The sequence below is a fragment of the Vipera ursinii genome, assembly GCF_947247035.1.
Source record: "Vipera ursinii genome assembly, chromosome: 5".
NCBI lineage: Eukaryota > Metazoa > Chordata > Lepidosauria > Squamata > Viperidae > Vipera > Vipera ursinii.
Window position 1 is genome coordinate 60,523,853 of NC_139518.1, and position 144,179 is coordinate 60,668,031.

The 144,179-nt window shown below is 37.9% G+C and overlaps 1 protein-coding gene across 1 annotated transcript; it reads right to left on the reverse strand.

Annotated features, from left to right (window-relative positions):
* Positions 1-10,647: 10,647 nt before the first annotated feature.
* On the reverse strand, positions 10,648-110,883 carry CPXM2 (carboxypeptidase X, M14 family member 2; the record flags this gene model as incomplete). The annotated part of the gene is made up of 14 exons (XM_083364521.1): positions 110,462-110,883; positions 82,340-82,441; positions 67,311-67,420; positions 65,068-65,207; positions 55,786-55,870; positions 52,102-52,252; positions 50,017-50,105; positions 35,101-35,224; positions 33,150-33,346; positions 29,717-29,896; positions 27,992-28,289; positions 19,221-19,360; positions 13,989-14,088; positions 10,648-10,919 (listed from the first exon to the last, which is right to left on the reverse strand). The coding sequence occupies exons 1-14, from the start codon at positions 110,793-110,795 to the stop codon at positions 10,648-10,650; spliced, it is 2,322 nt and encodes a 773-aa protein (XP_083220647.1). The 5' UTR covers positions 110,796-110,883.
* Between the last annotated feature and the right edge of the window lie 33,296 nt (positions 110,884-144,179).

Here is a 144,179-nt window from a genome sequence, read left to right on the forward strand (position 1 = left end):
TGGGATACAATCCTCAAAATGACAGAATGATCTCAGTTCGAATCCAAGGCAAACCATTTAATATCACAGTAGTAAGTCTATGCCCCAACCACCGGTGCTGAAGAGGATGAAATTGACCGGTTCTGTGAAGCCCTACAGCACCTTATAGAACTAACACCAAAAAATGATGTTCTTATCATCATGGGGGATTGGAATGCTAAAGTAGGAAGCCAAAAGATAACTGGAATAACAGGCAAGTTTGGCCTTGGAGTACAAAATGAAGCAGGGCACAGGCTGATAGAATTTTGTCAAGAGAATATGATGATCATAGCAAACACTCTTTTCCAACAACCCAAGAGACGGCTTTACACATGGACATCACCAGATGGTCAACACAGAAATCAGATTGACTATATGCTCTGCAGCCAAAGATGGAGAAGCTCTATACAGTCAGTAAAAACAAGACCAGGAGCTGACTGTGGCTCAGACCATGAGCTTCTTGTTGCAAAGTTTAGGCTTAAATTAAAGAAAGTAGAGAAAAGCGCTAGGTCAGTCAGGTATGAATTAAATCATATCCCTGTTCAATATACAGTAGAGGTGACAAATAGATTTAAGGAATTAGATCTGATAGACAGAGTGCCTGAAGAACTATGGACAGAGGTTCGCAACATTGTACAACAGGTAGCAACCAAAACCATCCCAAAGAAAAAGAAATGCAAGAAAGCAAAATGGCTGTCTGAGGAAGCTTTGCAAATAGCTGAGGAAAGGAGGGAAGCGAAAGGCAAGGGAGAAAAAGAAAGATATGCCCAATTAAATGCAGAATTCCAAAGAATAGCTAGAAGAGATAAGAATGCCTTCTTAAATGAACAATGCAAAGAAATAGAAGAAAACAATAGAATAGGGAGGACCAGAGATCTTTTCAAGAAAATTGGAGAGATGCTGGAAGAAAGAGGAACTGCCGACCATAGAAGAGTGGACTTTAAAGGTCTCCGACCTGGCAGAGATGGCGAAGATTTCGGCTTATTTGAAAGATCACTCGCAAGAACGTTATATTATGGAATGGAGAAAATGGATTGAGTTTATCCAGAACAAGTATAGGGTCAAGAAGTTTTATGTAGCATTTGAATAAGTCTTCTTTCTTTTTTTTTCTTTTTCTATTTTAGTTTTTCTATATATATTTAATATTACTAAGGTTTGTTTTATCCTATATAAGCTAGAGAGTGTTGGATTTTAGAGTTTATGGTTTTTAGTATATGGTTGTTTATGATTGTTTTTTTTTACATATATACCTTGTATTTAGCTCTGGGAAGTTGGGGGGGGAGGGGGGGAGGGGGGAGAGGGAGGGGGGAGGGAGAGGGTAGGGGGAGGGGGGATTGTTAAAGATAAACTGTATGTTAAAACTTTTCAATAAAAAAAGAAAATTGGAGAGATGAAAGGAACGTTTCATGCAAAAATGGGCATGATAAAGGACCAAAATGGCAGGGACCTAACAGAGGCAGAAGAGATTAAGAAGAGGTGGCAAAACTACACAGAAGAACTATACAAGAATGAGCTTAACATCCCTGATAATCACAATGAGGTGGTCACTGACCTCGAGCCAGACATCCTAGAATGTGAAGTGAAGTGGGCCTTAGAAAAGCTGAGCAACAACAAAGCTAGTGGAGGTGACAGTATTCCAGCTGAGCTATTCAAAATCTTAAAAGATGATGCAGTAAAAGTGCTACACTCAATTTGCCAGCAAATTTGGAAAACTCTATTGTGGCCACAGGATTGGAAAAGATCAGTTTATATTCCAATTCCAAAGAAAGGCAGTGCCAAAGAATGTTCAAACTATCGCACCATTGCACTCATTTCTCATGCTAGTAAAGTTATGCTTAAAATCCTACAAGCTAGACTTCAGCAGTATGTGTACCAGAAGTACAAGCAGGATTTCGAAGAGGCAGAGGAACTAGAGATCAAATTGCTAACATACGCTGGATCATGGAGAAAGCTAGAGAGTTCCAGAAAAACATCTACCTCTGCTTCATTGACTATGCTAAAGCCTTTGATTGTGTGGATCATAACAAACTGTGGCAAGTCCTTAAAGAGATGGGCATACCAGACCATCTTATTTGTCTCTTGAGAAACCTATATGCGGGCCAAGAAGCAACAGTGATAACTGGACACGGAACCACTGATTGGTTCAAAATTGGGAAAGGAGTCCGGCAAGGCTGTATACTGTCGCCTTGCCTATTTAACTTATATGCAGAGCACATCATGAGAAAGGCAGGGCTAGATGAATCAAAAGTTGGAATTAAGATTGCCGGAAGAAACATCAACAACCTAAGATATGCAGATGATACCACTCTAATGGCAGAAAGTGAAGAGGAACTAAAGAGCCTCTTGTTGCGAGTGAAGAAGGAGAGTGCAAAACTTGGGTTGAAACTAAACATTAAGAAAACCAAGATCATGGCATCTGGTCCTCTCAATTCCTGGCAAATAGATGGGGAAGAAATGGAGGTAGTGACAGATTTTATTTTCCTGGGCTCCAAGATCACTGCAGATGGGGACTGTAGCCAAGAAATTAAAAGACGCTTGCTCCTTGGGAGGAAAGCCATGGCAAATCAAGACAGCACACTAAAAAGCAGAGATATCACCCTGTCAACAAAAGTGCGTATAGTCAAGGCTATGGTCTTCCCAGTTGCAATGTATGGCAGTGAAAGCTGGACCATAAGATAGGCTGAGCGCCAAAGAATTGAAGCCTTTGAACTATGGTGCTGGAGAAGACTCCTGCGAGTCCCTTGGACTGCAAGGCGATCAAACCGGTCAGTCCTAGAGGAGATCAACCCTGACTGCTCTTTAGAAGGCCAGATCCTGAAGCTAAAACTCAAATACTTTGGCCACCTAATGAGAAGGAAGGACTCACTGGAGAAGAGCCTAATGCTGGGAAAGATTGAGGGCACTAGAAGAAGGGGACGACAGAGAATGAGGTGGCTGGATGGAGTCACTGAAGCAGTAGGCATGAGCTTAAATGGACTCCAGAAGATGGTAGAGGACAGGAAGGCCTGGAGGAACATTGTCCATAGGGTCGCGATGGGTCGGACACGACTTCGCAACTAACAACAACAACAATATTGGACAGAATACAAAGGGGACTAGCAAAATGGTATATATAGTAAACCAATTAAAATGAAGCAATTCTGTAAAGTGAATATTGAAACTCAGCTTTATGAGGCTGTTTTTCTTGAATATCTGTTTAAGCACAATAAAATAATATAGTCAAGCTTTGCTTTAAATGACAGACTTCCAAGGGGTTGCTATAGTTAATAACCCAGATCTAAAATGTTTAGTAATCCAATATAGAGCATATGGCATCATTGTATTTCCAATACTATTTTCAGCTACCATTAATCATATCTCTCTTCTTTCTGTGAAAGAATGCTTCTGCATGCCACATTAAATGTGAATAAGCAGATGTTGTACTGAAAATCTAATATATGGAAATGTATATATTTTTAAAACTAATGACCAAAATGCCACTAATTATTTCAATAATAGCAATGATTAGTAACATCAATGGCATACTCGTATGTAATTTACTTCTCCCCATTTGTGTTTACATGCCATACTTTAATTTTTCTTGAATTCTTTGCTTCTTTGGTGGTAGAAGTTTTTTTTTCTAGTGGGGAAGTAGAATAAGTAACATCTACTTTTATTTGATGTTGAATCATTTTGTCTTTGAAGAAAATGGTGCTCATATTATAATCAGCAGTTTTGTCCCTCATTACATTTTATTCTTTGAAAAATGAAATCCTTAAAATTATTTTAGAAAGTGGCTTAAAAAAACAATTTTTAAATATTCAATATTCTAGGATGTTGCTAATTCTTTTTATTTATATCATTTAGTGATAAGCATTTTCTCAGTGGACAAACATGTTTCTGTTTAAAAATATCAAATATACTGATGATACCAATACGGTAAATCTAAGCAAGGAAAATGTGAGGATTATTTTGTTGAAGATACAAAATATTGCAAAAGCCATTAGTCTGCTCAATATTAAAATATGCACATGTGCACACACACACATGCGCATGTGCACACACACACACACACACACACACCCTAACAATTTATGACAAATTGATAGAAAAGTCAAAAGAGTAACAACCTTTTTCTTCGTAAGCTCAAAAATTAACTCATGTTGAAGAAAAGTATTGAAGATTCCTTGAACTACATAGGCAGGGGGAAAAAACTGAATGCTGAGTGAAATAAAACCAGATTTCTCATTGGAATATAATTTTTTTTATATACATAATAATTGGAAAATACCATAATGCTTGGAAAATGGAAGGCAATAAAAGAGAGGCTGGCAGAAGGCAGGATGGTGAAATTTCTGGTGAAATTAGATCCACTAGTTCACAAAGAGCAAGAAATGAGTGAACAAAGGAACAAAACAAAATTTGATTCCATTTCATGAGATATGAAACCTTTTGTTTTCAACATAGTTTAATGTCCAAAATCTTCTTTAGGCCTAAAGACAGGCTATACTGCAATATGATTTCCAGTGAAAAAAGACAGGCATGCCTTTTTTAATCTCAATTGATTCTTAAAGTAGTTCTCCTCAAAACATTAATTCACCACTGCTTCTTTTCTATATGAGTCTAGATTTCCAGGTAATTAAGATATTTACGTAAGCGTTGGACTTAATCTTGGCACTCAATTTTATTCAAAATAGCCACACAAAGGCTATGGTTACTATTAACTATAAAGATTACCATTCATTTGTCATCCTAAATATGGGTAATATGAAATAATTATCATTTCTTTCAGCAGATTTCATTTAGGGTCCACGTGTATTTGAATAAATATATTCCTTAATAGAAATTTTGTTGTTTCTCATTAAATCTGTGTAGAAAATGTTGACGCTGAAATATATAGTCTCACACATATATTACAAACATTCATTTTTTAAAAGAATTAATTTTAAAAATGAACATAATGTACTCAAGTATTTAACACCCAGGCATTTGTATGATGGTTAGCAGTATATTGAAGTATTTAATGCAACGTAGCAACCTAAATAGACATAACATTTGCAATAATAATCACATCTGAAGGTTTGTAAATTTCTTGTCTTTTTACATTTATTGGTAATGTTAATTCTTATATCTTATCAAGACAAATAATTGCAAATCAGGGATTAATATACAGAACTCAAAAGCTGTAATAAAAAGAGGTGACTAATGTCTGGCATATGTCAATACATTGCATATACCTCCTAGTTGATGGGATGGGATAATATGTTGATCAGATTTGGGTAAAAGTAACATTCTGTTCTCCACACATTATTTTTAGGCAAAATGGAAAACATCCCATGATGTCATCAGTAAATGGATGTTGGGCAGAAAGATAAAAAAGTAGACTTTCTTGTATGCAGAAGTGGGAAAGTTAGATGAAAATCAAGGGCAAATGGGAGATATCTCAGTTGTTTGACCTACAGAAGAGCAGTAGAGATTACTGAAATTTGGAAGGTAAGTATCTTTTGCATCTTATATAAATTTCCACAGTGCATAGCCATATTCTTAGGCAAGAAGATTGATAAATACATTAGATGAGCTGAAAACATACTGAGCCATTAAGTCAGTTCACCTCATGATAAAATCTGATAAACACTTGATAAAGGAGTTGGGGGAACGAGTAGAAATGATTTAAGCAGTCTATAGAAAAATCTAAGTTCACATACCACACTAAATAAATGCCTTCAGAACAGTGCAGCAATCCACTAGTAACAAATTCTGACAAATGATAGTGAATTCAGGTAATAAAGCCTGCCTGAATGAGAACAAGTCTTTGGACACTTAAAATTCTTGACTCACATCTGCACTGCTGCACAATTGCATTAAGCGTAATGGATTCACTGCCCTTCAGGCACCATTTTATTGTTTAGAATTTCTCTTGACATGTCAAAGGAAAACAAAGCAATTGAATACTACATTCTAACTGTTATGTACTGGGCTCTTGTGAAATACCACGTGGGTTGCTGGAGCAGCTAACGGCTCTCCAGCAACCCAGATTTCAAGTCTCTTGTGCTGCAATTGGCTATCTCCAGGTGGCAATGGTTGATTCAAACCTATTGGCTGCCGCCTAGGGGCTAGACTATATATTGCGGCTAGTCGCAGGCATTTCCCCAGTACAGTTCCAGCACGAAATAAACAATGAGTTACCCTGTACTCAGTTCAGCGTCTTCATTCCTGCGCCAAAGAACCCGCTATTTAACAGTGGCGACGAAGGTGGGATCCTGCTTCACCAAATAAAGAGCTGAAGTCTTCAAGGGAAAGGCAGCACATGCCAGAGGGAAGAGGCATCCCCCCCCCCTTTCTCAAGGTCAGCTAGCAACTACGCTAGTGACCTCGTGCTCAGTGGATTTATTCCCTGAGCCTGAAGCAGGATCTAGAAGAACACAGGAACCAGCAACGAAGAATGCCGAAGGTTGGCAAATTGCGAGAGTTCAACGTGAAACACCCGGAGGAATGGCCATCGTATTTATTGCAAGTAAAAAACTACCTCAGAGCCAATCAGATTGCAGAAGAAGGACTGAAGGCTGCAATGCTACTCTACATGTGCGGCCCAGCTACCTTTGATTTAGCCAAGAACCTTTTCGCGCCGACACCAATCAAAGCAGTCTCCTATACAGATCTCAAAAAGAAGCTAACCGGGCACTTCCAGCCCAGGATATCTGAAATGGCTTGGCAGTTCACGTTCGACCAAAGAGTACAGCTTCCTGGGGAGTCAGCATTGGAGTTCATAGCAGGCCTAAGGCAGGCCACACGCCTATACAAATTTTCAAATTTAGAAGAGTGACTACAAGACTGGCTCATCTGCGGCCTATGGGACAGAATGGTTCAGCAGAGACTATTTGCTAGGCCAAATTTAACGTTTTCTGAAGCACAAGTTCTCTTACCGAGATGTAAGTGGTGCAGCGGCAACCATTTTTGCACCAACTGTAGATTTCGTTCAGCCACGTGTAGAGCTTGTGGAAGGACAGGCCACATTGCAGTGGTTTGCAGAGCCTGCCAGAGAGACCAGCCACCCAAACACCAGTTGGAAGAACCGACTAGGAGAGGTACTGGGGCCCAGGGTCCACTTAGTGTGCGATTTTTCAGAAGCCGTAGAAACGTATGCCACACCGGGGCTCGACACCCCCTCAAACCCAAACTTAAGCTCATGGTAGAGACACAAGGAGTTCCATGTAAGATGGAATTGGACTCTGGCTCTGCAGTCTCAATCATTTCTCAAGACACTTTTAACTTTGTGTGTAGGCGCAGTAACAATTGGGCCAAACTAAGACCCTCAGATATAATCCTAATGGATTTTCAAAATGCTAACATTAAAGTTAAGGGTGAAGCCACCTTATTGGTAAAGTTTAAAGGGTTTTGGGGGCACCTGGATGTAATAGTAGTAGGGGGCCAGAGAACGAGTCTCATTGGACTCGATTGGTTTGAGGTCTTAGGTATTCAGATTACTGGCATAAACTGGACACAAACTGCAGACCTCACATCAGTGTGTGAGGAATACATGGATATTTTTGATTCAACCCTTGGAACATACACAGGCCTGCCTATCTCATTTAAGCTTGATCCCAATGTAGTTCCAATCAGGGTTAAGCCTCGTATGGTCCCCTTTGCCTGAAAACATAAAATTGATTCTGAAATTGATAAGCTTGTAAAACAGGGCGTGTTACAGCCTGTTGATGGTGGGGAGTGGGAAACTCCTATAGTCACTCCACTTAAGGCCAATTGGGAAATTTGCATTTGTGCTGACTATAAATGCACACTAAATAAAGCCCTCAAGCAACAAGCTTTCCCGGTTCCAGTGGTCAACCATATTTTAGCCTCCTTGCAAGGGGGTACTATTTTTTGCTAAACTTGATTTAGCACAGGCCTATCAGCAATTGCCAGTTGATGAGGCCACAGCCATGGCTCAAACGATTGTGACTCACAGGGGAGCTTTCAAAGTTAAACACTTACAGTTTGGAGTCAGTGTTGCACTGGGTATTTTTCAGGGAATCATGGAGCATACACTCAAGGGTATTCAGGGCATCTGCCCTTATTTTGATGATGTTCTTATTGCAGGGGAATCCCCAGAAGTGTTGGCCAGTAGGCTCAGGGCTGTTTTGCAGAGGCTTCGTGAAGCAGGCCTCAAATTGAAAAAGAACAAGTGTAGTATTGGGGTTTCTTCAACAGAATTCCTGGGTTTCCGAATTGATGCTAACGGCATTCACCCTGCTGATTCTAAAGTGAAGGTCATTAAAATGGCTCCTAGGCCCAAATCAACAGGAGAGCTACAAGCATTCTTGGGTCTCCTAAACTTCTATTACACATTTCTACCTCATAAGGCTGCAATACCAGAGCCCCTCCACAGGCTGCTGGATAAGAAAACTCCATGGAAATGGACTAACTTACATGAAAAAAGTTTCCTGGAATTAAAAGCACTATTGTCAGAAAAGTCCACTGTAACTCACTACAAAGAGTCTAAACCTGTATGCCTTGCATGCGATGCATCTCCCTATGGGGTGGGGGCAGTTTTAAGTCACATAGAAAAAAAATGGGAAACAGGTTCCTATAGCATTTTAGTCAAGGACATTGTTTTCTGCTGAGCGCAACTATGCTCAGATTGACAAAGAGGCCCTAGCCATCATTGCTGGAATAAAAAAAAAACCCATGACTATTTATATGACAGGGATTTCACAGTCTACACTGACCACAAACCTCTGTTGGGACTTTTTACAATGGACAAACAAACCCCCCACATACTATCTCCAAGAATGTTGAGATGGTCTATTTTCCTATCTGCATACAATTTTAAATTAATTCACAAACCAGGGAAGGAAATGGGCCATGCTGATGGCCTCAGGAGACTACCACTGCCACTAATGGATCCAGATCTGGCTCCTGCTGCTAGAATATTGTCCATACAGGACATACCTGAGTTTCCCCTCCATGCAGGGGACATTGCTGCTGAAACTGCCACAGATAAAATACTTAGTAGAGTGTTGTCATGGGTATACACGGGCTGGTTGGAAAAAGTCCAGGCCAATTTATAGAAATAAGATGCACTGACCAGTGCTAGAAACAATAAGGGTATGCTCTATGCTGTAGAAAATATTTTGTTTCAAAACTAGACTTACATATCCATCACTTCCTTGCTGAAAAGTAGTAGTTGACAATTTTTAATAAGCTGGCCAAGATTTTTCTTATTTTCTCTTGCTTTTTAAAACCAGAAAATGTTAATTATGGAGGAGAAACTGATTTGAATATTGAACTATGGTGTTGTCAACAACTGCATTTTAAAGAGTGAGGAATGCTATAATCATATGAAGGAATACTTTTAACTCTACTCTTGTCTATTACAGAAGTAATTTATTTTTGTCTTTCTCATATAGTATTGCATTCCTGCTCTGTTGACCAAAAATAATAGACTCACAAGCATAGATCACCTTCTGCATATTATGATTTAAACTACACATAGCTGAATGTATAATTAAGCTGAAGTATATATCAGTGTATATCAGATGATTTGAAATTGTATATAATAGAACCTGTGCTAGTTCATTTTCAGTAAAGAATCACTCTCTGATGTTGGAGTTTTCAAATAATAATCATCTCATTTGATCAAGCCAACTTCAGTCCACTGCTACAGTAGCTATATTGAAAACATGAATGTAGTAGGTTCCTTCTCAGAGTAGAAAGGAGTCTTTTTTACTTCCAACAACTAGTTATACAGTATATATACCACACAAAAGGGTCATCATAGTTTTTAGTAGAGGACCTAGAAAAAGACCCTGGTTCGGTAACTGAGATCTTGAATTTAAAAGATAAGAAAATGGTAAATGATGAGAAAGTCCCCAGCCTAAAATCCGGAAAGCTACTACTAGTAACAAACTGACCACAATAGGCTTATATATAGGAAACAACACTTTAAATGATAGAGATGCTAGCACATCTGAAGAGTATTTTTCCTTACATAGAATGGCTGCTAGATAGTTGCATACAGTATTTACAAAATGACTGCTATATTGGACTTAGCCAATTACAAAAGTTTCATTTACTGAAAAACAAAATGGGTAATTACAGCTCAAAAAACATTCCAACAACTAACTGGGAAATACACAGTGATTGCTACTCACTGCTTACTTAAATAAGCTGTAGTAATTCAGAGCATTTTGTGCACTATCATAAGCAGATTAGTAAAGTAATAGAGCTAATAAAGGTTATAAATCATGTCCACTTTCAATATCTAACTTGCCGTGATTTCATTTTTTTTAAATGAATGAAAATTGAATGTAATTTTAGTCTTTATAAGAATATAACAAATTAGACAATCATTGCATAACAGTATTTTTTTTTAAAAAAAAATAATCATTATAATAAGCCGATCATTTGTTAGTTTATCAGCCTGGATTGCTTTCCAGGTCTTAATGATATATATTTTCCATTTGTATTAGAGATACTATATATACTGATTACCTTGTAGTATCTTTGTAGTCTCTTAATTCCAGTAATTTCACAAGAATTTACGAATCTAAACATTGAACTGTTAATTCAAAAATATTCTTCAATAAAGGGAAATATACTTTCTACTACAAGAGTGGGTTTCAGTTTAAGGGTAGAATGTGATAGCATTATTTGTTACATTGCAGAAAGCAGTCTGTATTGCTGGCGTCTCTGTCTTGCTCGCTGTCTGAGCCGTCGAAGTGAGAGGCTCTTTGGCTGCTTTCCAAATTTCTCCATGATCTCTTTGATTCGGGCCAAGTTAGTTTTGCTGATTGTGAAGTGACATTGGGTTGCTCCCATGTCATATCCTACTGCACAATTTTTTGTGGACGTAGTGTAACCTTCTGCTTTTACACTGACCACATATTCTCCTGGATTTAGAAGCCGCCAATAATCTCCATTGTTTGCTATTGAGGAATCAAAAAAGAATAAAATATTGAAATACATTTGCCTTCAGTACCATCCTGTTTTTTTTTTTTTTTTAGAAATAAAGAAACCTAAAGGCTTTTGCTCAAATATTTGGGATTGCTACTAAGGACTGGTGTAGGAATTAATTATTTCTCAGGCTGGGTTGCTTTTAATTCTGGAAATATTTCACCAACCTTTTAGTGTGTAGCACAATCATATATACTGAGTTAACTTTATTAAACTATATGTTTCATATAATCCTAGTGGAATTATATGAAAGGGTTTTAGAAGTCATTTTGTATGACAGAAGGAACAGTGGGATTTTTGGATGCCTTCTTAATAATCCATCTATTTGACAACGCACAATGACAATGTGAATTGTCTGAGGCATTGATCTCCACGTTGCAATATGATGATTTTTGTTGTTGTTTCTTTTTGCTAAACTAATCAGAGCCTAGACTGAGCTGAACAGAAATATATAATTAAATCCAAGGCTTAAAACAGTTATCTACCCTTTACTATCAAAGATATTTCAATTTCAGTGATAGGAAATCAATATCTAGATAGTAAGGCAGACTTTATGATTACTCTTTTTTTTTTAAAAAAAAAAGTCCAAAATTCTGTGTCTGGAAAAATCCTAAATCAATGACCTGCACAGTGAACAAAATGACTCATGCTGCATATTTTCCTGGTTCGTTTCTGTCTGTGGTTCATGAAGGAACGGTAAGATAAGACACCAGTGCGAAATAAAAAAAGCAACTCAGATATAAGCAGAGGTAGGTCTATGACAACTCACCCTGGCCAATTCACCCCATCTGTCTCTCCATAGTCGACTCACCCCAGCCAACTCGCCATGGGACAATTAAATGCAGGACAACTCAAAAGAGGACGAGTGAATTGCAGTGGGCCTTGTCTTGCTTTAGCTTTGAACTTTCTCAGATTAAAAGTCCTCTAGGCTGGGTTGAGTTAGTCCCTAGTCCCTGTTGTTTCTCTCTTGAGTTATCCCACATTGAATTGTCCCCACAGCAAGTTGTTCTGCAGCAAGTTGGCTACAGTGAGTCATCCGAGCTAAGTCATCTGGGGAGAGTTGTCCCATTCTGGGCAGAAGCAATAGAATTTGAATCCCATCCATCATCATCAGGCTGGAGGCTTCAGCTTCCTTCTTCTGGGAGAAGCATGTGGTAGTGGTTGTTTGTTCCTTTTTTTAAACTGCCAGAGGGGGTGTGTTCTGTGGGTGGAGGTGTGCTCTGATTGGGTGGGGGATTAAGTGTGTTCTGATTGGGTGGGAGTGTGTTTTGAATGGTGGGTGTGTTCTGATTGGGTGGGGGTGTGTTTTGAGTGGATTGGCTGGTCTCAGCTGCCAGCCTTAGACCTGAGCTGGTGAGTTGTGCTGCTTTTGTTCGGCTTCGTGTTTGTGGTGGTGCCATGTTTTTATAGTGGGTGTCAGTTTGCTTATTGTGTGGTTTGGAGGGGTTTAAAGTGGTTGATGTTGCAGCTGTAGTTTCTGTTTTGTGGTTGTGCCTCGTTATCATTGTGGGTTCGGATTTGCTTTTTGAATGGTTGTGTGGTGGTGATGTCATGTGATGTTATCATGAGTTTGGGTCTGGTATCATTCTTGGTGGTTGGGACTCGTCTGTCAATCAAGGCGGGTTTCCAAATGGCTGGTAGGCGAGAGGTATCATCTCGTTTGTTCATGCTGTGGGGGCGTTTTTCTATCTCAATGGCTTCTCTGATTATTCTGTTGTTAAAATGTTCAATTTTGGCGATAGTTTTGGTTTTTTTAAAATCAATTTCATGTCCCGTGGCTTCAAAGTGTTGGACCAGGGATGAAGTTTGTTCTCCCTTTCTGAGTGAGGTTTTGTGCTCTTCAATGCGTGCACTTATTCTTCTGTTGGTCTGTCCGATGTATGTACTATGTTCTATGTATATATGACATCTTAGGCACTAAAACAAAGCAGTTACAGACCTTGAGATCAATTGCAAGGGACAAACTATGATTCAATTTCTTTCTTGATTAATATTTATCCTGCCTCTCCTCTGACATCTTACATGGGGTCTCCTTTAATTTTTCTTCACAGTAATAACCCAATGGCATAATTGAGCTAACATAAAGTGACTATAAATTATGCAGAGAATATCCTACTCCTAGTTTTCCAACAGCAGTAAAACTAACCTGACATTTCATCTGCAAACTGTATGTGTGTGAGAGAAAATGAGATTGAATACAGCTGTGGTCTTTATCAGTTCTGTTTCCTGAAAAAAGCCAGTTGATGGACCACTATAATGAGGTGAATTACTAAGTTTCAGATGTCACAATAAAAACTTGGTTTTTTGGAAATTGCAACTGAAATATTACACTAAGCAATGTTCATGATGGGCATCTAACTAGTAGTCTAATATCTATGATTGGCCCATGATGCAAACAATATATGTAAGAGTATATATTGCTGCAAATCTAATGTCTACCTTAGATCTGAATCTGGACATGTATAGTGAATTTCCATAAGACGTTATTATTCCTCAAGAAATCAGATACAAATAGCACAGTGGATGCAATGGCTAATTTTGTTTATTTTTGAGTACAACAGTATATACCATATCAAAAATTTCAAAATGTATTAGCTAATTATATTTTATCTTTCTGTATATGGTAGAGAGTGTGTGGAATTCCCTTGAGGATAAGAGGAAAAACTCCTATCAAGGCAATGATTGGATAAGAGGGATAGTCTGGGCCAAGAAAAAAATTGAGAAAATGACTCCGAGAAACCCTCTCAAGCTTATATGAAGTGAAGAAGACTTTCAAGATTCTGTTAATATAGTTTTGTCTTGACCCAAATGGCATTGGTTTCTTAGTCCTGTCTACCTTGTTGAACTAGCAAGGATAGGGCTACTTAACTTGACAACCAATGCAACTAGCTTAAGGTTCAAACATTTGGGCTATTATCTGTTACACCACCTTGACCATAATTAGTAAAATGATCCCTTAATAAAACTGGTCTGTGTAAATCAGTGCTGGCTGTTTTGGTTGTCTTTTTTCATTTTCTTTCAATACAAACATGTGTATTTACCTGTGCGGACATCATGGTTCACCCCTTCTATGGAAATAATGGCATTTGGAATTCCCTTCCCATGTTGATCCCTGACTATGCCTTTAATTCCACGATGCACCTGATAGTGAAATAATAGGGACAAATAAGGTTCAGCATCAATCTAAAAAGAAATTACATGTTGACGACTGCTTTTCAAAGCTGTATCTGCCATGGGCTAAAGACTTCAAACGGTTCAAGCGAGTTTCCCTCACTTAATCCTTACATAAAAGGAAAAGAGTCTTTGGCCTAGGCAGCTATAACAAATATCATCATCATCATCTCAAGGACCTGGAGGGCCCCAATGCATACACAGCTTCAGAACATTTAACATTAGTGCTATTTTAGAGAAAAAACAAATACTGAGAAATCAAATGGATGAACCACCTTGGAAATTACAGTATGTCATATGGAAGGCATCCTGCATGTGTTTGTGGAAGGATACCTTATACCACCAAATTTGCATATGTATCTACAACTGTGGATTCTGTACACAATCTCTTTAAAGGGCTTTGGGATTAAAAATATATTTTCAAAATGTAACAAGGAAGACAAATTTAGGATTACCAAGGAAAGCTTGTAGTGTTATAAGAATAGATTCAGATCACCACGTAAGTATTTAGTCCAGCCCCTGCTAAAGTATTTCAGACATAGGCAAAAATAAAGCTCTGATGCAACTGAGATGCAAGAGAACATACATAAATACAGGCAGAGGAAGTAACTAGGGATATATAGAAAAAGAGGATTCTTATGTAGAAAAGCAAGGGTACTGATGCTGAGGATATTAAAATATTATTATATTTTATATAATATTAAATGTATTAAATATTAAAATAGAATCAGTTAAGGCAACAGGCTAGAAACCAGAAGACTGAGGGTTCAAGTCTTGTCTCGGGCATGAAGCCATTTGGATGACCTTGGGCCAGTCATGCTCCCTCAGAATAGAAAGATTGCAATAACAAATAATTTCTTCAAGTAATTTCTTGCCATGAAAACTGCAGTAACTATAGGGCACGAAGGTGTCAATACGTGGGCAAAACTGTCAGATCCAGTCTAAACTTCTATGCGATCAACCAGAATACTGCTAAGTTTGTAAAGCCGCCCTGAGTCTTCGGAGAAGGGCGGGATATAAATGGAATTAAAATAAATAATAAAATAAAATAAATAATATTACTATTATTATTATTATTATTATTATTATTATTATTATTATTATTATTATTATTATTATTCTGAAAAGTCGTGGGAACATAAGGGGGGAAAAGTTGTCGAGAATGAGAGGGTGAAGATCTTGTGGGACTTCCGAATACAGACAGATCGCCATTTGGAACACAACACGCCAGATATCACAGTCATAGAGAACCGAAGTGTACAGTTGATTGATATCGCTGTACCAGGAGATGCCAGAGTCGAAGAAAAAGAACTGAAAAAAATTACAAAATACTACAACCTGGCCATCGAAACTGCACAATTACGGATGAAATGTGTAACAGTGATACCCATTGTCATTGGGGCACTGGGAACTATGTCCAAAAACTTTGCAAAATACATCAAGAAATTACCTTCCTGCAATAACTCCAGCAAAGCTACAAAAAACTGCGCTACTCAGAACATCTTACATTTTAAAGACATACCTGGTTGATACGTAGGATGCTGGCAGCAACCCATGTCAACCATTAGTGCCACTCAATTTGAGTGTTCAGTTGACTGAGTTTCATGTTTTATGAATAAAAGTTTTATAATAATAATAATAATAATAATAATACCAAAAGAGTCTGTTCAGTTCAAATAGTTGGAGGGCAGCCTATAACAAGCTCAGAAGTAAGAAAGAAACATGGACTTTGGAAACACTTAAAAAGGCTGCAAGTTGTTTGAAAGTCACATAATTTGATTCATTGTTTCAAAGATTTTTGGGGCTTGATCTGTGAATGTGCATAATAATAATAATAATAATAATAATAATAATAATAATAATAATAATAATAATAATAATAATAATAATAATAATAATAATAAAAGTTGGAAGGGACCTTGGAGGTCATCTAGTCCAACCCCCTGCTCAGGCAGGAAACCCTATACCATTTCAGGCAAATGGCTGTCCAGTCTCTTCTTAAAAACCTCCAGTGTTGGAGCATTCACCACCTCTGGAGGCAGGTTGTTCCACTGGTTAATTGTTCTAACTGTCAGGAAGTTTCTCCTTAGTTCTAGGTTGCTTCTCTCCTTGACTAGTTTCCATCCGTTGCTTCTTGTCCTGCTTTCAGGTGCTTTGGAGAATAGCTTGACTCCCTCTTCTTGGTGGCAGCCCCTGAGATATTGGAACACTGCTATCATGTCACCCTTCACCCTTCTCTTCATTAAACTACACATACCCAATTCCAGCAACCGTTACCTATATGTTTTGGCCTCCAGCCCCCTAATCATCTTTGTTGCTCTTCTCTGTACCCTTTCTAGAGTCTCGACATCTTTTTTACATCGTGGTGACCAAAACTGGATGCAGTATTCATATTGAATATATCATTCAAACTTTTATTAATAATAGAATGACCTGCCTTATATATGTTTGGAACATAATAGCAATATAATGAAAGTCATTAAACCTCATAATTGCAGGTCTGCTGTAATGATTTGATATTAAATAACTTGTTATTGAGTTAATAGAACTTGATCCAGAGTTTCCTTTCTAGTTCAACTTATTATGAAAGACTGAATGTAAAATAATGACGTAAATATATGCATATAAGCAGATAAATTGTTGTTTGTATATTCCATATCAGCTTTGAACTATCATCTTAAAAATATTTCTAAGTCAGAAACATAAGAAGCTATTAAACCCACCTCAAGATACGGGTTAGACTTACTTATAGAAAGTAGGGGGTTTTTTATCTGGATTAAAATAGCTTCATTTTTGGGGTAGGGTGATGAGAACAGGGAAGAAAATAATTTGATACTACTTTTGAAAGCTAAAATTTCATACTCATGCCAATACAAGCTAAGTATATTTAACATTTCTCTGGGAAAGCATCACCAAGCAAACAAGAACATGGACAACTCTCCAAAATCATAAAGATTACAAGAGGAACAAGCAAGTAGCAGAGAACAAATTGTGTTAAGATAGACAATCCCTTCTCTTGCAACCATTTAGTCTCTAATCTTTAAGACCATTGTTTATTATTACAGTTCACTGACAGGACTTAATAGAATAAGTCATTGCCTAAACAAGTTATACCTAGTTAACTACACTTAAATGGGAGATCATCAAGACCTAGCTGCAAGCTAGACTGGAAACTAAGGAAAAAATACTAGAAGCATATAAGAGCAAATCACATTCTTTTGTTGCCAAGAAAACTACATGGATGTGCCCATGTAACCACTAGGATGACTCAGCCCAAAGGAGACTTCATTTTGCTGTTGCTCATGCAACCATCAGGGAAGTGTGAATATAAAAACAAAGTAGCAAAAGCAGAAAAGTGATGATTGAGATTCCTCGTTGCCATGGAACTGAACTGAAAAAAAAATCAGAAACAATTCCTTGTAAAGGTTGGGAAAATACTGTAGAGGAAATGCCTTCCATTTGTAACAGCAGGATTTGGTGCTGATGGTGGTGGCACAGTGGTTAGAATGTAGCATTGCAGGCTAATTTCAGGTTAATTCTGCTGACTGCCAGCAGTTCGATTCTCAACGGGTCAAGGTTGACTCATCCTTCCATCCTCCGAAGTCAGTAAAATGAGGCATCCGATTGTTGCCCCCAATATATTGACTCCATAAACCACTTAAAGAGGGCTGTAAAGCACAATGAGCAGTATGTGTCTAAGTACTATTGCTATTTATATTTTGACACTTTGCTGCAGTTCACAGTTGTGATTCTGTTTCTTACTACTGGGCATAAAGTTGCTCAGCACTACTTATAGAGCTTTATACATGGAGACCTATCATAGGTAGCGGTGGCACAGGTAGAAGCCATGGGGCCTGCAGTACATAGCTCCTCAGTGTGCTTCCTATCGGTATCTGTAAGCTGTTCCCCACTAATTGGTCAGAATGGAGAGGAGAGGAATGGCTCTGGAGGAAATTGGCTAGTGATCATTCCTACAGTAACCCAGCTGATGCTGCCTCCAAAGTGACAAACTATTATAGATTTTATACACCTTGAAGCTATGGTGGGATAGAGCCAACTAAAGAAGGAAATTTGTCCATATGATGTGAACCAACTAAAGCTGTTTCCTAATGAACTGGGGATGAGATGAAGCAGTACATGTGACCAAAGGGGAAGGTTGGTTTTGTCAGAGCATGGTTTTATCATGACAAAGCGCAGGAAAGGCCTTTTGCATTCCTGGTGAAACAGCAAATGGGGATGGGTTCTGTATCATTTTGGTTTGTTGGCTGAATTGTAGTGCATGTATTCTGTACACAGTCTTGTTAATGATAGCTTTCAAACTGTATGCTAAAGACAATGTGGCTTTAGTCTGCTGAACATTGCTGACACCTTAGCAAATGCAAATACAAGCATCGTGCAGTGTGTTAGGAAGAGAAAGATTCCTCAGCCAGTAAGCAGAAAACTGTAGATTTTGTGCTGTTGTTTATGGGACGTGCTCAAGAAAATCTAGCTGTGTATTGCTTTTTGTTAAGATTACTCTAGCTGTATCAGCAAACTGTGAGGGGAAAATCCTGTTTAAAGTTTTGCTTCCTACAGGATTTTAAATATTCCACACACAAAGATAAGCCCCTTGGCAACATTTCTATGTAGGTTGAATGATGTGCATTATTATTAGGATAGGCTACCTATATATTTACTAGGGTGAAAAAAATAAGAGAACAAAGAGCTTGTTTTGAATTCCTACTGTCCACTATGGCAGATCACTCAAAACTCAGTGTTTATCCATAGCCCAAATCCAAATACTTTTTTTTTATTTAATGCACAATAAGGCATCCATAAACTAGTTTTTTTTTAAAAAAAACAACAACAACTCTGATCTGTAGCAGAAGTGGTTATGGAAGCATTTTGCCTCTTATGTATTTATGTATTTGTGAGTAGTTGTGAAGAATGCTGATTCACATCAGAGGCTGAAATGTCCACTTGTCTGAAAACTAACATAAAATCTTTGCTTTCTGCTTCCTGAGAGAACACTGTTGGCAAAAAAATTATGGTAAACAAATTTTACACATTCCTGAATTGGGATCCGATCCAAACCTTACCAGCCAAATTGTTTTGCTACTTACCTGTTCCATGAAAACAATAAGTGACTCTCGGTTATTTTCCCATTCTTCTGGTAATTCACTTTCATGAGGGTATTTATCACAGCCAACATATATAGACAATTCAAAACAATTTGTGTGTAGATAGCTAAAGTCATTTATGCCTGTAAGTGCAATGAAGAGAACAAAAAAAGAAATTGTTATTTCTTCTGAGACTAAATAGAGTCATTTTTAAAAAAAAAAATAAAGCATTTATCCTAATAGGGCAGATGATACCACTCTAATGGCAGAAAGTGAAGAAGAACTAAAGAGCCTCTTGTTGCGGGTGAAGAAGGAGAGTGCAAAACTTGGGTTGAAACTAAACATTAAGAAAACGAAGATCATGGCATCCGGCCCTCTCAATTCCTGGCAAATAGACGGGGAAGAAATGGAGGTAGTGACAAATTTTATTTTCCTGGGCTCCAAGATCACTGCAGATGGGGACTGTAGCCAAGAAATTAAAAAACGCTTGCTCCTCGGGAGGAAAGCTGGAGAAGACTCCTGCGAGTCCCTTGGACTGCAAGGCGATCAAACCGGTCAGTCCTAGAGGAGATCAACCCTGACTGCTCTTTAGAAGGCCAGATCCTGAAGCTAAAATTCAAATACTTTGGCCACCTAATGAGAAGGAAGGACTCACTGGAGAAGAGCCTAATGCTGGGAAAGATCGAGGGCAATAGAAGAAGGGGACGACAGAGAATGAGGTGGCTGGATGGAGTCACTGAAGCAGTAGGCGTGAGCTTAAATGGACTCCAGAAGATGGTAGAGGACAGGAAGGCCTGGAGGAACGTTGTCCATAGGGTCGCGATGGGTCGGACACGACTTCGCAACTAACAACAACAATTTATCAAAGTGGTTAAATCAGTTTGTTAATGTTAGTGTTTAGTGGATTGATTCACAATTAAGTTTATATTTCAACTAATAAATTTGGCAATTAAAAGGCCAATTATGTATCTGTAAAAATGGTGTATGCAAAATTGGGACATTCATTAGCTATATGTAGTCAAAACCTTATGATGGGTCGGACATGACTTCGCAGCTAACAACAACATCCTAATAGTTACAAATGGGTTTGGTATTTCTAGAAAATACATGTATTTTAAAATATATCAGTAACTTAATTAAAAGGAAGTCACATGATATTAAATCAGCACTAATGTTTTTGTAGTGGAACATTAAATTAGGGCCATAAAAACGTGGCTATGATATGGCATGTAAATGTCTTGCCATTACAGATTTGATGATATGTTCAGAGCCAAATTTGAAACAAGTTCGAAGCCAATGTAAAACATATTTAGAAAACTGCAGACCTCTTTTTTTACTAGTACATTCTTCAGAAGTTCAAAAGCTGTCTTTACTTAACCAGAGTATATTACAAATTGATGGCTAAGAAGGCAATAAACCAACTTTTGGTTGAAAAGTACTGCAAAAAAATTTCTCTAACTAAGCTGCTATTAATAGAGAAACAGTATTTGGAAAATTTAAAAAAGAAGAAATTCTCAAGCTCTCAGATTTAAAATAGCCATAACAGAAATCCAGCCAGGGATCAACACTTTCAACAGAAAATGTAATCTGAGTGCTAGCTATCCATCATGCACACATTTGTAACAAATCTTTTTCTAACACTCTGATCAAGACATTTAGAAGTTAGACTATGAGGAAAGATGACTTTTAATCTTTTCTCCTAAGTTCTAAACTTCAACTTGGCTCTCACCAGATGAATTTGAAGGAAGGACAAGGATCATTTCTCCCTTCCTACAGTTTTTCATCCTTAAAACATTCCCAAAGCTATTATTTTCCTAGAGAAAGTAGGATAATAAATTGTTCTAACCCTAAGATTCTAGATATGACTAGCAGCAAAGATTCATGAATCAGAATGAGCTCACAAGTGCTTTTTAATTCAATTTGTTAATCTGAAAAAAAAATGCCACCAGACATCTCCATAGACAGCTCTCTCCTACAACGTATATGAAGATTCAGGAATAACAATATAGGGCCAATGTCACATAATACTCATATCACTGTCCAAGCTAATTAAAGAGCACAAGAACACACTTTGTGAGCTGCTATCTTTATTATTGACACTTCTACACAATGCCTTTGCCCTGGACAGAAGCAGCTCTGGAACATTGTATTCTCAGGCTAAACTCTGCTTCAGAAATTGAAATCATTTATTTTGAGAGCTTTTAATATAGCAAAAAAGGGTTACTTCCATTGGTAATACTGAAACCTTGCAGACCTTGTGAGAACGCTTATTCCCCACTGATGGAATTTCTCATCACATCTTGTTTCCTTGTTCCTAGCTTTGGCAGATTATTGTTTCAAGACTAGCAATCAGAGAATGTTTTTATAGCTTCTCTTTGTTGCAAAGATATTGCTTCATGGCTCCATTATTTTGTTTTCTGATATATTGTTATATAAGTGTTCTTTCTCGCAAAAGAAATTTAGAGCTTGCTGAAAAATATCAAAACAGTCAATGAATCAATAAATGGATCAATGTTCATTGTAGGATCCTCCAATCTGGCCAGATTGAGTGGCCCAGCTGCAGATTCTGCCTTTGATATTTTGGGTCATGAATAAGTCCTTTTATCATTTCTCCTCAAGGATAAATACAATGGATTTTACATTTTCTCACCAGCAGCTGACATCTATGTATTTGACCGCTGTGATGTCGCGTGGTTGAACGGAGAGATGGACACTTGAGCTGGGTAGTATTTCTTTATTGAGTCAGAAATGAAGCTCAAGCAAAGGGGTTACCTGGTGTCTCTTATACCTGCCCAGGTGAATGGTGACCAATGGATTTAAACCCTGGCTTCCCGCCAGAGCTGACCATGCCCTGGGGCTGTCAACCACTCGCTCTATTCAGGCTTTCCCGCCAAAGCGGTTATAGCCTGGAGCTGTCCAGCCCCCTGCTGTGCTGACATTTCCGTGTATGCTTTACAAGCATACACTACAACCGCAATGAAATCTCTTCCAAAAAGCTGATCTATTGGTAGATGGATAAGCACTATATGGCTGATGTAGTGGCATACCAACATTGTAGTAAAATCACTTTCTAAGTGGCTGCTTAACCAACATAGTATCACATCTGCATTTAGTAAAATTGAGATCCATTTATTGCTTTCCAATTATATGATCTTCAGTATGAATATGGCAATAAATCTCTTCCTAAGAATGCAAGCAGTGGACAAAGTTCAGATAAATTTCTTGTACTGCAAATACAAAAGAAACTGTTTTAATGAGGTTCAGTTAAGAATGTGTGTGTATGCATGCCATTTACCCAGCTTTTAACTCCTAGAAAATTCCTAGATTAGTCTCTGAAGTTTTCTTGGCAAGATTTCAGAAATGTTTTGCCATTGCCTTCTTTTTAGGGCTGAGAGAGAGTGACTGGCCCAAGTTCACCCATCTGGCTTTGTGCCAAAAGGGATAGTACAGGTCTCCTGGTTTCTGGCCTGATGCCTTAACTATACTAGCTGGGTCTCTAGCTAGGAATCTAGTTGTATTTATATGTCAGCTCCAGGGTTTAAATCCTTGTGTCTGTTTCTGGTGCCCATAAACAGTAAGAAATTTTTGCTACTGATTTTTCAGCCTTGGATATTGAGGGTCCCTGCATAAAGTTTTGATAATGATCTTTCTTTGGTCTTCCCACTTTCGGCCCTCCCATCTATACATTTTAACAATTCTTGGATTCATTTATTTCATAATAGTAAAAATAATGCAAGTATATTACGAGCAAAAAATTACATTAGCATACAGGAATATTCAGGTACTTAATGAGCGCTAAAGTATGTACGCTGGGGGTGGATTATATAACATAGATGTTAATTTGGGGGTTGATTAAATGATTGAAATGTGAGAGCAATGACTGATGCAGCTCAGATAAAATCTTTTCCCTTTCCAGTTAAATGCCAAAGGTCTGCAGATTTTAAATTAATATTTTGCAAGAAGTGAATTATATGCTAAGTTTTAACCAGGTTCTTAAAATATCTTGAAATACACATAAAGCACACAGTCATTGTATCTGCTTAATCATGTTCTTTTTAAATGTTAAGGAAAAGGTTTACATTTCTAAGACCTAGAACAAGATCCTGCTGCCTATGGAAATGTAAACTGGAGATCTAAATCAACATTTGTAATTTTTACATAATCTTCATATTGAAGATTAACTTATTGCAGTTTGGATTGCATGACCAAAAGAAAAGCAAATTCAAAAGCAGTGAAAGTTGGACCATAAAAAAGGCTGAGCGCCAAAGAATTGAAGCCTTTGAACTATGGTGCTGGAGAAGACTCCTGCGAGTCCCTTGGACTGCAAGGCGATCAAACCGGTCAGTCCTAGAGGAGATCAACCCTGACTGCTCTTTAGAAGGCCAGATCCTGAAGCTAAAATTCAAATACTTTGGCCACCTAATGAGAAGGAAGGACTCACTGGAGAAGAGCCTAATGCTGGGAAAGATTGAGGGCAAGAGAAGAAGGGGACGACAGAGAATGAGGTGGCTGGATGGAGTCACTGAAGCAGTAGGCGTGAGCTTAAATGGACTCCAGAAGATGGTAGAGGACAGGAAGGCCTGGAGGAAGGCCTGGTCCATAGGGTCGTGATGGGTCGGACACGACTTCGCAACTAACAACAACAATTTATCAAAGTGGTTAAATCAGTTTGTTAATGTTAGTGTTTAGTGGATTGATTCACAATTAAGTTTATATTTCAACTAATAAATTTGGCAATTAAAAGGCCAATTATGTATCTGTAAAAATGGTGTATGCAAAATTGGGACATTCATTAGCTATATGTAGTCAAAACCTTATGATTTTTTTAAAAAAAAATACTGTGAAAATACAACATCAAATGTCCTGAGTAAAAGGGTTTTTGCAAACTAAATAAAAAACCGTACTTTAGATTATGGGATCATCATGGTAAGGCAATATTATGTGATCCACTGCAAACATAATACAGCTTTTATTTTATAGATAATTTGCTTAGCAAAAGTGCTTAACAATAAAAGGAACTAACAAAATGGTTGTGTAAATGTACACTTTGTCTCAAATTAATGTTACTGAGATTGTTAGGAAGCAAAAAAAGGAAGATTTTGTTGATTCTGACTATGGTTTTATATGTATCTGCTGAGACTGGCAATAGTAAAATTGACAAATCAGTCAGTTAACCAAAAGGAGGGGGGGAAAGCATATTTGAAATGTTGAAAAGGCTGAGCTGAAGAGAACATTTTAATTTGATGCTAATCGATACAAATGTACGCCAATCAAAAAATTGCAAAGTCAAGGCACCACCACAGTAAGGCATACTACACCTCTTGCAACGAGGCTACATAAAGGAGAAGCTCCTAGGAGATCATATTGCAGAGAGAGGACAAGTTGGGGAAAAGGTGCTCCTTCATATAATTGGCCCTCATGCCGTTTAAGGTTTTACAGGTGAAAATAATCATTGTAAATCTCAATTTTATACTAAGGGAGTCAAAAGAGAGCAGAGAGCCGGTGAAGTGTCTTCAGAATTGATACGATAGTTTCACCTAGGTATCTCAATCAGATTTCAATTTTTAATTTCTGTAGAATTTTAAAGTTTCAGCTATTCACAGCCAGCTTCAAATATACTAACTACAGTGGTCCAAACAGAAAGTTCCTGGAGCAAAGTTATTTTCCACATAGTCCATAGTCTTGCTGATGTCCTGGATGAAGCTCAAAGCTACCAGTATCAGCTGGGTCTCTATGGGTCAATGGTAGATTAAGAAGCACTCCAGGTTGTGTACCTATTTCTATAAAGAAAATGCAAGGTCATCAGAAACAATTACCCTGGTCTATGAACTGTCACCAGGATTTATTTTCAGTTTATTGATCTTTATCTAGACTAGGCTGAGTGAAGGCAGAGTTTGAGCACTTCTAAAGTATCCTTTGATTAGACAACATGCAGAAATAGAATTGAATGTAATCTATCCCTAACAGTCTTCCCAGGTGATCGGAATAAAATAATGAAATAAAGTCTCTTCTGTTGTTAAGTTGGATAAATAGGTTTGACTGAACTAGAGATATCGATTGTGATTGTGTTACAAATACGCAAGGGTGGAAAAACCTTTAATCAGAAGGCAAAAGAAGAGTTGTTGTTGTTTTTCATTCCTATTGTAAAGAGATGGCCCAAAATGTTTCCTTCCTGAGACAGACTAGTACAGCAATGAGATCTTCGCCAACTTCATAGAACTCAGTTCACAGCCAAGATATTTTGATACACAAGGCTCCAAATACTTAAAAGCCTCAAATATGTCCTTTTCTCTAAGGCAATAAAAACATAAACCTCGTTAATGAATTTTCTGCTCTTTCCTCACTTAAATACTATTCTCCTCTGCATGACATCTGAGCTTTTGTCCAAAAAAAATCTTATATACTTTCAGCACTACAGTGCATTAATGCCTTCTTCCTAAATATTACACAGACTGCATATGCACCAGCAGCAAAGAGAAGACTAGATGTAAATGTTAGTTATTCATTAATGTAAATGTAATTGTTCCTGATTGGGCTAATCTAATCATGTTGTGCCCCCACCTGATTCCTTTTAAACATATTGTGTGGTACCATTGTAAAATAGAAAGTTAGCGTATTAGTGGTATCCAGAAGAACCCACTGTCAAATTAATGGCACATTTTATATCATTCTGTAAATAATGTAATGTTGTCACATAAAAGTGATATCATTTGTATAATTACTTCATCACACACCTGTTATAATTTGCCCTTTACATGTGCCCCTTCCCTGCAGACAACTACAAAAAATAGCATTGGCCTCAAGTATAATAAGAATATTTCTGCACAAATTATATAGATGACATTTAAATAAGCAACATCTAGACCAGATGAGGCTTTTTTAATATTAAAAGGTGTTTTAAAAATATGTTACTTGTGGAGCCATAAATATGTAGCTAAGAATGCTCAAAGAAGCTATTCTTAGCTTTTATTGGGCAAAAGTAGGCCAATATTTATTTTTGCAATCAAGGCATTTCACACTCAACTCCTTTGTGTTCCAGCATTTCTTTACAATAGTTTCAACTTTTTACAAAAGGGAAAATTCAGTCTAATTTTTGAAGCTGTGTTACAAATGCACATCACATCTATAATCATGGCAGAGAACTACGGATGTGGGAGAGTCAGCTTTGTATCTTTTAACTATTTTGTATCTTTGGATGAAAGGACCATTTCCCTACTTGGTCTGGTCCCAGTATTTCTACATAATAGCATCCAGTTTACCTAGAAAAACCTCTTGGAGAGAAAAGCTCTGCTTTTTAGCTAGAACTTGTGGTAATAATGGATTCCATAAAGCTAAGAAAATAATTAAGCAGCAAATATCCAGCACAGTTTCCTTGATATTGAAGTCTGAGAGTTAGGTTGAAAAGGCTATAAAACACCGTTTAATTTGATATTCATTTATTCATTTACACAAATTTTGGACAAGACTTTTACTATGACCTTCCCACCCTCCCAATTTGACTAAATCAAATTCCATGCTTGATAACTATGCCCATATGGTAAAGAAGAGCTGGAGTCAGACAATACATTTCTATATTGTTCCTTTTATAGCATCCCCATTGAGAATTCAACATTTCTCTTCTAGCTAATTATAATTGTATTGGTTGATTTGTAGAGCTCTTCTGATTTTAATTATGCATGATGTCCATGGGATAGGAATGTATGCTTCGTGTTATGCTCTTTGAATTTTTTTTGTGTTTATTATTAATGATTGTACTTTTTCCATCTATGTTTCTGGGCCCAATGTGATCAGCAGAAACATTCTTAGAAAATAAATAGTAGTTGATTGCATTCAGTTCATATTGCAGTCCAGTTTAGAATTGTGCCCAGAAAATGGTACTGTAAGATGAGTTTATCAAGATGATTTTGGAAAGTTAGAGGAATGGTATGAAGCAAACCCATCAGCTACTCTTTCAGATATTTTTAGAATTGCATTTAGTAGTTTGAATACGCCCACTACAGCAGCCATTTTGTGTAAGTTGCTCATGAAAACACTCAACTTTTCAGATGTACACATCACTTTAAAAGGCTGATTATAGTTCCTTAAGTTTATAAGGATTAATCAGGAATTAGAGCATCTTTTCATATTGCTTCTTGCTCTTGCAATTCTTTTATTTACATAAAAGAATTTATTTATTACAATACCTAAATGGATTATCTCACTTTCCTTCCTTTAGATGCACATTACATTTTGTTTGAACTGCTGCATAGCCTCTATTCTATTTATGTAAACCAAATATCATTTAAATCCTCTATTCCATAAAAAACATGGATGTGGAAAGCCAAAGGAGAATCAGCAACTTCTGCCTTAGCCCAGGAACATCTTTCAAAACTCAGATTTTTATCAGGACATAATTACAAAGTTTTGCTTTGATGGTGTTTAGCAGATGACTGCTATTAAATATACAGTTAGACAAGAAAGAAAAAGAACAAATAGCAATAGCATTTAGACTTATATACTGCTTCATAGTGCTTTACAGCACTTTCTGATCAGTTTACAGATTCAGCATACTTCCCCAACAATCTGGGTCCTCATTTTACCGACCTTGGAATTCGGACCTCAGGGTGGAAGTCTGAGTCAATTTTGAGTTGATCAGGATTGAACTCCTGGCAGTGGGCAGAGTTAGCCTGCAGTAGTGCATTCTAATCACTGCACCCCCATGGCTCCTGACCTATTTATATGTTTGACTCCTATTTGACAAGTTGTTAAAATTTTATTTTTCAGCTACCACTTACTTCCTGCTACAGTATGCCAGGAAGCTCCATTTACTGTTCCGTCTTCCTTCTGGAAATCTTCTGTATGACATACTCTTCGCCGAGCATCTGTCATTAGTCGATGAGTAGAAGCATACGAATAGGCCAGCCATCGAAAGACGTGGTCATCTGGAGTGGGTGTGTGCTCCTGTGTCTTCCAGACTGACCGGACCATATCATATGGATAGGCGACTACAAGCTCTCCTCCCTGTAAATTCCCTCCAAGCACAAAAGGATTCTTTTCCATCCATGCTATCACAGCTCGTGTTTCCACTGCCACCTATGAAAGAGAAAGGGTACAGAATTCTAAGCTACGTTTTCAAGAGACTCTTTGAATACATGGACACAATTGCAACATTATAATCCAAAGGCAAAACTGTGCATTCGCCTCTTCACATTGTTTTGATTATGTAGTCTGAAACAATCAAGAAAAATATCAAAGGAAATTTAAGTAATGATAAAAGGACTGTAAAAGGAAGTTTTAGCAATTCTTGCTAAAAATGACCATAAACGTTTCAGCATAATTAAAATCAGAAACAGATTGTAAAATGTATGATTTCCAAATCTCTTTGGAAATAAATATATACAATCTGTTGATGGAGGGGAAAAAAGGAGTCACTAAAGGAGTTTGATGAAGGTTTAAATTCAGATTTGGAAGGAGTCCTGCTTCAAACTACACATTTGCCAAATCTGTTAGAACTGGCTGCGGTCATTTTTAGGCTTCCATCAAAACTGAACCACACCGAATCTTTATTAACAATAATACAAGCTGTTTAAAAATCCCATTTTTAGGAGGCAATAGTTACAAGAAACAATGTTTGGAACTGATATATGACAAGGACAAACAATGTAACTCTGTTACATCTTCCATTAATAACAATTTACACAAGTCAGTGTGACATTGCCATTAGCATTACTGAAGATTACATTTTGAAAAAAATTTAGGGGTGTTTGCAGGGTGTAGTAAGAAAAGTCAGGACATAGCACATAAAAGAGGGTACAGCTTCAAATTTTGTTGCAGCACCATTTGACTTTTCTTTTTTTTTAATCGTTCTGAAAACTGGTCCTTGTCACATTGGAAAATGTTTAGCCCAAAGTTTTCAGAATGATATGGGTAAAAAAATAAAATAAAATCAGAGCATGCTAAATGATACATTATAAATCAGACATGTCAAACATAAGGCCCGGGGGCCGGATCCGGCCCGCAAAGTGATTTCATGTGGTCCAGAAAGCCATCCTGAAAACAGTGAGGGAACGGCCCCCACTGCCTTGGCCATGTCCCAGAGACCCTCCTTCTGTCAGAGGCCCTCAGATCTGTCCCACTCCTGCCCAGGCTCCCATAGGCACCCTTGATGCGAATGATGTAGAGTTGACCATGCCCACCCAGTAGGCTATATGCACTCTAGCCACGCCCACCCAGTAGGCCACACCCACCCTGGCCATACCCACCCAGCCCCCTTAGGGCAACTGCAATGCTGATGCGGCCCTCAGTGAAATTGAGTTTGACACCCCTGTTATAAATCTATATTTTAGACATTAGAAGTAGGTTATAGAAAGATCAACAACCTTATTTGCATAATATTAAATTGTAAAATTATAAATTATACATACTGGAATGTGTTGTGCTGTTTTATAGTGAAAAGAACTGAGATAATTTTCAACTACTCCAAATCACCTAACATTTTTCTTCATAAAATTTCCACTTACTGTAGCATTTTCAGACAGATACCATTCTGGAATTGGAATTTGATGATTTGGGACCTTTCTCAGAAGTCTTCTCCGATCTTCAGATTCCCAGAGGAGTGTATTTAAATCTGGGAAGTTATTATTGATATCAATACCATCTTGAGTCCATCTTCCTAAAGACCAGCCTCCTAATTCAGAACCCTATAATGCAATGATCAGATCATTTGGCTTATTTTATAACTGCAGTTATTGCAGGAATATAATGACAACTCTATGTAGTTTTCTTATCGTAATAAAACTAATCTCCTGTGTGCATGGTAAAATCAGCCATTCTGGTTTTAAAAATGGATTGACTAAAGTTACCACATTCTTTTGTATCACATTCTTTGTTTTACCCCACATTATAATTTGAACAATTGGGCAGCATATCTAAGTTAAATCCACCTTTCAGTGGGAGGCAAGGATGACTCACTCAATTCACATTTATTCTCCTTAACCCCAACACTTTGACATTTTGTTGGACTTGTTTCTTAGTACACTTTTGAATATGATGATTCCCTCTTTTCTTTTCCCTGTTATTACAAATGTCCTGGTTTGTATATCATTAAATCTGCAGCAACGGATGTGAATTTTGTCAAAACCTAAAGTGCCACTTTGTAAATAAAAAACAGCATTGAATAGTAATTGTATCTAGAGGCAGCCGCAACTGAATTTCTGCATAATTGATTTCCATAAATGTGATGCTAGTATTCTGTCAACATTATTTTAGTTGGCAATACTAATAACTTAATAGAAAGGGAGTAATGATGGTGGTAGCATCTAGCTAACCTTGACCACTTTTAAAATATTAAGCAGGGTTGAACATGGTTTGAATTTAGATGGGAGAACCACAGGACATTCCAAGGCCCTAGGCTACACTAGGAAGTTGAATAATATCCTGAAAGAAGGAAAGGGCAAATTCCTTTTGCAGCATTGCCAAGAAACAGCAAAGCATGTTCACACACACACAGAAAAATCAGGTTGGTTTGAATAAAATATTACACATACACATAGAAGCTGTGGCTTTCCAGATGCTATGCATTTAACTTCTAATATGCATTTAACTTCTAAGGTCCTATTAGCTGAGGTTCTGGGAGATGTGGTTTATCTATATTCGAAGATCCAAAAGTTCTCTACTCTAGTTTAAGGGCTTTCATCCTCTTAATTTCAAATGCAGACCATTCAACACATAATTTCTTCAGTGTAATAGTTGGTAAAACCCAACATAGCTGCACAAGTTCAAGGAAGCAAGAAATATATAGACTTCAGTTAGATATCTTTAATGCTATCCTGGAGTAAAGACAGTATCTTAGAAATTCCTATAATAAATTCACCATTTATAATAAATTAAGGGAAAAATTCTTGAAATATTTGAGATGCCACCTGGACTGAGTTGTGATTTATAAGGCTCTTTCTATCTCTCATCCTCCCCACAACTCTCACACAGGTTCTACTTCTTCAAACTATCTCAAGACCAGAGTGGTATGGGAGGAAAGTTTACGGATGTTTTGTTGTGTTTATAAATCATTTCGGCATAGCATTAAAAGTATTAACCCAGAGACATAATAGTTAAAATACAGTATTCAGGCTAACTCTTCCCACAGCCTGGAATTTGATCCTGACAGGGTTCAGAGTTGACTCAGCCTTCCATCTTTCCAAGGTCAGTAAAATGAGGAGCCACATTGTTGGGGACAACAATGTAAACCACCCAGAGAGTGGTATGGGGTGCTATGGGGTGGTATATAAGCCTAAATGCTAAATGTTATTGCTAATAACTTTTATGATTGAGGACATGGGGATTAAAAAAATCATGAGCACACTAATATTCTTATAAGTTATCTAAAGATATAGGATATTTAGCAAGAACTAACATATCTGAGTTTTTTATTATTATTATTATTAAAAGCATTATCCTTTATACCCAGTTTAACAGCAAAGATTTGTCTAAGAAAGGTTTTTCTCATTGCTTCTTCTAACATTCATTTTTCCTTTAATTGTACAATATGCTACATAGGCATTTTTGCCACTAAAGAAATGTTTGACCAAGATGTCAAGTTAACTGAATTACTGGAAGAAATGAAAGACTAATTAAATAACATCCAAAAAGAGCTGCCACAAAAATCTCTTAAAGGCCCAAACTATTCCTATTTTGACATTAGACTCTGGGAATATAGATGTTATTTCAAAATACGATGCTGGCAATTTGAAATCAACATTTGGCAGTGGATATGCCTATAGTGATTACTTTAGGGAATGAAGTAAACATTAAAAAAAAGCATCTCATTTTGGGTTCTATCCAAACTAAAGCAAGCCTCAGGAAAAAGATGTGGCTCTAATTTGTCATGATTTCTTAAAAATGGACAGAAAAATGTCAGACTATTTTAAGGTGGAAGAACATGAAAACTGCAGTGATATTTTACAATATACATTTTGAAGTTAAAAATAAAAAAAAGAAATGCCCCTTTACCATAAAGCAAGCCCTGCTCAGGCAGCTAGCAGATCTTGAAAACAGTACAGATTAATACCACCCGAAAATATTGTTCTGTAAACTGGATTGGGAAGCCAATAAAGCTAGACCTTGACTTACAACATAACATGTCTATGGACATTCTCAGTCATCCAGGTCGTAGTTATCCCAAAGATGCTTTTTCACAAGGCAACTAAACTTTCTTGTTTTTCTTTGAAGACATTTTGCTTCTCATCCAAGAAGCTTCTTCAGCTCTAACTGGATGGTGGGGAATGGAAGGATTTATATTCCTTGCAGACAGCTGGTCATTTGGTGGAGCATTGCTGAAGAAGCTTCTTGGATGAGAAGCGAAAAGTCTTCAAAGAAAAACAAGAAAGTCCAGTTGCCTCGTGAAAAAGCATCTTTGGGTTGACTTACAACAGTTCATTTACTGACCGTTCGAACTTACAACAGCACTGAAAAAAAGTGACATATCACCGTTTTTTACACTTATGATCATTGCAGCATCCCCATGGTCAGCATATTCAGACGCTTGGCAACTGACTTATGTTTATGATGGTTGCAGTGTCCTGGGGTCATGTGATCAGCTTTTGAGACAGTTTGACAAAAGTTAATGGGAGACCAGATTCATTTAACAACTGTGTTACTAATTTAACAACTGCAGTGATTTCTTTAAGAATTGTGGAAAGAATGGTTGTAAAATGAGGCAAAATTCACTTAACAACTGTCTTGCTTAGCAAACAGAAATTTTGGGTTCAGTGGTGGTCATAAGTAGACCTGTAAGAAGATAGTAATGGGAAATCACTTCCATGTTGCTGCCCCAGCAAACCTCCAAATTACACACACTTTTTCATGTAGCCACTAGAAGTTGAGCTCTACTTGAGGGTGTTTTATTATTTACTTATTACATTTGAAAACAGTTTTTACACTGATGTTTTACCACTTTACCCCTTCATAGGCCTTTTCATATCCATCTGGATTGATTGAAGGAAGAAGATGAATTCTAGTATTCTCAATGAGATGCTTAATGCGCAGATTCCCAGCAAGATATTCTTGGCACATAAACTGCATTAACAAAAGCAGTAGCTCACGCCCAAGCACCTCATTCCCATGAGCTCCTGCTATGTACCGAAATTCAGGTTCACCTATTCAAAACAAAAAAATGTTGGCAATAAATCTAAGGGATTTGAAGGAGTTAAAAGAAACAGTTTTTATGTTCAAGAATTGAAGCAATTTTTTCTCAGTTTAAGATACCCCTTTTGTCTTTTAATCTCCAACCAATATCCATATACTCTGTGGAACTGGGGAGGGGTGGGGGGAATCCACCCTAAATTAAAGTATAATCTATGGATGCAAGAAAATTATCTTGCTGATTTTTGCAGGATAACTCCTAGCAGAAAGCAACCTGATAGTTCTCTTTGTTTTTAAATATAGTTTTGTAATAAATGTGTATGTATGAGAGAGAGACAGAGAGAGAGAGAGAGAGAGAGAGAGAGAGAGAGAGAGATTGTGTGTGTATCTGTGTCTGTCTGTCTGTCTGTCTGTCTATCTGTCTATCTATCTATCTATCTATCTATCTATCTATCTATCTATCTATCTATCTATCCATCCAAAAAGAGAAGCAAACTAGAACCAAGGAGAAATTTCCTGACAATTAGAACAATGAATCAATGGAACAACCTGCCTCCAGAAGCTGTCAATGCTCCAACACTGGAAGTTTTAAGAAGAGACTGCACAACCATTAGTCTGAAATGGTATAGGGTTTCCTGCTGAGCAGGGGGTTGGACTAGATGGCCTCCAAGGTCCCTTCCAACGTCGTCATCATCATCATCATCATCATCATCATTATTATTATTATTATTATTATTATTATTATTATTATTATTATCATCATCATCATTATCATCATATATGTATTCATATTTAAGGTATAGGTGTTTATGAGGTTTCATAAAGCATCTCAATAATAACTGTAGCCAAGTAACTCAAAGCACTGTATCTGGAACATGACTTATGAACTATTTCCTGCATTTAGAAGATACATTTGTTAGTCATTCAACTCAATTAAGTCAGCTCAATTCCATTCCTCTTCACTCTCTGTCTCTCCTCTCCTTCTTGAAGAAATAAAATCAAAACATTATTTGGGGACTTGGGGAAAGAGAGCAAATTGGTCAGAAAGACTTAATTCCAGCCATTTTACAAGGATTTCCTATTTCACCTCTTGATTAGAGAATCTGTCCAAAGAGGTCTGAATTAACTCAAAAGATTTCATTCAGCTCAATCTGAAGAACTAACATGATCATATTTTTAGATATCAGTCATATGATTCAGCTGATTTAGGATTTTCTTTAAGCTGGAAAAACCATTTAGAAATCATCTAATAAAGCAATAATAGTTGCTCTTAATACAGGCCTAAAGAGGTTTTCTTTTTAGTTTTAAAAAGTATTATATACTCTGTTAATGTTCATTTTAAACATTCTGGCTGGAGATTAATTTACTGATTGATTGATTGATTGATTCATCAGATTTATATTCTAGGAACTGTGAGATCTACAAAATATAAGGCACCAGGTTGGATTTGGGTAATAACTATCAACCACAAGAACTATAAGTACATATTTCTGACTATTAAAGATTTTATTGTAATGAAAAATATATGATTAATATTGGGAAATCTGAGCCCTATCTCTGGATGGTTTCTATTTATATTGATTTTCTAAAATTAGGAAAATATAATTAAAATTCCTCCCACATATTTTGCAATACTGCAATCTTATAGGTACATGTCTCTACTGCTAACTAGACGCTATAAAATGGGCAATATTAAAATTTTAAACGTTCCAAAACCATCACCACAAAGCCTTCAGATTGTTATTTTTTGTTAGAATGTAATCCTAACCAATTTCGTGTTCTCCAGGATTGTCAGATATCTCAACAGCATACAGCTTTAGCCCTTGATGACTTTTTCCAATATTGTAAATTCTTGTGATATTTGGACACATCTCATTTACCACCTTCATCAACTGTAAAAACAAAACAAAACAAACAAAATAAGATATTTATGTAATAACTGGCTAGGAAATGGATTCAAACTTTTACCTCACCTTTGCTTTTTGTTCTCTGTCAAAAGTGCACATCAATTCTGATCCAAATCAAACTGTCAGTTCAGTTTGGACTGTTGACCTGATTTGATTTAATTACTGAATTCAAGTTGGGAAAACAAGCTAATTCCATTTTCCAAATCGATTTGAGGCATTTCATTGCATTTAGTGATTCACTCAAAATTGCTGACCTGGTTTGAAAAGCTGAGTTAATTTGGAGAATTAATTTATTCACCCTTGAAACAAATTTTCAAAACAGTTGATCTGTTTGAGATTTAAGCCTAAGAGATGTAAAAATAATAATAATAAAAGAGGTAAATAAACAAAGGATTCCTTATTATTCTTAACTCATAAATGATTATGAATTTTTAAAATGACTTCTAGAATAGAAAAGATTGACTTTTTTCTTTTTCTATTTCTGCAAGATGCAATAGGTACATGAAGGTGCATGAAACACTCTATTTTGTGTTTACAAAAAAATGAGTAGTCTCTTACTATGTAGTCATACCTATTAACAACTGGAATAATTATAAGGTGAATTTCTAGGTTGATTCATTCATAGACAAATATTATAAATTTATAATATTATTATTAACAATTGAATTCATAATAATAGTTATTTATTCTATTAACATTCTGGAAGAAAACTCCTGATAAGTTCTTTAAAGAACCTTTAATTAGACGGAACCTTAATTCAGTTATACTTAATCTTTGAACTAAAGCAGGAGTCTTCAAACTTGGCCCTTTTATGATTTGTGGACTTCAACTCCCAGAATTCCTCAGCCAGCTTTTCTGGCTGAGGAATTCTGGGAATTGAAGTCCAGAAGTCATAAAAGGGCCAAGTTTGAAGACCCCTGAACTAAAGGCTGCAGAAGGAAGTTGGAAAATCTAAGCCAGCTACAATTTTTAAGGAGAATCTAGTGCTACAACTCAACTTATAATGAATTAGCTTTCAATGATTGACTTTGGCCTTTAGCCAAATTCATTCCATCTATTTATCAGTTTCATCTGTATTGCCTGTTATCCCGAGTAGTATTTGCTACTGACAAATTTGAAATGAATATAGTGCTACCGCAGTACTGATTAATTGATTCTGAGAGGCACGATGAGTACCAAAAACGACGAGTGCCAAACAATTTTTTTCCCCATAAGGAATAATACAAATAAATTCAATGCATTATCAAACTAAAGACAATGCACATTTTAAGGCAATATGTAAAAATATAGGACGTTATATCATTACTATACGTGAGAAATAAACTAAAAATTAATAAATCTTAGATTAAATAAAATAAAAACTTCACTTTACTGAAGAGAAAAAAGTGCAAAAATACACAAAATGACGACAGAAGCAAAGATAAGACTGCAAGGGAATGTGCACAATTAATGCATCACCCTTTATTTCAACTGGAAAGTGTAGCAAGTCATGAGGCAACCAGCACTGACAAGTTCTAGCTTGCACATTGAGTACCAAACGAACAACAAGTATCAGGACATTTTCTCATCAAAATGCATTGAGCACCCAGTTCGATGAATTTCAAAGCAGCTGAGAACTGAGATGCCACTGTATTTTGGAAATGATCCTTTAGGAGTAAAAAACATAACTCAAACATCCTTCAACATCTTGCTTCCATTTTTGATATGATGATTTATTTAAACGTGTAGTAGGAACATGATTCATAAGCTGTGCTGCTTCCTGGAGAATTGACACTGACACTAATAGATCTTATAATTCAAAGTTCTAAAAAAATTGAATGAGTAACAATCATGGAAATCTCAATAAGAAATTGTAACATTTAATGTTATACTAAGTGAAGGCAGACTAATAAAGAACGGTCACTGAAATCAAATAATATCAGATTTTGATAGCACTGCCCAATTGCCAATCATTGGCTACGCTCAATTGAATTATTAATCAAAAAGAGAAAAACAGCTTTTAGCCTTTTTACTTTCTTTCTCTGGGTGAGCGATAACTGGGCATTGCTTTTTTATCTTTATTTTTTATCTTTTATTGGTTTTATTATAATTTCTTTATTTCATTCGGAGCATTGAGAGGCAGACAAGTTTCATAAATTATTATTGACAAGTGAATTGGCGGTGAAGAGATGACCTGCACCCTTGTGAATATGAAACATCTCTAGGTTGAATTAACATTCCCTGAGCCATGGTTTTGCTAGTTTATACACACACACACACACACACCAGATACTAGAGACAGATAATGAAATAAAATAATAAAACAAGACAAAATAAAATAGGAAGAGGATACACATCTGGATACAAATTCCAAATGCTTACCAGGGACTCAATAATGTCCCTACTCCTGAGCTACATGGATTTCTAATGCTATTCCAGAGACAGATGCTATGACAGAGGATATAATTTTTGTTATGTGTAGTACTATTTAAGCTTTATTATCTCTACATCCAAGTTCACTGTACAGCTCAGGAATTACATATTTTATGTAATGGGAACCTCTTTTTTAGCAGAGTTATTTCAATAATAGGAGATCCTGTGGTCTGTTCAGAGACTTATATAGATTTTTCTTCTGACCATTGTACCTTGTCCAGAATCACTTCTCATGAGATGAGCAGTTATATATATTATATATATTGTAAATATGGTTAATAAATAAATACTTGTAATCTATGATTTGAAATATTTTGTATGATACTACCATGGGTGTCTTACCTGTAAATATTTAAATCTGCAAACAGATATTTTTTACATTTTTTAAAAAAATAAGGATTTCCCCCCCCCCTAAATTTTGGTATATATACTGCTGGAGTATATCTGCTATGAACTCTGTATGGTGTCAGGAAGGGCATCTAGCCAGTAAACGCTAAGGTCCATCTAATTGTCCCAACACTACCTCGACTTAAGAGATTACAGAATCATAAAGAACTGAATTTTCTAAAGGGGAGAGAGAAGAAGGGCTTAATCCAATGGTGGGATTCAGCTGGTTTGCACCGGTTCAACAGAACCAGTGGCTAAATTTTGTTGAGCTTCCTGTGGGCCGTTCTAGGCCTGGGATGCCTGGAGGAGGACTCCCAGACCTAGAATGGCCCACTGAAAGTGCATGGATGTCACTTCCAGAAGTTCATTCTAGGCCCAGGCCTGCATCCATGCAGAGAACCGGTTGTTCAGGTATTTGAATCCCACCACTGGCTCAGTCTCTTAGCAAAATACTATAGAGTCAAAAGGTGATGCTACAGAATAGATTAAATTTTGTCCAGAAAAAGAACAGCCCAGATTGTGGGACCCCTATGAAGAAACCAAGGAAGAGAGGGTGATATTTTAAAATTTAACAGATGAAGAACAGATGAACCTTTCACTTGTATCTAAAAAGACTATCCCTTCAGTTTTCACAATTAATGTCAAGCCTCTTAAGAGCAATGCACAAATAAGGAAGCAAGATTCAAAAGGAGATTCACAAATCAGCCTTAATGCCCAGGGGGAAAAAAGGATCAAACATTCCAGAATGAAGAGGAAGATACAAACTTAAATCTCATGTTCTCCAAAATTACCATGCATTGAATAATACCTCCAGAACTTTATAAGGTAGTAACATCTAGATGGCTAAGTATTCTCCAAATAAAGCTTTTCACTAACTGAAATGCTCTGCCAAACTCTAAGTGGAGAAGATGAAGTGGAACTAGAACAAAATACAAATTTGTTTGTTCAAGGAAGAGAGTATATTGATGCAAAATAAGAGAGAGAGAAATTCATTCTGAGTGTGCAGTGGTAAAAGCACAGGCAGAAAAGATCAAACATATCACTGGAAGAAAATGAAAAGCAGATAACATGTTTGTCTCCTTTCAGAATTTTAACTGCAAGTGTATCAGCCCCCTATTAGTGGATGTCAACAAAAATTACATAGTTGCCAAACAAGATTACACAGTCAACAGAGATTACATACTGACATTCACTACTAACAGTTGTATGTGTCTTATGGCAATTGATGTGGTCAGTTAAAGTGGCAGATAAGTTAATCATCCTTTATTCTATCATGCAACCATAAAGAGCACTTTTGGAATCCTGGCTGCACCTGTTTCTTGGCCTTGTCTACTATGAAGGACTGACATTACACTTGAAAGTCCATGAGAATTTTAAATAATGCAAATGTTATTTTCTTTCTCACCCTTTCCTCTCTCGCAAGACAGAGAAATCATTACTGACATACCTTCCTTAATGGGTTATTTCTTCTCTATTCTCAAGACTAGGTCTACATTCTTTCACCAATTAGTTGGACTAAAATTTTGCAAAGCAACCTTGAGTCCAGGTCGGGCTGCTAAATGGTCAGATGATAATGCAAGTTAAATTTTTTAAATGTTTTGAGTGTGGGTTTTCCATGGCTCTACGAAATGCAGTGGACACCAGAACGATGTACGTAAGTAATTCCAAATGGATAAAAATAATCATCAGCAATGAAGTCCTCCCATTTATCAGAGGGGCACAACATATCCCAGCAATATTAAAGCTCTACCTGATTAAGGTTTGCAGGAAACATTTGCTTAATTGGGAACATATAATTTAGTAAAAGTTTGTTCTGGAGAGTGCAATTTAATTTTGCAACAAATGGTTGCAGGAATTGGATATGGCCAGTCTAGAGAAAAGGACTAGGGGTGATATGATAGCAGTATTCTAGTATTTGAAGGGCTAACATAAAGAAGAGAAGGTCAACTTATTTCCAAAGCACCAGAAGGCAAGACAAGAAAAAATGGATGGAAACTAATGAAGGAGAGAAGTAACATGGAATTAAGGAGAAACTTCCTAACAGTGCAGACAATTAACCGGTGGAACAGTTTGCTTTCAGAAGTTGTAGGTGCTTCATCACTGTAGTTCTACAGGAAAAAGGTAGAACTGGCAAATGTAGAAATGGGACCACTGGTTAAAGTTGTATTTTTTCCTGAGAAGCTGAAGCCACTATGACAATTAAACATTTCCCAAACTCTAGAACATTCTAGAGTTTGGGAAACCCAATTAGATCTATCTGCCCTACCCAATAATGTGGTCCTGAGAAGCCAACCCCGATCTTTTTATACCAGCTAGATATGTAAGACAAATTACTGTTCTGAGGAGTTTTCACTAGGTGTTCTTGAAGGCAAATATATATTTAAAAAAACACTTATGAGCTAAGATTGTGCCTGGCGGGAAAATACCCACTGAATCCATAGCTCATGTCCTGTTAAATTGTGTTTTCTATAGGGACATAAAGGCATGCTTTGTAACTCCTTATTTGGCAAAGTAGCCAGTCAAATCAGATTTGCTTTATATTGTTACTTTTATCAAATTAGTACTATTTTATTTCCTTGGCAATGGCTATTTTTTTTATCCTGTTGTAAAACTAGACATGCCCTAATACCCTCAGTGACCTAGTTAAAATATTATCTTTTTATTTCCTTTGAAAAAGACATTGTTTACTTAACTTATTTTGTTAACTATCAGAATTCTGGTCAGTAATCATAATAAAGACCACTACTACTATTTGAACCTCTGAACTGGCATCCCGTTCCCTTCTATGTATCCCTCACATATTGAAATTAAACAACCATCTGGAGAGAGTGATCCATAGGCCACATGATTAACAGTTATATGTAACCTAAATCCTTTCTTCTGAACTTACCATCATATTCAGACAGCATGGACCAGTCAACAAGGGATAAAATAGTATGAATAGGGCCAACAAGCACAATCCTGTGTCTCTAGATTAAACATTCAATTACAAATAGTAAGGAGAGAGAGAGAGAGAAAGAGAGAGAGAGAGAAAGAGAGAAAGAGAGAGACAGAGACAGAGAGAGAAACAGGAACAGATATGTGTGTGAGAGAAAAAAAGGGGGGAGAGAGAGCAGAGAGAGAGAGAGAGGGAGAGAGATGACACAGATGTACACCAATTATTCCTAGATTTTAGGGAACTCCATGTTGGGCTTGCAAGAAAACTTGGTTATACATTTGTCTTGTCCGTGGAAGAATGCTAGGATTGAGACAGATGTATCTTTATTACCAGCCAGCATTTACAAGTATCCAGGTTTAATAATCTGCAAGAGTGTATACATATTTGTGTGCTGTCAATGTTTCAGGGGCTGGAAGCCTTTTCCCACAAACTGTGGAAGCAATTAGTGATTTGATTGACTAAGGGTCATCCATGCAGCTGACTGATTTTTTAATAAAATCCATTGACTTTCATTACCTTCAATGACATTCCTGACTGCTTTTGAAATGCCTGCTGAGACATGACATAAAAATGCCTATTAAAGTGATATTAAAAATAAAATCTTTCATAGCAAGTAGTCTCTTCACGTTTCCTCTAATAATGGTGGGAATCATCTTTGCAATGCATTAGCTCTACTAGGATACCAGATCTTCCCACCTGCATCGTGCTGGCCTTTCTTCACCCTTTCTTTCTTTCTTTCTTTCTTTCTTTCTTTCTTTCTTTCTTTCTTTCTTTCTTTCTTTCTTTCTTTCTTTCTTTCTTTCTTTCTTTCTTTCTTTCTTTCTTTCTTTCTTTCTTTCTTTCTTTCTTTCTTTCCATAGAGCACTAGGCTAAATCATGCCTTTTGCACAGCAGCTTTCTTAAACCATGTTTCTTGAAAATGAAAGTGTTGTGTAGTGGGTTCTGGAGAGCAGGAAGGACACCGAGATGATTAGTACAACATAACAGCTCTTTATTTGGTGGAAGTGACTGTACTGGGGGAATAGGGGCTACCTGCACTCCTTATATACCTGGCCAGTACCTGGCCAGGTACACAACCAACCAATCGGATTGAACCTCTGCTTCCCGCCAAAGCTGCCTCCCGCCAAAACAGTTACAGTTCAACGCCTCTTGGTAGTGACTCTTATGCAAGTGCTTTATTTGTTCTTAAAAGCCTAATACATAACACCCCTTTCCCCTTAAGGATGAAACAATACACATCAACAACTATTACGTTCATGACAACCAATCTTCCCAATGGACCTAGCCATCCGGCTTCCCTTATTTGCGCACATAGTCATTGAGGTACGCGGGTGGCCTATGGGACCGAGATGAACATCTTAGGGTTTCTTCCCCCTTGTGGGCTGGCACCTTACTCAGCGTATCCTGGAAGTTCAAGTTCTCCTGAACTGGAGAGTCAGCAGGTAAGCTCTGGCTGACCGTTCCAGGTAGACCCACCCCATAGTCAGACCCTGTGGCAGGGTTAGCCCCATGGTCCTGGGAGGGTCGCTATCCTGGTTGATCGGGGTTCTCCCGATGCAGCTCGGACACAGTTGTTTGTTGGGGGTGCTGGTAGGGGGGATGTGAGCTAGCTTGTGTGCCAGCCTGAAAACTCAATGAGGGGTAATTCACCCCGTGGTCGCTTGGTGACCATTCTGGAACTCTTTTCCTTACTTGGTCTATGTGCCGTCTGACCTGACGACCCCCCTCCACCCCTACTACATAAGATAAGGGTCCAGTTTTGTCAACCACCACCCCCGAAATCCACAAGTGACCCGGACCATAGTTCCTGGCCCAAACCAAGTCACCCGGGTGTAATTCTCTTGGAGTTTTGGGTTGCACGGCCTCAGAAGCCACTCTGTCAGGGTGAAGCCTGTCAAATTTGGTGATGAGGCATCTGCCACAACAGAGCTCCACAGGACTCTTCCCCGTGGCTGTGCATGGTGTGGTGTGTTGTGATAATAGAAATTCCGCCAACCTGTGGTGCCAATCACCGACGATAATGCGCCTGAATGCGTCCTTGGTTGTTCTCACCATCCTTTCTGCTTGTCCATTAGTCGATGGGTGGAAGGGCGTGGATGTGGGTGTCTAAACAAGTTTGCTCTCATGAAGGCCTGAAATTCAGCAGCAGTAAATTGAGCCCCATTATCTGATACCACAACGTCAGGCAGACCATGTGTGGCAAAAAGTCTCCTGAGCACTTGGATTGTTCTGGCCGTGGTCATATTTGGGACTGGCACTACCTCCAGCCATTTTGAGTGGCTGTCTACCACTATTAGGAAAAGCTGTCCCTGAAATGGACCAGCGTAGTCTATATGGACCCTGGACCAGGGTGTATGTGTTGCCTCCCATTTGTGGACAGGCGCTTGGGGCATCTCAGGTCTGGACCTTTGGCAAGTGTAGCATCCCTGTACTTGCTCTTCCACTGCCTTATCTAACCCTGGCCACCAAAGATAGCTCCTTGCTAGAGCCTTCATGTGAACTATGCCAGGGTGCCCTTCATGTAGAGACTGCAGGACTCTATCTCTTAGTGTTGATGGTATAATAACCCTACTACTCCACAACAGGCATCCTTTATGTGCGGACAATTCATGCCTCCTTACAAAATATGCTTGGAATTCTGGGCCTGGACTTTTATCCTGCCACCCTGTGAATACCCAAGACTGAACTCTGCTCAGGATTTTGTCTGAGGCTTTCTCTGCTGCAACGTCCTTTGCATGGAGTGGGCACTCCAGTAGCTCTTGGATTGCCAGTATCTTTGCAGCTGGCACCGGATCTGGTTCTATGTTTGCTAGGGATAGCCTACTTAACCCATCTGCATGGCCCATTTCTTTCCCTGGCTTATGAATTAGTTTAAAATTGTAAGCCGATAGGAATATGGACCATCTGAGCATCCTAGGGGAGAGTATTTGTGGGGTTTGTTTGTCAGTGGTGAATAAGCCTAATAGAGGCTTATGGTCCGTAAACACTGTGAACTCTCTACCATACAGATAGTCGTGGAATTTTTTGACCCCAGCCACTATTGCCAGGGCTTCCTTGTCTATCTGTGCATAGTTCCTTTCTGCCCCTGACAAGGTTCTATAGTAGTAAGCTATGGGAACCTGTGTACCATTTCCCTCCAGATGGCTTAGCACTGCTCCTACTCCATATTTTATTTATTTTTATTTTAATTCCATTTATATCCCGCCCTTCTCCGAAGACTCAGGGCGGCTTACAAGCTTAGCAGTAGCCTTCATTCTATGTATATGCCTGCTTATTAGGGCTTTCACACACACCCCAAGCGGCATTATTACAAAGTCAGCTTAATTGCCCCCAACAATCTGGGTGAAGCATCACAAGCAATGCAGATAGGCTTGGTTTCAATGAAATGGGTGACTGTGGACTTGTTGGACAGTAGAGCCTTTAGGTCCTTGAAGCTTTTGTCATGGACCTTGGTCCATTTCCATGCAGCTTTTTTATCTAGGAGTCAATGCAGGGGTTCAGCTATGGCTGCTTTGTGGGGTAGGAAGGACTGGTAAAAGTTTAATAATCCCAGAAAGGCTTGCAGTTCCGCCTTGTTCTTGGGAGTGGGGGCCATCTTAATTGCCTTCACTTTGGATTCTGTGGGATGAATCCCACTGGCATCAATCCTGAACCCCAAAAATTCTGTGGTTGTAACCCCTATGCTGCATTTGTCTCTTTTTAGTTTGAGACCTGCAGAGCGAAGCCTCTTTAAAACTGCCTTAAGTCTGTCTGCTAACACTTCCTCTGTTTCTCCAGCAATGAGGACATCATCAAAATAAGGGCATACACCTTGGATGCCCTTAAGTGTTCGCTCCATTACCTCCTGAAAAATTCCTGGCGCTACACTTACTCCAAACTGTAGGCGGTTAACTCTGAAGGCTCCCTTATGGGTTACAATTGTTTGTGCTGCTGCTGTCTCCATGGTAACTGGCAGCTGCTGATACACCTGCACGAGGTCTAGTTTAGCAAAGATGGCACCACCTTGGAGGAAAGCGAGAAGGTGGCTGACCGTTGGGACCGGGTAAGCATGCTGGTTTAGGGCCTTATTGAGGGTGCATTTATAATCGGCACAGATACGGATCTCCCTGTATGAGACAGTTTCGATTGGCATCGGTACGAATAGGCTTTCGGCCAAGTCGAATGTGGCAGGCCCGCTTATGCAAAGCAAGGTCGCCACTTTTAGGCTGTCCTCGGCGATTTGGTTCGCCTGGAGATAGTTCTCGACTTGCCCCAGGTGTGATGGCCACTGTTCGGGATGGTGGATGTCGAATTCTCTGGGCTGGCCGACCTTCGGCATCTTCTTCCTCTTGTTCTCAGATCCTGCTCCGCCAACTCAGACGGTTGGTTCTGAGTATGTGTGGCCGCTAGCGTGGTGACTAGCCGGCCGTAGAAGGGGGGGAAGATACCTATTTCCTCCAGCACACGAAGCCATCCCCTTGTGAATTCAGCTCTTTAAGGCAAAGCAGGATCCCACCTTCGTCACCACTGTTGTGTAGTGGGTTCTGGAGAGCAGGAAGGACACCGAGACGATGAGTACAACATAACAGCTCTTTATTTGGTGGAAGTGACTGTACTGGGGGAATAGGGGCTACCTGCACTCCTTATATACACAAATATGAGCTGTCACTGTTGTGACTACTGCCTGTGGATGGCCTTCGGTTAGGCCGAAACAGGAAATAAGATTTGTCCCATGTTTGGGGCCTAGCAAGGTGATCTAAATAGTTATATATATATATATATATTCTACCTGACCAACCTTAAGAATTAAAACACTTTTAAAGTTATTGTTCTTGACACTGATTATTCCAATTGAGTTCCTACTCATCTAATCTGTCTGCTGGAAATATAGGCCATGAAATCTCTTCTGAACAGTGTGTGACTCAGTACACAATTGTTCAGTAAAAAGGAAGAAGGATGACTCATCCAGGATAAATACAGCGAAGATTTGATACACTAAAATGTCTCATATACTTCATTTCTAAACGTATTTGAAGAATAAGATAGGGAAAAAATCTTTAGCACATTCTACACCTACATTGCTGGTGATATTAATTAAGAGTGATATTACTCAATCTAAGAATATTAATTATATCTAAACATAAATTGGAAAGGGCTTTTACATCTCTCTGAATCTTTGTATGGAATTGCATTCTGTGGCCTCTAATGCCACCTGTACACTCTGTATGAAGTCTACTATTCATTTACTGTATCTAGTAGAATCAGATCAACCATAAAGCAAGTTCCTTTCAAAAGTCCCCTTCTTTAGGGGTTTTTAAACTTGTTTAGGCTGTGGAAATTGTTATTTCTTGTTTCTTAGAACCCCCCGATGAGTTATCACAAATACAAATGCCCTCCTTAGCTGACAAATCCAACATTTTCCACTGTACCTTAGAAAAATTGCTATGGTCGCCCAGGGCTACATTCAAATGAACTTGCTCCCCCCTTTCCTCCCTCCGTTCCTTTTTAGCCTCTCACAGAACCCCATCCAATACTTGTATTTGCTGCAGACCCTGCTTTGCTGCACATTATATATCAAGCATATTATATATCACTCATTCATTTAGACAGCAATATTTATATTTTTCTGGGGGAAAATCCTAGACATTTAGACTTTATGTCCTTTGGGCTTAGAGAAAGAAATCCAATTTAGATTTCCTCCCAAGGTTGGAGATCAAGAAGTAACAGTCTCCCCAAATTGCCAAAACGTTGAAATCAGAGGAATCCCAGCCTCTGTCTTGTCTTAGATTTAGCTGTTTGATTGATTTTCCCCCCTTTTTCCCACCATTGGTTGTGCTGATTGGAGACAGTATTTAGTTCTTTGTTTTTTCTGTTTTTAAATCCCATATGCTGTAAAAGAATGAAGGAAATTAAAACCTCTCTCTTTGCTAGACACAACTGGAGAGAATCCAGAATCATCAGAACCACATCAAGGTACAGTATCTAACTTATAGATAAAATCACTCTGGTAAATACGCTGATTATAGGAGAGAGGAAATCTAAAGAATCTATTATGTGCTCTTTTCCAAGCTATATCTACATTAAATTGCTAACAATTTAATCTAGATATAGTCTGCTCTTTTCTTTCTTTCTTTCTTTCTTTCTTTCTTTCTTTCTTTCTTTCTTTCTTTCTTTCTTTCTTTCTTTCTTTCTTTGAATAAATCAAGTGTTGATCCATTAGTTCAGACAAGAATTGGTCAAGCAGCATGTCGCCTAAGCCTGACATTGCGGGCTAATCCAAAGTCACCCACATAGTGTTCATGCCTAAGGCAGAACTGAAACTCAGTCTCTTTTACAAGCTGGTATCTTAACCACCTTCTGCCAACCTAGCAGTTTGAAAGCACGTAAAAATGCAAGTAGAAAAATAGGGACCACTACGGTGGGAAGGTAACAGCGTTCCGTGCGCCTTTGGCGTCTAGTCATGCCAGCCTCATGACCACGGAGATGTCTTCGGACAAGCGCTGGCTCTTCGGCTTTGAAACGGAGATGAGCACCGGCCCCTAGAGTCGGAAACGAGTAGCACGCATGTGCGGGGGAACCTTTACCTTTACCTTTACCTTTATCTTAACCACTAGACCAAACTGGCTCTCGGTTTGCTAAAATATATCTGCACAGACACAGACCCGCACAGAGACACATACAAATCTATAAAAGGGGTATGTGATATTTTACTATATATTTTAACTAGTTCCAAAACTTATTTTACCTTAAAATATACGTTTATAAATTTATTTTGATACTTTTTGAGTTACAGAAGGCTGGTGAATTAGTACATTTAATTCACACTTTAATGCAATACATCTGATTAGGTTTTCACTGTAATTAATATTCAGATTTCTCCAGCATTTTGGAGACGGTCTGGGTACTGAGCACCTACAAGAAAGACAACAGAAGCCAGAATGATTTTGAATAGATCCATATGACTTTAAGTTCAGACCATCTACCCTGCCACAGGTAACATGTACCACAGCACAGAAGTACACAGGACATTTTGTGGTGGCTTTGACTCTGGCTGAGCCTCTAAGACCTTTCATTTGACTACCGACTTACGACTATTCAACTTACAACTATTCATTCAGCAACGGTTGAAGTAACAATGGCACTCAATGGTGGTTATGACCAGTTTTTGAAATTCCCTTCTGACTGGCATGCCTTGTATACCCTCACTTAACAATGGAAATTCCAGTCCCAGTTGCTGTTGTCACTTGAGGACTACCCGTAATCAGTGTTGCACAATCACAAGAGCTTTCTCAGAATTATTCCAGGGAAGGAAACCTATGAAGTGTTAATAGCACTTTACAAAGCCTTGGTAAGGCCACACTTGGAATACTGCATCCAGTTTTGGTCGCCGTGATGCAAAAAAGATGTTGAGAGTCTAGAAAGAGTGCAGAGAAGAGCAACAAAGATGAACAGGGGACTGGAGGCTAAAACATAAAGAACAGTTGCTGGAATTGGGTATGTCTACTTTAATGAAAAGAAGGATTAGAGGTGACATGATACTAGCATTCCAATATTTCAGGGGTTACCACGAAGAAAAGGCAGTCAAAGCACTATTCTCCAAAGCACCTAAAGGCAGGACAAGAAGCAATCGATAGAAACTAAGCAAGTAAAAAAGCAGCCTAGAAGTAAGAAGAAATTTCTTATAGTTAGAACAATTAATCAGTGGAACAACTTGCCCCCAGAAGTTGTGATGCTCCAACACTGGAAGTTTTAAAGAAGAGATTGGACAATCATTTGTCTGAAATGGTATAGGGTCTCCTGCCTGAGCAGATGGTTGACTAGAAAACTTCCAAGGTCCCTTCCACCTCTGTTATTGTGTTATTCTGTTATTTACCCTGAAGCTAACATGCTGCTTATTTTCCCAAATGAAGAGATGCTTGGAGACCATGATACAGAATGTACTTTCTTTCTAATATTTTGCTTCATTTAAAATTAAACAAAAAGCATAATAAAATCAAACAAGTTTCTTAGAGCAGGCAGCAGAATCATTGATTCCACATAAGATTTCTGTTGAGCTCTCAGGTCTCAGAATACAAGAAGTGGCGATCAGTCCATCCACATATCAACTTGTTCTGCTGAAGATCCAGTTCCCATTGGCTCCATAAGATGATCTATAGTGAAAACCCTATACATACATACATACATACATACATACATACATACATACAAGACTTTCACATAAGCTGGAACCATGCTAGTATAGAAATATTTCTTGAACAAGGATGGTTGTGTGTAGCCCATTGGTACAAAATTCTTACTAATATTTCCAAATTTTTATTTCATCTATAAATTCAGAACTTGAATATAGATTTTTTTCCCCTGTCATTTTCCTACTAGCCAGAGCCTATCTTCTTTTCAATCAGACTTGTACTTCTTTCATTCCTAACTATTTTTGTAAAGTGTCCAGCCAACAATTTGTCTAAAATGGTATAGGGTTTCCTGCCAGAGTAGGGGGTTGGACTGGAAGACCTCTAAGTTCTCTTCCAACTCTGTAATTCTGTTATATGAACAACTGCTGCATGAAGAAGGCTTTTCTTAATTTTTACTCAGTGTAAGCATAACCAGAACCTGATGTCATAGTAACCCTGAAATACCTTAAGGGCAACACAGTATGTGTCATTCTCCCATATGAATATTTTTAAAAGGTCCTTATTGAGAAAGAGCTAGAAAAAACAAGGTCCCTTTCAAAATTAAAAAAAAAATGCAATAAAGTAGGTGGGAGAATTATTTTGAGAAATACTTAACTAAATTATGTTCCCAGGTGATTACAGGCAACTAAATTTTTGACTGTTTTTTAAAGCAGGCTTTAAATCAACTGATCATAAGCGCATCCAATTATTTTAAAACAAAGTTTAATGGTTATAACCTAAGGCTATATCACCGAATAGCCCATTAGTATGATTTAGACTCTCTGCATTGTTGTTGTTTTTTTGCCTCACATTTCTTCAGGGTACCTATTCTTAGTAATGCCACTTTGCTTCCTGTTTAAGGAACTTTATACACATTATCCTTTGAATCCTACCTGCCTCATTTCTTTGTAATTATGATGCTTGAAATCTAGGTTGTCTGTTGTAGTCATTTCATTTCTTCTGTGATAATAATTGTTTGGGTCTGTAATTAAAAAAAGATAAATATTTTTCAGAAAGAAAGAGTAATATTTTTACCATGATCATTCAGAAAACAGTTGTTGAATGATAATAACATAGATCTTGTTGTAATAGTGAACTGATTAGAATAGTCAAAATGGTGATTGAAAATCCCTACACAGACTGCAGGTGACAATTCAACAGCCTCTTCCATATTTCAATTTATTTTTGCTTTAGAATGAAGAACCTTACTCTTCAGATATAAGATTCATATCTACATTGAAACCACCAGAATCTTTGTTATAATCCACATCATGTTATTTATATGTGCTTATCTATATATTTGATTAACCTTAACATTTAGCTTAGGAATATATATCAGAAGCTAATACTAGATAAATTTATCCAGTACAATGATGTTTATATGTCATGTATAAAATGAACAAAATTTTCAGTGATCTGTGAAGTACAAAAATAGACTTAGCTTCTTCTAGGGATATGTCAATATTTAATCATCAGTTAGATCTTTTACATAATTGACAGTAGTATAGGGATACAACTTTATATAACTGGTCCACTCTGGTTTTTTTTTTATTCTCACTCAATATTTTTATATCTTTGCAATGCCAGTATAAACTAGAGATAACATAGATAACATAGAAACTGATATACATATTGTTAAATCCATAGAGGACCATTTCAAAATGAGAAGTCTAATTGGACACCTTATTTAATGCTTACATATAAAGTTATTTCAGAAAGTCACTGCATCCAATTACAATAGCAATTTTCAGTACAGATGGACTGGGGCCAAAAATTGAAGTCTATGAGTCTAATCACATACTTCTTAGGTTATGCCATTAATATTCTTTCCAACATCAAGAAAAATAAGTCAAGAAAATACTGAAAACCAATCAAATCCAGATATAGATCCTTACAATAAGGGCAAAAATCTCTGTGGATATTTTTCTGGAATAAATAGTGGGGGGGAAATTATCCAGAGTTGCTTCAACAGTGAGATGGGTGGCATATAAATTTAAACCAACCAACCAATCAATCAATATCTTTTCCAGGCTACTGCAAATTATGTCTTATTATGTATCTATTTGTAGAATAAAAAAACCAAGAAAGAATATGAACAGCTACTATGTGTGTACCTTTTCTAGTTTCTTCATGTATTATTAACTCTAATATAAAGCTATAATGGAAAAAAATCCCCCTTATAATTTATGGAAATAATTCTACCTTCTATTTTTTTAATGACTTAGCACTCTAAGTAGATCAGATTTTTCAGAAATTCAGAATGATGGATGGCTGCTAACCAGTGCTTTGTTTGGAGCTGTGTCCAATTCCGCAAAGTCAAATGGTACAATAAAAGATAAATGGAATATCTTGGCTAGCTGGACAAAATGGAAAGGAGAAAAATTCCTGGTTTGCCCTATTATGTAGGTAATCCTTGACTTACGTCCACAATGGAGCCCAAAATTTATGTTGCTAAGTGAGACATTTCTTAAGCGAGTATCACCCCATTTTCAACCTTTCTTGCCACAACTGTTAGTTGCATCACTATACTTGTTAAGTTAGTAATACAGTTGTTAAGTGAATCTGGCTTCCCCATTCACTTTGCTTGTCAGACATCGTAACTGTCATAAATATGAGTCCATTGCCAAGCATCTGAAGTTTAATCACATGACCATGGGGATGCTGCAATGGTCATGCTAAAAACAGTTAAAGGTCACTTTTTTCAATGCCCTTTCAAACTTGAACAGTCACTAAATGAAGAGTTGTAAGTCGAGGACAACCTGTACTGTATCATTTTTGGACAGCATATCGAAGAAGTTCAGAACATCCTTAATATCCCATCTGGTTCAAAAAGATTCAGCAGGGTTTGGACTAGAAGACCTCCAAGGTCCCTTCCAACTCTATTGTTGTTGTTGTTGTTGTTGTTGTTGTTGTTGTTATGCTCTGTGGAATAAATATAGTATGCTTTATGCCAAGTCTGGTGCTAAGCATGGCTTTACCTGGGAGAGGGCAGCCTAGGATCTCAAGTCTCATGCACACATTTCCTTCCTCATACCAGGATTGAGGGTTTATCCGCAGGTAACGTGCCACAAGGGGCTCCGGCAACTCATTAAGGACCGGGATTTCCTTTTCACTGTTGCCTTCAAAAAGCTATTTGAAAACACAGAGAAGGGGCATTGTTAATAACAGAAACTGAAAGCTGAGAAAGGTTAGAAGGAGAATTAGGTATCGCATGGACCAACCAAAGAAAATATTATTCCTAGGCCCATTTTCTTCAGTTTAAATGGAGCCTCTTTTGAGGCAAAATTAAAATGGATTACTGTGTTTGAGAGAAACTTCCTTCCCTCATCTTCCTTGTCTTCACATTAACTTTCAAGGTAACTTATGCCTCCAATAAAACATCACCTGAGTCTGTGCCTTTTTGTGAAGAATCTACCTTGGGGTAGAGTGAGTGCTGCATATAGCCTTGAAAAGGGATACTTAGGGCTCTACCTCCTTAGACCAGGGGTCTGCAACCTTGACAGCTTGAAGACTTGTGGACTTCAGCTCCATACCTGACTGAGGAATTCCGGGAGCTGAAGTCCACAAGTCTTAAAGTTATCAAGGTTGTGGACCCCTGCCTTAGACAAAGGGAATGCCACCAGCTGAATAAATATGGAATATGAGAATATAGCAGTGAAACAAATGGAAAACATTTTTTTAACCAAGCAGTATTGGGGGGAAAAACATTGTCCATCCAATTCAGTTTGAAAGTACAGGTAGTCCTCCCACTTACAGCTGCAAATGAGCTCAAAATTTACGTCGCTAAGTGAGAAATTTGTTAAGTCAGTTTCGCCCCACTTTTCTGTGGGGCAACACTTAACAGTCATTAAGTGAATCACTGCGGTTGTTAAATTAGTAGCCTGGTTGTTAAATGAATCTGGCTTCCCCATTATCTTTGCTTGTCAGAATGTGGCAAAGGATGGTCACGTGACCCTGGGACACCGCAACCGTCATAAATGTGAGTCAGTTGTCAAGCGTCTGAATGTAAATCACATGACCACAGGGATGCTGCAATGGTCATAAGTCTGAAAAAATGGTCATAAGTCAATTTTTTCAATGCCGTTGTAACTTTGAATGGTCACTAAGTGAATAGTTGTAAGTAGAGAACTACCTGTATTCTATATTTTGGCTTTTCACTGATGACACAGTATCAGTGAAATGAGAACCAGGAGAGATCACAAACAGAGGGATGGTGATGGCATAAACCAGGGGTCTTCAAACTTGTCCCTTTTATGACTTATGGACTTCAACTCCCAGAATTCCTCAGCCAGGCACGCTGGCTGAGGAATTCTGGGTGTTGAGGTCCACAAGTCATAAAAGGGAGAATTTTGAAGACCCCTGGCATTAACCCTTGTTTGGGTCTTAGACCGCAGACTTTCAGAAGGTAATGAAAGCTGTCCAAGAAAACAACGCACAGAATTGTTTAGATATTTCAGAGGATGCTTTTATTGATATAAATCTACTTCAGGAACATAAAACATAGATTAAATATCTTGTGCTTTGTGCAAGAATATTTTTACAGTTTGGGAGAAAAGATATTATGCTTGTAATTAGATAGATAGATAGATAGATAGATAGATAGATAGATAGATAGATAGATAGATAGATAGATCTAGAGTTTCGGGTTTCTTCCCGCGTTCCTTTCATCTTCAGAAAGTTGTGGCGACGTTTCGACGAAATCCCATCCGTCATCATCAGGCCGGAGTGTTCCTCCTGCTGCTTCCAGGAGCAATGCATTGCTCCTGGAAGCAGCAGGAGGAACACTCCGGCCTGATGATGCCGGATGGGATTTCGTCGAAACGTCGCCACAACTTTCTGAAGATGAAAGGAACGCGGGAAGAAACCCGAAACTCTAGATCTACACATACAGACACCCGCGAGAATCTACGAAAACATACATATATATATATATATATATATATATATATATATATATATATATATATATATATATATATATATGTATGTATGTATATATGTATATATGTATATGTATACATGTGTGTGTACATATATATATATATATATATATATATATATATATATATATATATATATATATATAAACTGTGAGCATTAAATAAATATTAAATTACATAGGATAGGGAAGGGAAAATGTTGCTGAACCCACTTGAGCTATCTGGTAAGGAAAAGCTCACAAAAGCTTATGAGTTTTAATAAAATGTATTAGTTGGGAAAGGTACAGACTTCTGATCCAAAAAAGTAGGTCAAACTAGGATAGATAGTGTCAGAGTAGAACAAAAACAAAAAACAAATTATATCTAAAGTTATAAATTTAAAATACTCCACAGCTTTCTTAATTCTGTCACATTAGGCAGCTTTGGAGGAGGCTGTAGGAACTTTGAAACTATAGGTTGTAAAACGTGCTTTAGATCTCTTCCAAGACTGCTATTTGCACTTCATCTATGGGAAAATTAACATAAAAAAGTCAGCAGAAGAAAAAATATATATCCAGATCAATTGCAGGTAATTGACTCTACATACTACTGGTTCTTCTACTTAAATTAAATAATTGCATTTTCTCTTAGATGTTATATTAGTTCTATTACTGTGCTTATTATTATAATAGGCATGCATTCATACTCTACTCTTTGATAATTTGTGGCACAAATGTTTCTTCTGTTACAGTGAACAATGTATGAGTTGCCTTTTTGGGGTAAAAAAATTGTAATTGAATGTATAGAATGGCCATGATTATTCTTAATTCAAACAGTGCAGTGAACTCATCATAAGCAATACAGTATGGAATGATGGAAGCCCAAACATTTATCCCATTTCTCCATTTTCAAGAATCTTTTCTGTCTTGAATATACTGTTAATGGAGACGTTCCTAATCTAGGGGTGTCTAAAAAAATAATAATGCACCACAGTCAGAATATAAATTCACCATTTACAAATATTGCAAACTGTAACAGACTTTGAAAAGTCTGGAGTATTGCATTAGCCATAATAAAACTTATAGGGAAACTGGAAACATGCATATCTCTCTTGTAGAGCTCAGTGCTCTTGTTCATAAGACTTTATTACCTGAACTGGGTGTCTGTTGAAAAACAAAAATGGCAGGCAAGAGATTTAATGAATCTTTGAGTAGCCTAAACTTCACTTGAGATTTTTCCCCCCTAACAAATAGGCTTGTATTTTTGAGATTGATTAGAAAGATTTTGTAAACTGCTTTAACTACTTGACCTGATCTATGTGGAAGGTGTATGTAATGGTCTTCAATAGTGAAGTTCAAAATTCAGCATCCACTATTCTTAATTTCACTAAGATCTGGTTATTTACAGGCTTTCTGATCATTTCATCTGGCTAGCTTCTGATGGTTCTCTAAAATTTGGTGAGGTGAATGGTGAAATTAAGCCATCTTGCTGATAGGGATATTTATTTATTTATTTTTTATTTATTTTAATTCCATTTATATCCCGCCCTTCTCCGAAGACTCAGGGCGGCTTACAAGCTTAGCAGTAGCCTTCATTCTATGTATATGCCTGCTTATTAGGGCTTTGACACACACACCCCAAGCGGCATTATTACAAAGTCAGCTTAATTGCCCCCAACAATCTGGGTCCTTATATGACTGCTGAATGGTCATAAGCAGTTAAGATACTTCTTGGGACACTAACCATATCTTCAGAACCATTTTTGACAGTGATCCATTCATGACTGTCATTGCTCACCATAACTCTGAAAGATGTTACCCAGTCACTCCTAGAAAGAAACAGAGGATGGTTTTCTTAAATTATTATTATTATTATTAATGCATTGTATCTGCTTTCTAAAGAATATCAAAGCCCACCTTATTTTGCAGCATGTTATTTTCAGTTTGATGGGACAATTATAGTAATTTAATTGCTTGCTTCCTTAAGGATGCTTCTATTTATATATCTGTTGGCAGCATTTACATATCATCTGCTAGTTCTTTGAAAAGAAAAAAAAAATAGAACTACAAAATTAAAACATACAACATAAATGGAATACATAATGCCCAGACTCTAATAAGTACAGTGGTACCTTGGTACTTATCATTAATTGATTACAGGAGGCATGATGAGTGCCAAAAACAATGAATACCAAACAATTTTTTCTCATAGGAACAATGTAGGGTTAGAGTCGCAAGGCAGCCGACACTGACAAGTTCTAGCTTGTGCTTCAAGTACCAAACAAACAATGACTACCCGAACAAAATTTTCACATCAAAATGTGTTAAGTACCAAATTTGATTAGCTTCAAAGCAGTTGAGTACCAAGGTAGATGGGGGACATGACCAGGCTGAGTTTGAGGGAGGGCTCAAACATGTCATAAACACAACACTGTTATAAAGATCAATCTTATTTTTTCACTGAAATTCAGAAGCTCAGTCACCTCCTTAAATCTTAGTGATTTTTATAACACTACATTAATTTCAATATCGAACAAAAATAGAATACTAACTGGACAGACTTGTATTCTTTGGTTGAATGTTCCAATGTGCCAATCTCCTATTTATTGGAGTGGAGTTGACTTTTTTGTAACTACTCACATTATTTTATTATAAGCAATATATGTAAGATTTTAAGAATCTTTGCTACTGATTTAAAAGTACATAATATTCAATTTCCTCATTCCAAATTTTCATTCTAGAAAAGATTCCCTTTTATAGAAGGTGATTTTCCTTGTACTATTATAATAATTTGGTATGTCCCTCTTTGTAAGCAACATATCATACAACAATAAAACCATAGTACATATTATTATTCTATTATTGTTATTATTAATATATGCTATGCTTTGGAAAGAAAAAGCAGATTTGTCAATTTGTATTTAAAACTGGAATATACTGTAGGCTTTATGAACATAAATGTCTTCACATGGACATTTAATCATTGTCATGCAATATTTTAATGTTAATAGCCAATATCCCTTAAACCTTTTATTTATCTCCTATGTGTGCAAAATTTCCAAAGAAAGGACTGCACTAAATTGTTATTTCAAGAAACAAAAGATTGAAATCTTCACTATAAATTAATAAAGCTAGCAATTTCAAAGAAAATCAGTGAAGAATCATCCCTTTCTTTTCACAATACTAAAAAATTATTGTCCTACCTAACTTTACAAAAAGATCTTTTTTGGTAATTATTTTATTAAAAGTAAATAACTCCCCACCTAAAGAAAGCAGCTTCCCAACCTCATTACAACAAGTAGACAAGTAAACAATTTCTTCACCTCCTCTTAATTCACAAATTTTAAACTTGTCACATATCCTAACCACAAGCAAATCAATAGGTAACATCTTCTTCAATCCAATTGTCAGGAAAAAGTTGCAGCACAGCTCTAAAATAAGAACATGAATTAACACGTACAGTATAAAACTTCCACATCTCAACTCTTTGCTGTAAAGCAAAATCCCATTTAAAAGGAAAAAAATGATCCCAATATCCTATTTAAAGCCAATATTATTGCTTTCACCATATTGGTACCATTTTACATTTCCCTTATCTGCAGCCATGCCTGCTGAGAGTAGTGGAAGTACGATGCATGTGGCAGAAATAGGAATGACTATAATAGTGCAGCCAGCAATATTAGAGGAGAGGCAATTAGCAGGTGAACCCAATCCACAATCCAAGGAAAGCAAAAATTAACTATGAAAGAGAGGGGAAAAAAATACTAAAAGACAAGTTGAAACCAAATCTGCCATCCCAAATAGTTTAAATATCACCCTTATTTAGATTTCCTATTTCTAAACCTCCCATCTCCCTAATTAACTAAATTAGATTGCTTCATTAATTAAAAGCAGAACATGGAAATTAATCAACCTCCTAAAGTCCATGAAAATTGAGGTGGTAAATAAATTCCATAAATAAATAAACTACTTGGATTTTTATTTTGATATTCATAAGTCAGCTGCAGGGTATGGTTAAAAAAAATCATTGGCCGTGACCAGGTAATACAGTTTCACCCATTGGGCACCATGTTTTTTTTCTACCATAATTTGCAGGTACACCTGTGTGTATATATAGATAATATGACTACAGGTAGTTCTTGACTTATGACCAGAATTGAGCTCAAATTTATGGTGTTAACTGAGACATGTGTTAAGTGAATTTTGCCCCATTTTACAACCTTTTTAGCCATGGTTGCTAAGAGAATTGTTGCAGTTGTTTAAATTAGTAACATGGTTGTTAAGTGAATCTGGTTTCCCCATTGACTTTGCTTTCAGTGTCTTTGTAACTTGAAACACTCACAAAATGAATTGTTGTAAGTTGAGGACTATATGTATACCATTCCTTTTGTATGTTTTAAAATGTTGAGTATCACTAAAAAGGATGTATCTCCCCTATCCTCCAGAGTTGTGCTAAGGTTTTTTGTGAACTTGTGAATTCAGTGTGTTATATTTAAGCAATATTTAAAAAGAACATTCACTAAGTTCAAAAAGGTCCTGAAAAAAACCTGCCATTTAAATAATAAACAACATACATGGAAATAATCCCACATTTCTTTGAAACTAGTCTCTCAGATGTAAAACTAGATACATTTCTTCCATTTATGAATATGAAAAAATGCAGAAGGAAAAAAAACATTATATGCACAGAAGCAATGAATTCATTATTGAGGTTATTTTTAAGTGCTGAATATGCAGTCCAAATCTGCAAAAAAGCAGCACTGTCATAACATGCTAGCTTAAATAATTTCTTAGAAAAGCTAGATATAAAAGGAAAATATGTTTAAATTGTATATCATTGATTTATGGGGTAATTTCAAATAGTTTGATAAAGTATTGTGATTTAAATAATATTTACTTTTGAAAGTGTTGCCATTTTTTTCTTCTTTAAGTAATTTTGCTTACAGGAGTAAGAATTATAGAATTACTGAGTTGTGTATAGGTGCGTGTATTTGGGTATGCAGTATCTTTAGGTTGGAAACATAACGTACACCCATCAAAACGTTTCCCCTCGGCTCAGTTACATATATTTGTACAATAATATACTCTACAGGGGTCTAAAAATGGTCCAGTCAAGTCCTGATCTTCAAAGGTAATCAATTCTAGATCTGGAATATGTTTTGGGAGTTTCCTTTTCTGTAGCCTATTTAGATTCGAATTACTGAATTATTGTTTTATCACTTGGGTTGTGAATCTCCTTGAGATATATAATTAAAGTGGTATATAGAAGTATCCAAGTACTGGGGGAAGGGGGAGTAAAAACTCTAGCATTGTTAAAATATTGAAATATAGTGCTGCAATCCAGCACTATATCCAGATGCTTACTAAATAGCTTTGAAAACGTGGGTATTTTACAGTCCCTAGGGCCTAGACCAGGGGTAGGCAACCTCGGCTCTTTCATGACTCATGGACTTCAACTCCCAGAATTCCTGAGCCAGCCATGCTGAGGAGAAATGGAGAGGTTTCCATACTGAGCCATGCTGGCTCAGGAATTCTGGGAGTTGAAGTCCATGAGTCATAAAAGAGCCAAGGTTGCCTACCCCTGGCCTAGACTATATTCAGCCCTTTAGTTGTCACTAAATATTTGTGCTGGAGAGGGTGGGACAAGATGCCGAATTGGGTCCGGCCCTGCAGAGTCATTATCAGAGTCAGCTGATGCCCAGGGAGGGCAAGGAGCTAAAGCAATTTTCTTTATCTGCACAGCACTTGCCCCTCACCTGAATCAGCCTGAAGAGTTGAGGTGGCACCAAATCATGTTACATTGGTCCAGCCCTCCAGAACAGTCCTACTTCATTTAGTGCAGGGATCCCCAACCTTGGCAACTTTAAGACTTGTGGACTTCAACTCCCAGAATTCCCCAGCCAGCCATGTTGCCAAGGTTGGGGATCCCAGTTGCCAAGGTTGGGGATCCCTGATTTAATGAATGTTCAAAATTACAAGAGCACTGAAAAAAAGTGACTTAGGACCATTTTTTACGTTTGCAACATCCTCACGGTCATGTGATCAAAATTCAGACTCTTGGTAACTGACTTATATTTATGACGGTCGCAGTGTCCCAAGGTCCTGGGATCTCCTTTTGCTACCTTCTGTCAAGCCTGGGGAAGCTAGATTCGTTTAATAACCGTGTTACCAACCTAGCAACTGCGGTGAGTCACTGAACAACGGTGACAAGAAAGGTCATAAAATGGGGCAAAATTCATTTAACAACTGTCTTGCTTAGCAACAAAAATCTTGGGCTCAATTCTGGTCATACGTCAAGGACTACCTGTGCCTGAAAATACATTATGATCCCACTTTCCTCTTCACCTACATTCAAAATAGCTTTTTAACATTTTGAACATCCTTACTTGAAGGTTCTGGGCATGGAATTTCCAGAGATGAAAATAGCCCTTCAGCTTAGGTGAGTTTGCAAATCTAACTCTAGTCTCTAAAAGAGTTAAGAATGTGTCTCCATTTCCAGAATATGTCACAAAACTGCAGATCAATATGACTGGAAGGTTTTATGCCCTTAAGACTGGAATTGTAAAATGGGGTTTATTACTCATTGGGAAAGATATGAAAAATGTGGCCCCTGTATATGGCATTATTGTTTAATTGCCATAAAAATCTAATTTAGCGACCAGATTACCCATGACAAAGGAACAGAATTTCCAAAATGGCCAGAAAAACAAGTTTTCCCCTTAGTCACAAGTTTCTTAAAGCTTACCGCAAAGAAACCATTGAATCTAATCAAACTCATCATTAGACCCATTTTAGATTTTTCTAACAGTTTAATTTGGTAGCTGTCTACTGTGCATAGGCAGATGACAAGGAAAAAAAGAATGCCAGCTTTTAAATAAATGTGTGCCTGTGAAATTTGTCATCATAGCAATTGCGTTGTTTTTTTCCCCCCAAAAAAATGGTGTTCAAACACTTGACCTTTTTATGAGAAAATCACCATATGCAGCCCAGCATGGAAGTTTATTTCAGGGTTCTATTGCAAGTCTCGAACATTTGCAGCCTGTTAAAGAGGGACTAAAAAGTCTAAAAGTGACACAAAAACATAATTGTCTCGTTTAGAAGCAGAACTGACACACAAAAAAGCTCCTCACTCCTCTCAGATTTGCCTACGTCCAGTGCCATCTAGCGAAGAAAGTATGATACTGTTCACATAATTCAACTGAATGGGTTCTTCCACCATGTATTATGATGCAGTCAACAAAGGAGCAAAGTAGGGTGGGCTGAAATAAGCCCTTGGACACAAAGTCACCCAATGACCTCCTACCTCTGAAAATAGAGTCTCCCCTATCCTACACCAACATCTAACACACAGCACTTCTTGACTGAGGTACAAGTAGTTCTCAACTTACAACAGTTCATTTAGTGAAGGTTCGAATGACTTATGACCATTTTTCACACGTATGACCGTTGCAGCATCCCCATAGTCATGTGATTTACACTTGGATACTTGACAACTGGTTCATAGTTATGGCGGTTGCCGTGTCCCAGGGTCACATGATCCCCTTTTGTGACCTTCTGACAAGCAAAGGCAATGGGGAAGGCCAGATTCACTTAACAACGGCATTACTACTGCGGTGATTCACTTAACAAATGTGGCAACAAAAGGTCGTAAAATGGGGCAAAACTCACTTAACAACCTGCCTCCAGAAGTGGTGAATGCTCCAACACTGGAAGTTTTTAAGAAGAGACTGGACAGCCATTTGTCTGAAATGGTATAGGGTTTCCTGCCTTAGCAGGAGGTTGGACTAGATGACCTCCAAGGTCCCTTCCAACTTCTTCTTCTTCTTCTTCTTCTTCTTCTTCTTCTTCTTCTTCTTCTTCTTATTATTATTATTATTATTATTATTATTATTATTATTATTATTATATTAGCAACATAATTTTGGGGCTCAATTGCGGTCGTACAGTAAGTCAAGGACTACCACTATATATCAATGTTTTGTTTCAGATGTCCATCACAGTTTTGCATGGCTTTAGAAAGAGAGCTCTTTGTTTCTTTGCCTTTTAGTGTGTGGTTTCATTGAGTTACTATTTAAAAGCTGTCTTGATTTCAACTCCTGTAGTATCTAACCACCTTCAGGGCTGAGTAAGAATATGGCAGCAGGAAATTGAAAGAGAGACTCACTTCTATCATTATTGTGTTTACTGGAGGTATATTGAGTTTATGTCAGTACCAACATTTTTGCTCCTGAACCCTTCAGAATAAAATTCCAGCTATAAAAGAGTTTTGGCCAATGGCCACTGTTTATTTCTCTTAGCAGTCTTCTGGAACCCCACTCCCCCTTTCGTATTTCAGTGTACGCCAGTTAAAAAGGCTGTAGCAAAAGCCTATAGGTGAAAAATGAACAGAAGCACGCAGGCATTGATTCCTACTGACCCAGATACACACCCCAAGACATTCTTTTTTGGCTGTTGTGGGAGGGGGGCTAGTCCATATTTCCAGATTGCTTCAAAAAGAAAAGAATGACTACTACCCTATGATGACATTGATTTAGTTCCATTTTTTTCATGTTTTTTTCATATTCACAAAATAGTGTTAAAAATGCTGCTTTGTATCTTTGGCCTTCTCTGGGTCTGAAAAAGCAAAAGTAGAATAAAGCATCTTAGCATTATTCTCAGTGCTTTTTCCTCACCAGACAATTAGATATGGACCATGTGTCTGTCATGATGCTGAATCTGAAGCTACACACAATTCTATCCATTGCTACTTTTATCACTCTGTTCTGTTTTTCTTTTTCTGAATGGGACTAGCTTTATTGCATCCCAAACACTGCTAATAAAATCTAGTGTCTATGGCTGTCAACCTTTCCTGCCAAGAATGATGTATTTTTAATAAATGTGCAACAGCCTAACATTTAATGTGAGAAGCTTTCTATCACTGCTCTTCTTCATGCTGAAAAGTCTGTCTTGAATTTTCAGTCATCAGACTTGATAATGCAATGTGAGACATTATTTTATCAGCACTGGAATGGAGCTTCACTGTTATTAAAAGGAGACTATGACAACTGACAATTAAACTGAGTTTAAATGTTGAATTTTAACTGACATTGTATATCTGTCATTAAGTTATATGTGCTGCTGTTGACACGTAGGCACTCTGAATAAATCATATTGAAATTTACTAGGGTCAGTGCACAATATATAAAACGTTTGCTTGGAAAGATTTAATACCCAACACAAAGCTTGGTGTGTTGGAATCTAATGTGCTTTAATTTAATTTAATAATTTAATTTGTATACCGCCCTTCTCCCGAAGGACTCAGGGCGGTGAACAGGGCAATACATAATAAAAACCAGGATACAAAAATTAAAAAGTAATTAAACTACAATGCCCGTAATAAATTAATACATATTAAAAGTTAAAACCGATTATAAAACCCAGCCCCAACCCATCAGACCAGGCCAGCTTGTTCAAAAAGAAAGGTTTTGAGATTGCGCCGAAAGGAGCGAAGGTCGGGGGCTGTTCGGAGCTCAACCGGCAAGCGGTTCCAAAGGTCTGGCACACCCACAGAGAACGCTCTCCCCCTGGGGGCCACCAATCGACATTCCTTGATCGGAGGCACCCTGAGGAGGCCCTCTCTGTGGGAGCGCACTGGACGGAGGGAAGTTGACGCCGGCCGCAGGTGTTGCCGTAGGTAATCCGGACCCATGCCATGTAGGGCTTTGTAAGTCATCACTAACACCTTGAACCTCACCCGGAGAGCAACCGGCAGCCAATGCAGCTCGCTTTCCCCAATGAAATACAATAACATAGAATAACGTAGAATAATACAGTTAGAAGGGACCTTGGAGATCTTCTAGTCCAACCTCCTGCTCAAGCAGGAGATCCTATACCATTTCAGACAAATGGTTGTCCAGTCTCTTTTTTGAACACCTCCAGTGATAGAGCACCTACAACTTCTGAAGGCAAGCTATTCCATTAGTTGATTGCTCTAGCCATGAGGAATTTTCTCTTTAGTTCTAAGTTGCTTCTCTCCTTGATCGGTTTCCATCCATTGTTTCTTGTCTTGACTTTTAGTACTTTGGAAAATGGTTTGATCAAGGCACCAAAAGGCATGATCAGAAACAATGTTTTCTTGTGTCAGAATGCTCAACATTTTGTTTAGAGAAAGGGATAAATTACCAATAGAATTATATTCATGATGCTCAATCAGGCTGCATTAATTATAATGTATCTAATCCCCCTGTACATAAATAAGCATTTGTGAAACTCTGCCTCTAATATTGAATTTGAAATTAAGCAGCACCAGTATCAAACTGAAGAATATTCCCAAAACATGAAGCCCTGCTTTATCCTAACAACAAATAATGGCCACATTATCCTCAAGGGCACATTATCCAAACAAAGAATGGTGAAAAATTCCATCCAAACTGGAAATGAGAAAGGAAACTTGACTAGTGAAGTCACAATTCAATAACAAGACCAAGATATGTTGATTGGAGCTTCCACATTTATTTCAGAAATACTTGAAATAAAGATAAATTTTATGTGGTTTACAACAGAGTTAGGCTAATTCCCCCCCCACACACACACACACTGATAACTACCTTTTAGTTTCCCTTGAACTGAAATTAACGTTATCAATGTGTAGGGACACGTTGTTTTGAAATACAGAGGTCTCCGCAGAAAATTATCAAGAACGTATCCTTTTACTCTGAATGTTCTCAGTGTCGCCAAATGACTAACCATGATTGTGGAGGAAATTGATAAAAAAAGACCAAGATTTAATTTAACAAAGTAAAACTCCATTGAAATAACTTGACAAGAAGAAGTAGTCCTAATGAAACTGCCTTTCAACGGTACCTACTAGATGGGCCAATGTGGCTAATTTCATATTTGGTGGAAAGTAGCGTAAAGTACTATTGTTTTAAAAGTATTGTAGTTTTATAGTCATTTATATTATAATTTTTTTGCTAAAAAAATCTGGGTTTTCCTTAGACAATGCATGCCTGCATACAATATGTTAACACATAATATATTTACTTACAGCCAAAGAGAATTTCTTCCCTGTGTAATAACTCCTGTGAACTTTGTTAGCCTGCGAGCATCTACTTCAATCCACTGGTAGGGATCATTCCGTCCAGCACACCAAGCACCATCATAAAAATCATTCTCATTAATACCTGCCTGAAGAGAAGGCAAAACTGTCTTTAGAAATCTGAACAGAGGCCTTTTGAAAAGAAATAAGTTAAGAGATAAAAGTAAGCTCATGTAAAGTTGTAGCACATTCTAGCCTTTTTTTAAAAAAAATGGCTGATGGTCAAAGATGCCTGTTTATTGACTCCTAGAAGCCCCAAACCTGCTTCTGTTTCAAAGTACTGGTCAAGACTGGAGTACGTAACAGGAACAAATGGTGAAACAGAAGGTAGGATTGAATAGCAAAGCAAGAACTCAGAAACAAAAAGCAAAAAAAAGATCAGTCAGAAAAGGACTGCATGAGGTTATGTTTCATCTCTGGACTTCTGAAGGGAAAATGGAGATTCTTTAAATGTCTTTTGTTACCTTGCATATGTCTATGGAGATTCTCAGTCATCCAGGTCATAGTTATCCCAAAGATGCTTTTTCACAAGACAACTAGACTGTCTTGTTTTTCCTTTGAAGACATTATTCCACTTCTCATCCAAGAAGTTTCTTCAGCTCTGCCCGACCATCTAGGCAGAGTTGAAGAAGCTTCTTGGATGAGAAGTGAAACATCTTCAAAGGAAAAACAAGGAAGTCCAGTTGCCTCATGAAAAAGCACCTTTGGGATTATCTTGCATATAGTTATTCCTTTAACTTGATGGAAGTTTCTGGCCTTTTTTTTTTAATTAGAAGATTTTGCTGCAGATCAGACCATACACCACGGAGCATGTATTCCATGGTAATCAAAACAAGATGTTATATTTATAGTTCTCTTAGAGTGCATAGTAGCTTTGAGTTTCACCCTTTCCGTAATTTTCAGAGCTTTCTTACAATCGCTCCCAATAAATAACTTACCATACAAGCTGAAAACTAATCTATTTCTCATCGTGGCATTGACAATGGCTTTAAAACCATAATTCCACATTTTCCTAGGAACATCTGCAGATGCAGATGCAAGAAACTGCTCTACTTAGCATCAGCCCAATCTCTGGTAACACACAAATATTATTATTTCAGAAAGTTCTAAGGCAGAGGTGTCAAACTGCCGGCCCATGGGCCGGACGCGTCACGACAAAACCGCGCCCACCCCATAGCCGGCAATGGGGAAAAAGCTCCGATACATCGCGCGACATCACGTGACGTCGCAAGTTTGACATGCCTATTCTAAGGGGTTCATTAAAGGACTTGACACTGGGTTTTCCAGGTGCTCCAACTTCTAATCAAGCCCAATGTTTTGCTCCAGAAATGCTCTGCATAATTGGACACTTCTTGTTATGAGCATCTATACAATCAGCACTAAAGAATTATGAGAGTGAATTTTGATGCCAGCTTTCTGATCAGCATCAAACTAAAGAGTGATTTCTCTTCCCTTTTAAGAAAATTGTGTGGGGGGGATCATACCATGCATCTGATTAAGAAAAAAAATTAGGAGTTGATGGTTGCTTGTGACATAATATTTGTAAAGGATTTTCAACACACAGGAGCTCTTCCAAGCTTAGATCAGTGTTGTTCCCCCATATCTACACGACAATGAGGGATTTCTATGGATATTATGATAGTAATCCAATTAACAATTGTATCTGTTTCAACTCCACACAAAAAAATTATTCCAAGAAAGAGTTGTACTGCTTCCTCCAGAGCTGCAGGACAAGTATTATCCCACTGCCAAGAACAATGTTTGGGAGTACGTTGATTAATTGCCTGGCATTGGCTTATCAATTGCACTTCTATACTGCCATTTCTCTAAGAATTTGAAGTGATTTTCAAGACAGCTGAATATAAAAGCCATCATTTGTACAAATAATGGGGTAAGGGAGAGCTTGTAGGAACAAAGGGTTAAGGTTCCTCTATTACTGTATTCACTATTAACCAACATTAGGCTATGCATTGCTTCCTTTGTTTAAAATGGTATTACATGTTAGGGTGGTAAAAAATAAAAGGCATTTACTAGTGGCTTTTTTAAAAAAAACCTGATATCCTCTCTCTCTCTCTCTCTCTCTCTCTCTCTCTCTCTCTCTCTCTCTCTCTCTCTCTCTCTCTCTCTCTCTCTCTATATATATATATATATATATATATATATATATATTAAAAAAAGAAAGGTAATCTTACCTGAATATTTAACCGTGCTCTGTGAGCTCCCAGGCCATATCGCTTCACTGTAGAAGCATGAAGCTGGAAATCAGTAATTTTTAACGTTTCAAGACCCAAGGGAGGACAACCTGAAGAGCAAACATTTAAGGGTTAAGTGAGAAAGCAGTCAGCAACAAAGCAACAAAGCACGTTCATAGATGCTGTGCTTAAATGTGCTTCTGTTGTGAGTATGCAAAAGAGGGCAAATTCTCTTGGGTGAAAAAGGGTTTCTCTTAAATTTGCAATTGTATTGTGTTAATTTTGAGACCTGAGTGTCTTGGCAGTAGCATTACCCATAATTTATATGCACTCATTGTTTCCTGAAATTACAGTAACCACATAGCACCATGCTGGAAACCACCAGGTTGAAAGATTAGCCGGTGACATCACCATTGCCTGGGGGATGCCCAATTTGGGGGGCTCATTTCATGTCCCTGGCAGGATGGCAGCACATGGATCTCCAATATGGGTTTGCTAACCTGCTATCCAGCATCCTAACCGCTGTAACCACATTATTAAATCCTTCCAGAAAATAAATTCAGTTGTTACTTGATTCCAATTAACTCAACATGAGTCACCTGACACTGGGGAACCCTGTCAATGAAAATACCCATATAATTATAGTTTTTATATATTTAAAAAATCTTTCGATATTATTGGTTACTGGCCAGTAAGAGGCACTATATGACTACTTAAATCTTTATTGGCATTCTTCAAGAGTAGGTATCCTCCATAACAGGTTTCTGTATTTAGTCCTTGCACTTGATGTTTAGTTAGCAGCTTGCAGGAAGGAAGATGCCATAAAAGTATTCAGGTATACTCTTCCTCCTCTTCTTCCTTCTCCTCCTCCTCCTCCTCCTCCTCCTCCTCCTCCTCCTCCTCCTCCTCCTCCTCCTCCTCCTCTTCTACAGGACCTTTCTTTCTCCATTTAAAATGTGTCATACTTTTAACCAGACTTGGTTTGTAAAGCAGACAATAATCACTTTTTTTTCCTGCCAGAAAACTTTTTTTTTTAGTTAAAAATATGGTCTGATTGCTTGGTGTTGTTAAACATTTCCACAGACAGCCTTTCTGGAGGTTGGATGAGATAGAACAACATATTTGATGTAATGGAAGTAGTTTGTTTTATTCCTAATTGCATAGAATTGTAGAGGAAATGAGGAGCTACAGTCAGCCACCTTGATGGCACATCCACTCATATATGGAAGATTTATTCAGTCATTGATTGATATAATAAGCCAACTATTGTATATTGATTTTGACTATTGACTGTGTTCAGTTCCCCTTTTTTATAAAGATGAATGCAGTAAAGTTAAATGTTCTTGTAAGCAATATTGGAGCATTTAAGAGATGGTTGCTGAAATAACATAAAATTTCTTTATTAGTGGAATAAAGGATCATTAGGAAAAAACTGTATCTTTAACCAAAATTTCAGTCCTACAAACAAGAAAATGTTAGTTATGATCAATATTGAAACAGATGGATGATATACTTCACATAACATCCAAATTAAGTTCCAAATTCTGCCTTCCCTTGTACAAATACGCATGGAAATATCATACGCTGATGATAGCCAACTTTTTCTTTCCACCCCGAACCAACCCAGCGATGCCCTCGCCGTGATGTCCCGTTGCCTGGAGGCGGTCCAGGTCTGGATGGGGAGAAACAGGCTTTGTCTCAATCCTGCCAAGACTGAGTGGCTGTGCATATCGGCATCTCGGGTTAACCAGACCATTCCACCTTTAATGATGCGGGGTGAGGTGTTACCCCCCGTTGATAGGGCTCGCAACTTGGGCGTCCTCCTTGACTCCCGGCTCAACTTTGAAGATCATATAAGAGCCGTGACCAGGGGGGCTTTTGCCCAGGTTCGCCTGGTGCGCCAGTTGCGACCCTATCTGAACCGAGATGCCCTACGCACAGTCACTCATGCGCTCGTGACGTCCCGTTTAGACTACTGCAATGCTCTCTACATGGGGCTGCCCTTGAGGACCACTCGGAGGCTTCATCTGGTGCAGAATGCAGCCGCGCGAGTTGTGATGGGGATTTCCCGATACTCCCATGTAACACCTCTACTCCGCAAGCTGCATTGGCTTCCGGTTGCCCTCCGGGTGAGATTCAAGGTGCTGGTGATGACCTATAAAGCCCTAAATGGCTTGGGTCTGGGATATCTGAGGGAACACCTGCTGCCGGCATCAAGCTCCCTTCGTCCAGTGCGCTCCCACAGGGAGGGTCTTCTCAGGGTGCCGCCAGTAAAAGATTGCCGGCGGATAACACCCAGGGGGAGGGCCTTCTCAGTGGGTGTGCCTGCCCTTTGGAACCAGCTGCCAGTGGAGCTTAGGACTGGCCCCAACCTCCGTTCATTCCACCGGGACCTGAAGACCTGGCTCTTCGAGCTCTCTGGCCCAGGCTGAGAATTTTAATTTTAATTTTAACTGGGGTTTTTATTTGTTCAGGGATTGATATAATTTTTTAATTGTTTTTAACTTTCATATTTTTCGTTTTAATCACCCTGTAAACCGCCCTGAGTCCTTCAGGAAAGGGCGGTATATAAATATAATAAAATAAATAAAATAAAATAAATAAGAAGGTTAAGCTAAAATCTTTTTTAAAGTACATCACTTATTTTTTGCAGAAAACACACTTGATAATTTCCCAGCATAGAAGTGAATTGAGCTTCCAATCAGTCAGGCAGAGCCACTATGTTTGATGTCACAAGTTGGAAAATTCACCATTGGTTTACATAATGACAGCTTGAGTTGTTAAATTCAGTGCTAGAACTCAGATCACAGCTACCCAAAACATCCATAGACTTTTCTGTGGTCTGGCAGAGGTGGATGGAGTTTATAATCTAAGAAGCTGATGCATTGCTTGGTACATATTTGACAGGCATCTTGTTTTTGCAAGACAAGAAAGCAGACAAAGAGAGTTGCAAAGACAGCTTAGTTAAATAAAATCTCCTACAAAATAGGCTCATATTTTGGACTATTATATTTTCAGCTGTATAAATGTAATTATCAAATACATATTCGGTACTTATGAGGGAAACTGGAATAAGCTGATGAGAAGAATCTTAATAGAAATGCTCTCTTTCTATGTTAGATGATGAATGGGGAAAAACAATTTCAATTAATTAAAATGAATTCAAACAAGCCTTATACATACTCACAGAACCATTGAAAATAGTTTTAAGCTTCTTATATAGTAAGATTCTCAGGAAATGTCTAATGTATCACAAATAATAATCAGCCAAGCTTTCTTTTAAAAATATATTTATAGATCTGTCCTATATATACAGACTTTTCCCAGCTGCCATCTGGATGTTAATTTCAAATGCCAGGATTGGAAAGTTCTTTCTCTGAAATTCCATGTATCTTCAGCTACTTATTTATGAGAGATTATAGGAAGGCTGGAAAAAGAATGCCAGAAGAAACAGATCTAATTCCAAGGTAGAAGGGAAATTACTGAGAGTGTTTGTTTTAATGAAATCCTACTGTATAAATAATGGGAAATTATTCTTAGAATTTTGATAATTACCCCCAGACAAAAGATGCCAAATCTGTGAAGCTCCTGCCTACTTGACTTTGACCAGCTGTGAGTGGCTGATTCTATTAACAAAAGCACAGCTCTTCTACAATGAGTTCCCTCATTGATGGGGATCTCATCAAATTTGCTGATGGCAGGAATAGCCAACAATCCAGAAGATAGGCTTAAGATAAAGAAGGATCTTGACAGACTTGAACATTGGGTGCTAGCTAACAAAATGAAATTCAGTGGTGAAAAAAGTAAGGTTTTACATTTAGGCAAGAAAAAGCAAATACACAGGTATAGTATAGGTGGTACCTTGCTCAAGATCCCTTGTGAGAGGGATCTAGGAGCCCTAGTAGACAATCACTTAAATATGAGCCAGCAGTGTGCTGCAGCTGCCAAAAAAGCCAACACAGTGCTAGGCTGCATTAACAGAGGGATAGAATCAAGATCACGTGAAGTGTTAACACCACTTTATAATGCCTTGGTAAGGCCACACTTGGAATACTGGATCCAGTTTTGATCACCACAATGTAAAAAAGATGTTGAGACTGTCTAGAAAGAGTACAGAGAAGAGCAACATGATTAGGGGACTGGAGGCTAAAGATGATTAGGGGACTGGAGGCTAAAACATATAAGGAACAGTTGCTGGAATCGGATATGTCTAGTTTAATAAAGAGAAGGAGAAGAGGGAGTTAAGCTATTCTCCAAAGCACCTGAAGACAGGACAAGAAACAATGTATGGAAACTAATCAAAGAGAGAAGCAACCTAGAACTAAGGAGAAATTTCCTGACAAAACAATTAATCAGTGGAACAACCTGCCTCCAGAAGTTGTGAATACTCCAACAATGGAAGTTTTAAAGAAGAGACTGGACAGCCATTTGTCTGAAATGGTATAGGATTTCTTGCCTGAGCAGGGGCTTGGATTAGAAGACCTCCAAGGTCTCTTTCAACTTACTGTTGTTGTTGTTGTTGTTGTTGTTGTTGTTGTTGTTATTATTATTATTATTATTATTATTATTATTATTATTATTATTATTATTATTGATCATCGCACAGTCAGCCAGATGTTCAGACTGGATTTGGCATTTTTGTCTACCTATTAAGTCCTTACCAAGGACCTGGGATAGGCAGATGTGGATGTTTGATGGTATTATAGGATGGAAGCAGTTCCTAGTAAAGCCACCTTTTGCAATTGACTACTGGTGAATTTGTCAATGCCAATGGTGTTCAAGTGGTGCTCCAGTTGTTTGGGATTGCACCCAAGGCGCCTATTACTATTGGTACTACCCTTGCTTGCCTTTGCCAGAATCTTTCTATTTCTATTTGTAGGTCTTTGTATTTTGTTATCTTCTCCAGTACTTTCTCATCTATTCTGCTGTCTCCAGGCACTGCCACGTCCACTATCCAGACTTTTTTGTCTTTCTTATCGACAATTGTTAAGTCCGGTGTGTTATGGTGCAGGTGCTTGTCTGTTTGAATTCTGAAGTCCCAAAGCAGTTTAACTTTATTATTTTCTTGTAGGCCAGTTTGATCTCTCCAGTAGTCAGTAAGCCTTCCTGATATACTAATTTCAGTGCATCTTCATCATTGTCCTTCCGATATTCTTCCAAAGCCATTTTTTCTTCTTCAACCATCTGATGTACTTGCAGCATTCCACGTCCACCTATTTTCCTTTGTAGATAGAGTCTGTCAATGTCACTGCGTGGATGAAGGGCATGATTCATTGTCATTATTTTTCTGGTCTTCCTATCCATTCCTTTTAGTTCTGCTTGAGCCCAGTCCACTATTCCAGCTATGTATCTAATGACTGGAATTGCATAGGTGTTGATTGCCTTCGCGGTATTTCCTCCATTGAGTTTGGACTTTAAGGTCTTCTTCACTCTCTTGATGTATTCACCTCTAATCTTTTTCTTGACTTCAGTGTGCTTGATGTTGTCAGCTTGAAGGATACCCAAGTATTTGTAGTAATGTTCCTCATCCAGACTCTTAATGTTATTTTCATGGGTCATCTTTATTCCTTCAGTTTTCACTATTTTTCCTTGTTTGAAAGTAAGTTGTTGTTGTTGTTGTTGTTGTTGTTACCTTGCCAAAGTGATAGCTTTCATATTATTCTTGATGGAACATTTATTCATCAATAATTCAAAGTTACAGTGGAACTGAAAAATTTACTTTATGGCTCACTTATGACTATTTATGACCTTCACATTTCTTAGTCATGTGTCATCATTATAGTCCACATTGACCTGTGCCTGACTTATGTTTTCATCACACCTGCTTGTAGAACTGAGAAATAAGAGAGAAAAAGATTGCAAGAAAATAAGCTGCTTTGCTCTTCAACACATCAAAAACAATGTGATCATGCCTGTAGCCTGGGGCTGGGAGCTGTGGGGGCACTGTGCAAACAGCTTACGGTATGTTCTTGAAATCCTGTCTCTAATCTCTCCATTCTGTGAAGGTCAGGGAGAGAAAGAAAGCAAGAGATTTCTATAGGCAAACAGTTTACTCTCTTGAAATCCCTCTCTGATCTCTCTTCTGCAGGGAGGGTCAAGCAAAAGAGATATAGAAATCTCTTGCTTTTTTTTTCTTCCATCCTGACTCACATCATAGAGTGAAAAGGGGAAAAAGGATTTCAGAAGAATAAGTTGTTTAGCTAGTGTGCCCAGGGCATTCAGCTTCAGGCTGTACTATGATCACTTTATTTGCAATATGACAAGACAATAAGCAGGCACTTGAACATTCCAAAGGGAGGGGGAGTGGTTAGGAGGTAAACAAAATCCCAAGATATGAAATTGAGGAGTCTCATCTCTTTTTACTTGGAAAGCACAACCATGGTCTCATAATTTCCCATGTAGTAACCACTTAGCTTAGCAGCAGAGTGGTCAGTCCTATTTTGAGTTGATTTATTCATTGATCTTCAAATGAGTTCACATAACTTTGGTTTCTGGATTCCAGCTGGATGTGGAAGTCAATCCTGATTGATTGATTGATTGATTGATTGATTGATGCTGGGCATCTGTTATTCTAAGATACCTCAAAGCAAGAATTTCCAGTAAATCTTTTGTCATGAGATTTATTTTCTAAACTAAGACTCTAAACTAAGAGATTTAGTTAAGCTTCAGATATTATACAGCGATAACATAGGAACTGGTACTTTTGAAATTGTTATGTTTTTCAGAGTCTGTCAGCAATATTATTTTTACGCTAAGAAAATAATAAATAATAATCAGAGAATGTAAAGGTCTGGAAGGCTCCTTGGAGATTATGTAGTCCAATCTCCTAGTACATAAATGTCAACTAGATGGTCAAAAAACCCTTTTTTTAAGCATCAGCAAAAGAAAGTTTTCTACCTTTCTAAGAATAAGTTCTATTATTGAATACTTCTTAATTACATTTTTTTCTGACGTCAATTCAAAATCTGCTTTTATATAATTTAAATCCATTGTTTCTTGTCTGTCTTCTGGAACACAGCCATCTTTTACATGATAGTTGTGAGATATGAAGATAGTTTTCATGTCTCTCTCTGCAGTGAACTCTTTCTAGACTAAAAAATTTTCAGTGCAACCAACAATTCCTTGCTGGTTTTTCCTTTGTGTCTTTGAACATCTTGACTTTTCTCCTCTGGACTGTTGAAATGAGATGTTCAGATGCCATATTCAAAGTGCAGAACAGAATAGAACAATATCTAGATTGATATTTTTGAAGCTGCATCGTATTATTGACTAATGTACAGTTGCGTTCCACTATACACCACAGTTCCATTTTGAATGTCCTGCTAGCCAGGATCATCATCAAAACTATATTCATATTTTTAGTTTCCCAGTCAAATGTAGGCCTTTACAATTGTCCCTGTTGAAATTCATCTTTCTGGTGCCTGCATATTGTTGTAGCTTGTATTATCCTCCTAAACTTTGATAATGTCTTCTGAAATATTTTCTGTATTCTTATCTTGTATGATCTTACTAAACCTTGATACTGTTTTCTGAAATATTTTCTATATTTTTGTCTTTCTGCTGTCTTCATCCAGCTCTTCCCTATGGACTGGTTAGTATCAGATCAAGAGTACACCGTCACATACAACCTTTGGGAAAACAAAATAGTCAGAAAGAAGATTGTGGACTTTTGGAGGAACTTCAGAAACTGTCACAAAATTTTAATACATAGTGCATATATATATCTATATATATCTATATATATCTATCTATATCTATATATCTATATCTATATCTATATATCTATATCTATATCTATATCTATATCTATATATCTATATATCTATATATCTATATCTATATATCTATATATCTATATATATCTATATATCTATATCTATATCTATATCTATCTATCTATCTATCTATCTATCTATCTATCTATCTATCTATCTATATATATATATATATATATATATATATATATATATCTGTAGGTCTTGACGTATTCAGGTCTTTTCCCATGTAAGATTGAGAGTGTCTTGGCGACGTTTCGACAAGGTCCCACTCATCATCTTCAGGCTGGTGTCTTCGGCTTTGTGCTTGTGTAAGCAAAGCATGATCAGAGCTGACGTATCTCTATAAACATTGGTGGGTGGGTGTGGGGTGCTGACTTTGTTCCTGTAAGTGGGTTGGTTGGCTGTGTTGTTACATCCTGTGTGGCTGAGGTGTTGGCTGTGTGCCTATTAGTCTTTTGTGTTGTAACAACCTGGATAATGGGCTGTGAGATGACATCCTGAGCTCTAGTATAGTGATATCCTGAGTGCTGTGTTGCAACATCCTGGGTGGTTGGCTGTGTTGTGACATCCCGAGCTTTAGTATTGTAACCTCCTGAGTTTTGTGATGTAATGTCCTGAGCACAAGGCTGTGGTGTAACATCCCGGGCTTTGATTTGGCTCCGAGTTTGCGGTCTGGCCTTGTGTTCATGGTGTGTGTCAATTTGCTTGTGGGGGTCGGGGGTGGGGGGTGCAGCAGCTGGAGATGCCGCTGTGGTTTGGCTTCTGGATGGTGGTTGCATTTCGTCTATGGGGTGGGTTTGGGTTTGAGTCTGGTGAAACGTTGCCAAGACACTCTCAATCTTACACGGGAAATTATATATATATGTTTTATTTTATATAGAATGGTAGCTGTTGTTGTTTTAACAACATATTATACCACATATCTTATTTTTTGTATTATATTTTTCAGATATTTTTAAGCAATGCTTACATATTACGGTACTTTGAAAATGTATGTATTCTTGTGTTATTCCTTTCACTTCTTTTCCTTCTCTGTTATTATTTTTAAAGCAATAAACAATTATTTAAAAACCCCACAATAAAGAATTGTCTTCAAGGCATGCATATGCTACTGCAGCTTAAATACTGTTTAAACTAGATAAATAAAAAGAAAGACAAATGTTACACATATTGCAAGTTTCTCTTTAAGGCAATGAAGAATTTTAGCCAAAGGCCACCATCTGGTGAAAGACTTCCTATATTGGAGTAGCTTCATTTGTAATCCAGTTTTAAAGAATCAAATTGAGCAGAGCTTCAAGAGGAATAAACTTCTAATACAACAATTATAACACATAAAATGCCTAGAGTTTTAGAGTAGGCTAGAAAGGCTAAACGTTATCCTTGATGATGTATGCATTTATGGAGCTGTTATTGGTACATATCTGTTATCAAAATCTGGCCTACTGGGTCAAATAAATCCATGGACATTCATTCAGTTCATCTGATTTCTGCTCAATCTGAACATTATGTCATTAAGAAAAAAAGAAAAAAATGAGCTCTTTTCATTCAGCAATCAGTGGGTCTCTTTCTCTTTAGGTGTCTTTCACAATTTTCTTATCCCCAATTTCATTTTTCTCTTTTTAGATCTACGCTCTACTGTTGAGGGAGGGCAGCAACTCCATTCAGAATTGCATGCTACAAATAATAAATATATGGACTAGGAAACTGTTTTTATTAAATTTTGTTCACTTCCTTATCCTGTGGCAGTTTGTTAGCAACCTCAGACAAATAAACAAAATAGGGAGCTAAATGCTTGGGCTATTGGCAAATCAAATTTTAATTGCCATTCTGGGCAGGATAAAGTCAGGCATTACTAGTGTATCCACAGCTACTAGCACAGCTATGCCTGATAATAAGCCAGCATGTAGATAAGTAAGTCTTTAAACATGTTTTCTTAAAGCAGCAAGTAGGAAAATGAATATTCAAACATGCAGTTCAGACAAAACTCAATTTTATTAACATACTGGATGAACAGAGAAATCCTTTTTTGTTCAGCTTTTAAAATGTCAAGTTTGAAATATCTCGAGTTATTTTGGTTCTTTTCAGTTTTTCTGGCTATATTAATTTAAAACCTTAATTACATAAGAAAAATAGGATTATGAAATAAGCTGCAGCTGCAGTAGATTTGTGTACCGTATATTTTCAAATATTATTTTATGGTGATGATTAGGGTGCAAAATCTTTTTCACACCCACTTGTAGTTAAGAGGACGATCTAGTGAGATTTCTGGGAGACATACATAATATTGCATTTTCAATTTTCTTGGTGCTAGACTATTCCACTGCTTATAACCAAGTTTGCAGGATGCAATAAAAGAGCTTTTAATAGATTCTGTCTAAATCCATGTTTTATTATCTTAGTGACTAACGAACACTGCAGTTATTCCAAAGAGAAACAGGTAGTTAATCATAGGATTTGTGAACTTTTAATCACCAGTTATAGAGAAAAGAAATTTCCTTCAGCAAAATATGAGAAAACCAGTGGATGGTTTATAATAGGAAAGCTATTGTTTTACTCATAAACAATGGTTCCCATTGGTCCCAACACTGTCAATTTTTCCAATGCTTAGTTTGTTGTATCTGACTTCTACATCAATTATCAATGTAACAAAACAATTTGACTCACTTTAGTACATCTCTCTCTCTCTCTCTCTCTCTCTCTCTCTCTCTCTCTCTCTCTCTCTCTCTCTCTCTCTCATCTCTCTCTTCGTCCATTTATCTTGTTTTGGGTTTCTTTCATGGATGCTTTTTTGTCAAGTGGGATCCATTCTATGACTGCCTTGATCTACCTGCCATCATTTCTTCTTGCTAGGTGACCAGCCCATTTCCATTTCCATTCTTTTACTCTCTTGATGACATCTTATACTTTCTTTTGTTCACTAATCCATGTACAGGTCTTTCTATCTTGTCTTGTAATGCCAGGCATGTGTCTTTCCATGGCTCTTTACTCCATTCATAGCTTTTGTGTCAATTGTGAGTTTATGTCCATGTTTCACTGGTATAAGTCACACACTGATCCAAAACTTTTCTCTTCAGGCACATGGGAAAGTTGTTCTTGAAAATTATGCTTAGCTTGCCAAATGCCTACCAATCACATTTAACACACTGTTCAATTTCCTTCATTGTATATAACCTTCCACTGAGATCCATTGGCCAAGGTATATGTAGTGGTCTATTACATCTAGTTCTTCTCCAGACATAAAAACTTTTCTCTCTTTAGTGAAATTATTAAACATAACCTGGCCCTTTTTCAGGTTTATTTTTAAACCAAATGGTTCTCCTGCTTTGTGCAGCTCTTGTATATGTCTTTGCAGCTCTTCTGGTTCTTGTGAGAAGAGAACAACATCATCTGCAAATCTTAAGTGATTTAAATGATTTAAATTATATATATATAAATTTTAAAAAATATCTAAAGCTGTTCTGTATCTCTTGTTAATGCTTGTTAATACTTACTTCCTGTATTACCAATAAATACAATCCAAAAATAGTATTTTTATTTAGATAACTTAACTGCAGAATTCTGATTATTTTAAATACGAAACTTCCAATTTCACATTCTATAATGATCCAGGAAGAATACATTTAATAAATTAATCTGAAAATCTGAATTCACCAAACTTCTCACATTACTAAATCAGCCTCTAACGTGGTTACATGTACAATAGCTGGATCAGAGCTCTGAAAGTCAGTTCTAAAGATAATTTATTTTTTCTTTCTATCAGTAAAATAATAGCTAACATGTGGAGTTTCTCCTGTGAGTGGTAAAACCCTGCAGCAATCAACTAAACTGATGACCTTTTCATTTAAGGTTATGAACTGTAACCTACCTGGTTGGTTAGTGTGGTTTAGTAGATAAATGTTTTTAAACTTCCAAGTTTAGAGATGAGAGAGAGTCCAAGTCACCCAGCCAGCTACCTCACCTAAAGGAGGCCTAGAACTTGATTCTTCCCAATCCTAGCCCTACACAGATAGACAGAAAGATGATAGATAGATAGATAGATAGATAGATAGATAGATAGATAGATAGATAGATAGATAGATAGATAGATGAGAGAGAGAATAGAATAGAATAGAATAGAATAGAATAGAATAGAATAGAATAGAATAGAATAGAATAGAATAGAATAGAATAGAATAGAATAGAATAGAATAGAATAGAATAGAATAGAATAGAATAGAATAGAATAGTAATAAGCTTATTTTTATTTCCTGCTGGTTACAGTATTATGGTCTGAACAAAATCCTGAAAGAAAAACTGAGCTATCTTTTCAATTAAAACATGGACATAAAAACTGTGCTATATCAAAACAAAGGCAGCATTCTTTTATATAGCAAAGGGGCAAACATAGAGTGAACTGGAGACAAGGTATAATAATGTTTCAAAACCATTACGACAGTACAACCAAGAATCATTTTATTGGCTGCAGTGTCTCCCCTGCTGCTCTGAACTCTTTAAAAAGCCAGAGGGGGAGGAAAGATTCCTCCTTCTCCTTTCCCCTTTCTCCATTTTCTCCTCTCTCACAAGGTGAGAAGAGGATCAATGTTTCGCAGAGCCTTATGTTCCTTCGGCTTTTTAAACAAGGGGACAAAGTTACCTCAGAAAGTATCTATGAAGACTAACCTCCCAGGACACTAGAGGAACAATCACCCCAGCCACTTGTTATACTATGCTGCAGGTTTTGATATGAGATTTTCTAAATATTATGTACAAATCAACGGTAAAATAATCCCAACCTTTTGGAAAAATGTCAGCATCTGCAATGGTTTACTGCGCACTTGTCCAGAAAATAATTAAACTTTGAATATTTTCAAAAGGTGACAAGAACTGGGCAGAACTGTCATCCCTCATAAATCTATCACTGTACCCAGTGAAATATTTTTTTAAAAAATCACCAAATTCTGTGACTGTTGTTTTTGGAAGGCAGATTTTTTTTTCTCTCTTCTACTGCAGTGGCTGTTATGTTTGAGAGCACGCTTAATATTCAGAATTTTTACATATATGCAATTGTCTGGAAGCATGCTGCCTATTGATTTACTGAAAAGACCAATTCATAGTAAAGGTCAACTTGTATTTCAGGTTTGTTTGTCTTTTTTTTTAAAAAAAAATAAAAAAGTAGCTCCCTGTTCTGTCACTCAGTTAACTGGATTTAACCAAGAACTCATCTGTGTTTTAACTTTAATCTCTGTCAATTTCCCCCTTTCCCCCTGTATTTGATAGTAGCTAATGCACTTTAAAAGGGACACGGTGGCTCAGTGGGTTAGGACGCTGAGCTTGTCGATCGGAAGGTCGGCAGTTTGGCGGGTCGAATCCCGAGTGCCGCGTAACAGAGTGAGCGCCTGTTACTCGTCCCAGCTTCTGCCACCTAGCAGTTCGAAAGCACGTAAAAATGCAAGTAGAAAAATAGGGACCACTCCGGTGGGAAGGTAACAGCGTTCTGTGCGCCCTTGGCGTCTAGTCATGCCGGCCACATGACCACGGAGACGTCCTTGGACAAGCGCTGGCTCTTCAGCTTTGAAACGGAGATGAGCACTGGCCCCTAGAGTCGGAAACGACTAGCACGCATGTGCGGGGGAACCTTTACCTTTATTAATGCACTTTAATATTCTGATTCCCACCTTGGAATACTGATAAGACAGAAGCCTAAATTTTCACATGCTTTTCCTTTTGTAGATGGCTACATTGGTTCCTTGACTCTGCCAAAGATGAAAACACTTGGTAGCAATAGGTGGCATAGAAATTTAATTAAAAAATAATATATAAATAAAAACTGAGTGCACCTTCACTCAATGCATCTTCACAATGTTTTACCTGATTTCTGTTCATTTATAATGGATCCGTAGTCTTTGTTCCCTTGCTGTCCTTGCCCCAATTTCCCCTACTTCTCCAGATGGGGAATTATACTGATTATTATGCCATATCCTATCTTCTGCCTGTTTCAAGAATGGGGAGGGATGTTTTCTGCAAGTTGAAAATTTCAACACAGAAGTAGGTAGTGTTGCTTGCAAGGTATCAGCAATAATCTGACCTTTATTGCTAGGGCTTTTAACTAGGGGACTGGATCCTATTCCTTACACCTATCTTTGTTCAATCCCTGTACAAACCAGTCTGGTATAATAAGACAAGCTGAGAAATTCTATACAAGTGTGTTGATTTGCCATCAGTATCAGCACATGGAGAAAAATAGGCTTTTTATCCCAACTTAAAACTAAGAGATAGAAGAAGCACTTCTACCTAGCCTCAAGACACACATATTGATTGCCTGAAACATCTTTGTGCTCATCTGTCGCCAAGGAACAGCAGGTTGTAATTGAGAGCTGTATCCCTAGAAGCACAACAGACTCGTGACTTACGCTTGTTCCTGTACTGTCCTGATAAGTCGGAGTAGCCTGCTCCAGGGCTGATTAACTTAAATTGTGCAATCAGAAACTTCAGCAAGGAATGGTTGATTTCTGGAAATGCATCCAGTTAATAATACCTTGTTTAATTTGGGTTTAAGGGACAGAATGCATGATGGAACAGGCAAAGAACAGTTATAAATCAGTGTGCCAAATATGATGGGTTGAAAGAGTCACATCCTTATTTTCTGATTCTGAAATACCAATACAGTAGATATATAATATATTACTTCAACAGTCAACATTCTTCAGTGCAGATCACTATAATTGGGGAATCCTCTAAAAGCAGATACTGTAATTAAAAGCTAGAGCTGTCAGCTGCAAAATTGAGCCCTCTTCCTCCTCCACCTGCCTATCATCCTGCTTTTTGTGTTCCATAGAAGCTTGAAAAGCAACATTGCCACTTTATAAAAGCATTGTCTGTGTCTACATTTTTTAAAAATTTGCCATTTCATTTGTGAAGCTTTGGATTTTGACATCTTTTGATCTGGATGCCTTTCAGATCTGTCTTATTCTGATTTATTCCCCTGAAATTTAATCAGTGTATAAATCTAGAGCTAAGCACTCAAAGTCCTTTGCCTATCAGCTTCACTTTCTCCCACACTTATCCATTTTAACCTTTAAGTGCTTTTCTTGCACTTCACAAAGAAGTTTGATAAGTTATTATTATAAAGGAGCCACTGTAATGAACTGCCTTCATATTCCATAAAATCAAATATTTATTTTTAGGATAGCTTCTCGTGTCATTAAAATTTGTCCCAAGAAAGGGTTCATCCAAAAAAGAAGTGCAAACAAATCTTCAATCATTCTCGCTTACTTTCTCTGCTGTCTTCACCAGTGTTTCGCCTTTCATAGTCTCCATCTGGTGTTCTTTCATTGCTCTTCTTGTTTTTCTCACCTTTCTTGTTGCCATTTTTAGCTGACAGCAGAAAAGAGAAACACATGATATTATTTCTCCCCAAATATCAACTATCAAACAGAAAGACAAGAATAATGAACCCAATGAAAAAAGTGAGACAGTAAAAAGTAAGTCAGTAAGTAAAGAGTTCACGTTTGTCTCCCCGAGTTTTCAAAAATAGATAAATTGGATACCTTTTAGAAAAAGCAAAGTGAACCCTTGGAGAATATTCTGTGGCTTCTAAACAGGTATTTTGAGGTATTTTCTTTTTGTATTTTCCTAGTATACCAGTAATGCTCTCTAAACTATGTAAGTGACAGAGATGGAAAATATCGTTCCAAGCGACCAAAATGAAACCAGATAAATAGGATGAAATCTCCCCAATGAAAGTGGTACCAATTCCATGTTCTTGTGTTCCTCTAGGAACTGTCATCCTCCAAGAACTGATTAGCTTGCTGGAAGATAAGGACTCCATTGAGCCAAAGTAAATTTTTCTAGCAACAATGTACATATTTCCATCACTGGCTTCTTCTGGGCAGTCTTTTCAACTTCCCAAGTTCATCTGAGCATTCCTGGTTGTCTTCCATTCATGCTGTCCATGTTTAATCCTGTTCAGCCTCTCTGGGGTCAGCTAAGTTCGTTAAGTGCTCCCACTACTGCAGAATTCTACTTGTTACAAGCAATTTATTAAGTTAAGAGTATTATAGATACTTCAGCACTGAAGAGAAATTAGGAGTTTCAAATAACGTCAACAGACTGTTGTCTGGTAAAGAGGCACATGCTAGTTTAGAAACCAAAAGACCGTGAGGTCTAGTGACTTTAGAGTGACCTTCTCACTCTATCTCAGCCCACCTGATCTCACAAGATTGCTATTATGGGAAAAATAGAAGGAGTATTAAATATGCTTGTTGCCCTGATTTATTTACAAATATTAAATAATTAAATAATTTGTAAATTCTTATTTACAAATAATAAAGGCAGAGAATAAATAAATGAATGAATGAGTAAACAAATAAATTGACTTCATTAATTTAATTTCATTAAATTAAAGTTTAATGAAAAGAAGGACTAGAGGTAACATGATAGCAGTGTTCCAATAACTCAGGGGCTGCCACAAAGAAGAGGGAGTCAAGCTATTGCCCAAAGCACCTGAGGGCAGGACAAGAAACCATGGATGGAAACTAATCAAGGAGAGAAGCAACCTAGAACTAAGAAGAAATTTTCTGACAGTTAGAACATTACTCAGTGGAACAACCTGCCTCCAGAATTTGTGAATGCTCCAACACTGGAAGTTTTTAATAAGAGATTGGACAACCATTTGTCTGAAATAGTATAGGGTTTCCTGCCTAAGCAGGAGGTTGGACTAGAATACTTCCAACTCTGTTATTCTATTCTAAATATATAAAACATTAATAACATTGCTATTAAGTGCTATCCACCAGGTAAAGAAAGCATGCTAGTTTACTGTTGCTGCTGCTACTGCTGCTGCTTCTGCTATTTTATCTTTTCTTCTTGAAGGAAGATTTGCAGATTAGAATCTGGTTCATATATAGAAAGATACAGCTTATGGATATAGTCACAGGTCTAGAGGGGAAAATTGAATCTAAGGACATATAGAAAGATTTTAGGATCTCATAATATCCCAAATATACCAAGGGTGCCATAAACTTTGTCACTTTCGAAGCTAATAAAATTAAATCTACAGTATACAAGATGACTAGGGTGGGAGTTGGATCATATGACAGTATCTAAAAAGATAGCAATGTAGATTCCATGAAGAATTTAAACGAAATCAGATTTCCAAACTGAATAGATCATTTCGAATTTAAGCAATCCAAAATAAATGCAGACTTTATTAGGGAGTACCTGGTGACCATGAATGGGTTCAGGTCTCCAAAACATGCTTACTTTTGAGAGTCATGAAGGAGTTTGTCAATGTCATTTTTGAGCCTATATCTATTATTATTATTATTATTATTATTATTATTATTATTATTATTATTATTATTATTATTATTATTAAATCATGAAGGATAGACATTGTGCTAGAGAACTGGAGAAGAACAAAAGTTATTCCTATCTTCAAATGAGATGAGTCACAGGGCTCAGGTTAGGGTAGACTACATAACTTGGCAAGAGCCAGCATGACTTAACAATATACATCATAACAGAACAACCTGACTTTTTGATAAAAGAGACCATGAGAATGAGGTAGGCATAGTGAACTTTTTCTTCAACAAAGCATTCAAGAAATATACCTTGAGATTCTAGTGAGGAACATGAAAAATGCACTAGGCTATGTTTCTATTAGAGAGATACAGAATAGGGAAAAGAATTGAGTGAATGGTTCTGTTTCAAGACTGAAATGTTGAGCACCATAACACAGGGCTTTTTTAGACTCTATGATCTTCAACATATTTATAAATGATTTTGATGAGGGTTTGGGATATATTCAGTGGTGGGATTCAGCTGGTTTACACCACTTCGGCAGAACCGGTAGCTAATTTTTTGTTGCCCAGGCCCAGAATGGACTTCCAGAAGCGGGATCCATGCAGAGAACTGGTTGTTCACATATTTGAATCCCACCACTGAATATATTGTTATCAAATCTGCAGTCAGCACAAAGATAAGAGAAAAAAGCACTTTAGAGGACAGTCTTTTCTAGATTTAGAGTGGCAAAATTGAGAGAGGTTTGATAGAATGAAGCATTGTTCAAAAACCAGCAAAATGAATCTTAGCAGAGAAAAATACAACATTCTACATTTGAACAGGAAAAATAAACAGCATGAGTGTAGTATAGAAAGGACCTTATTAGTTAACAATCCATGCAAAAAGGATTCCGGTGTTCAGAGAATGTATGTCCAGAGAAAAGCAACCAATATTTTGTGGGACCTGGAAGGAGTTATAAGGAATGATGAAACATGATTGATATGTTTGCCTGAAGAAAAGAAGACTGCAGGGAGACATGATAGCTATCTTCAATTATTTGAAGGACAGTGATATAGAACAGGAGTCTCCAAACTTGGCAATTTTAAGACTTATGGGCTTCATCTCTCAGAATTCCTCAGGCAGCCATTCTGGATGTTGAAGTCCACGGGTTTGGAGACCCCTACTGTAAAAAATTGTAACAAAATTGTTCTGAGTGGTTCAGGAAAGGACAACAAGAAAAGGTCTGTTTAAGTTAAAAGGAAGTAGATTTGACTGGACATCAAGAAATCTTTCCTAATGGAAAGAACAGTTTAAGAAGGGAACAAAAGCCTCAATAAATAGTGGGGTCTCCATTAATGGAAGTTGATGCTAATGTCAGATGAGCTGCACTTTTCCACCCTGTACAGGGGGCTGAACTAAAAACATATTACTAAAGTAGAACTTTCTTTTAGCAATTTCATTCTCTTGTTTTATGTTTGAATGTGAGAAAAAATGCCCTCTTTCTAACCCATTTTTATCCCAATTGGTTTACTAAGGATAATGCTATTCAAATAAAATTAACACTGCACTGAATAAAAAACATACAAAAAAGAAAGACAAAATAAAACATAAAAAGAAAAAAATGCAGAAAAAGAAAAAAGAAAAAAACTCTCTCTTTCTTCCCAGTAAGTATAGTCAACATTAACAGTTTATTGTCATATCTTAAAAAATCACTACTTCGTCCTATATCACATTCCATCCTCTATAATAAAACTTTTAAGGCTTCACTCCATCTTAATCTGTAAAAATCTGTTAAGGATTATTTGTAATAACAATATACCATACAAATTAAATTAATTAACCCACTTTGAATCTTTCCTTTTACATTTATATAACATTTTCAAGTAAACAAAATTTTCCAATTATCGTCATCCAATCCTAATAAAAAATCCATTAAGCCTCACTGGAGATAAAATCGCACCTTCATAAATCTTCCTCCTTAAAATATTGTTATACAGTTTTAATCTGTAAACCATTAGGCATTACCAGATGTAGCAAACCATTGTTAATCTTGAGCAAATAAAGTGATTTCTTATTCTTTTCCGTTTCTCCCAACAAACTGGAGTTCCTTCAAAATCCAAACATTTGATTTTTCATACGCTCTCAACTCTTCTTGAGAATTGTTAGCATCCTTATCAAATCTCTTTTGTAATTTCAGTAAAGAGAAATTATTTATATTGCTGTTCCTATTCTCATAGTCACTTCTCTTTGAGTTCCAACAAATCTTTTTTGCAAGTCTATTGTAGAGAAGTTATCCATATCACTTCTCTGACTTGATACTTATTTATTTATTAAATGTATATTTATACATCTTTCGTAATTATCTAATCATCATCTAGTTTCATTTGTAAATAAAAAAAATCCTATAAAGCTTGCAATCTTCTTTCTTAAAGGATTAAATGAGAACTCACAAAGCAAATACAACCAAACCTTCTGAAGGTTTCAATCTTTAACAAGCCGTAATAATATTAATAAATTAAAAACAGAGCTAAATAAAAAAGTGAAGTTTGGTTGAACCATAAGTCCATAGCAGACTACATTAATGGTTCCGAGCTTAATTATCCTGCAATTCCCAGCAGTTTGCAAGAGGCCACAAAAATGTCAGTTCATGATATCTACAGTATTCACAAAAAAAGAGCAGAATACATATGGGCAATCTCAAATAGATCTCTCCTTTCTCCAGAGACAGTTTTTTTTAATTTTCTGATCTTCCTATCACCTCCATTTAAGGGGTATGTTGTTATGTTATGTTATGTTATGTTATGTTATGTTATGTTATGTTATGTTATGTTATGTTATGTTATGTTGTGTTGTGTTGTGTTGTGTTGTGTTGTGTTGTGTTGTGTTGTGTTGTGTTGTGTTATGTTATGGTAAGGTAAGGTAAGGTAAGGTAAGGTAAGGTAAGGTAAGGTATGGTATGGTATTATTACACAGTGGAATAATTATGGGATAGTGAAATTATGGTAGATATCTCAGTTAAATTGGGAAATCAAGTGAAATATGAGAAAAAGCTAGAATTACTGTGTCAACACAAGTTTTAAAGAGGAAGCTAAGCAGATAAATGTGTGGGAGGCTTCTGGTTTTTTAAAAAAAGATCACCATTGTTATTACTGTCATTATTATGACATTGATCCAGATTTCCAAGCTCAGAAATACAAATCTTGGCCATTCGCAATATGTGCTTGAAATAAAATTTCTTCTTCTTATTCTGCTTTTCTGGTGTACAGCCAAACCAGTGGCAAAAACAGCACTAAGGACTCTCAGTATTCTGCTGAAACAGTAAATCAGGTGGGGATTAGAAGATGGACAGAATGAAACTAGACACTCGCTGGAGACAGTGTTGGCAGAGAACGCAAAGCTTACTACGCTCTCAGTGATATCTGGACCATAGTTGAATCTGCTTTAAATTAAAATCAGCCACAGAAGAAGCCAAGCAGTTTCCCAAGCTTTAGGGGAAATAGCTTATTTTCCAAGCATTATTAGCCAATAGCCATATTAACATCACGATGCCAAGGTATGCATTCTAAAAAACACATCCAGACAGCTGGTTTAATGTGCTGTTCTTCCACCCATGACACAAAAAAGGAGGCCAGCATGCATTTCCTCTGTCTGCAAAGTCTCTGCTCTATTCTCCCTTGCTAATGAGGCCAGTGAGTGGGATTGTCCTAATTGTTGACAGCAGGGCAGTTTTCCCTGCTGATGGGAAAATATCCACTTATTGTTCTCTCTAATATGGAAGTGGGTTGAGGCTGAGAGAACAGTTTTAGCAGGTGGGTAGAAGGAGAAGAAGTTATTAATCTATCAAACCTTAGTGTGTGGGTTAAGATGGCTTTGTACTCCTGCTTGACCAGGAAGAACCTACAGTACTCCCCATGGACCACCTAAAGCCCTGTTTATCAAGTATTACAAGGTTTTGGATATATCAAGAGAAGTGATTCTCTCTTTCTATAAGGAAAAGCTATACTGGGAAGTTCCTGCTTAATATCACTTGCCCACAGACTTGCTCATACACGCCCATACATGCTAATAGGCACGCATTTGACTTCAGATCCACTTACTGGTAAGTCCCCTGCAGAGTAATGGTACTGGACTATTTGAAGCAGGAGAATTCATTGTGGTGGACCAACACTACTGCTGATATGCCATGCCAAAGTACCATGTTGCCAATCATGTTGGGAAGGAAGGAAATGCTGGCTAAAGTAACAAGGCTTTCTTGCTTCGGGTAACACTGGCATTCTCAGATGCCATATTGCCTGATCTATTGACATGTTTAACAATGTGCTCAACACACACACACACACACACACACACACTCACACACACGATTGTAGTCTGTAGGCCAGAGAATATGACAATAAGAATACATAGATCTATAATGACAAATTAAGCTAAAAAGTAGACATAAAATAGAATAAAACCATACAAAATATATTAATAAAGTAACAATAATACAGGTCAGAGTCAGCAAAATTGGTAGTGATTTTCAGTCACAGATAAGACAGATGACACAAAATATCTGGCAACCTGGAAAGATATGTCAAGATCCTGTCAAGTTGAAGTGACAGTTAAGCATTGTGCTATCTACAGTGTAGTTATTTAAAATGGGGTAGATATATATTTTCTTTGTGGAGAGCAAAGAGTAGGTGTTTTAGAGATTCAAAAGAGGCATCTCCATTTGGGCATAATCGCTGCTGAAAAGGAATGCTTTATATCACTCCCACAGGACTGCAGAGGTCGGTGTACCCTATCTAGCCTAGGTAAAGGCCAGACAAAATTTCAGTATGAAAATGAAGACAAGATAGCAAAAGCACTTAGACTTATATACCTCTTCATAGTGCTTTACAGGCTTCTTTAAGCAGTTTACAGAGTCAACATACTGCCCCCAACAATCTGGGTCCTCATTTTATCGACCTCAGAAGGTTGAGTCAATCTTGAGCCAATGAGAATCGAACTGCTGGCAGTTGGCAGAATTAGCCTGCAATACTGCATTCTAGCCACTGCACCACCACAGCTCTCAAGATAAGACAATGGGACAAGTCCATTTGAGAAAATCCCATGAACTGTAGAGTTATTTTTTAATTGAAAGTTTTTGCATAATTATAAGATAAATATGAAAGGTTATATAAAGTAGAAAAATATAAAATTTTATATTTAGAACTTTCAAAAGTGCATAAAGAAAAAAGGAAGAAAAAGATGCAGTTTTCAATCTGCTTTGTAGCAGTAACATTTCTTCCCCTCTAGAATTACATTTTAAAGTTTCTTTCTTCCCATATTCAATCTTTTTAATCAGCAAATCTACAAAACACCAGTTCATTTTTGTCCATTAAAAAAAATCTATAAATGGTTTCCAATCTTTTCTAAAAGTACTTATTGTTTTGTCCCTACAATATCCCAAATAAATCTGTGCTGTTATCCCTATTTTTTGAAAGTTCTAAATTTCTTTACAATAAATCAAAGTAACAATAAACCATGAAAATGGAAATAATTGGCACCCAGTTTCCTTAATAGAGTATTATCAAAATTACTTAACTATTGAGTAAAAGAGATATCATTATACCAACCAGCAAAACTGCAGGTAATTATTTTCAAATAGTATGCTCAGAGCTATGTTTGAAAAGTGATCAATTTTCAACATAAATATGATTTAATAATATTTATTTATCAAAAATCACACAGTGATTTCAATTTCTAAAATTATTCACCTGCAAGTTTTGAATGGACTTGAGATCACATGTAAAGACCACTAGATTTTCTATGTTACCACCTAGTTTATTAGCCTCCAAGTATTTTATTTGTTGCTAGTTTGAAGCAGACTCCGTATTCAATCTATTCTGCTATCACTTTGTTTCTTTGTACATTTTCACTTCACAGCAGAGGCAAACCGCACATTATTACATTTTGATGCTTGATTTGCTTGGCTAATTAGTTTCCCTGATTATTTAGATAGTTGATCTTTAGCTTTGTACAATTGATGCACACTTGGTTATGTTTTCCAAATGGCATACCATCATAAATTTTTGAAAATATAATTCTTGAGTTCAAATAATGCTACCCACTATTTCCACTGTTTTGAATCTAATCATTGTTTTTGCCTTAAAATGATTAAAAAAATAAATACTCTACTTCAGAGTTCCCCAACCTTTCCGGCTTTGCAGACCAGCGGGGGAGGGGAAGGAGAGGGGATGGTTTCACACAAGAGGCATGCATGTGCCCACTTCTCACACAAATGGAGTGCATGTGCATACGCTCACCTGCTGCTCGTGCAAGTGGGGATGTGCATGCAAGTGCATGCACTTGCCTGCCGTTTCTACAACACAGTTACAAATAATTCACGGCCCACTAGTGGGCCATGGCCCAGAAATTGGGGATCCCTACTCTACCTTACTAATCATAATTTATAGTAATTAATGGAATTAGATGTTGAAAGAGTTGAACTCAATGTAATTTCTGTTCCTGGTGGAAAGCTATTCCCTTTGGTTTTGGATAATTTGTGAAAACCAATTTATTGGGCACAAGTTTTGGGTCTCAGGGTACATCAACAACTTAGTATTTTAATGGTGTTCCAACATTTATAGCATTTGGGATTAACCATAGCTGACCCTAAAGGGTATAATATCATTTTTCTCATCAACAGTTATTTGAGTTTGAGAAGCAACTGACTCTCTTTTTCTCACAAGTTTTAGTGTTCATTAAGTTTAAGTATACACTGTTACTACTTTTGTGAACTCTGGTTAAAATTTTGTTGATTTCTGGTTTAGCCTCTTATATCTTTCTTCCCTTTTGTTATGCTAGATGCATTTATAATATTAAACAGTCTGTGAAATTTTAGTTTCCCAGCCACTTTGCTTGATTTATTGTCCTTTATATTTTACTTTTTTTTCTTCTGCTGTCCTTGTTTCAGTTTAAACATTTTAAACAATATTTTTGTGTCAGAATTATTTGGATTTGAATTTTCTTTGTCTCAAGTGCTTTAAAGGCAGAGAAATACTTAGTACAGCACCACGATCAACATGCTACATTGTTAAAATATTTTAATTTAATAATGATCAATATTCATTTTCCACCAGCAAAAACAAATTAAGGAAGTAAAACCAGGCCCTGGCAGCCACAGAGACAGTGCTTGATTCAGACCATAAGGCAGCATCCTTGATTCATCTTGGAACTATAATTGTGACTCTTATAAATTTGCATTGGACAGCTTCCAGAATATTAAACTTTGTTAAAAAAAATCAAATCTGAACACCATAAAGAAGCTGAGAAAGAATTTTAGCAAGAAAAAAGCTTGCAAGCCACAGGATTAAAATGTGCTCCTTTCGAATGGAAGAATCTCAAAATAGCTATAGAGCTATGCAGGACAACATTTGCCTGACAAGAGAAATGTGTGTTTTAAGATAAGCAAGTCCTGGAATTGCATCCCAAGATAAAATTATAAGTACATACCTGCCCTATTCAGCATCCATTACTTTTTGATTCATGTATCCTACTGTTGTGTCATGCAAAGACTAACAATTTAAGTGGTGTTTTTTTAATAATTTACTACAAGTTGTTATTTTAAATAAAATGATGCCAATGCCCTTCTCATTCTCACTTGGGAAACCAAATTACTACCTTCTTTATTAATTTTGGACAGTGATGATTAGAAGATGGAAGTGCTTGAATTATTTAATTAAAGTACAAATAAGGATACAGATGTACATATGATGTTCTAGTAAGGAAGTTAGGATGCATGTTTAGTTATCAACACACTGTACATAGAGCCAGTACAGTTCACAACCTGACAACATGCCATATGAGAGTTTTGGTAGTTAAGAATAGTGGCCACTGCCGCCACCACCACATGATCTACATGTCAGCTTCTAGCCACCACAGGTGTCAGGAGGAAGATGGCATGCCCACATCAGCAAAAAGGTGGTGGATTTTGTTATATCTCATTTTATTTGTTTGTTTGTTTATTATATCACCCATTCCCCCTGCAAGATGACTATGGGTGGCTTACAAGTTACAATTTCCTGTTGTATCATCAGTTCAGTTACACCAAAATTGCACCCATCATATACTGTAGATAACAAGATTTATGTTATGCAATGGATAATGTCACATTAGCTTCAGTTCTGAAAGGCTCCCTCATATAGAATTATCCCTGAAGAATAGTTACGGTAATTAGGCAACCTTTAGATGAAGTTAAAGGGATGTGATCCAAGTCTAATTTCAGCAGGAAGTTGGATTAGTAATTAATCCCATATGTGATTACTCAGGCAAGTAGACTGAGATAGGAGATGTAAGTCTATACCTACACTGATCTACTAAGTGAAAAACTTACATCATAAATTAGATTTATAGGTGGTTCTAACTCAACAACAATAATAGGGACTTGAATTTCCATCATTTAAGCAACATGGTCATAAAGTACAACATTACTTGTCTTCATTTGGAACTTTCTCTCTGCTTCTCCATTGTCTTTGCTTACAAGAAGCCAGCAAACAAGGTTGAAAATGGCAATTCACATGACATTGGGAATGCTGCAACCATCATCAGTAGGAGTGTTATGTACTGGGCTTGTGGTGATACACCACGTGTGTTGCTGGAGCAGCTAACGGCTCTCCAGCAACCCAGACTAGCTGTCTCCTGTCCTGCAATTGGCTAGCCCCAGGCGGCAAGAGTGGCTTCAAACCTATTGGCTGCCACCTAGGGGCTAGACTATATATTGTGGCTGGTTGCAGCCCAAGTTTCAGTACAGTTCTAGCAAGAATAAAGTATGAGTTATCCTGTACTCAGCCTTGTGTCATCATTCCTGCACCCAAGAGCCCACTACTTAACAGTGGTGATGAAGGTGGGATCCTGCTTCGCCGATTAAGAGCTGAAGTCAACGAGGGGTCAGCAGCACAGGCCAGAGGGAAGAGGCATTTCTCCCCCCCAGGCCAGCTAGCAAGCCACACTAGTGGCCTCGCACTCAGAGGACGCATTCCCTGAGCCTAGAAGCAGGATCAGAAGATCACAGGAATCTGAAGGAAGAATGCCGAAGGTCAGCAAATTAAGAGAATTCGACGTGAAGCATCCGGAAGAATGGCCATCTTACCTTTCGCAAGTAGAAAACTATCTGAGAGCAAATCAGATCACGGAGGAAGGTCTGAAGGCCGCCACACTGCTTTATGTGTGCGGCCCAGCAACCTTCAATTTGGCAAAGAATCTTTTCGTGCTGACACCAATCGAAGCAGTCTCATACACAGACCTTAAAAAGAAGCTAACTGGGCACTTCCAGCCCAAGATGTCGGAGATGGCTTGGAGATTCAAATTCGACCAAAGAGTGCAGCTACCCGGGGAGACAGCTTCAGAGTTCATTGTGGGCCTAAGACAGGCCTCACGCCTTTGCAAGTTCTCAAACTTAGAAGAATGACTAAGAGACCGGCTTGTCTGTGGCCTTCAGGACAGAATGCTTCAGCAGAGACTGTTTGCTAGACCCAATTTAACATTTCCCGAGGCACAGGACGAGGTGATGGCCAATGAAGCTGCTGGGGGCACAGTGCAGACAGTTCAGCCCACCAAACCTTCAAAAGTCAAAGAATCAGTCCATCTTGAGTCTTCAAATGTGCTGGAGAATTGTTAGAAAAACAAGAACCCAAAATCAACAAACTCCAAAGGCAACCCAACACGCAACACCGCAATAGCCACCAGTGAAAGGACGGTTACAAGGCAGTTCTCTTACCGAGATGTAAGGGGTGCGGAAGCAACCATATTCGCGCCAACTTCAGATTTCGTTTAGCCACGTGTAGAGCTTGTGGAAGAACAGGCCACATCGCGGTGGTTTGCAGAGCCCGCCAGAGAGACTGGCCACTCAAACACCAGTCGGAGGAACCGACTAGGAGAGGTACTGGGGCCCAGGTCCAGTTAGTGTGGGATTTTTCAGAAGCCGGAGAAGCGTTTGCTGCACCGGGACTCGACACCCCCTCAAGCCCAAACTTAAGCTCTTAGTAGAGCTACAAGGAGTTCCATGTAAGATGGAGTTGGACTCCAGCTCTGCAGTCTCAATCATTTCACAAGACACATACAACTTTGTGTGTAAGTGCAGTAACAATTGGGCCAAACTAAGACCCTCAGAAATCATTTTAATAGATTTTCAAAATGCTCACGTTAAAGTTAAGGGTGAAGCCACCGTATTGGTAAAATTTAAAGGGTTTTTGTGGCACCTGGATGTAATAGTAGTAGGGGGCTAGAGAACAAGTCTCATTGGACTTGATTGGTTTGATGCCTTAGGTATTCAGATTACTGGCATAAACCGGACACAAACGGCAGACCTCATGTCAGTGTGCGAAGAATACGCAGATGTTTTTGATTCAACCCTAGGGACATACACAGGCCTGCCAATTTCTTTCAAGTTAGATCCCAACGTTGTCCCAATCAGGGTTAAACCTCACAGGATCCCCTTTGCCTTAAAACATAAAATTGATTGTGAAATTGATAAGCCTCGTGTCATCATTCCTGCACCCAAGAGCCCACTTCTTAACAAGGAGGACTGATCCAAATGGTTGCTTATTTGTGATGGTAAAGTGAGGACCACCTGTAAATCTACCGGTAATTTATGAGGTAGGTTTGCTTGGACTTAACCCATAAATTGCAGAATCTGGCTCCTGACTTGAATCAGACAGAGTATTAGATGTCTAAGCATGCTAGCCTAAATTGTTTGATATACAAGGATCATTTTTTCACATCTGTATGTATGATTTTATATAAGATAAGAAACTTAGTGCTTTGTGTCATAAAAAGTGTATTGGCAAGAGACAGTGTATTTGAATACATGACTGAATAATTTTTCTTAATGGGTTTATAAGACAAATTATACCCATAAGGGTAACCCAAAACTTAATCTGAAAGCACTGATTACTTAGGCCTTGAGTAACTGTAATAATAAAGATTGCAAAAGCAAACAAGAAACCTGGAACTGGTCTTCTACAACTGGTAAGTAGAAAAACATGCAGACCTCCTAGTTTGTCTTTGAAACACAGCTATAGATTTAGTTTAAGTACATTTTGGGCAGCAAACAAAGAAACTGTGTTTCTTTCACATATGCAAAGAGTACTTCAGATGCCAATTTAGATTTTTTGCAAAATAGATGGGCTTTTAGTACATGTGCTGCTGAAGTCAGCACAAAATATAGGAGCTTTTGATTTATCTGGCAGTGATCTCGAGAATCAAAACAAGCATGTGATTCATCAGCAGAGCATAACAGAAATTTGCGATGGAGGTAACAAACCAAGGAATACATTACTGAGAACCAAAAACCACTGAACTATTCTTTGAAATATGTTAGTAACTGGCTAACCTGAGAGCTACAAAGGTGAAATATTTGCACATTAAATCCTAAATACTTAATCCTCATTCAGGGTTTTGTTGTTCCTTCATGTCCCTTAATATTCCTTTTAAGGACTGCCACAAATAACTCTGCCGGGATATTCCCTGTCACATTCTTAGGATATTTTATAAAATGGCTTGGAATGCAACAAAAATAATTTTTCTGATAGCCTTTTCGTCCAATGGCCATGGTTTTTCTGTGCTTCAAGAATGCATTTGGGAATTATGGCTTTTTATAATCACTGTTCAGATATTCATAACCCACGAGGGCTAGACATGTGTGGAAGGAAGAGGAAATATGGTATCTTCCCAGTGAGGAGATACACAATGACTTGAGTTTTCAGGAATATAGCAATGCATATGTTTGTAAAGATACAGTAGCTCTAGTTATATTCAAGTAAAGTGAAAAAAATGCCCTTCAATATGCTGAGACACTAAGGCAGACATGTCAAACACAAGGCCCGGGGGCCAGATCTGGCCCGCGAAGTGGTTTCATGTGGCCCATGAAGCCATCCTGGAAACAGTGAGGGAACGGCCCCCACTGCCTTGGCCCTGGCCCAGAGACCCTCCTTCTGCAAGAGACCCTCAGATCTGTCCCACTCCTGCCCAGGCCCCCATAGGCACCCTGGATGCGAACGATGTAGAGCTGGCCATGCCCAGCCAGCAGGCCATACGCACTCTAGCCACGCCCACCCAGTAGGCCACGCCCACCCTGGCCATACCCACCCGGCCCCCTGAGGGCAACCGCAATGCTGATGCGGCCCTCAATGAAATTGAGTTTGACACCCCTGCACTAAGGCTAAACCAGCCTTAGCTCCATACAATGTGTATACAGGTATAAGTCCTTAACGTATGACCCACAACCAAGCCCAGATTTTGCATTTAGAAATAGGACAGTTGTTAAGTGAGTTTTGCCCCATTTTACGACCTTTCTTGCCACAGTTGCTAAGTGAACCACTACACTTGTTGAGTTAGTAATGTAGTTGTTTAAGTGAATCTGGCTTCCTCCATTGATTTTGCTTGTAAGAAGGTTGCGCAAGGTGATCACATGACCCCCTCGGGAAACCGCAACCATCATCAATATGAACTATTTGCCAAGTACTTAAATTCTGATCATGAGATCATGGGGATGCTGCAGTGGTCATAAGTCTGGAAAAAAAAATCACAAGTCACTTTTTTCAGTGCCATTATAATTTTGAACTGCCATTAAATGCAGGATCCAATCTGGGTGGGTTACTGGGACCAGAGGTTTTTGTCTTCTGAGCTTTCAGACTCGTGCTGAAGCCCATCATTAAATGAATGGTTGTAAGTTGAGAACTTCCTGTAGTCCAAACAATATGCTGCTAAAAACCCTCAGAGAACAGGTCACTGATATTTGGAGTGGTGCCAAACTTCAATAGGGCCAAACGTCAGCAATACAGTCAAGCAAGGAACTAAAAAGTACTAAGTCTTGTCTAAAAGTTCAGTTCTTTCCCTTTAAACAATATTATCATCATACCATTCTCCCTCTTGTTGTCTTTGAAAAGTACAATGCAAAATAAATGTATATCTCTTGCTTGGCTAGTGTTGGATAACCTTACCATGTGTACTTTCGACTGTCACAGATACAAGTGAATGCCTGAACAAAAGATAGAATTTGGGAAGAGAAAGTCTAGGAGCCAGAAAGAAAAGTGCATCTTCTCCTAGAATAGTGATAAAGGTAAAGGTAAAGGTAAAGGTAAAGGTTCCCCTGCACATGCATGCTAGTCGTTTCCAACTCTAGGGGCCTGTGTTCATCTCCATTTCAAAGCCAAAGAGCCAGCGTTTGTCCGAGGACATCTCCGTGGTCATGTGGCCGGCATGACTAGACGCCAAAGGCGCACGGAACACTGTTACCTTCCCACCATAGTGGTCCCTATTTTTCTACTTGCATTTTACGTGCTTTCGAACTGCTAGGTTGGCAGAAGCTGGGACGAGTAACAGGCGCTCACTCTGCTACACGGCACTTGGGATTCGACCCACCAAACTGCCGACCATCTGATCGACAAACTCAGCGTCCTAACCCACTGAGCCACCGCATCCCTTTTAGTGGTAAACCTGTTTAAATATGCAAGCTCTTTAGGATAGCCATCATTATTTATTTGGGAAGAAAGATATAGATAAAATTTATAGGGTATTGCAGGGAATTCATTCTACTTGCATTTTAAGTGAACAAACCTTGCATTTCTTAAAGCAAGTGCTGGGGAGAAACTTTCCAGATTGCACCTTCCTATAATTTTTCAAGTGTGTGAATATATGTACATTAAGGACAATTACGTTTGTCATATCTGTATGAGAAAAAGTGTTCAGAAAGAATATCAGAGATAAGTAATTCAAAAATGAAATTATTAGTACAAAATGTTTATACTAGAGAACATTCAAAAATACACATTTATATAAAAAATAGATCAAAATAAGACAGAACAGATTTGAGCCTGAAAATACATGGAAGTGATATACACGGAAATAAACAGATTTGTCATCTCTGCTAATTACCTTGTGGGAAGATAAATTTATAATTACAGTTTAATCTTCCCAATAATTTTCCATCATTTATGAACTCAGGATAATATTTTTTACTATTACACCTACCACTTCCAATTCACCCAGCTGGAAGAAACTTTTTTTTAAAAAAGCAAACAAACAGAACATATTATAACTTCTCTCTATATAAAAGCCTATTCAACATAATTTCATAATAGGTAGCTGTCACCTTCTTTTAGCATTTTTCGTTGCAACAAGTCCAAATTTGCTGAGCTCCAACAGAAGGAAGGGATGAAGTAATCCAGATTTTGAACCACACAGGCTTCAGATTGTTGGATCATACATTCAATTTTTTTTTCATATAAAGAAAGGGAGTTGTGGGAAGGAAGACTATTTGATCAAGCAAATGACAGAGATAGAAGAGAAATGACTAAACACCAGGCATCTTCAACACAGTTGTGGTCTTCCGGAATGTCAATAGAGTTTTCCTTAGGTCTGTTCATCTTCATCACACAAAAGACAGGAATATCACACTGGAAGGTGTAACCCCTGCTAGTTGTCTTTTGTTTTAAGTGAATCTTTCCTCATTACTGGGAGCCAAATTTCTGATGACAGACGTTTACTCATGAATGTTTCAAGCTTGATTTTAAATCTTAATTATGTGGGTTTGTATATTATTCTAAAGGTAAAGGTAAAGGTAAAGGTTCCCCCGCACGCACATGCGTGCTAGTCGGTCCGACTCTAGGGGCCGGTGCTCATCTCCGTTTCAAAGCCGAAGAGCCAGCGCTTGTCCGAGGACATCTCCGTGGTCATGTGGCCGGCATGACTAGACGCCAAAGGCGCACGGAACGCTGTTACCTTCCCACCGGAGTGGTCCCTATTTTTCTACTTGCATTTTTACGTGCTTTCGAACTGCTAGGTTGGCAGAAGCTGGGATGAGTAACAGGCGCTCACTCTGTTACGCGGCACTCGGGATTCGACCCGCCAAACTGCCGACCTTCCGATCGACAAGTTCAGCGTCCTAACCCACTGAGCCACCGCGTCCCTTCCCTTATTCTAACAACTAGTAAAAGGGATTCAGATGTCTACCCACAAATCCAGGGCAGACACAAATGAGTGAAAGGACATCCATGCAAATAAGTGAAGTTCCTTCCCATAATTTTTAATTGTAGGATGGATGGAATTCCTCAAACTTGAAATCTATTCATCCAGTTACAGAATCCTGTTTTATTCCATACACACCTTTCTGTAGTTTGAGGTTTAAAGGTAAAGGTTTCCCCTGTCCAGTTGTGTCTGACTCTAGAGGGTAATGTTCATCTCCATTTCTTAGCCAAGGGAGACAGCATTTCCATGGTCAAGTGGCCAGCATGACTATATGCCGAGGCACAGGGAACAGTGTTACCTTCCCACCAAAGTGGTATCTATCTATCTACTTGTATTTGCATGCTTTCAAAACTGCTAAAGTGGGCAGGAGCTGAGGCAAGTAACAGGAGCTCATCCCATCACGCAGCCCTTGGGTCTCAAACCCAGCTTTCCAGCTAAGAAGCTCAACATGATTAACCACTGAACCATCATGCCTCCTTAGTTTGAAATTTACTCATTAGTAATTTCTGTCCTTCTCCGGACATTTACTGTTCCTTCAGGTTTTCAAAAAATATATATGTCTATGGAAGACATATTTTTATAGGATGAACAATTTGTGTCAAGAAATTGACAAGTGAAATAGGCAAACCATGAACCAGGTTGTTGCTTGGCAATTTCAAAAAGCGGTATAGAAATGATTAACCTGTAGACCTGAAATTGATACATTTCTTAATCTAATTTCATAGAGGCCTTTATCTAATTACAAATTATTGCATAAAAGTTTATTTTAAACTGTTTGTAAAACTACTTATCTTTTCCTTCTAGGCTGCTGGTCAAGACAGTTTCCCTGGAGGAGTGACACTAAGGTGGCAGCAATGGCCAAGGGACTTTTACATGGATATATATACTCTGCCCATTTCCAGAGCAGGGGGCATTGGTCACTCATGCCCTAATTACCTTGTGATTGGAATGTTGCAATGCAGCCTCTGTTCTTGAATGGTAGTTAGAAGCTTCAGTTGGTTCCAAATGCAACAGCCCATGCAGTTACAGGCAATACACTCATATAAACACTGCTAGTTTATGAGTGGTATTGGTTCCCAGTAGGCTTCTGGATGCAATTCAAGGTACCTAATGTAGTACAAGGCCTGGTTACTAATGTTACCTGTTCTGTCTCAGGTTGAAGACACACAAGCCTCCAGGCACAATTTCTAAGGAACTAAGCAGATAACAGTAGACAAGATCGTAAATCCAGGCTTGTGCAAAAGTAGCTTGCCTGGATGAGTTCTTTTGAAGTTCAAGCAGCAATAGAACAGTCCAAATTCATTGCAGGATTCAAAGTGCCAAGTCAGTTAGTTAGCCAGTCCAACAGTCAAGGATATAGTAGTAAGTAAACCCAGGAACCAGAGTTCATGAACTAAGTTTCCAATTGATTGTTTTCAATAAAAACTGAAGGCAAAGCAGCTACATAAATATGACTGTAGCCAGCTGGCTGCAGTTACTCAGGCTTCGACCTTTGCCTAGTGAGAAGCCTCATGGCCTGGCATTGCTCCGCTTATCACTGCATGTATGGCTCTGTGACTTGGAGGTTTTCCCTCATCATCTGACTGCTCCAGATGATCAGGAGATGCTTGGGATTCCTCAGCCTCCTCAGATGTATTGTGGCTTGTAGTTTCCAAAGGTTGACAATCCACAGACTCAGCTGCCACAAGATAGTCAAAATCAGACTCAGAGTCTGAATCTGAACTGTGACCCATAAGCCTGTCCCCTGTGGTTTCTAACTGTTCCACTAGAGTCAGCTTAGTGGCCCTTCTCACACTCTCTTAGATGAAGTCAGGGCTTTTTTTCTCATAGAACGCTCAGAACGCAGTTCCGGCACCTTTTTTGGATGGAACCTTGTAGGGTAGGCAAGGCGGGTTATATGACATGTGTGAGTTCCGGCACCTTTTTCTTTTACAAAAAAAGCACTGGATGAAGTGATGTCACCTGATGGATGGTAGGAAGCATGCCTTCTCTGTTGTGATGCCTCCATTATGGATCTCAACCTCCCTCCAGAGATTCGTTAACCAAAATGTTAACAAAGCCTGAGTTTGTGGGTACATCATGTTGGCATGGATATTTTTTTATAGTGCCTCAAGTTGTTTTTTAATTAGTGTATATATTATATACTATATTTTCTTAGACACTGAGGGTTTTACAGGTAGTCTTCGACAATTGAGCCCAAAATTTCTGTTGCTAAGCAAGACATTTTATTAAGACATTTATTTTGCCCCATTTTATGGTTTTTCTTGCCACAATTGTTTAAATGAATCATTGCAGTTGTGAAGTTCATTTACACAGTTGTTAAGTGAATCTGGCTTCCCCATTGATTGTGCTTGTCAGAAGGTCGCAAAAGGGGATCACCTGACCTTGGGGCACTGCAACCGTCATAAATATGAGTCAGTTGCCAAGTGTCTGAATTTTGATCACATGACCGTGGAGATGCTGCAATGGTTGTAAGTATGAAAAATGGTCATAAGTCACTTTTTTCAGTGCCGTTGTAACTTTGAATGGTCACTAAATGAACTGTTGTAAGTCGAGGACTATCTGCATTAGTATTTGAGTAGCTATATAAATATGTTGTGTCAGAAAACAAAAGAACGTGTATCAGGAGAAAAGGCTTATCCTGATGACTTTTGGTTTTGGCCTTCTCTCCAGACTATATTCTCTGGAAATGAGGCCTCTAATGGAAAAGGTTACCCAGGAGATATGATCCAGCCAGACAAGATAAACGGTATTTTCTAAACAGGATGTGGCATATCTTGTACACTAAGTAATGTGTGCTCCTTTCTGTGGAGGCTTCCCATTCTAAATGATAAAGATAATACTCAACATACAGTGTGACCAACATAATCAACATGATACTTCCCAGGGCTGTTTTAAAATGTTGCCCTCCCCACACACACATACACACAGCAATCACATGACATTAGGGTCACTTGGCAATTGGCTCACACTTATGATTGGTTGCAGCATCCCAACATGTGAACATGATTTGAGATGGTTTTTTTTTACCAATTTATAGTGGGTTTTTTTTAAGGGACGTGGTGGCTCAGTGGGTTAGGATGCTGAGCTTGTCGATCGGAAGGTCGGCAGTTTGGCGGGTTGAATCCCGAGTGCCGCATAACAGAGTGAGTGCCTGTTACGCGTCCCAGCTTCTGCCAACCTAGCAGTTCGAAAGCACGTAAAAATGCAAGTAGAAAAATAGGGACCACTATGGTGGGAATATAGTCAAGGCTATGGTCTTCCCAGTTGCAATGTATGGCAGTGAAAGTTGGACCATAAAAAAAGCTGAGCACCAAAGAATTGAGGCCTTTGAACTATGGTGCTGGAGAAGACTCCTGCGAGTCCCTTGGACTGCAAGGCGGTCAAACCGGTCAGTCCTAGAGGAGATCAACCCTGACTGCTCTTTAGAAGGCCAGATCCTGAAGCTAGAACTCAAATACTTTGGCCACCTAATGAGAAGGAAGGACTCACTGGAGAAGAGCCTAATGCTGGGAAAGATTGAGGGCAATAGAAGAAGGGGACGACAGAGAATGAGGTGGCTGGATGGAGTTACTGAAGCAGTAGGCATGAGCTTAAATGGACTCCAGAAGATGGTAGAGGACAGGAAAGCCTGGAGGAACGTTGTCCATAGGGTCGCGATGGGTCGGACACGACTTCGCAACTAACAACAACAACAACATTGTGGGAAGGTAACAGCATTCCGTGCGCCTTTGGCATCTAGTCATGCCAGCCACATGACCACGGAGACATCCTCGGACAAGCGCTGGCTCTTCGGCTTTGAAACGGAGATGAGCACCAGCCCCTAGAGTTGGAAACGACTAGCGCGCATGTGTGGGGGAACCTTTACCTTTACCTTAGTGTTTTTTAGCAGTTTACAGCAAAAAAAGGCCTATTCAGGAGAATGGTTTTGCTTAACAACTATGTCGTTCACTTAACAGCTACTTTAACAACTGTTGAAAAATCAGATCCATTCATATGGATGCCATGTCCCCAACAACGTATGACTGAAATTCCTGTCCCAAATGTGGCTGTAAGACAAGCGCTACCTGTTGTCACACTGCTTAACAAACAGAAAACTAAGGATGCCATTTAGTTTGGTTTCTTGACATTCAGCATTCTTCTTCTCTCAGGTGGCCTGCAGATGTCCCGTGACAGCATTTCTCAGAATTCCCAGTTGGTGCAGCCTGATTTGGGGGAGAGGGGGGTTGGCATGTATACACAAGACCTATTGTTTGTTGTTCTATAAAAATTGCAATTATGGCTTTTCAGGGGGATGAAAAAATTAGTAACATCATGTCGTTTGAAATGCCTTTTGTGGACGCGGAAGGTAATATTAGGGGGGAGGGGGACCTTTGGCATGGAGGCATTGTAGAATAAAGAATGTTCCCTTAAATGAAATACATCTGGCAATGCAGGCTAGATATTTTCGTCCTAGGGTTACTTGGATGGAAACCATAGTATTCATCCTATGCAATCTTCGTCTGCCAAGAAAATCTTTATATAAAAGCCAAAGACGATCTGTTGTGCTTGGGTAGTTCTCTGATCAGAATTCTATAAGGAATGGAGGGCAAGGAAATCTCTTGGCACATTTACAAATTTGAGTTCTCGGATGCTGCTGGACTATGTTTCTCAACATCTTCTACTAGCAGGGCTAATAGTCACAACAATATGAGCTAAGGCACTGTATAAAGCTGTACATATAAGTGTCTATGGAAATTCTCAGTCATCCAGGTCATGTTTGTCCCAAAGGTGCTTTTTCAAGAGGCAGCTGGACTTCCTTGTTTTTCTTTGAAGACTTTTCGTGTCTCATCCAAGAAGCTTCTTCAGAGCTGAGGAAGCTTCTTGGATGAGAAGCGAAACGTCTTCAAAGAAGAATAAGAAAGTCATGTTGCCTCTTAAAAAGCAGCTTTGGGACTTTACATCTAAGGAATTTATCATGTGAAATGTATGTATCAGTAGATGTCATTTATTATATGTAAACTTAGACCCAATAACCTTTTAATTGGTGGCCCCATATCAGCAGCTATTCCCACATCCTGTATAAATCAGGCTGAGAAATGATGTGGTTCAGACCTAGGCAACCTGGTGGCTTCCAGATGTGTCAACTTCTTTCCCATTCAGCAATGTAACATCTGGCAACTGGGATTTAGGAGATATTGCCTAAATATGTATAAAGCCTTTCATGTACCATCAACTCAATAATCCTTCCCATAATCCTATGACGCATATCAAGCAGATGTTTTCCAGATGTTTGGGTCTATAACTTCCAGTGTCCCATAGCGCTCTTCATGCTAAATGAGAAGGGAATTGAAATTCAACATATCTGGAAAGCACCAGCAAGCCTACTTATGAAATATGTCACTGCTAGGCCTGATTTATAGAGGATGTGTGAATAGTGTCTCATACGGACCCACCAGTTGAAAGCTTATTGGGCCTATGTTTGCAGACAATAAATGACATTTATCCATTGATGCACACATTTCATACGATATCTTCCATATGTTTATAACTTGATGCAAAATCTAGCTCTCAGGCAGTTGATATTAAAAAAAAACAATGGTGAGCATCAGGCCACTAAGATAAAAATATGAAATTCATTTTTCCATTGCACTTTAAAACATCACTCATCCTCTTGACTTGATTAGCAGGTAGTGTTTTTTCAACGTTGTTAATCAGGCCTACACTCTCAGTGACCTACCAGAAGAGTAGTTTTTAACCTGCTTGTTCCACTCCTCCCCGGTCTTTTTTCCAGTCAGCGGGAAAGAAATAATTTTTTTTCCAAAACATTTCACAGACCTTGCTGGAGCACCTCCTCCCAAATGAAGTCAGCCAGCAGCAGGTTCAACAAACTTTGAAAAAGCCTGGAGAACAATTAATTTTTTTAAAAAAAGAGGATTGTTTGTATTCATTCTCTGGTGAGCAGTAGGGGGAACGGGATGAAAGGAGTCCTTTATTTTTCTTTTTTAAAGAATAAAGGTAAAGGTTCCCCCGCACATGAGTGCTAGTCGTTTCCGACTCTAGGGGCTGGTGCTCATCTCCGTTTCAAAGCCAAAGAGCCAGCGCTTGTCCAAGGACGTCTCCGTGGTCATGTGGCCGGCATGACTAGACGCCAAAGGCGCACGGAACGCTGTTACCTTCCCACCGCAGTGGTCCCTATTTTTCTACTTGCATTTTTACGTGCTTTCGAACTGCTAGGTTGGCAGAAGCTGGGATGAGTAACAGGCGCTCACTCTGCTACGCGGCACTCGGGATTCGACCCGCCAAACTGCCGACCTTCTGATCGACAAGCTCAGTGTCCTAACCCACTGAGCCACCGCGTCCCTAATACCTAATAGTTATTTTACCAGGTGTCAAGAAGAGAATGAATGCTTTGCCTTTTCTTCTTAAAGGCATGGAAGAGTGCACACGTATTGAGAAGGTTAGAGAGAGAGAATGTGCAAGCAAGTCAATGTGGATTGGAGTCATGCAAATGATTCTGGCAAATCATATTGGTGTCAATCTCATTCATCAGTTCTCCTTCTCATAGGCCTTGGATATGTTAGGACAGGTGGGTATTGGGAGGTTAAGGGTGGAAATGGAAATGAGAGGCCAACATTTCTGTTTTTACCTGAACTTTTATAATTGTTTTGCAAACAATTATAAGTCCATTCATGGTCTACATCCCATTTGCAGCAACACACCCCAGGTTTGCTGCACTGTGCAGCAACCCAACACCCCAGGTTTGCTCTTATAATTGTTTGCAAAACAATTATAAAAGCCCAGGTAAAAACAGAAATGTTGGCCTCTCATTTCCATTTCCACCCTTAACCTCCCACACCCATCCTCACAATGGCTTAGAATTGTGCCGTCAGTATTATATCATTTTGTCACCAAATTTCAGCAGTTTGATTCAGACTCCATTTGGTGAAGTTGGAAGTTTCTTTAATGTGTGAATGGGAAGGGTTTCCTTCCAGAACCAGCAGTGTGGTGCAGCTGCCAAAAAAGCCAAAGCAGTCCTAGGTTGCATCAACAGAGGGACAATATCAGGATCATGTGAAGTGTTAGTACCACTAACCTTACCAACCCCCTGAGACGCCGCAGTAGGATACCATGTAGTTTAACAAAGAGAAGGACAAAGGGTGTCTGTAACTCTCAGCAGCAAAAAAGAGGGGGGAAACCTAACTAAGAAACAGTCAAAGAGACAATGGGAAAGCCAGTCTTTGCTGCAACTTCACCAACTTTTCCATGATGCCACTTGCAGCGTTCTATCTCCCTACCCTTACTGAAAAATGGCCCCTACTCTTTTGAAACTTGGTCATCCATGTGTTAGGGCAGGGGTAGGCAACCTCGGCTCTTTTATGACTCATGGACTTCAACTCCCAGAATTCCTGAATCAGCAGGAATTCTGGGAGCTGAGGTCCACGAGTCATAGAAGAGCCGAGGTTGCCTACCCCTGTGTTAGGGGAATCCAAGTTTCCCTGCCTCCATCCTGCAGCCTTTCATATCCATGGCTAAAATGCTTGCCAAATCTTCCTTTTAATTCTAATCCCATAAAGCACAGATAAAGATTCTGTGGTTCATGAAATTATTTTCAAAAGCCTTCTGCAAGTAATCAAGTCAAGCCTTTGGCAAGACTGCTACTTTCCTCCCCTAGCAGCTTACTTTGGAAAAAGAAACAGTGGGAGAGAAGAAAGAAGAGCTGATCTATTATTTAGCTTGCCCATTATCAGCACGGGGCTCCAAAAAGAAAAAATGCAGACCTCTACAAATATTAAAAGGCCAGCTATCCAAAGTTCTTTAGCCAGGAGGCTTCCAAGACTTGGAAAAATAGTCATGGCCATGACACTCAGACCAATATGGCAGACCTCATTTCCTATTCAACCAATGACTGGCACCAACTTGTTGGTCATTCAGATTTCTTGCCACTCCAATGCTGAACAAACTTGTTACAATTGACAAGATTACTGTTAACAGACTTTGGGGGAAGCTACAATTTCTGATTATTGCTCTGATTATTGTGTAACATAACCAACACACTATGTAAGCAGGAAGCTGCTCTTTTGGCTTTGTTTAAGATGTGAGTAAATTAAATGTCCCAACACAATAAATTTTTTGTTCAACAGAAATGAAAGAAAAGAAAAGCTTGTCCATTTCTTATGTGCATGATGTCTGTAACAGCTGCATTTAAGATTTCCATTTTTATTGGAGTACACTAATCATAAGTGAGCATTCCATGTAAGTAGCTGTAACTTTCTGACTATTATAAATTGTAATCCACTTCTGATTCAAAGCAAACAAATGATCGGTAACAGCTGTCAACAAAGGGCAAACCACATGTTCCTAATTCTTATCCCTTAGCTTTGGTTCATTCCAGCATAGACCCAATGGATCATTTGCAACAAACACCTAATTAATTGAACATGCATTTAACCCCATAAAACTAAAAAGAAATGGAGGGCATTTTTAATGTTTGCCATTTGAATTATCTTCTTTAATCTACTGTTTTTCTTGAATATCATGTTACAGAAATGGACATTAACCCTACATCTAAACCCATAGGTATCAATTATGATTAATTGTTGCTCATCTGTGTGGCTCTCCACTTTTATGCCTTCATTTAAAGAATATTCCTAGGCTTGCTCTGAAATTTGCTTGTCCAGAGGAATCTATCCAAACAATCAATGCAAGAACTTTTCCGAAATCACCTATGCACAAAGTAATTATTTCGTGAAGATGCTGTACAGTAAGGAATGGCAGCATCCCCATTGCTTTTACTAAGATCCATGGCTGCTGTGCATGGTTGGGCCAATAAATGTACCATCATTATGCTGATGATACCCAGCTTTTCATCTCCACCCCGAACCAACCCAGTGATGCCCTCGACATGATGTCTCACTGCCTGGAAGCGGTACGAATCTGGATGGGGAAGAACAGGCTCCAGCTCAACCTGGCCAAGACTGAGTTGCTTTATGTACCGGCATCTTGTTTAGTCCAAGAGGTTCCATCTTTGGTTATAGGAGGAGAGGTGCTACCTCCTGTTGATAGGGCGCGCAACTTAGGCGTCCTCCTGGATACATGTCTCAGTTTTGAAGAGCATATAGGAGTTGTGGCCAGGGGGGCATTTGCCCAGGTTCGCCTGGTGCACCAGTTGTGCCCCTATCTGGACCGAGATGCTCTACGTACGGTCACTCGTGCACTCGTTACCTCCCATATAGATTACTGCAATGCTCTCTACATGGGGCTGCCCTTGAAGACCACCCGGAGGCTCCAGCTGGTGCAGAATGCGGCCGTGCGGGTTGTGATGGGAGCATCCCGATACTCCCATATTACACCCCTCCTGCGTGAGCTGCATTGGTTACCGGTTGCCCTCCGGATGAGATTTAAGGTGCTGGTTCTTACCTTTAAAGCCCTACATGGCTTAGGCCCGGGATATTTGCAGGAGCGTCTGCTGCCAGGAACGACTTCCCATCACCCGGTGCGCTCACACAGGGAGGGCCTCCTCAGGGTGCCATCGGCTAGACAATGTCGGCTGGCGACCCCCAGGGGGAGGGCCTTCTCTGTGGGAGTGCCTGCCCTGTGGAATCAACTTCCCCTTGAGCCGGATGACCCGGACCTCTGGTTCTTTCGTCGCGGCCTTAAAACATTTCTTTTCCATCAGGCTGACCTGGACTGACAATAGGGATTTTTAAAATTGTTTTTAATATTTTATCATTGGGGCTTTAATTTTTTTTAACATTTGTATTATTGTCTTTTATTGTTGTTAGCCGCCCTGAGTCCTTCGGGAGATAGGGCGGCATATAAGTCCCAAAAATAGATAAATAAATTTAAGGATAGCAGAAATGCATTTTATATTTCTCTCTAAAACAGCATATTAGTATGTCCAGTTTTCAGCTAGAGACATGGATCTGAGGCAGCTAGTGTAATTTGTAGTTCCATTTCCAGCAGCATAAAGCCTCACGCTGAGATGAGACTAATCCAACAAGACACCATTTCAAGATGTAATTGTTATGTAACAGTGCAGGATGTGCCAACACATTCCAAGAGTCCTGCAGTGCCAGAGTATTGTTCCAATTGTCAGAATTTAAGCATGTTGTTCAGGAACAAAATCAAGGAAAAGTGTAAGGAGTAATTCAGTAAAACTCTTATACTCACATTGTTATGCCTCCAAACAAGGGGCCTTCTTGAACGTTGATGGGAAGAAATGCATTCAATTATTTTTGTTCAATATACCGTATTATTTTTACTATTTAACACATGTGTGGATGTATATGACAGTTTTCATGATGCATTTTAAATGTTATGTTCTTATTACTGTCTTATAAACACATTGTATTGTTTGTTGTTAGAAAGAAAAGGCTTAACAGCTTTTTTACAGGAAAGAATACATTAAAAAAGAACAACATTAATATAAAAATGTATTTCCAAAACAATAAAACCAGAACCTGAAAAAAGTCAGGACCAAATATTGTATTTCAGCTGCTTTAGTACACTGTAGCAACATAAGGACTTAAAATTTAAAGGGTATTATATAGAAAGAGTGATGATGGTGATGGTGATGGTGATGATATATTTGCTAAAATCAGAGTTGAATGTTCAAACTCCTTTGGATTGCAGTCTTTTATTTTGAATTTGTTTGTTTTTCATTTTGCAAAGTTGAACTTCATCTAATAAAATGATCAGTTTGGGGGGGCAATATTTCATATGAGACAAGACAAAATCCACGTTGCTCCAGAAATAAATTTCAGATCTTTCCTTCCATATGAATTTAACAATAAAACTTAGTTCATATGTATATCTATACTAAACAAAAAAGCAGATGTCATCTGCAATTAAAAAAAAGGAAACTGGGTACAGAGAAAAGGTTTTTTTGAAAAGATTTAAGTGAAGAGAACCCAAGAAAGAATGGAAGCAAGGCTATGTCTGCCTGAAAGAGTAGAGACAATTAAGTTTAGGTTTTGAGATAAACTACCTTGTAAACATAATAGCTGCTTTTAGTAACAAATTGTTTAATTTACTTGCAATATAGGCTGCATTGTGTCTGAGTTTATGCTTATTGGGAAGCAGAGCTCCCTTGAGACCCATCTAGAATCTTAAAATTTGAAAGCGAAGGAAGTAAGTTACCTGGTGGTGTTTCCAGAGTTGATTTATCCTTTCTTGGTTTGATAATTTTCTTCGATTTGAATTCTTTCTTGCCTGGTTTGAATTTTGGAGATTCCTCTATTTCTACAGAAGGTTTCAAGTCTTTTTCTCTTGGTTGCTCTGTGAAAGGTGACAACTCCTCATTGGGATCAGGATAAGAATAATAATGATTCCTATTGATGATTTCTTGTAGGTAATAGTCCTGGTCCTCCATGGGAAGAGCCCACGTGATAAAGCCAAGCAGTACCAGATAACAAAAAACAAGGTAGAACTGAAGGAAAGGTATCTTCTTGAAAATAGGAATCATTTTCCTCATGTTTATGTTGTGCCCAAAACAATGTAGCCCTGCAGCTTTCCAGACTAAATTTAAGTGGAAAGAAAGATAAAAGCAAGTAATCAGGGAAAAGAAAGAAAGAAAGAAAGAAAGAAAGAAAGAAAGAAAGAAAGAAAGAAAGAAAGAAAGAAAGAAAGAAAGAAAGAAAGAAAGAAAGAAAGAAAGAATTTATTAGCTAGTGAAATCCAAGATGAAGAGTAAAGCTGGTGAGCTTCTGCTTGGGAATAGTTTGTAAAAGTTGCAACTAATGAAATAGGAGTGTGGAGTGGAAGCAGAGGGAGGAGGAAACAGCTTCAGTTCATGTGATCAGCAGAGCTTAAGAGTCAAACACATATGCAGGCATATAGGAAAAGAGACATACTTGACAGGTGTGATTTTTTTCCATTCCAAGCTTTTACAGAGATTGTTTTTCTCCTCCCTTTTGTCCTTCTACTCCCCATTAAATATTCAATTGAACTCATGGCTCCTAAGACTCTGTCTTTGAATGCTGCTATAATACTGAGTCTGGACATTGTTTAGTCAATAAAGTAGGGGATGGGCAGAAAGTGAGCTGGCCACAAGCCTTAGTATCCAATTCCTTTTACAAATTACATCCTTTGTCTTGCCCCGGATTATGTACGCTGTAATGTGTTTAGATGAAACTGTAGAAGAAAGGAAAAAAATGTTTTCTCCTCTGGTGCAGCCAGAATCCTCAGCCGAACATGAAGGTTGCATTCTTGTTCTAGAAAACAGGAAAGCAGACTCATGAAAATGCCTATTATTTTTCAAGCATTTGATAGAAGACAGGTGCAGATCATCAAGAGCATAGAAAAGCGGTATTTTTTCATTTGTACAGTCTGTCCCCTTAACATCTGAGAGAGACTAATATTGTGCCTGTGCCCACAATAAACAGAGAATAAGCACTATTGTTTTTTAGTAGAAATGCATAGGATTATATTGTAAAGCCCACCCCCCCAAGCGTAACCGTACCTCACTGTGATGGGGGTGGTAGTGAACAGTATAAGCCTATTATACTGGCCCTCATGGCTCTGGTGAAAGACCTGGCAACCTACTCCAGTTTTTCCCACCAAAAGCCTTTATGGACCAATTCAAAGATGTGGAAGATATGGTACTAAGCAGTGTGTTCCCCTGGATGGGGAACACAAGTCAGAATACAGATCGACAATGAGGCTATCGGCACAGTAAAGGAATTCATTTCCTGGGGTCTACAATTGACCAAAGTGCAGCCCTGAGATCAGTAGAGGCCCCCAACCTTTTGGCCACCAGGGACTGGTTTTGTGGAGAGAGGTTTTTCCATGGACCAGAGGGCGTGTGGTTTCATGTACTGCCTGCATCCCATGGATGGGGTTTCGCTTGTTTGAGCAGCCCAGTTTCTGGCATGCCGCGGACTAGTGATGGTCCATGGACCAGGGGTTGGGGACCCCCGGTGTACAACATTGAGAAGAACTGCAATGTCTGGGATAAAAAACATCTGAAAGAGCAAAGACATCAGCCTCACAACCAAAGGCAGATTACTTAATGCAATAATTTTTTCCAGTTGCTACTTATGGCTGCAAAACATGGACTCTTGAAAAGGCAGATAGGATAAGGGTGGACACCTTTGAACTGTGGTGCTGGAGGCGACTATTATGCATGCCATGGACTGCAAAAATAACAAAGAAGTCCTAGACCGAACCTCACCAAAAATATCACTTGAAACCAAGATCGCCAAAAAGAGGCTCTCAGATTTTGGCCATCTCAATGAAAGCTGACTCACTCAAAAAGTCAATCATTCTGGGAGTGGTCAGCAGAAAAAGGAAAGGGGGTTGTCCTAGCACCTACTGGCTGGACACTATAAAAAATGACACTGGGATGATCGTGGCAGATCTGAAGAAGGCAGTGTGAGATAGAAGGGCATGGAGAATGCTGATCCATAGAGTGGCCGTGGGTTGGACTCAACTGAATGGCTGACAGTGACTACGACATTGTAAAGCATTAACAGTCAAGATACCGGACACCTTTAAATAGGATTTTTACCTATGTAGATTCCATATTTTGTCCTATTTATATTTATAAAACTAAGCCAATATCTTTGCTAGGTTATTTTGCTCAAAGTGATTCTTATATTTTTATTCTTTTTTAATTCCTCTTTGTAGTTTAGAAGTCCATGAAATGAGAAACATTTTGTTTTGAGAGTGGAATAAAAGAGCTTCACCTGTAATTTCGCATCAGAACGTTCCAGGTTGACTATATCTCAAAACAAATTCAGTGGTACAAAATTCAACAAGTTCAATGTTATATAGATTATAAAATGTTACTGAATTGATTGGAACTCGGAACAAGACCCCTGCTCCTTTGATTTTCATTTTCAAAAAACCACAAGAGTATATGATGCAGTTGTCTATGACTACTGACTGCGACTCATCTTGCATAAAAATAATCAAAAGAAATATTTTTAATTCTTTATGGAGTTTGTATTAATATTTTCAACTCCATACTACCCTCTAAACAAGTGCAATGTTTTTTTATTTTGTTTTTTTTGCCTTCCTGTATTATAGACCTAAATCCAGAATAAAAGCTGGATTCTGCTTCTTTATTCTTAATAATACTAACAGTTTATACCCCAGCACACTCATACACATCATCATATATAGCTGATATCCCTACAAATAAAAAAAAGAAAGAACTGTGTTTAAATGGACCCTAAGGCTCAACATAACAGAGGAGAACACAAAAATCTCCAGATAGCAACCTAAGCAAATGCAGAAATCTTTGCAATTTTAAAAAACATTCTAAACAGGACACAAGAGTATGCAGAAACACCAATGTTTAGCAAATCAATCCAGTTGTTTGTCCAGATTGCCAAATAAATAGAAGATGTACACTCACTAAATTCAATGGATCACTTTTTCACTTTAATGGAATTAACAATTGTTGCAGGATCAATACAGATGTTGTTTGGTGGGTCTATTTGCTTATTGTTCTATTTACCTTTCTGGCCTTTTTCATGGGACCAAAGTTAATCATGGAATGCAGTCTAACCGTTAGTCTTGCCTCTTTTTCCTAATCCAATGGAGTTGCAAGGAACCTAATCTACTGCAAATACAAAATACTTTATTTTTGCCTGGTTTTACAGTCAGATTCTTGACTGAGAACTGCATCTTGCCCCTAATAGTTATGCAGATTATAGTTTTCCAAGTGATTTACCATGAAATTAATACCTACATTCATTTTTCACATCTACTGCATGTACCATAGCAATGGTAATGAATTTAAAATGAAAACAACCAACTGTCCTTCCATTATAGGCATTTTTTTTTAAGTTGGCTTGCAATGTCTATTAGTTGATTTATACATACAGTAATGACCTCCTCCAGACACTTGTTTCATAGCTTTCTGAAAAGCATTTTGGAGACTGTGGAGACTTTTTCTTCTGTAAGTCTGAGAAAATTTTCCAAATTTCTTTGGCATGTTCTAAATCCCTTAAATGTAGAAGAACGACTTCACTAGCTGCCAGATAATCATAGCTGCTCTGTATTTTCCAGTATCCCAGCCTCTTTATTCCTAAATTGGGCATCTCTCCTTGTCTAGCACAAAGGTGATTCCTAGAAAGAATTTTCACTTTGAATGTGAAAGGAGTACTTTTACTTTGGATGACCAAAGGGAGGATTTTGATCCTTCCATTTTCTACACAGGCTAAAAATTTCTAGATTCCTTTTTTCTTTGCTTTCTTCACCAAATTTTTCTTCACTAGTCAGAAGATTCTCACTTTTTCTTTCATTTATGAAACCTTCTTGCACATTTATTGGATCTTGGATATTAAACCATTCTATATGGTCCTGAAAGCTGGAATTGGAGAATGTAACTGTGATAGCAAGAATAATTATTTACAAGAAATATTTTACAGAGCTAAGAAAGATTATCATGAAGCTAGCTGCCAAGAGGAGAGATCAAGAACAGGTCATCTTTGTGCTTTGCATACAAGAATGGCAGAAGAACATGGTTCAGATCAACAGTCTAGCAGTCTGAAAACCTTAGAGCAGGTGTATCCAATCCATGATCCATGGGCTACATGCAGCTCTGGAGAGCCAGTAATGGGGCCCCACAAGATCATAAACTTTTAACATTACTATGTGATTTATATACATTAACTATGTTATATATTTTATATGTGGCCCAAGACAGTTCCTCTTCACTCAACGCAAGCAAACCAAAAAGTTGGACAACCATGCCTTAAGTTCCAGGCAAAGCTGACTTGGGAGAGGAGGCTGGAGGCGGAGGGCAGTATTGTTATTTCATCCAACCCATTGTTATGTGGAGTCCATTAAGAATGAATATTGATGCCAGGACTAGACAAAGCAGGAAATGGAAAGCAGCTATGTGGAATCCACGAGAACCTAGATAGGAAGAAGACAAGAGACAGCAAGAGAGATTTCTGCTTCACCCAGAGGAGTGTTCCCACAGAGGAGAAAGATAAGGCTGATAGAGGAATGTTGATAAAAGAACCACAATTACTAGTCTCTTATGAGGACTAACCCCACAGGCTTGAAGGAAGAAGATGGAAGAAGCAACGGAAGTGAAGGAAAAAGCTGGAAAGGGGACAACAAGATGGAAGAAGAGGGGAAAAGTGAGAGAAGGGATAATAAAAGAGTAGAATTCCAAAAGTAAATCATCAGACGAGTTAAGAAAGCATTAACAGAGCTAAATAATCAAGTAGTAAGAACAAGAGGGGTGAGTGAAGAATTTCGTTTCCAGACTGAGAAAATTTTTAAGGACAAATACAGTACATTCCAAAGTGAAGTCTAATTAAAAGGAATTAATAGAGAAAAGAAAAGAACAAACTGCTACAAATGTAAATAAAGCTTGAGAGTGATCAAAATAGTGTGTTTGATACTATTTTGCATATAATTATACGATGAAGTGTCTTTTTGTAATAAAAGTTGATCTCTTCTTGGTAGCCATCAACATGTATAAAAAAGAACCAAAACTTGATTCATAAAGAATAATCTTGTTTATTCATTCAGCAATACAATAAAACTTTTGGGAGATGAATTCTGGCATGATTTCATACATGCTTCAAATTATGTGTTTGTGTGTGTGCATTTGTAGTGACAGCATCCAACTGATCTTGGCTGATCTTGAAAAAAATAGCAGAGTTACAGCTGCTTAGATGGGAGATTGCCAGCTGGACTGGGAATGTGAAGGCAGAATGGTAAACTACTTTTGCATTTTTTCAAGAAAAGCATTTGAATATGTCCATGAGGTCACCAAAAATTGAATTATATATGAGAGAGTCTTTAGTTATATGTGTAGTAATTTGGTTTCTGCTACATGCATGAATCAACTTGATTTGTATACATTTTTAATATAATTTGTTTCATAACTGAGCTCAGGGTCCTTTGCAGTAACAAAAGCTATTCATTTTGAGCTGGGTACATATCTTATATATTTTTGGGTACATACAGTATCTACATTATTCTCTTCTCGGAGTATGGCAACTTTTAGAATTCTCAATGAGATATATTCAAACACAGCCAATGTTGGAAAAGAGCTAATCTGTTGGGTACAGGATCATTCTCCATCCATCTGCATAAGGGAACAATAAGAAACTCTGCAGAAAACCAAGGTGCAGGCATGAATTGGAATGCTTATTTAGCTGCATACGTTTCACCAAACTTTAAAGGAATTTTGTAGCAACTCAATTAAAGAGAAAATACACAGAGGTGGAAGGAAAGAGATCTGTCTTGGAATAGGGGCCCAGGGCTAGGTGCTCATTCCTATATTGCTTCCTGTTTAGACAGCTACAATGGTCCCTACATGGGGCTGTCCTTAGAAACCATCCAAAAACTTCAACTGGGGTAGAATTCAGTTTCCTGCTTATTACTTGTTGCTGTCACATAACACCTGTCTTGTGGGACTGCACTGGATACAGTTTGTTGCCAGGTGCAATTTAGAGTTCTGTTTATCATCCATAAAACTTATAACTAGAAACTGGTTATCTCCAAGACTGGGTGCTCCACATAGACTCTGCCTGTAGGCAGTGCATGCCCACAGTCTTTTTCAGTTGGGAAGTTTGGTAAAAGGACACTTAGAAACCATCATTCTCTGGGGAAGGCTCTCCTGTGGAACAGTTGCCTATAAAACACACGTAAGTCATTTCCCTAATGATCTTTAAGACATTGGTGAATACCTGGTGGATTTACAGGGTCTTTGGAGAAGGATCTCAGTGATGTTATGAGAATATTCTCCCAAGAACTGAAAGGTTCCGGCCTAATTACTACTTTTTTATTGTAATATATGACATTGTTTTGCTGTTTGTGATTATTATTATTTTATTTTATTTATCACTCACTTAGAGTTGGTTCTGTTGAAGCATCATAGTATATTGTGAGTAGGTAGGTAAATAAGAAGAGAGAGAGATTTTCTTCTTTTTTGTTGGTCTTGGTTACTGGGGCTTGACACCCCAGTAACAATCCTTGGAAAATAATAATAATAATAATAATAATAATAATAATAATAATAATAATAATAATAATAATAATAACAACAACAACAACAACAATAGTTGGGAGGGACCTTGGAGATCATCTAACCCAACCCTCTGCTCAGGCAGGAAACCTTATACCATTTCAGACAAATGGCTGTCCACGCTCTTCTGAAAAATTTCCAGTGTTGGAGCATTCACCACTTCTGGAGGCAGGTTGTTCCACTGATTAATTGTTCTAACTGTCAGGAAATTTCTCCTTAGTTCTAGGTTGCTTCTCTCTTTGATTAGTTTCCGTCCGCTGCTAACCACTGCTATCCTGTCACCCCTCATCCTTCTCTTCATTAAACTAAACATACCCAATTCCAGCAACTGTTCCTTATATGTTTTAGCCTCCAGTCCCCATATCATCTATCTTTGTTGCTGTTCTCTGTACTCTTTCTAGAGTCTCAACATCTTTTTTACATTGTGGTGACCAAAACTGGGTGCAGTATTCCAAGTATTGGAATTGTAAAGTGGTATTAACACTTCACATGATCTTGATTCTATCCCTCCGTTAATGCAGCCTAGCACTGTGTTGGCTTTTTTTGGCAGCTGCAGCACACTGCTGGCTCATATTTAAGTGATTGTCCACTAGGACTCAGAGATCCCTCTCACAGTTACTGCTATTGAGCAAGATACCACCTATACTATACCTGTGCATTTGGTTTTTCTTGCCTAAATGTAGAACGTTACTTTTTTCACCATTTAATTTCATGTTGTTAGATAGTGCCCAATGTTCAAATCCTTCTGTATCTGAAGCCTATCTTTTGGAGTGTTGGCTATTCCTGCCAGCTTGGTGTCATCTGCAAATTTGATGAGTTCCCCATCTATCTCAACTTGGTTGAGTTTGTAGCAGGATCAGAAAACCTGCCAGATTTGCATATAGTACTTTGTATACATGATTGGGGTAATCAGTGCAAGGATACTGGAAGATCAGCCAATATTCTATATTTCATATAAATCACTGAAAGTTAAGACTGAAAAATAATTTTCTTCCAAAGTGTATAAAATTCATCACCCAATAAAACTGTGATGCTCCAGGGCAAAATTTATGCTCTTTAATACTGAGCCATTTGTAATTGTTTGCTCCCCTGGGAACTTTCAAGAATCTTTAAGAATGGGGATCTTTTCCCACTTCACCTATTCTTTGGTTACTCAGTGTTTAAATAAGTGGATAAATATGTCAGCTCAAAGAATGAGGTGGTAGAGACAAGATTAATGGGAAACTTACAACTGCAAAATATATTTTGTAGGAAAAAATGGCTTCATATTCCAGCTTAGTTTCAAGAAAGATAAATGTAATTATTCTTTTGAAGCTACTGATATCCTGAATATTTCAGCAACATGGCTGCAGCCTGTCAAAGGATTTCCCCTCCATGGAGGGAGAAGAGCTGTAATCCTTCAGCAAGGAGCTTTTTTGCCTTGTCTGCTTAATGACCCAGAAGATCACTTAATTACCGTAACTGGGAGTGTTGAGATTGCAATCACATGGACATCTTCCTTAATGACTACTTAGCTAATGACTACTACTGTGTTTCCCTGAAAGTCCTGCTTTCAGGTGCTTTGGAGAATAGCTTGACTCCCTCTTCTTTGTGGCAGCCCCTGAGATATTGGAACACTGCTATCATGTCACCCCTCACCCTTCTCTTCATTAAACTACACATACCCAATTCCAGCAACCATTCCCTATATGTTTTAGCCTCCAGTCCCCAATCATCTTTGTTGCTCTTCTCTGTACTCTTTCTAGAGTCTCGACATCTTTTTTACATCGTGGTGACCAAAACTGGATGCAGTATTCCAGGTGTGGACTTACCAAGGCATTTTGGTGATGTCAGATTTGAACTGAATTCAGTCTTTTAAACTGGGTGCATATTAATGTCCGTCAGGATCTGGACTGTGATAACCAGAAATTTGCATGTTGTAAGAGAATTTGAGAGGGGAAAAATACATACTGTTGTGGATCTACTGATGTTATATCTTCCAACTAATGGAAAAGAAAATATAAAAGGGCTCTTATTTGTTTCTCCTGGCTGACTGAGTGTATTGTTGGACTGGCCTTTAAGAGAATTAAAATGTATATTGAAGAAATTGAAGGAAGACAAATGGAGAACCACAAGCCTGCTAAGTTTTAGATTATCGTACGGGTTATATGCTCCATAACTTGACTCTACTACTGCTTTCTGCATTTTATTCTGTGTCTCTTTTTGTTGCTGTTGGAATTGGGGATTGTAATCACAGTCACATTTTGTACCTCATGGGTTCATATTCTTTTGAACAGCTTCAAATTCTTGGCTTTCTAAAGTGGAACTGAAAGATGTAGCAACATTTCAAAACAACTTAAGAACCTAACATGGGCAAGGATCACTGAGTTCAGCATTTTGTCTATAATCCTGGTGAAAATTAGAAATACTTAAAAATGTCAGCCGTCACCTTTAATTTGGCCTGGTAACTCTCTCTTGACTTGCCTGCAATCCTACCAAATGTGTGGGTGGACTGTATACCAGTGGACCCCTTATGATTAAATGCATACAGTTCCTAGTGCCCTTCTTCAGTTATCATTAACTCGGTGGCACATTTTTCTTATAAAAATTCTTTGGCAGACCTCTTAACTGTTTTTTGTAAAATTTTATCTTAAAAGTATTAGATTAGAAATTTACTGCAGAGCTAGTTGTTTTGCAATTTATGTACTGATCAGTATATTAGTTTATTCATGTATCACAATGTAAATTGTGATAGCATGAATTATTCTGAATTTGCATTGCATCATTAGGCTTGTTCCAAATCTGGAACTTGATCTTGAGCTTCAATATAGCTTACCATCCTTTGTAGATTGTAATGGCATGAAATAAATGTATGTACTGCATGTTATCTGTACATGTCTGTATATTTTACTTCAAATTATGAAGTTTACTATGGAATAGTGCTTAATAGTAAGAAGTACAATACAGATGAAATGTCTTATAGAATGAAGCTATATTTCACAGCAGACCGCAGCCCATTCACAGCTGAAGATTGTTTAAATATTTACTTTACTTCATTTGCAAAATCTAAATTAATTGTATTCCTCAAAGCCAATGGGGAACCTATCTGTTAAAAAAATAATGTATGAATAGAATTACATTATGTATACATTTTATATTTATTTCTTTGTAAACTACTAAGACATTTAACACTCTAGCAATCAGTTTAGAACAGTTTTCTAAGACTGAATTTTAAATGACGGAATACTAACTCTTTGAGAGGGCCATGTGGTTTATATATATCTTGGCAACAAAGCATTGCTAAAAATAACATATTTTTTTCTGACGTTGTAGAAGGCTTCTATTCCTAAGTACTTAAAATCTGCAGTATATCATGAGCTGTACAATAGGGAAAGAAACTGTAATTACACTTTTTAAACATTCATATTTTTTCTTCACAATAACCATTTCCACCTGCTGTCAAAAGAGGTAAAATTTTACACCCACAGAGAAAGGAAGCATTTTTGAAAAATACACAGTAATCTGTGTTTAAACACCAAGACCTTGCTTTTTCAAAGTCCAAATGGCATTAAGTATGCTCTCACTGTTCACTGAGTCCTGAAAAATCTTCCGACTGCTTTATGTCAAAAGCTTAAAAATTTTCACTCCGCATAAATATCAGTTGTCATAATAAATGTTAAGTGGATTTTTTTTTACAAAAAAATATTTCTATCATAAAAGCTTGGCCTGTATATGGGTGTGTGTATATGTATACTGTATGTGCTTGTATAAGTATATATATATGGGGAAAGAGAGGAGAGATGGTTTACATTTATATAAACATATGTAATATAGCAATAGCACTTATACTTAGACTTATATACCACTTCATAGTGTTTAACAGCCCTCTCTAAGCAGTTTATAGAGTCAGCATATTGTCCCCAACAATCTGAGTCCTCATTTTTCTAACTTCGGAAGGATGGAAGGCTGAGTCAACCTTGAGCCAGTGAAGATCAAAACGCTGGCAGTGGGCAGAATTAGCCTCCAATATTGCATTCTAACGATTGCACCACCACGGCTCAGTGATGATACAATGGTACAGTTACAATTAAAATAAATTGGAGTTTTTAAATCTAAAATCTGAAAATGACTTGGTGACATATAAGCACATACATAGCATAATAGTTAGCTTTCTTTGGGAGATAAATGTATTTGTGGTATCACAGATAAGTGCACACTATATACAGAGAGACATGAATATTTTTTGAGGCAAATGAGATCGTTACTGAAAAATATATTCTTGTTTCACTGTTTTATGGAAGGCAAAGTGTTCAGCTTATTAAGAAGGGCAACTGCCTCACAAAATTGTTCTTATTCACATTTGCAGAACGAGTAAAAATAATTCAGGAACATTTGGTGTCAAAATTGATTGTTATTATTGATAGCAGAGCCTTTAAAGGTTTTATAAAAACAACTTGAAAGAGGGGGAAAAATCTGCTGCAATTAAAAGATGTCTGGGCCAATTTGGTGAAAGGATAAATGTTGCAATCTCTTCACCAACTAGCTGGTTGGTAGAATTCTGAAAAAAAAATTAAAAGACAATAAAGGCAGATATGAGACAGCATTTGAAATGGCTATTTCCATAAATACTGCTGCTAGAGATACTATAGAGTTGCATTCTAGAGTAAAAGCAAATGTAAGTAGGCTTGCAGTAACATAAAGATGCTTAATACAGATCTAAATGAATTGTGCTATCCTGATAATAGAGGTTCACACACCATGAAAGTTGGAAGAAAATACAATATCTGGGGGACTTTTCATTATAGGAAAAACAAATCATCTGATAAATACAATTAACTAATGCATGAGGTATGGTACAAATGAGGAATGTTATACTGAAAGCGAAATAGGAATAGCTTACCCACAGATCTCTAACATAAAAGGTTACATGAGGTCAGCAATATACTTCACACCAGACAATAATGATAATGATATGAGCCATCAAGTTGTTCTCAACTTACAGTGGCCATATAGAGAACTTTTCTCCATGATGACCCATCCCTAACCTGGTCCTTCAGCTCTTCCAACAGTGTGCATTCATCCCTAATCCAAATGAATCTATCAATTTTGTTTCTGGTTAATCTCTTGTTTTTCTTTCCAGCATAAGGGCCTTTTCTGGAAAGCTGGGTCCTCACACAATGTGTCTAAAGTAGGATAATTTGGCCATTTGCTCCTCAAGTGAGAACTCTGGATTGATTGATTTGGTGATCCGTTTGTTTGTTTTCTTGGCTTCCATGTTCATAGCAGAAGTGAATGCCAAACTATAGCAATGCCATGGAGGTTCAACTATAACAGTTATATTACAGTGTGAATTTGAGCAACATTTCAGAGGTGTTTCACAAAAGCCATCAAAAATTTAATTAAAAACTTTATTAGAAAAAGTTCCTTTCCATTGGAATGATCATTGTAATTGTCAATAAAGTACCAGAAAAATATGTTGGATTTGTTGGATAATACTTTGTGTAGACAGATGGACTAAGCAAGCATGACTAACTAAGGAAGCTGCCATTGGATTGGAGCTCCATTGGCAACCTGCACATAACATTGCCTATTATGGAGATCACCAAAACAAAACCATCGCAAATATTGAATGAGACTACACTGCCTTCAAAGATGGCATCAGATCAGTGAAGCACACAAACAAAATGTAACAGGAGAATTTCCAATACAAATTTCACAAACCCATCTGTTATGTGACAAAAGCTGAAAACTGAGTTGGATTGGATGGAAGCTGAAGATATTTTTTTCAAAAGGTGATTTGAGCCCAGAGGCTACATCTGAGTTCCAGTAGCTCAGTTAGAACACTCTTGAGTTGCAGTGATTTTTACAATTACCATTAATCCACTGTATCATTTTGAGCAATATCTTGTGGTGGTTTTTTGTAACCATGCTGTGGAGATAACATTTCAGCAAAATGTTCCTAGTGCTATTGGATTATAACGTTGTCACCAGGGAAAATTATAAAGTGCATCTGCAAAATTGTAAAGCAGCATGGGAAAGGTTGGTGTATTATGACCTTTCAGTATGATTGTACAAATACGAGTTTGTTAAATCTAATATTATAAATTTCAGTCTCACCACTGATGCACAAGTCCTATGCATGTATGCAAAGAAAATTCAAGCAATTTTGAGGCCACGCAATACGCCTCAGGTTGAATTCGTTTTAGGAATTTTGATTATTTTAACAGACTTCTGCTGGAACTGCTCCTTTGAACACTTCTCTAAAAGTGGGGAGAAGATGACTGGGGACAAAACATTGCAAACAAGTTTTAACATAAGCAAAAGTAACAGTGACATCGACACATAATTTCACACTTAGCAGAGACATTCACCTGAGATGCCTCACAATAAATATCAGCACAGTTGTCTCATTAATCATAAAAGAGGAAAACAAAAGCCCCAAAATGGACACATCATACTTACTCAGTTCAAAAGCATGCAAATGCGAGCAGATAAATAGGTACCACTTCAGTGGAGACGAAACAGTGCTCCACGATGTCATGCTGGCCACATGACTACGGAAACATCTTCAAACAGCGCTGACTCCTAACCTCAAAATGGAGATGAGCACCAGCCCTTAAAGTCAGCAACAACCAGTTGTGTAAAATCTGCAGTGACTTCTTTCCTTCCATGCTCCTTCATAACTGTGGAGAAAAAAATCTGCACAGATATGAAGAAAAGCAATGGATTGGTGTGGAGATTTAAGGGCTTCAGTTCCTCCTTGCCTGGAATAGAGTTGACCCTCGCCACTGATTATTAACTACCACTTCAAATCTTCAAGCCTTAAGAGCAGTGGTAGGATTCAGCCAGTTCACACCACTTTGGCAGAACTGGTAACTATTTTTTTGTTGACCAGGCCCAGAATGGACTTCCAGAAGCAACATCCACACAGAGAACCAGTTGTTCACATATTTGAATCCCACCACTGCTTACTGGTAATTCCACTTATACAAGTGGCTTAAGTGCAGAGTTTGGTTTTATGTTGTGGCAGAGCGAGTTCAAAGTGGCCAGGGGTGTTTCCAAACAACAAATCAGTGCAATAGGTTTTCCAGAACAATTAAGGAATGAGAATGGGTTCCAATTTACAGCTGAACAGTTTCAGGTCCCGGGAAAAAAATGGAACCATATATATAGCATAAGCTGAACAGTTTCAGGTCTGGGGGGAAAAATGGAACCATTTATATATACTATATTACTCAAAAATTAAAGGGAACACTTAAACAACACAATGTACTGTATTTAATAGTAGGGTGTCTTATCTTGTGTTCCCTTTATTTTATATATATAAGGCTTATTCAAAGTTTCCAGAATACTTTGAGAACAATATCCGGAGAAACTATAACACTGACTCAAAAGCTGACACATCTTCTACTGGCATATTGCATGCAGTACACACAACTATAAATGAAGCACCAGCATTACTGTTCTTAGACTGGGCTGTGTGTTCAAAGTAGACCTATCAAATGTAAATTGCAAGGAGGTAGACAAGCAACTGTGGGAATTATGTGTTTAGTAGAATGATGGCATGGGGTTAGGGAAAACTGTGTCTTGTGTCTAGTTGTTTTGGCATACAATGCTCTGTAGCAGCGTCCTGAGGGGAGGAATTAAAACAGTTTAATTCCAGGATGTGAGGGGTCTGTAGATATTTTCTCAGCCCTCTTTCTGACCCATGCAGTAACTTAGTTGTGAGGCTTTCCCTGCAGTTTCTTTGTGGCCACATTTTTTCCACTGTAAAAGTGAGGCCACGTTGGGTCACGTCTCAGAACCTCACTAACACAGCCATTGTAAGTCACGCAGCCAATAGAGAGCAATAGAAAGTTTGCTCTTCACTCCATAGCAGAGCTTCTTGTTGGAGTGTTTTGTATGCAAGCAAGCATATAGGCATCATATAGAAAAGAAGATATAAGGGAAACAAAGAAATTTAAAGCTATGGCTAATTTGATAGCATAATGAAGGAAGGGATTTTTTTAAAAAAGCCCTGCTTCTCCATAACTCAAATCCAATGCCTCCTTTTCCATGGAGGTGCCAGGAATGCATATGGCTACCCAACGACTGATGGGTACTGTCAGCTCTGACAGCACCAAAAGGAAGAATTGAGTCAGTGTTGCTCTCAGCAGACAGACAGTTGTTCTCAAAACAATTATGCAGCAAATGGTCATGCATGCAAGTTTTGCAAAAGTAGCATTGGCATTTGCAGATTATTCTGCTAGACTTTAGATGATTTGACTAAAGAGCTATCTCCTCTTCTTCTTTTAAAGAGTCCTTACTATATATGCAGCATATAAATTGCATTCATTATAGCTCAAGGGTAAATTTGAAACATATTTGAATTATAAAAGAAATGATACCCACCCTCTAAAACAACATTGTTCCTTTCTTCCTCGTCTACTTTTTCTCTCAATTCATTACGTTATATTTGTGTGTAATGAATGAGCCCCAATTGCCATGGAAACAATAACTTCCTCATTCTGTTCTACTGGTATATATTCCTCAGACGCAATAACAGTATCATCATCTGGACTTTATTTATTTATTTAAAAAGGGTTAGATTTTACATTTGGGCATTTTATAATCTCTCAGAATGTCTGATGGCAAAGACTTATAATAGATATTTTGAGTCATTCTCTACATCATTACTGCAATGGTGGGGGATGGTTGCCCATAAAATTTATAACAAATTCCTGTAATACTTTTAGTTTAAATTTCTCAGTGCTATTGTGAATAAACTGTGATGGAAAATAAATGTGTGCGTTTTTTTCCATGTGGACACGTTACACTGTTTATAATGGTGTCTTTGACAGGCTCCAGCATTCCTATTCTGGGACACCCAAACAAGCAAATTCCATCATAAAATATTCATTCAGCCAAATCATAAGCCAGGCATCTTTACTTGGTCTATTCCCTCACAAGACTGCAATAAAGATTAAATGGCAAAGTAAGCACTATATACACAGCTGAGAAATGCCTGGAAACTCTTTTAAGTTTTCATTTTAAGAATGTGAAAATGTTTAAGCCATAATACCAAGCATATTTGCCTAGGAATAGAACCTATTTAGCACACTGGAATCTGTAACCATATAGTAATTTGAATTTAAAAATAGGACCAAGGGATATTTTTTCGCAAGTTGATATACATAGACATTGGGACGCAGTGGCTCCGTGGGTTAGGACGCTCAGCTTGTCGATCAGAAGGTTGGCAGTTTGGCGGGTCGAATCCTGAGTGCCGCATAACAGAGTGAGCACCTGTTACTCGTCCCAGCTTCTTCCAACCTAGCAGTTCGAAAGCACGTAAAAATGCAAGTAGAAAAATAGGGACCACTACAGTGGGAAGGTAACAGCGTTCTGTGCGCCTTTGGCGTCTAGTCATGCCGGCCACATGACCACGGAGATGTCCTCGGACAAGCACTGGCTCTTCGGCTTTGAAACGGAGATGAGCACCGGCCCCTAGAGTTGGAAACGACTAGCACGCATGTGCGGGGGAACCTTTACCTTTACCTTTTATACATAGACATTGTGCAGTATTTGGCAATGATCTGCTTGAGAGTAAACTAATATGGATGAATTAGAAACAAATAAATAAGTCCCATCATGATTTGGTCAAGATTTTTATGAATCAAATTAAAACATAAATTTTGAGCAACTATCCTTCTAATATTTTAAAATTAACAAATATATTTAATCGACATAATATAAATTTTACATATGATATGGTTTCCTTCTTTTTATCTTGCCCTTTCTCTGAGATATATTCTTCTGAAATGTCATATAGCAAGCATTGAAAAAAAGATATTTAGTTTATATATGATAACACAATATCATAGCTGAGTTATAAACAAGTTCAAACCTGTCTGACAATAATTAAACATGGACGTGTGCCTGCATGCTGGTTTTGAAAGGTGAAATTACATAGCCTATATGGAATCAAGTTCCTACTGTGCTCCTTGATGCTTATTACAGAACAGGAAAAAATGCAATAAATATTACAGCCCCAGATAAATAAAGGGGGTGGATTGTTGATTAGCTTAATGTTTCTGTTGGTGCTCTGTAGAAGTTCATTGATATTCATTTGAACACCAAGCACCAAATCAGTAGAATTCTGATTTGTAGAAAGCATATACCAAGTTCCCCAAGAACTAAGAAAAAAAGGAAAAGTTCTATAAAATCTATAAATCTGGAAACAAAACTCTGAAATAAATCAGAGGAATATGAAAGGAGCATAATTTAGAAAGATCAGGACACAAACAGGAATTCTGGAGTATATGACAGGATCAAACCAGAGATTCTTAGGTCATGTAGTTTAGTGTTGTTACTCAAACATGGCAATGCACCAACAAGAAAAATCCCTATAAAAAGAATAAACTATGAATTGTGTATTGAATATTTTAGAAGTTAAAGAGAAAGTAGACAACAGAAATGGTAGACCTTCATCTTGTTATAAAAGAAATATATTATACATACATATATACATACATGTGTGTGTGTGTAATATTTCTTTTATAACCATATATAAATGGTTTCTCTGAGTATCTTTTTCACTAATTTCATCTGAATTTCTGTTCCTGCTATCTCTGAAAGAACATGTTCTGTAACAGCCTGCTACCGGCCTTGCAGAAAAGGCAACCCCTTTACAGATGGCAAGAGGCTGGAATACGTCTGCCAAATTTATTACAAAAACAAACAAGACACAAACCAAGATACCGGAGCTTTGAAACACTATCTGAGCGGTTGCTTTCAGCAAACCAGCCCTCCCCACACAAGTCCTTTATAAAGAGTTCAGGGCGTGGCTTCTCTCTCCCTCCTTCCGAGAAGCCCCATTGCCTTCCTCTGTTTACTCCTACTTGACTGCCTCCTGCGTTGGGCGTCCTTGAACAGGGCCAGCTGTGGGTCATCTTCATCCACGCTGTCAGGCTCACACAGCTGGGTCTCCACCAGGTGGGAGGGTCCTGGCTGGGGGCTCTGCGGAGCCTCAAAGCCATCATCAGCAAGTTCTTCAACACCCCCTCCTCCCCCTCATCTGAGTCATCCGACCCAACTGCCGAACCCACAGGCTGACCCTGAATCACAACAGAACAGGAGAGCAATATTTTTTCAGAAGCCCTGTTTAAAATTCAGAAGATGTATGCATGGAACAAAATAAGCATAATATGACTTCTTAAGCTTGGACTTTATCATGAGCAAATAATAACTTCGTCACTGATTTATAAAGTCTGTCATACAAACTTAGTTAAATGAAGTCTTAGGATGGTGTGTCTCCTAGCAATGTTTGTGTGATGGAATGTCAGGAGATGGTTAGAGGAAATTTGGATGCATGGGAAGGTAGAATCAAAGTATATAGCTTTGGAGTAGAACCTATCAATTTTTGGAACGGCACTTCTCCCAAAGAATGTTCCTTCTGTGACCTATGTGTCTGACCTCAGATTAGCATTTGTCTTCTTGTGAAGTAATCAAAGTGAGGAAGACACAACGTGAGGAAAATGCACTAAATTGCATCTTTGTTTGGAAAGGCAACCTCCACTTGTTTACCTACTCCAGTAAATCATTTGTTTTTTTTAATTACTAAAGCTATTTATACCAGGATACCTTGAGTCAGTTTTGATTCAAAGATAACCACTCTTTTGAATCAAAGTATTGGGCTCATTTGATATGTTAAATTTGTAATCAGTCCAGAGGCTTTAAAGACATTTGTTCATGTGTGCACAAAGGTACATATTAAATTGTATCTTTAGATAAGATTGTTTTGATGATTTGAGCAAAACATTCAAATTAATTGTCCCAAAGGTGCTTTTTCAAAAGGCAACTGGACTTCCTTTGTTTTTGCTTGAAGATGTTTCACTTCTCATCCAAGAAGCTTCTTCAATTCTGAATGAATGCTGGAGAATGGAAAGATTTACATTCCTTGCAGTCATCTGGTGGCTAGCACTTTTTCTGAGTGTCACTGAGGCCACTTGGAAGTTTATCTGTGCCCTCAGGGTCACCTGAATAGTGCAAATGGGTGTGGAACCTTCTTGGAACTGCTGAAAGGCCTACATGACTCTCAGAAAATGTGCTAATGACCGAGATGACTGCAAAGAATATAAATGCTTCCATTCTCCGCCATTCATTCAGAACTGAAGAAGTGTCTTGGATGAGAAGCAAAACGTCTTCAAGCAAAAAGTCCAAGAAACTCCAGTTGCCTTTTGAAAAAACACCTTTGGGACAACCATGACCTTGATGAATGAGAATCTCTATAGACATTCAAATTAATTCAATTCCTCAAGCCAATTCTGGTCAATGTTGCCATTTTGGGATCTGAAATAATTCAATCCAGATTGAATCTTGACTGATCCACATATTCATATTAACAGGCTAGGGCTATTACTGCTGAAGCCAGCAATAAAAACACCCACTAGAATGGAGAGGTCATGAAAGATGAATGAGGAGCAGCTTTAGGCAATGGCATTTATATGTTGCTCAATAATATTCCATGGGGGCTTACAAAATCAGTAAAATGTTAAGATCTATAAAATAAAAATACATATCTTTTTTAAAGATATCTAAAAGGATCAATGAAGAGAATTAACTCCCAAGCAAATTTTTTATCATGCCCACACGATATATCTGCACTGAAATTAGTAAACTGTTTTCAAAAGCAATTCCGCATGTAACGTATTGCAATAGCATGGATGGGAAATTACTGGAAGATGAGTATTGTAATAGATGTCATTAACTTCAGAAAAAAATACTTCTTAAAAATTTCTATAAATATCTCAGACTTCATGGTATTGAACAATGGCAGTGACGTCTTTTTAAACTAGTTTGTATATTTTATATATTGGTTTCTATCAGACTGATACAGTAAGTAATCAAATTCTAGTATTAATTTCACTTGTGTCACTCTTCCCCAATCATGTCTAGATTGGCTGTTCCTTGTACAGATATTCTTAGAGATGAGAGATTGCTCTGCAAAATGCAGTGAAAAGCATGTGAATGTATAAATAAATAAACCAGATATTTACTTAATTCAGGCTCTGAATTTCTGTCTCACATACAGTGAGAATCAATAGATATGCTTTTGTATTCTATTGATAAGTATTCACTAAAGAATGAAAGTGCAAATACTGATCTTCAGGCAAAAGTAGAGCAAGTGGCAAGTTCAGAGCATGGACCATAAAAGGAAGTTAGGGCTTTGATGAAATTATCTTTCTCTTCCCCCACACTCACAATTTTGCCTCCTAAAATTAGATAAGAAGACCATTGCAGAAGGATGGTAAAGAATTAGCCTGAGGAATGGCCATCTAAGCTATATGTAACAGTGGAAGAGTACATCTTAAGCAAATCTAAAGGACACTCCAAGTGTAGACGAAGCTTAGAAAGTGCACCATAAAATGCACTTGTTATCGTATATAGTCATGAAAGCAAGGAAGGATGGATAGAATCAGAGAGTATGAACAGTTGATTATAAACTTATTCACTACACATGTTTAACTTAGGCTGATAATTTGCTGATGAAATGCTGATTTTGTGGCTAAATCTCTTTATTTAGATCAAGTAAGCTTAGGAATTGCAATGTATGGCAGTGAAAGCTGGACCATAAGAAAGGCTGAGCGCCAAAGAATTGAGGCCTTTGAACTCTGGTGCTGGAGAAGACTCCTGCGAGTCCCTTGGACTGCAAGGCGATCAAACCGGTCAGTCCTAGAGGAGATCAACCCTGACTGCTCTTTAGAAGGCCAGATCCCGAAGCTAAAACTCAAATACTTTGGCCACCTAATGAGAAGGAAGGACTCACTGGAGAAGAGCCTAATGCTGGGAAAGATTGAGGGCAATAGAAGAAGGGGACGACAGAGAATGAGGTGGCTGGATGCAGTCACTGAAGCAGTAGGCGTGAGCTTAAATGGACTCCAGAAGATGGTAGAGGACAGGAAGGCCTGGAGGAACGTTGTCTATAGGGTCGCGATGGGTCGGACACGACTTCGCAACTAACAACAACAACAAAGCTTAGGAAAGGAAAGTCTATTTTACCATGTTCCTGTTTGTGAACTCTAATCAAAAGAGAAAGCAAAAAAAATTTATGCCCTCTATGGCTTAAGCCATGCATTTGCCTCCTACTCTGTTAATATGGGATTTTGAAAAAAGAAAAAAAAATTCAGCTCAAAACTCTGAGATTCAGAATCTGAAGTAATCCAAAACAATACATCTCAAGATGTCGTTTTCAATAGGACAGGTTTAATAAAAGCTGCATGTACCCCCAGGGACTGACTGACTATAAAACGATTTGACTTGAATCATTCATGCTGTCTGAGTGATTAAATTCTCCAGATACATCTGTGAAATACAAGAAGTCATATAATTGGTTCCCCGTAGAAAATGAATTCTTCCTTTCGGGGGGCAGGTAGCTATACATATAGGTTTCACACATATCCCACACATATTTTTTACTAAATATTTTTTGAGGTTGGAAACTATTCCCAAAGCAATAGTAGCAATACTAGGGTGTTTTTTTTAAAAGTGCCTTTTGATCAATAATCTGCCCCAATGGTTTTTTTGTAGAAGAAAAAGGTGCCGGAACTCACACGTGTCATACAACCCGCCTTGCCTACCCTACAAGGTTCCATCCAAAAAAGGTGCCGGAACTCCGTTCTGAGCGTTCTATGAGGAAAAAAGCCCTGATCTGCCCTATTGTTATATTTACATTGAATAAAAGCCAAAAACTTTATGAAAAAAGTTTTCCAATCAATTTATTTAGGTTTCTAATCTTTCCACTACAGATACAATCTGCTGGAAATAGAAGCTATGTTTGTGCATGTAAGCACTGCACAAACCCAAGCAATGATTAGCAAAGCAGGTTTTGTGCAGTCCTTGGTGCTCTCTGAGCTTGGATGGTTTTCTTGCAGATGTTGCATTACCCAACTCGATAACACTGTTCAGTAATAGAAGGCAGTGGGGGTTTGCCCTCTGTTTATACACAGTGGCTTGCCTTGTCACTCTTGGTGGGAGTGTTGTTTTCTTTTTGGTAGGTTCCTTGATTAGGCTGCTGTTTACTGTTTGATCATTTATCTGAGCTAGCAGTTCTTGATTATTGATCTGGCATTAATCCTGGTGTCAGTCCTGTTTCTCTAGGTCAGGGGTAGGCAACCTCGGCTCTTTTATGACTCATGGACTTCAACTCCCAGAATTCCTGAGTCAGCTATGCTGACTCAGGAATTCTGTGAGTTGAAGTCCATGAGTCATAAAAGAGCCGAGGTTGCCTACCCCTGCTCTAGGTGTTGACTGCTGATGACAAAGCAGGTTTTACAGCTAAACTAAATAAACGTACTAAACTTTAGCAAACATTCCACTTAGCAACATAAATTTGGGGGCTCAAGTGTGCTCCTAAATCAAGGACTACCTGTATATTTGGAAATAAGATTTATTTGCCAGAAATACATTAAAGGGATAGGCAAAACCTAGTCTAGCCTTCTCGGGATCTTATCAGGAGGAAAGTCCAAGACCGTGTGTCGTTGCGGTGGTGGGGGAGTGCTGGGAAGAAAGGCAGAAGGAAGTGACCTGGGATTAGCAATCTCTTATAAAGAGTAGGCAGAGTGTTAGGGAAAGAAGACAAACAGAAATTTTATTTCAGTCATTGACCAATAAAACTAGACATGGAAAGAAGGACCATACAACCCCTGACCTCTTGAAGCCACCACGAAGTGCTTAAGAATCCACGCCATTAAACTTGCATCTCTGACACATTCAACAAAGTAAAGAAATCCAGGTTGCATCTAATGCACCATGTTGAAAGAAGCGAACAGTTATGGTTGTTTAAAATGTCTTCTCCCAACTTTACAAAAGTTCCTTGTCCAAAATGAGCACAGAGACAATTAGCAAAGGCAGAGATGAACAATTGCTGTGAAATATTTTCTAGAAAATTAAAAATGGAAGAGAAAAAAAACCCAAGCAACATTTCTTATTGGAAACTGTGGATTGAATTCGTAAAACCATAAAGAGAAGGAAAACAGTCCCTAGCAACATTCCGCAAATGCTTGTGTATTGTTAGCAGTACTCGTTGAATAAATTAAATTAATCCTTATATCAACAGAAGACAAAGATTTAATATAAGTTCTTTCTTGGGAGGTTTGGTAGTGCAAGGGTAGTACCACAGAACTTTCATATATGGGAAAGATTTTCCTATGCAAGATCTTTTCCATGCAGATGGCAAGAATGCATTCCTTCTGATTTTGCAAGCATGTATTCAAAAGGAAGACAACTGTAAAGTTAAAATGTTTTTCCCTAAAAGGAAGAGTAGGCAGAAAAGAATTAAAACACAGGCAAAAATCCTGATCAGTTCCCAGTTTCCAAATCTTGTCAACCTACATTTGCCAACTATGAGAGAGAGAGAGAGAGAGAGAGAGAGAGAGAGAGAGAGAGAGAGAGAGAGAGAGAGAGAGAGAGAGAGAGAGAGAGAGAGAGAGAGAGAGAGAATGGCAGAGAGAGACATCTGTATTTCTATGGACATATAGGTGGGTATGTGCCTATACTTTTCAAAAACTATATTTCAAAAAGGGCAGGGTCTTCTCAAAAAAACAACGTAAATTTAAATCATTAACTAGATATAAAATGGACTTTCTGAGAAGATGGTCAACCTCTTCCATAGCCTCTAACAGCTGGTATTTAAGCTGGTAGGTTGCTTTCGATTCTGTCAGTAGGGAATATCCATTAAGACTCTTGGCCATGGGCAACTCCATCCTCCACAAATGCCAACTGCTTCCTTCTAAAACGAACTGCCATCAATCTATTATATCTTTCGTTCTACATTTTACAAAGAAGTGTACTACTTTTAATCCTGACTCTGTTGTGCTAGATTGCAATCATCAAAGCCAACCAAATAAATGACATTTTGTATGACTAGCCAAATCTAAGAGAAATTTTCCCTCTAAACTAATGCAGTTTGCAATTGCTGGGAGAGGCGTCTAACCTCCTGCAAAATTCATGAAGGAAGCAGACTGGATAACCCACTTGTTAATATTTCTCATAGTCTGAAGAGGCTGATCAAGCAATGTTCTTTCTTTTCCTTTTCCCCTAGCTATTCACAGTCAACCTACAACGTCAGGATGAGGGCCACAAATGTGACTGTTAGAATTTTCTGCTGGTTTCTATGTTTTATGCATATTAATTCATGCTGCAAATATATGCAAATGGTAAATGCCTCTTGTTTTCTGTTAAGCAACAAAAACCTCAAGTGAATGATGTACAGATTAATTAGGTTGTCAATGCCAATGCATAACTTGTCTGTGAAAATACCCAGATTAATCTGTTTCATCAGTGGAGTTTGACAACTTCTTTTGTCAGGACAATAATTTTCTTTTGTCACTGATTATAAGGCAGAAATTTAGCAATGAAAGAATTTTCTGCCCCAAGAAAGTTTTAGCTCTTCCATTTCTCCATACTTTTTGAGGTACAAGATGGGAGGTGCCAAAAGTTAGGTTTTCCATTTCTCCCAAAGCCAATATTCAGCTAATGTTGAAGTGGCATTGGCAAGAATTATTATAAATTTAAAGACTTATAAGCTTAAAAATATACTAACAGGGATCATTCAGAATGCTAATTTGAAAACAGATTTCTGAGTTGCCCTAACAACCAAAGATTTTCTTTGTGTACATTTCTGTAAAGAAGGTGGTCAGGGATACCCTGATTTGCTTAAAATTATTTAAACATTGTTGCTTTAGATTTTTTAATCTACATATAGATTTCTTTGCCCCTTTGCTACTAAAAATCAAAGGAACATCGCTATGTTCTTACTTAGTTCAACCCATTATTAATTGCTTTCATTCAAGAAAAATCTACATATTTAAAAAAAAACCTTTTACACGGTGATGTCTCATAGCTCATAAAATATTACATAATTTTTTTGTCACAGGTGCAAAGCCCTGTCATTCCAGGCATTCATTTTTTTCAGGTTGATTCAGGATCATTGTCTTTAAATGCTGCAGGTTTCTTCAAGATTTAAACAATAGGCAGAAGCTTTGTCTTTCTAGTCTCAGATTCTACCTCAATAATTAGGAACTTAACACCACAAAGGCTGGTCATCTTTTGTTAACAGTGCAGATCAAAAGATTTGTAGTTGGATCAAAAGATTTTATAAACTATATCTGGAAGAAGGGAAAAATTTTGGAGAGGAAAAGAGGGGAGGAAATCATGGAATAGGAGAAAGAAAGAAAGAAAGAAAGAAAGAAAGAAAGAAAGAAAGAAAGAAAGAAAGAAAGAAAGAAAGAAAGAAAGGGAGGGAGGGAGGGAGGGAGGAAGGAACCTCATTCCAGATTCAGTGCTTGATTTAGCACTATGAAAAGATGATGATGATGATGATTTTTTTTAAAATTCCATTTATATCCTGCCCTTCTCCGAAGACTCAGGGCGGCTTACAAGCTTAGCAGTAGCCTTCATTCTATGTATATGCCTGCTTGTTAGGGCTTTCACACACACCCCAAGCGGCATTATTACAAAGTCAGCTTAATTGCCCCCAACAATCTGGGTCCTCATTTTACCTACCTCAGAAGGATGGAAGGCTGAGTCAACCTTGAGCCTGGTGGGACTCGAACCTGCACTAATTGCAGGCAGCTGGTGTTACTTAAGGAGGCATTAGCCCACTGCTCCACCAAGGCTCTGTGATGATGATGATGATGATGATGATGATGATGATGATGATGATGATGGCTTTTTTTCCCTTGCCAATTGCTGTGCTGGAGTGAGGAGGCTTAAAGGTCCTTTCCCTGCATTCTCTTTTGAGTGAAGCTGGCACTAGAATAAAAAGTTTTAAAAATCATTGTAGGAATTGCAAGCCATAGTCTGAACAGCTACTATGATGCCCATTGTGTTTTATCATTTCTTCACACTCCATAGATAGCCTTGCCTCCCTCTATTCACTCAACTCATGGTGTCTTCTCTCAGCAGAGTCTGATTCCTTCCCCTGTCACAGATAAACAAGAATAAAACAGGTTTCTGAAAAACAGGAAATGTAAAGAATCCCTGTCTGCCTTTATCAGCTCCTTATTATTTCTGTCTTTTGGCAGTTCTGTGAAAATTTCCATTTCACATAGCAAGAGAAACGTCAGAAGCAATTACATTTTATTTTTCACCTAAGATTTTGTAACAATGTGAAGTTTAAATCTCAGGAAACAGTGCAATATTTTTAGCTTCATCCAAATTTAATTCTGCCCTTCCCACATGCAAAAGCATAATTATAATAAAAGTTGATATACTGAGACTTTTTTCCAAATTCTTTGCTTTTTCTTGCCATAGGATACCAAAATAAGGTATCCTTTATTTCATGGAAATATAATCCAGGTTTGTAGCTTTTAATACTTTGTGTGCAATTTAGTGTCTTTTGCCTGTGGCCCTTAAGTTTTGTTCCATTCTTTTTAAACTACCTACCAGCTGGATATTTTCATTTGCAAATACTTGTTTGTGTATTATCAAAAATGCCAATACATTTGTAATTTCAAGATTCTGGAAGGAAATCTATGATCATTTACTCTGTAACAAAAAAAAACCCCTGCCTCTCTCTATAGCACTTCAGAAAAATATGATGTTAGCACTGTTTGAAGGATCCCATCATGTTAAATACAAAAATCGAAGTGTTGTGCTCATTTAAAGCTTTATCAGAAGTATGGGAAGATAAAATAAATTACCTTGTATTTAAGTTCTCTTTCCATAACTTAGAGATGCCAGGCAAATAGTATGATTGCTAAATTGTATTGTTACTAGAGAGTCAGTGAATGATATGATGATAGTGCTAAACTGGGATTAGGAAGTTAAGGTTCTATAATTGTATGGGAGAAAGACCCTGAGAAACAGGTTGAAAAGCTGCAACCTAGGAAATGTTGAGATAAGAGAGGCCATAGTCCACAATAATGGACAGAGAAAGAGGATCAGAAGGGAACTTCCCAGTGTGTACTTTCAGAGGCATGGTGGTGCAGTGGTTAGAATGCAGTACTGCAGGCTACTTCTGCTGACTGCTGGCTGACTGCAGTTTGGCAGCTCGATTCTCACTGGCTCAAGGTTGACTCAGCCTTCCATCCTTCCGAGGTGGGTAAAATAGGACCCAGATTGTTGGGGACAATATACTGACTCAGTAAAATACTTAGAAAGGGCTGTAAAGCATTGTGAAGAGGTATATAAGTCTAAGTACTATTGCTATTGCTACAAGATTCATTTAATGAAATTTTACAATAAAACAGAGTTTGTGCATCTGCTTGTGTTTCTTGTCTGGTCTACTTGGGAAGACTGTCAGGTTCAAATCCAAATGGAACGGAACCCCATTAAATAACTTTGGGCTTATCACCCTATCTCAGATCACCCAAACTTGCAAAATTGTTGCTGTGGGGAGAGAAGTATAGAAAGCAGCACAGTGCATGTTGCCTTGAACCCCTGGTGGTATATAAATCAAACAAAAGATAAGTGTTTGTTGCTTGGTAGAATATTTCTCATAAGGGATCAAGAAGTTAGAATATTTGGGCAGTGGAGCATTGGCGGGGGATGTACAAACCAAATGTTTGCTTCTTAATAGTGAATGTATTAATATGAGAAAATTGATTTACAGAATCATGCAATCAAGTGAATAAACTTGGATTATCAAATGTATTCCCAAATATGGAGTTGAAGGTGGGTTAACAAATACAATAATAACAATATATAATATAAGTAAAATACATAGCACACGTAAATATATTCACCTTTAATTAGTTGTGTCATTTAAGAACATTCCAAAAATTATTATTCTTATTTAATACTCATTGTTCCTCAATCACTAAGCACACAGAAGTCTAACCCTAATGGGGCTTAATCCCTTAGTTCTAAGAAATAAGTAAATAGACACAGTATTTTATGTTTTCTTAAACTGAGAGTCTGAAAGAAGAATTGATCCCCTTGCTGTAAATACCTAATGTTCTGATCTTGATCAGACTTTTATGTGATCAAGGCTAAAAAATCCTGGAAAAGCCATTGCATTAAATTGTAATGTAACTTGCCTTTAAAGCAACCTGTCGTATACAATCATCGATATTGTTGCTGACTTGAAGAATTTATGATTAAATCATAGAGAGTATTGGGGAGATAGTTCAAAGGGATCAGCCTAATCAGGGCATCAGGTTTTCATTTTTTTTTCAGGTTCCTCAGTGGGCTTTCTCCTTGAGTTTGGGAGTAGAAAAATACAGAAAACCATTAGAACAGCTGCAAATTATTATCTCTCTGCTGCCATCTGTTGCATAACCTGTTTTTTGCAACCCATATATTATATTTCTAGCTTTAATTTGTGGGAAATAGTGACTATTCTCTAGAACTAGTAAGATAATTGCTTCCCGCAAGACCCGTCAGCCATTATTATTATACCACATTGATGTTCAGCTATGCTGTTCCAGGCTTACCTGGCAATAGAGTTACCAACAGCATCTGTTAAAGTCCATGTAAATCATCTCAGCTGCCACTGATACTCAAGGACAACTGCAACCATTGGCCTATCTATTATTATAAGGTAAGATCTAATCGGTGCTGATGAATTCAGCATATGCTGTTGTCCACTGCCAAACTGCCTAGCCTTGTGACAATATGATTAGAATTGCAGGTTCCTGATTTGAAATTCCCTCTAAATTTTAGTCTTTGAATCCCAAGGCCTTGTTTCCAAAATAAAATGAAAGATTTTAGGAGAACTTCAGCATTCCATATTCCATATACAGTATCAATATACAGAGTTTTTGAATGTAAGATATTTGGTAATGTAGTTTAAGCATATATATTTAAAATTAACTGCTGAGTTTAATGAAGGTTACTTCTGAATAGTGCTAAGCTAAGAAATTTCCTAGCATTTTTTTCAAGAAAGTCTCATTCAAAATAGATTAAAATATTTTAGAAATTCTTTCAAAGGAATAGAGAATATCCAACTACATTCTTGTGGGTGGAGTGAAATTCTCCTGCATTTATTGTGTTAGAAAATGTTTGAGAGACACTGTATGTGAGAATGTTATGCTGTTCACTCTATAATTAACTCTTCTGTGGTCTGCATCTTTCTTGACTACATACACTTCAATTAAGTCCTAAGAAAAGGCACCATGAGAAAAATCCACCCACTGGGCAATTTTATTACTGATGCCACTATTTCTATTAAGGCAAAGTCCTGTCTACATCGATGTCAATGCTGCTAACATCGGATGTTCTGGCTTTGAGAAAAAATGGAAATGCAGCCATTTTCCTCTATTTCTTTTAGAGTTAGTTGATGCTGGGAGGAGGAATGTGGATGAGAATCCAGCTAGTCATAACAACAATAACTCAGCTGTGGGAATCCAAGGTCATTGGGCCCAGAGTTGATAGAGTTTTGGCAGGCTGGAGAGCTGGGGAGAAAGCCTGCACTTAAAGCTACTTGGGAAATGTGATTTATGACTGTTTATTGGAGGAGGGAATTGTGCTTTGTTACTTTATATCCAGGGGAGGGGAATTTAGTTTTTTGTTTCAACTATGTAGTGCCGATACTTTGTTTCTCGAATAAAAGATTCTTTAAGATAAACAATGCCTCAAAGTTCTTTTGAACAGTTTCATCTGTGGGAACCATGACAATGACATTGCTGAAGATCTTCTGCATTATTAGAGAAGATTCAAGTCAGTGTCCACTGAATTTGTTTGCTCACAACTTTCTCAGAAGAATTCCAGCAAATCATTTGTGCCAAACTATACTTTAAAAAAACACTGTCATGGGCCTGACTGAGACACAACATTCAGTTGATTCATATTCATTTCCATCCAACATTATCAATGTGTATAAGTTCATCAGTAGGACAATTTTGTTTTAAAAGGTAATGAAATGTGCATATAATTATATCATGTTTCATTTCGTATTATATCAATTCACCAATGATCAAAAGCACATGCATAGGATGAAATGCACCACAGAAACAAATCTTGGTCACACAAAGTAGGGAGGATTCAGGATTTTACCAATGCAAGCATGTATTCCATTGGATAAGTTTAAGAGGCAGAAAAAATACATTTCAACTAAAAGCTTTGGTACATTACACTTCAATTTGATAATTAATTTCATTAATTAAATTAGTTATAGAAAATCTGTACAACAAAATTTGGCAGTTTAATTGGGTTACCATAAGGATTTCTGTACAGTTTTTACAGCATTTTGTAATTCAGAGGCTCCTTTATGTGCTTTGCTTATTGGAATATTTTAGTCTGTATTTTAGGCTAGCAATGAGTCCAAAGTGTTGACTTCTGTAGGTTTAATCCCTTTAAAGAAATGTAATTAGTTTTACCCCCTTATCTTGAGTCTGTCTATGGCTTTTAGAAAGTTTTCTTTGAAGGTAAGCAGGTTTAATTTTAAAGCTAAAGTTTTTCACAATTGCCGGAGCTTTTCTGTCTTGGTTACAACATTGTGACACATGACATGGCTGAGGCAGCTTAAGGGGAAAAAAGCCAGAGTTTATGTGTTTGTTTATTTTGTGAGCCTTTCTTGCTTTGCACTTGATTCCTGTGTCTTTGAGGGTACAGGGAAGGGATTGGGGGGGAAGTGCATTCTTACTACACCGTGGAAGGAGAGCTAAGAAGAGCCAACCAGCTAGCTCAGGGGTCTATAAACTTAGCAACTTTAAGACCTGTGGACTTCAACTCCCAGAATTTCTCATCCAGCCATGATGGCTGAGGAATTCTGGGAGCTGAAGTCCACAAGTCTTAAAAGTGCCAAGTTTGAAGACCCCTGAGCTAGCTGGTAGTGGTACATATTAATAAACATGGATAACTTCATCATACATTTGTCAGTGCAAAGGGAAAGGGATTCAGCAAAGGAACAGCCACCAAAGAAGTTAAAACTGATACTTTTTTTCCTAGTTTGTAATATTTTATTAGATTATAGAATAAAATACAAAAATACAAAAGCAAATAGTAGGACACAGTGGGGAGGGAAAAGGGAGAAAAAGTGAGGGGGAGAAGAGAAGAAGAACAGACTTCCTCTGTTGTAGCAGAAGGAAGCATTAACATTTAACCTCAACTTTTTACTTTTCCATAATATTATAAACTAGCCATTTCTGTAACAACAAATGAATCTAATCAGTAAAACCCAAAATTCCCCCCCCCTTTTTTTTTTAGTCATCACGTTTTTGAAAGCTTGCTAAGTACTGGTGGTACTCAAATATTGTCATGTCCTAAAAGTGGAATAATCTGTGATAAGGTTGAAAAGTCCTGGTCTAGATGGCCTACGGATCATGGGTTATGCATCTCTGGCTCGGTCCATGAGGATTATAATTACTTTTGTGCCCTTGGAGCAACAAAGCCCATCATTTGTTTTTCAATGGAAGAACCTGAACAGGTATCGGAAATGGGTGCTACCTGTGCCCTGAGTTACAAAGATACCAGGTGGTAGGCCCTGAAAGTATATCTGTACTATTTCAAACCAAATGTTTTGAGGAATGTAAAGCAGCTCCTTAAAGCGGCAACTCTTTAAAGTCCTTTTATGGTTATCATGTAGGCACTGGGGGAACCATTGCGTTTATTGAAGTTATGGAATCCAGACGTTTGAGCTTCTGGGATATTTTTCTTCCCACAAATGCCAAACATTCCTTATTCTTTTCACTCAATTCTAAGAACTAAACAAAAATTCCCCAGGAACAAGCAGTTTGATTTTGACTAGAATAGAGATTAGGAGGAAGGAGAGAAGAAAAATTTGTAGAAACCCTTCCAATCATTCGGTGCGAAATGAGCACACTTTTCAACATGTATATATATATATATAATTCCATGCTAAGAAATTATCATAAACAATCCACCAAGAACAACAGGCTATGGGATGGTGGATAGATGTAAAGAAAGCAATTTAAATCTCAAAATATAATGGAACCAAGGTAATAGAAAACTTTTGTTTGCTTATCTTCTATTCAAAGGTTATTCCCCTATTCACCTTTAAACACTGGACAGAACCATCACAGGGGGAAAAATGGGTGATGTTTCCCTTAGATCATGACCCAAATATTTCCTTTCTAAAAGGAAAAACAAAGTATGTAGGACTAATAGCAGCTGAATCCAATTTTTATAAAACATTTGCTTTGCCTGGGCGGGTTGGCAAAAAGCAGCTGACTCTCAACTCTGTTACCAATAAACTGTATTGTAATATTAGTCCCTTCTTTGTCCTTAAAACGTCTTCAGCGTAGCGCTTTCCAAGTTTGTTTGGACCGTAAGGTGGCGGGAAATAAGAAAAGGTGAAGTTTAACCTAAAGATGGAGATGCCATCTTGAGAAGGGTGTCTTGATCTGATTCAGCAGATTGCTAGAAAATGTGGGGTTAGTGTCCAGGAAATGCAAAACTGGCATCTTTTATACACTGTGGGCTAAATGTAATTACAAACTTATATATCTTATTAGAAACTTAATTTATAAAATTATTAGAAATCTATAAACTTAAATATAATTAGTGAAGAACTCTGGAAATATTTTTTCAGATTTTTCATTTCTTCATTTTTGGAGAAGATGATGAAAAGTTGATATATGTATGACCTGAAATATGTTGTCTTCTAAATGTTGTTAGCTAACTTCCCTATATTCTCCCTAAAAATGATAAGTTCTATTCCAACATCAGTTGGAAGCCATACTGTATATTGTTTAGTGTTTGAGGACTAGAACATCTGGAGTTATTACTTCATACAGAGATATAGTATGAGCCGAAATATTATAGTCTGTGATCTGGTATTATGATTCTTTCTTTGTAGGATGTCAAGATACCCACTTATTATAGTCTCCTGGGTTTATTTCAAGAATTTTCCTTTTTTTCTTTTTTGCTAATATTAAGTAAAATGGAATTTTGTAGCATCAGATACAAACGTAAGAATCATTGAGAAGGATCAGGCCAAAGGCCCATTTAGTCAGGCTTTCTATTCTCACAACAGGTAAAAAATTCCAATAAAAATTCCAGGATACAAATACAAAAAAACCCCATGCTCCGAGCACCCATGTTCTCAGCAGCTATGTAAGTAATATACTGTCTTCAGTTCTGGAGCAAATACTTTGCCATTATCACTAGTAGCCTTCCATAGTTTTGTTATATGCTAATTTGGTCTCAGGGACGCGGTGGCTCAGTGGGTTAGGACGCTGAGCTTGTCGATCAGAAGGTTGGCAGTTTGGCGGGTCGAATCCCGAGTGCCGCATAGCAGAGTGAGTGCAGGTTACTCGTCCCAGCTTCTGCCAACCTAGCAGTTCGAAAGCACGTAAAAATGCAAGTAGAAAAATAGGGACCACTACGGTGGGAAGGTAACAGCGTTCCATGCGCCTTTGGCGTCTAGTCATGCCGGCCACATGACCACAGAGACGTCCTCGGACAAGCGCTGGCTCTTCGGCTTTGAAACGGAGATGAGCACCGGCCCCTAGAGTCAGAAATGACTAGCACGCATGTGCGGGGGAACCTTTACCTTTTAATTTGGTCTCCAGGTGCTGATTTATGATCCACTTTTTAATGAGCCTGACTATGTTCATTTGCTTTCTTTGACTTTGGCCTCTTCATCCATGTCTGCTTCAACTCCTGATAACCTTGTTGAAAGTCAAATTGATACAGATCTACGATGGCTTTGTATTTTGCTCCTATTACCATGTAATGATCTGCTATTTTTGTTAGATGCCTTTCCCCTTTTCCACTATGTTAGTTCACCAGTTAGTTGTGCTCTCTGTTTCGTTGGGGTACTTTGGTTTAAAATAATTTGGGCCATTGATTTGGTCTTGATTCCTGAAGATTGCCTGGAAAAGTCTGCAGTTTTCTTGGCAAGATTTTGGTTTGTCACTGCCTCCTTCCTAGGGCTGAGAGAAAGTTATTGGCCCAAGGTCACCAAGTTGACTTCATTGTGAAGGCAAACCTAGAATT